General features: G+C 40.4%; 1 protein-coding gene across 3 annotated transcripts; it reads left to right on the forward strand.

The window, feature by feature from the left end:
* The first annotated feature begins 12,132 nt into the window (after nt 1-12,132).
* On the forward strand, nt 12,133-110,653 carry LOC149461216 (serine/threonine-protein kinase SBK2-like). 3 transcript variants are annotated; one of them, XM_089678542.1, is made up of 4 exons: nt 12,133-12,270; nt 86,430-86,610; nt 101,972-102,174; nt 109,256-110,653. In XM_089678542.1, the coding sequence occupies exons 2-4, from the start codon at nt 86,436-86,438 to the stop codon at nt 109,817-109,819; spliced, it is 942 nt and encodes a 313-aa protein (XP_089534668.1). In that variant the 5' UTR covers nt 12,133-12,270; nt 86,430-86,435; the 3' UTR covers nt 109,820-110,653. The 3 variants fall into 3 exon arrangements, with proteins under 3 accessions (XP_089534668.1, XP_089534669.1, XP_089534670.1); XM_089678543.1 differs by lacking the exon at nt 12,133-12,270 and adding an exon at nt 14,082-14,345; XM_089678544.1 differs by lacking the exon at nt 12,133-12,270 and adding an exon at nt 18,727-18,823.
* The last annotated feature ends 12,266 nt before the right edge of the window (nt 110,654-122,919 follow it).

Raw genomic sequence — 122,919 nt, forward strand, 5'->3', positions numbered from 1 at the left:
GTCATAGGGTGCTGGCAGATTACGGGCCTCCCATAGCTGCTGCCAGGCCCCTAATCTGCCATGGGCCCCTATACCGCCTCCTAATGCTGCTGCCAGGTCCAGAGTCTCTCATGGGTCCCTGTACGGCCTCCCATTGCTGCTGTCTCCATCGCCACACTCTGCCATGTGCCACTTTCAGGTCTCCTCACACTGCTGGTGGGTTCCATTTTTTGTCATAGGGTGCTGGCAGATTACGGGCCTCCCATAGCTGCTGCCAGGCCCCTAATCTGCCATGGGCCCCCGTACCGACTCCTCATGCTGCTGCCAGGCCCGTAATCTGTCATGGGCCCCTGTTGTCGCTTGTTGGCATATTCCGCTCGTTCAGATGCTCCTTCTCCTGCTACTCCTCTTCACGGATTCCGTCAGCAGTCTTTCTTGGAATCCGTTTCCAAGAGACAACAGTTTGCGAGCATGCACCCGACGGTGCAGAAGCTGAACGTCCTCCTGTCCAAGTTGCTGCTGCCAGGCTCGTAATCTGTCATGCGCCCCTGTACCGCCTCCTCATGCTGCTGCCAGGTCCAGAGTGTGTCATGGGTCCCTGTACGGCCTCCCATTGCTGCTGCCAGGCCCGTAATCTGCCATGGGCCCCCGTACCAACTCCTCATGCTGCTGCCAGGCCCGTAATCTGTCATGGGCCCCTGTACCGCCTCCTCATGCTGCTGCCAGGTCCAGAGTGTGTCATGGGTCCCTGTACGGCCTCCCATTGCTGCTGTCTCCATCGCCACACTCTGCCATGTGCCACTTTCAGGTCTCCTCACACTGCTGGTGGTTTCCATTTTTGTCATAGGGTGCTGTATGGTCTCCCATTGCTGCTGCCTCCACCGCCACACTGTGGCTCCACACTCTGGTTTTTGCCCCGTGAGTGCCCAAATGAGTGAAGTGTGTGGTGATTCTAAGATCGACGGCACTCATCTGCATGTCATACTGACTGTCAGTATTATTTCTCTTCCCCAGCAGACTCCAAGGGCATTTAAATTAAAGGTACAGTGTTCTGCACTAATATAAAGTCTCTCTGAAGCCTAGAAACACCCTTTTATAAGTTAAATTCGCAGCGAATATATTCGACTCAAATCAAAATTTTTCCTTGAATTCGCCGAATCAGTCGAATCGAATTTTTGAATACTTCGCTCATCTCTAGCCATCACTGTCAAGAACCACTACCCACTGTCCCTTATTTTGGAGCTCTTTGATTGCCTCCATGGAGATCAAGTAATCACTAAATTAGATCTATGAGGCACATAGTGTAAAACCTAATTTGGAAAAGTGAAGATAAAATATTGCATTCAATACCAGGGACATGCACTACCAGTATCTAGAAATGCAATATAACAGAAAGCAATGCTTCTATATCCTTATACAAAAGCCATGGTTGGAGGACAAGTGCTCTGGCACAGACTGAAAACCGCTGGATGGTTAGTTGCAGTAAAATGTCAGCTTTATTTAGGCAACAGTGAATGCAGCACAAAACAGTCAACACTTTTCTGCCTGGATAGCCTTACTCATGACAGTCACAAGTAAGGCTGTCTAGGCAGATATGTGCTGACTGTTTTGTGCTGCATTCACTGTTGCCTAAATAAAGCTGATATTTTATTGCAATTTACCGTGATGCCTACAATCTTTGTATCTTCATTATCTAGAAATGCCCCTCTAGAAATGCTTCTGCAAATTTCCAGCACTTTGTCAGCTAAATATTCCACAATCTCCTCCATGAGTGTGTTGTTATCTATCTGGACAATATGCTAAATTTCTCCCTAGACCTGCCCACACATAGACGCCAAGTCAATTCTGTTTTGCAGTGCCTCCATGAAAATGCTAAGACCTAGAAATGTCTCTTCGAATGCCCTTTCCCCTGCTATATAATTTTAAAGATGGTGAACGTTGCTTGTAGATGGGTGCCTACTAAGGTACTACCTCATTTGTGTCTATGTTCTATAATGTGTAATGCAGTTGTAATTGGTGGATAGTGCATTTCAGTTAGGAGGGGGGTATGTGCTTTTGACAGCTGACTGATGTTCATGGACCTCCCCCTTGGTGGCACTTAATTATCAGGGGAGGTAGGCCCTCTGGTTGATGAAGGGTTTGTCTATGGGAAGTGTTAGGAGGACTAGTATAAGTATATAATGCAGACTTTCTTCTTCAGGAGCCCCTTGTGGGAAAACAAAATTGGGTAAAGGAAATGGACAGTTGCTCTCGCTCTATGGACAATAGCCATTCAGGTATAGACCAGACCATTGGGCAGGGTACAAGGGACACCAGAGATAGCGCCACCAGCCTGTCTTAACATTGAGGATGTGTTTATCTTGTATTATACAAATCAGTTCTTCAGTAATGAATTCAGTGTAAGAATAATCTTTTCCTGGTCTGAATTTGTTCAATGTCACATAGTGGTTTTTGCACAGTGTATTACTACATGTAGTGTATAATGGGGAAGATATCGCAGCAAAGAGAGAGAACTCTGTACACAAAAGTGAGGCTAAGTTAACCCTGGCAGGTGGTGTCTTAGCTGATTAAATTTGGGTTCTTGAAGTCCAGAGAAGATAGCAGCCAGCCAGGAAGTGAGTTATGAAGGGCCATGGTAGTGAAGGGATCAGTGTGCTTCAGATTCCTTCCCTAGTGATGCGGAACCCATCTTAGGTCCAGCTGCAGTATGGGCTTCCTAATTACCTGGCCTGGGAGTCTTGAGTGCAAGGACTTGAGGAGAAGATACACGGTATTAGCTTCCCATGATGTCTGTGTGGAGTAAAGTGTGGGTCAACTGGGTCACTAGGGAGAGTGAAAGGTACTGGGCTGGTGGAGTCTGGGATATATACTGCATCACAGGCTCAGAAATGCTACATCTTCTACTATCAGGTGGAGATGAGGATGCTTGTCTGTAGTGTCACAAAGAGAGAAACAAGCGAGAATGTGATGGAGGGTGCTGCTTTAATGCCACCACAAGACTTTACATCCAATTCCTTTATTAACCCCTAGGGAGCAGAAGAACACATCAGTACTCCCCCCCCCCCCCCCCCGCTAACATGCTGCTATCTCCAACTGGCCCATTCCCAGCAGTCTCTTTGCTATAGCTCTTTCTCAAATAAAGACACTACTACTGTCAGTTCATTAACAACTACTAGTAGTTGAAACATTCCATGCCTTGAAGTGAGCCTTCCTATCCGGTCCAGCTCTTGTGAGATTGTATATCACAAATCCCTTCTGCAGCAAGGCTAAGGCATCATCTGCAGAAGTCAGTGGCATCCTTTCCTATTCCTATAGTGGGATCAGGTGCTTCTGTACCTTCTTCTCTAAAAAAAATTCTCCTGAGCAGAGAAAAAATATTCCATCAGGAACTGAGAACTGCTTGCCACCAAACTGGTCCAAGAGTGTCGATATCTGCTAGAAGGATCATGTCATAAAATCACAACTTACACTGAGCATGAAAATCACTAGTTCATAAAAAACTGTCCATCGCCTAACCCCTAGGTCCAAATGGTCCTTGTTTTCTCAATTTGACTTTGTGATTACTTTCAAGCCTGGGACCGCCAACTGCTGAGCAAAAGCAATCTCACGCTGCTTCCCAAAGTTCCAGCTAAACCAGAATTAGTTTATCCAACCACTTACATCCTTGCTCTAATTTTCTAAGTATATGCCTCTTCCTGGAGAACTATGCTGCCTGTTTGTTTCTTACATCTCTTTGAAATCTTTTCACTGTAATGTCTTTAATGAATTTGTGTAAATCTTTGAATAATTGAATTAAATGGGCCTTGCAACTAAGTGCAAATTTAAACCTTTTTAAAAAGGGCTAATTTCACTGTTAGAAAATTGTAGATAAATTGAATATTTTTTAATTGAAATTTTATGGATCCTGTTTTCAATTTCTGGCTTGACTTGCCCCTCCCTCCTCAGCATCCTCTAACTCCAATAGTCAACGGTATATAATCAGTTATTGAGTGGTTGGGACAGTATGTTGACATGTTTTTACAGCCGAAAGTAAAAAAAAACTAAAGCGTATTTTAAAGATACTAATTAGCAGTTATTGGAGCAGATACATGTTGCTAATTATATGTTGCTAGACACTGCTGATGTGGGATCATTATATACAATCAGAGATCACTGAGATGCCATGAAAGCAGTAAAGTGGGCATTGTTGATGAATAATATGATGCATGGGAAAAAAGAAAATATATATTGGAATATTTAGAGTTCTGCTTAGGCCACAGTTACTTCTGGTATAATGGTGCATTCTACAAACAAAACACAGGAGTCTCTATGGGAGCTAAATTTGCTCCTAGTGTCAAAATTTGTTTATGGACAACTGGGGGAGCAGAAGATTTTCACTGAGAAACCGAAAGAGCTAATATAATACCGTTGTTTCATTGATGACCTTATATTAATATGGATATATTAATTTATTTATAAAAAGGTGCCAAACTTGAGAAGGAGCAAATTAGTACATAATGTGTTTGATCCCCCAAAGGGGAAACTGAAGTTATTCGATTTGAAAGGTTTCTATGCCTGTGGATGCTGTTTTGGATGTATGAGCAATAAGAAGAATCTAAATAGAAGAAAAACTTTTCATGTGACCAGGAGAGAGACACAATATGAAATACAAGACTTTATTACATGCCAAACAGAGGGAGTGGTTTATGATATGGAGCAGGGGCAGACTGACAACTCATGGGGCCCCCGGGCAATAGGGGATCATGGGGCCTCTGTGTCCTTGCCCAAACTCAAAAAAGCCTATGAAAAAGGTACCAAGGGCATCTCATGGGGCCCCCTACAGACCCCGGGCCCTCGGGCGGTGCCTAAGTTTCCAAATGGTCAGTCTGCCCCTGGTATGGAGTGCCTCTATGGAAAACATGATGCTAAGAGTACAGGAACACGTACAATATCTCAATAGGTTTTAAAAAACACAACGTTTCAAAACACTCCACACTATATCACAATAAGGACCCATCACTGTTGACATTTTGGAGCATTGAGAGATATAAAAAACACTGTAGAGGCAGTCATAATATTTTTATGCTTAGCCAGATGAAATCTAGGTGGGTTTATTACATGCGAGCACTAGCCCATAAGGGATTAAATGTGGATTTTGATGTAAATAATTTCATTCAGGATTATTAGATCTGGTATATCCACCTCTTTTTCCCCTAATAGGTCATTTTGAGGTTTGTTTTTTAGAGTATGGACCTTTAAATCTTGTCGATGTTTCACATATAGAATATTTAAATTTATTTTATATTTTTTATGTGTTTTTGTTTTAGGCAAGTTATCCCTGTAAGATCTCTGGGTTTTTAGGTCTAGTAGCCATATTTGTTTATTTATTCATTAAATTTCCCTTTATAATGTAATTAGTATATATATATATATACTGTGTATATATATATATATATATATATATATATATATATGACCCCTATGTCTGGGAAGGGGTTAAATACTGTATATATATTTTTTAGATCTTTGAACATTCCTTTCTAGAAATAGATTTGGCTGATTAATATGCTTGAGGGCGATAGAGATGTTTTTTATATTGTGCAATATGTAATTATTATAATTATTATATCCCATTATCTGTTGCACTAATAATTCTTGGGTGTTGTTAGACTCCAATTAAATGTCCAACAAAACTCCCCGGTTGTCTACATATGCTGTGTGCTATGCTGTGTCGGTCCTTTTACCCTGAAGAAGTCATGTGATCTGACGAAACACATATGGAGGAGACGATGACATCACGCCATAGACCTTAAGTGTGCGGTTGGCATTTTTGTTGTTGGTTTTAGTGTAATGCTTGTACACTAGAGTGCACCAGATTTTGGGGACATTTTAAGTTAAGTATCTGGTATTTTAATTAAAAAATAGTGGATTTTTTTGCAGAGGACACTAAATATGCTTCTTTTTCCTGAGCTTTATAATGTTGTGGGACAAACAATTGCTGAGGATGGATATGGATTAGGGAACATCTGGGTCCAAGAGAGAGGAATACATCCGTGGCTTATCTAAAGGGGAAAGCACATATCTAACATCAGTTAGGTCCAACTGTAAGGGAAGAGCATAAGATCTATTGGTGTTTGGAACATGCACAAATGGTGAATTGAATATCTTCATGAATATAAGTCACAAGGCTGGAAGAATTGGTACAATATAACATGAGGAGCCCTTGTCATCTTGTTTTGCAACATTTATCATTTGGAATGAGTGTATAGTAATATAGTGTTTTAGTGATTATTTGGACATATTGGGCTTTTTTTATTTTGAGGGCCTGAAACATTTTTTCATATTGTTGGAGGTTGTTTTAGCACTCATATTTTGAGATTACACCTATAGTATACAGTTGTGCTCAGAGGTTTGTATACCCTGGCAGAAATTGTGCAATTTTGGCATTGATATTGAAAATATGACTGGTCATGCCAAAAAATGCTCTTTTATTGAAGGATGATGATCATATGAAGCCATTTATTATCAAATAGTTGTTTGGCTCCTTTTTAAATCATGATGATATCAGAAATCACCCAAAAAAATACAGGCTGCTCTGGAAAAAGACAGTGCGGTTGTTTTGAAGGAGCACAATATGATGACACTTGAACAAAAATGAGCTGCATGGTCGAGGTGCCAGAAAGAAGCCTTTACTGCATCAATGACACAAAAAGGCCTGGTTAGGCATGTCAAGGTGTTGTCAGGCATATTGTAACCAGGCTTTTTTGTGGCATTGGTGCAGTAAAAGCTTCTTTCTGGCACCTCGACCAAACAGCTACATTTTGTTCAAGTATCACCGTATTGTACTCCTTAAAAACAATCACACCATCTTTTTCCAGAGCAGCCTGTATTTCTCAAAGGAGTTCTAGGTTATAAGGCTCCATGCACACGGGGCATTTTAATAACGGTGGTAGCGTTAGCCGTGTAAAGTCACATTAAAAACATAAGTTTTTCATTTTTTTTTTAGCATTTTTGTATTAGCGCTTAGTTGCGTTTCACTGCGTTTTGTCAGGTTTGGTTTTTTTTTTACAGTACCACTGGTTTGCCGTTTTACTGGGTTTTTCAGCACTAGAGCGTTTTTAGTCCTCATACACACGGGACATTTTGATAACACTGGTAACGTTAGCTGTGTAAAGTCACGTTACAATTGCGAGTTTTTTCTAGCGTTTTTGCATTCGCGTACAGTGGTGTTTTGGCGCGATTAGCTGTGTTTTACCACGTTTTTCTGCTTTTGTGTTTTTAGCATTTTTTTGGTAAAAAAAAGTCCCAAAATGCTGGTTTGCGGAGGTTTACTGCGTTTTAACACGTTTTTCTGTGTTTTTCAGTGTTAGAGCGTCTTTTGCAGCTAAAAAACTCCTCTAGAAACCCACTAGTTCTGAGTTTTTTTCCAGACAACAAACATCCCAGCCAAAAAATGCTGAGTACAGTCTATGTGTGTATGGACACATAGGATAACATGCTGGGGGGGTTTACTAGCTGTAGAAAAAACCATCAAAAGCCAAAAACAGCAGCTGTAAAAACGTCCAGTGTGCATGAGGATTTACAGCTAAAAAGCTCCTCTAGAAACCCATTAGTTCTGGGTTTACTTTCCAGCGAATGAGCGCCCCTGCCAAAAAATGCTGATTACAGCCTATGTGTGCATGGACACATAGGATAACATGCTGGGGAGTTTACAGGCTGTAGAAAAAAACACCAAAAACAGCCGCTGTAAAAACATCCAGTGTGCATGAGGACTAAGGCTTGGTTCAGATCTGTGCAGGTACCGCACCACCCGCACAGAGGAATGCGGGACCCACACAAAAGTACCTGCAGCTGCACTACCCGCACAGAGAAATGAGGGACCCGTCCAAAAGTACCTGCAGCCGCACCACTCACACAGAGGAATGCGGGACCCGCACAGAAGTACCTGCAGCCGCACCACCCGCACAGAGGAATGCGGGACCCACACAAAATTACCTGCAGCCGCACCACCCGCACAGAGAAATGAGGGACCCGCACAAAAGTACCACCCGCACAGAGGAATGCGTGACCCGCACAAAAGTACCTGCAGCCGCACCACTCACACAGAGGAATGTGGGACCAGCACAGAAGTACCTGCAGCCGTACCACTCACACAGAGGAATGCGGGACCCGCACAGAAGTACTTGCAGCCGCACCACTCACACAGAGGAATGTGGGACCAGCACAGAAGTACCTGCAGCCGTACCACTCACACAGAGGAATGTGGGACCCGCACAGAAGTACCTGCAGCCGCACCACCCGCACAGAGGAATGCGGGACCCGCACAAAATTACCTGCAGCCGCACCACCCGCACAGAGGAATGCGGGACCCGCACAAAATTACCTGCAGCCGCACCACCCGCACAGAGGAATGCGGGACTCGCACAGATGTACCTGCAGCCGCACCATCCGCACAGAAGTACCTGCAGCCGCACCACCCGCACAGAGGAATGCGGGACCCGCACAAAATTACCTGCAGCCGCACCACCCGCACAGAGAAATGAGGGACCCGCACAAAAGTACCACCCGCACAGAGGAATGCGGGACCCGCACAAAAGTACCTGCAGCCGCACCACCCGCACAGAGGAATGCGGGACCCGCACAAAAGTACCTGCAGCCGCACCACCCGCACAGAGGAATGCGGGACCCGCACAAAAGTACAATAATACATTGGTAATAAAAGCAAAGCAGAAGAAGTTTTGTAAATATAATATAAGGTACTGAATCGTATGTTCCACTTCCAAGCTTACCTCGGCATCTTGTGACCTTTGTGTGTAGGAGGCATATTGTAGCATACATCACTATGCAATAGTAACCACGCAGTGTCACATATATCAACCTCCACCCCCCTGTTGTACTGTATGCTCATTCCAGTAGCAGGACTGTTAGCTTGTCAAACATGAAAACAAGTTGTATTAATGTCTACTGAAGCATCATGTGACGGACAAGCATAGCTGAGGATGTAAGCTGCAACTGCTAGACTTTGTGCTTTGGATATTTGTTAGATTGTGATGTATGCAACAAGTTATTGTACCAAGTTTTTATTCATGGCGTACTTTGTATTTCCAGTTATAATCACAAATTCCACATGAACCACGTCACTCAGTTGCTGCTGTGCACTTTTTCATATGTCGTGGGTTTGTTCTAAGTCCCAGCTGTGTATCCCACCATGGAACACTTCCAAAATGAGTCATGTTAACATAAGTGTCCAGGGATTTTTCTAGACAACAGGCAAACAGAATTAGATAAACAAAAGTGAGCCTTGACCTGAGTACAAAACACTTTATAAGGGCACCAAGCAAGTACCCCCAATTCTTTGCCCATTATTACACAAGATGCCTTCTTATTTGCAGTATTGATAAGACTCTACAGCATACAGAATTCTGATATATTTCTTAGTGTATTAGGATAATTGATTTTATTATTAAGTTATACTTTTACAAAAACAACAGTGCAACAAAGTATGGACAGTTATGAGCTGTATTGTGCAGCTTACAAGAGATCCCTGTGCTCAAATCCATACAGCTAGTGCATGCATTTATCCATCAGGTGCTAAAGGGGTGTAACCACATTAACTCTAGAAATTCTGAAGGACCCTCTGCACACTGGTATATACCCTTTGAAGCAAACTATGCAACAAATAGGGATATTTAGTTCACACATATTGAAATACATGTTTAAGCTGGCCAACTGCGTCAAAGTAATCCCTCTATGGCCAGTCCTACTCTGCCCTGCCTACGCAAGTGCTACTGTGGACACAATGCTAACATAGGGGAAAAGACACAATGGGGAGAGCTACAAGGTTCAGGTCTGGCTACTGACCCAACAATACAACAAACAAGAGATCCCTGTGCTCAAATCCATACAGCTAGTGCATGCATTTATCCATCAGGTGCTAAAGGGGTGTAACCACATTAACTCTAGAAATTCTGAAGGACCCTCTGCACACTGGTATATACCCTTTTAAAGGGTATATACCAGTGTGCAGAGGGTCCTTCAGAATTTCTTTTGTATTGTGCAGCTTGTCACAGCAACAAATCAGAAATCATCTTTCTAATCTGACATATTGAAAACTATTTTTCTTTTGGTTTTTCATCATGCTGACCATGGAAATACTGAATAAGCTTCCAGTTGCTATAACAAGATAATAGATTGTACGGGTAATTGTGTATTTATGTCACAAAATAATTTACAACTAGCTGCAAGAAAAATGATGTTTGGACATCATAATTTTTATTATGATAAAATTAACAATGAGTATATTGTAACAATGCTAAAAAAAGAAATGTGTTTATATTTTTCAAAAATTAAATACACCGTTTAATTCAGTTTTATTGTCCTTAAAGTGGCTGTAAACCCTTACATATACCCAGTGAAATTACTGGCCTCAAATGATACACAGAGATGAAGCAAATCTTCCTACATAGGTTGTACCTGTTTATCTGTATTCTTCTCTCCTCTACAGACATTCAAAGTGCAGAATTTATACACCTTGTCTGAGCTGTCAGAAAACAGTAGGTAGAGAGCTGAAGTTACACACTGCAGAGCTCAACGAGGAGAGCTTCGAGAGTTGATTGGAGGGAAGGGACACTCCCCCTTCACACAGCTCACAGGAGTCAATCTGCTGGAGCTTTCTCCCCTGTCACCTTTTTTTCTCTTGGTGTCAGAAGTGACTCGAGTTGATAGCAGAGGAAAAGGCAGTGGACAGAAATTACACTTAATGCTCCGGATAGAGATATGTACACACTATAGAGGGATATGCTTTGTTCATATTTCATGTCTGCGGTTCACAACCACTTTAAACATCTATTTAAAAAAAAAAAAAAATTATAAGAATTCTGACATTGTTTTAGATTCTTTGCATTTGGTTCCATGTACAGCAAAATTCTAGGGGAGAGTCTGCACCCCGAGCCCATCAAAACGTTATTATTTTACACAGTACAGAAGGTCAATGGCATGTTTCCAGGGTGCAGGAATGATCTCATCATCATGCTGCTGCTCCTTTCTTGTCTGATCAGTAGGCAGGAGTTAGGATCTTGAACAAACAGACCTGCTTAAAGAAGAATTTTTGGAAAAAGTGCAAAAATATCCCATATGTTTCTTCCGCAATAAATGTTTCTTTCCTGTCTGTTAGCATTTTTTTTAAAAAGGACATGAGCAGCACATGTACAGATCAGTGTACAACCTTGGCATGCTATGGATGCCAGGACAAAATAACTCTTTCTTCCACTGTTCCCTAACCAGTCAATCATGATCAAGAAATAGTGGTAGAGGGGCGCTGGACACATATTTTCACAGGTCAGCAAACTGTGGACAAAAGTTTTTACTTACAGGTATTGTAAACCTCTAACATAAATATGAACAAAGCATATCTCTCTATAGTGTTTACTTGTCTAAATCCAGAGCACTAAGTGTCATTTCTGTCTGCTGCCTCGTTCCTCTGCTATCTGCATGAGTTGCTTCTGACAAGTTTTCCTGACACCAAGAAGAAAAAGGTGACAGGGAGGAAACTCTAACACACAGCCTGTGCTTGACAGCCTCAGTTCTGTTCCTGTGTGATGTGTGAAGGGGTGTGTCACTTCCCTCCAATCAGCTCTCAGAGCTCCCCTCACTGATCTTCCAAGTGAAGTTGCTGTGCAGGGAAAGGGGGAGGGGGGTGTCAGCACAGGTCTTGGCTTCTTATGGACAGGTAGGTTGAGCTCCCAGCACAGCCAGGAAACTGACAATGGTGGGAATGATGTGCTTCTATGCCTAATGTGGGCAGTTTGAAAAAAAAAAAAAAGACTGGCAGGATCACCAGCTATTTTACGCAAAGGAAGAAATACAAAGAGAACGGGATACTTTTTCATACAAGTACATGACTTATATTAGGAATATGAAATGTTGGGGTAACAAACACTTTAATATATGTGTAACATTGCTCTTGTGGTCTGTTCATTTAAAATATCTCCTGTATATAATGCAAACACTTGAGTTTTTGAAAGACTCAAGTATTGCTTGTCATTATTTTTTATGTTTGTTTTCAAAATAATGTTACAAAAGTACCCCTCATTAATTAACAAATATCAAAGCAACCAAACAGTTAACATGTCATGCAAGAGAAACTGAGACTCAACATCTCTTCAGCCCACTGGCAAAAGCAGTAGTGCTGGTCAGTAAAACTGGCAGGGAACCAGAATGTACACTTAGGAAGATAGATTGAAGTCACTTTCAGAAACAGACACACAACAGCACAAGCCAACCAAACGCACAGTCTGCTCTTCACGTGAAAAGGTGAGGAAATGGAAAGTCAACAATTCTGATTCATTTTTATGTAAATGTTAAATGATGATCTAGTGAAACTATTTCTTTATGCTTGTAGGAAAATTAGGGTAACGAATAGCAGGATGTTTTTAGAATAGTCTTTGTCATAAAAAAAAGTTTTAATATATTGGAAAAAAAAGTTTTACATTTCATTTGACCATAGCGATGTTCTAAGAGAATGATAGCAATGTTCTAACAGGATGATTCATTCCAAAAATATGTAATACGTGGACTTTATTTTAAAGGCATTGTAAAATTGCTACTGCATAGATTAAATGACTGAAGCATTTGCATCCAAATTGTGAATATTTAGCACACTATACTATATTGCTACACATTTAAAATATGAACTAGACAATATTATATAGGCTAGAGAAGGAAAAAAAATGTGATGATGTTAGCTAGCGGGTGTTCCAAGGTTTTATGTGTACTTGAGTCTCTTGATCAAACACGGCATTATGCCTAATGAAGAGCCCTACAAAATGTAGCTTCAAAAGCTTGCAACTTAAATCTACTACTTAACTAATGAAGGTATCACTTTACTTCTACATTTTTCCTTCTACTACAAGTGACTAACAACATACAAGTATTTGTTGTTGAAATTAGCCTCAAAAGCTGCTGATCAAGGTCACGCTATGATTTAGATGACAGCTAATTATTAATCAAAGGACTATGGACCAAGTTTGTTTAGTTTTATTTATTCTTTATACATTTATTTTACATCAAAGCAATAGAAGGTGTGATAAATGGTCTTGCATACATGAACACGTTTCTTTCTTTTTTTTTATCTTTGATTAAAAGGTATATATAAACAAAAATACAAACAGGCTGCCACAACAAATATATAAATGTAATACCACGGCGCAAACCTGCAAGCCTGTGAAATGATTCTACAAAATAGGTAGACTAAAGTGTGCCACCTAGTTTTGTTTGGATAGATGCTATACTATATTATACTATACCATAATATACAATATACTATACTATACTATACTATTCTATACTATTCTATACTACACTGAACCATTATTATTCCTACTTGATTGTTCTTATAAAGCCATGCTGTAAAGTTTCTTATAATAAAAAGGTTAATATTTGTTTCTCTACGTGAGCAAAAAGATTTTCATGGATTTTTTTTTTTTTTACATGCCAATTCTGCGTACAGTGCATTTTAGACAAGCGTCCTCCAATCTTGAAACATTGATGCAAACAACAAATGTTTACAAGGATTTTGATCAATAATTGTAATTTTTTTTCTAGCATTGGTGGACTGAGTTTAACAATTTTCTTTCACTACATACAGCCACAAAAGGCAGCAAACCTTTTGCATCAGATGACAAAAGGGCTATGTGTATAGGAAAAAGGATAAAAATACTGTTTAAATTATTTGTATTAGTTTAAAAATGAGTTTAATATTTTAAAAGCATCCTCAAGTCCAGTTACATTTGTACAATTTTTTTATTTATTTCAATAGCGATGTAAGGACCCTGCCCTATGTAGTGGTTTAGCTAGCCTTGATTTAGCGCGTTTGGCTGTAGTCAGCCTGAGCTCCAACTGATAGCTCTGCTTTCCTCCGATTCTTTCTATGCTGAGTGTTATCATTTGCTCCTTCCTCCTTCTAGGGAGTGTCCCTGGCGATAGTATAAGAAGATTTATTAACTTGAGTTATGAATATTTATGTTTCCCTGGCCAACCAATTAGAGATTTATTGCCAGTGGTGCATGCTGGAGAAATATATAAATATTTAGGAGTGACCTTGGAAAGTTCTTTTTTCCTCCAGGCTTTGCCTGGGGAGGATGTGTGTTGCTGCTGAAGGTTCTTATACCTCCCAGCTTTGCCACCTGGGGAGGGTGTTTGGTTCTACAGAGATACCCAAGCCTAGGGGCAGAAGCTTCCTGCTGTCCTGCTAGAGGGCATATCCATGGGAAGTGGAGTAGGAAAGTGATTATCTGGATTTGAGCACCAAGGCTGACACTACTGTCCGTGGACATTGAAGGAAGTTCTGGTGGTGACATTGAAGGAAGTTCTGGTGGTTCATCCAAGGAGTAAGTATGCTGAATGGATGCTTCTCCACAGTCTGTATCAGGGGCGGGCTGACCATTTGGAAACTCAGGCACTGCCCGAGGGCCCGGGGTCAGTAGGGGGCTCCATGAGATGGCCCTGGTACCTTTTTCATAGGCTTTTTTGAGTTTGGGAAAGGACCCAGGGGCCCCATGATCCCCTATTGCCCGGGGCCCCATGAGTTGTCAGTCCGCCCCTGGTTTGTATTGTACAAAGTGCTGACCTAATGGCCCCTTTTCTTTATTGATGGTGAGTTGGTATACAGGGTCTGCATTTTTAGTCTTTTCAGGGATTCCTGTGTCCTGATTCCTCTCTCCCCAAGTTTATTGACCTTAATTAACTCTGTTAAACCTTCCTAAAGTGACTGGCACCCTTTTCTTCCACCCACAAATGGTCAAGGATCCCCTAACTGCTTTCAAAGTGTAGGGTGGTGCTACATAGTATTTGTATAAGTGCCTAAAATATATCTTCAGATATTCTTTACACAATCTCCTGCTCAACAGAAGTCAAAGTGTTGAGATGAAGGCGATGCTCCTTGAATCAACTTTGAGAGCAGGAAGGGGCAGGAGGAGGAGTTTAGTAAGCTAAAAAATAGAGCGAGCATCAAAAGGACCTCAACAGTGTAATGATGCTCTTTTGCAGACTAAAGAGAAGGCACAATAAACAATAAAGCTCTTATAACATATAGTAGTGGCATTCTGCTGCCCATGCAGTGCAGAAGAAGTATATGACCACCTGTGTATAAAATATATAGTTTATTAAAATAAACCTTTGTTTCACCCATGGAGAAAGGAGTTTGCCTAACCTCCCATGTTCCTGTCTGCACATACCTTTTTTCACTCCCCCCTACCACTTTTGGCTGACAGGTGAAAAAATATTTGTTTTTGCGCCTGGCAGCCAATAGCAGTGGCGGGGGAGTGAAGGAAAGTTGACACTTATGAATATGGAGTACATGTGATTCACTTCCTTTCCTTCCCTCCCTCTTATGTGACAGCGCTGGCACTGATTGTCAGAGTAGTGTCACATGTTAACAGTAAATACGCTGTGTAAGATCCATGACTTGGATCTTAGATAGAGCCAAATTTTTTTTTTCTCTATAATATCATTCTAAGTACATGCACCGGTAGCTCCCTGATGATGCATTTGTGGGTTTGTTTGTTTTTTGGGGTTTTTTGTAGTTAAATATTTTCCTTGTAATATAAAGGAGACGTTGGATCTGGAGGGCACATTTTATTTTTGCTCTGAAATTAGATAGAGCCTCCTTTCTTTACTCCCTGCAGCTGGGTGGAGAGGCAGGGGGACAAAAGGAAGGTAAGTATGTGCTGTTAGGGAGGGGGAAAGTTAAGGCAACCTTCTGATTCTCCTTGCATGTTCAAAGCACTGGTCCACATTAAGGCTAGGTTCACACCTATGCAGTCTGCGTTTGATCCATTTCTGCAGTGCTTTTTGCACATGCGTTTTTGATGCATTTTGCATTATTTCTTCCTTGTTGCTAGGTAGATTAAAGCACAAAACACAGCAGAAACACACCACATGCTTTTCTGCAGCGTCTCCATTGAAGTTTATAGAAGCAAAAAAAACAACTTTTTTCATTTAAAAAAGTCCCTGACCCTTTCCAAAAAACACACCGGGTGAAAACATGGAGATATGAACATGTCCAATAGGAAATGATGTTAAATGGACTGCAGCATGTTTCTGCAAAACGCTGCAGAAAACGGTTAGGTGTGAACCTGGGGTAAAGTGGATTTTGTTTTAAAATAAGAAGCAGCAAAAATGGCAAAGTATAACCGTTAACATTTTAACCTAGCTATCTTGCAGTGGGACAACAACTTATTGGCAGACAAGTGTTTGATATCCTTGCCACTTTAGTCAATCCTCTGCACTGCAATATGCCAAACGACTGCACAGACTTCACACAGTATAATGATCTAAAAGCTTCCATTGCCCTTAGTTGTGTCAAGGTAGACACAAGAACAAAAATACAAGCTTCTCTTCATGGATTTTTTTGTTCTGTTTTTTGTTTTTTTTGTTTTTTTTACAGAGGTGTGAGAAAATCATCACAGAAAATGTATTTTTAAATTATGAAATAGCTATACTAGCTGTCCTCCAGGGAAGCCTACTCACTTTTTTGGTAATCTAATATCTATAAACAATTTTTACTTACTTGCTTGGAAAAGATAAGACATATTTCTTAATATATCCATTGCAGGCATCATAATATTTCTTCTATATGATAAGTCCTATATGGAGCACTGGACCTCGCTGTAAGTGGCCTTCTAGTCTGGCATGAAAATACTTTTAAAGGCAGCTCCCAAATGCACAAAAAGCCCGAATTCTCCCTTGGAATAATTTTACCAAGTTTCTAGAAAAAGAGAGCATCAAGGTGTTGTTGACAGTTGAGATAATGTTTATACACCACTGTAATTATTTTAAAACAGTTAACTGCTTTTGAGCGTTTCAAGGGGCCCCATTCATCAGGGCTTTTGAAAACAGAAAGAGGTCTGCTAAGCTGATTTAGCAGAAATTGTCAAACCATTATGGAGGAGGCCACTTGGAACCATAAAAAGCACAGGTTGTTCTTAAATAATTACTACGATGAATAAATTTCATCAGAACCTATACCAATACCTTGGTGCTCTCCTTTTAGCAAACATTGTTGTGAATTAAAGTGCCAATACTACTAGGAATTTCAAAGCCAACTGTCAAATCTGCCTTGCAATTTTGAAACTGGTTGATGATATTTCAAACACATTTCAGGACGCAATCCCACCCCACATGTGAGGAGCTTTATGATATTTTTTAGATATCTTCAATCAGGGAACCAGATTAAAATAGTTATGTAATTACATAAATATGTGGCTGCCATTCTAGTTGTTCAGGTGTGGGCTTTGAAGCTCTGGATCCCAAAGTATCTGGTTTTCTTATAAAGAGTTCACAAAGTCAACATATTGCAGTGTAATAACCCTGGTGAAGCTGCTCCTAAACCACAAAACCACTAAATTGCATCATAAATCAAATGCTTATGATACAGAAGAAGGAGAGCAACAGATTACTACCTAAAAGAGAAGTATTGAGTTTCCCCCCCATTAACTTACCTATGTGGATGCAGCATCAATGTGATGTTGCATCTGTCCCCCACCAGCTCTAAGGATGAGAACTCAGCAATCACATGATCGCTGATTGCTGAGTTCACTGGACCGTGAAGGGGGCGGGAGCGGCTGACTCAGGCTCTCAGCTCGCTGAGAGGGTGAACCAGGTATGGCTCCAGACTCTAGGGTGCATCCCTAATTTGAAGTCAGGATATTTCCCCTATATGCCATCTTTATGACAAATTTAAGTCCAGACTAAAGGGGTCTTTCTGAACCCCCAAAATACATTGATCAGTTTAGAGACCTACTGATTATTACATATACATGGACTCTAAACAGAGCTAGGATGGAGGTGGGGGGGTGGCTTGGATGCAATGTTTCCATGTGGAGGGGCATGCAGCCTGGAGATCTGTGCACATTGTGGGTATCACTAGACATGAGCACATGGGGTATGTCCTCTCTTGTATTAAAAGAGGTATAGACTCCAGAGAGAGAGAGAGATATCATTTTACCCCTGTACAAATCATTAGTAAAACCCCATCTGGAATATGCAGTTCAGTTTTGGGCACCAATACACAAAAAGAACATTGGGGAACTGGAGAAAGTACAGAGAAGGTCAACTAAACTGATAAGAGGCATGGAGGAGCTCAGCTATGAGGAAAGATTAGAGGAACTGAATTTATTCTCTCTTGAGAGGAGGAGATTAAGGGGGGATATGATCAACATGTATAAATACATCAGTGGTTCATATAGCGAACTCCGTGTAGAGTTATTCACCCTGAGGTCATCACAGAGGGCAAGGGAGCACTCTTTACTTCTGGAGGAAAAGACATTTAATCTCCAAATATGTAAAGCTTTCTTCACAGTGAGAGCTGTGAAAATGTGGAATAGACTCCCTCAAGAGTTGCTTCTGGCCAGCTCAGTGGATTGCTTTAAAAAAGTCCTGGATTCTTTCTTGGATACACAGAATATAACTGGATACCAACATTTATAGGTAAAGTTGATCCAGGGAATATCCGATTGCCTCTCGGGGGATCTGGAAGGAATTATTTTCCCCTGCAGGAGCAAATTGGATCATGCTTTGCTAGGGTTTTTTTTTCCTTCCTCTGGATCAACTGTGAGTATAGGATTATAACTGTTTTTTAAATGGTTGAACTGGATGGAATTTTGTCTTTTTTCAGCCAGACTAACTATGACTATGATAACTATACATCTGACATGATTGCTTACAGAGCAAGTCACTCTGACTGTCAGTGACTTGCTCTATCCTATACAGACAGCATCAAGCTGAGGGATATCGAGCCCGATGCTGAGTCTACATTCTGCAAGACACCCTGGAAGAAGAGTTGTGGAAGCTGTGTGGCGATACTAAGGTAAGTACATGTACAAGGGGAGGGGGGCAATAACCACTGACCAATAAAGGTCTTGCTGACCACAAGGAGCACAAATTGTCCACAGTAAAGGGAACATACAATGACCCAGGGAGCACATGCTGACCACAATAAAAGAGGCACATACTGACCACCATAAAAGAGCCCACACTAGCTGCCATAAAGGTAGCACAAACTGACTGCCATAAAGGAGCAAATTGACCAGCATGAAGAGTACAAACTAATATACAGTGGAAACATAAAGATCATCATGTAGTGGTCCTACTGAACACAATATGCAAGAGGGCAAACTGACATAATCCTGATTGCTGTGTTTTATATGATGTAAGAATCTGATTGTTACACTGTATGTGCACTGTTGTATATTGCATAGTTCTGACAGTGCACTTTATATGTTATATAATGCTGACCGCTGCACTCTACGTGCTATTTTGTGCATTATATAGCCTGACTGCTGTGCTCTATGTGCTATAATGTCCTGACCTCTGGACCGTATATGCAATGTTGTACATTACTTAGTATATTACATAATCCTGATTGTGCACTCTATATGGGCTCTCGTGTTCCTCCAGGGAGTCAAGGACCATTGGAAATTGTTTTTGCAGAACAAGAGGTGTCAGGGAACATGTGTTCCCCAAACCCCCTGCAACTAATGAACCCAGAAGCAACATTTATTATGTCACCTCTCCAGTCACATGTCATTCCTCTGCTACTGCAACTGAGGATACAGCTAATGAAGCACAATATGTGCTTGATTAGCTCTAGTGGAGGACAGGGGAGACATTGAAGGTCTAATAAACTCCTGAGGTCTTCATAAAGAGAATCTGTCACCTGCCCATGCTATCATATGCTAAAGCTTGTTAGCCCCCTTGTGCCAGAAGTAAAGTTAAATTAAAAAAATAAATAAATAAAAACGAAATAAAATAAAAATGAAGAAAATAAATGAAGAAAAAAAATGTAAAAGCACACCCAACCCATAGCACATACATGCAAATGAAAACTAATCATAGGATCCACACTTGATTTTAAAAAGTGATTTCACCACACATTTGAGGGATCACTATGAACATTGCATTGGGATCAGTAATTCTAGGATTGTAATTCATGGTTAAAGGAGAAGTACAGCTAAATCTCTTTTGGCTGTACTTCTGTGGATCACAGGAGTGCAGTTCATTCTTCACTCCTGTGACCCGTTTTCAGCTGACAGCGGGCTGAAGCCTGCTGTCAGCTGACAACACTCAGCTAATCCAGGCTGGGGAAAGATTCTGACTTTAAAGACAGGATCCACCTGAAAGTCTGGAGCAGCACCTTGCTCAGCCTCTCAGCGAGACGCTGAGAGCCTGAGCCTGCCGCTCCCTCCACAACCCAGTGCACAAATGAGCGCAAAGGAGGGTGGGGGCAGAGCAGACATCTGACAGTCATTGCTCTCTGCTCAGAGCGGCTGTGAGAACTCAGCCATCAGCTGTCATATGATCACTGAGTTCTCACACTTAAACCCGGCGGGGGACAGATGCAGAATCGGTACAACCTTGGTAAATAGGTAAATATAATTGGGGGAAAAAAAGCCCATACCTCTATTTTATCTCTGAACCAATAACCTGTAAAGACTTAAAACGTCACCTATGAAAATTTTAAGTACCATTGCTTGTCACCATTTCATGGGCAATTTTGATTCTTGATATGTTTGATATCTGTTTACCTGATGCAATTCCATATTTTATTTTTTGCCAAAAAAAGTGGTTCTAATATTGGTTTTATTTGCACTAAAATTCATTTTTCCCTGAAAATTTATATTTGATAAATAGCTGTGGAAACATTGTGTGACAAAATAAATATTGCAACCACCACCATTTTATTCTCCAGGGTCCCTGCATTCAGAAAATATATACTTCTGGGGGTGATTAAAGTAATTTCTAGCAGAAATAAAATGTGTATATATATATATATATATATATATAAAACCATAAATAAAGTGATGAAGGATTGTAGAACTTTGCATGTGCTGCGAAACAAATATGTTAAGCAATAAATATAAATAATTATTTTATTATTACATAAATTGTGTTAAAAATCAACAATCAGTAAAAAAATGCAAATGAAATAGTGTCAGCACAAATAGTACAGATAACTTCTTCAATAATAGATTACAGATGTCTTTTTGTCCTCTAAGTCAGGAGGACGCATGTAATCTATTATTGAAGAAGTTATCTGCATCATTTGTGCCGACAATGTCTCATTTGTTTAATAATTGTTGATTTTTAACATGATTTATGTAATAATAAAATAATAATTTGTAATCATTGCTGAACATATTTGTTTTGCAGCACCTGAAAAGTCCCACAATCCTTAATTGCTTTATAAGTGGTTTAAAGCACTGAAAAGACAATTCTTTAGAAATTATGAATATGCTCAACCTAGCAACGCTCATACATCAACTTGTTACATGTGCATTGCTGTTTTGTAACTGAATTTCTTTGCTTTCTTTCTGGCTCTGTGCTGAACTTCAGCATCTTCATAGAGGCTAGAGGCAGAGGCATAACTAGAACCTTCAGGGCTCCGATGCAAGAAACCATGAAGGGCCCCTGGGGCCTTTTCTATCGGTCCCAGGGCCCTTTCCATTGGTCCCAGGGCCCTTCCTCCTGATCCTGGGGCCCTTTAATCCTGTCGTTGGGCCCTTTATTATGATATCCTTCCTGCCCTTTTGCCCCCCCCCCCCCCACAGTGGTGGAATGCCAGGGCCTGTTCGCAAATGTGAACTTTGCAACGCTGTTAGATCTGCCCCCAGGCTAATCATGTCCAGTCACCAGGGATCTTTTAGCAATGAAAGTTGCATGGTTGACCATTTCATTGCTAGCAGATCCCTAGTGGTAATGCGTGATATTTCCACCAGGGATCCACTTGCAATGAAATGGTTAGTCATAAACTCCCAACACAGATCTGAAAGAGTAAATCATGCACCTCCAACTGGGATCTCATCTGACAGCACTGAATTGTCAGTCATGCCCAGTCACCATCTTCCAGCAATAAAAAGGTTATAATGCGCTTCCCGGTTTCTCTCCACTCAGCAGCCGCCACACAGCACACATACCAGTATATCAGGTCTGCTCTGCAGTCTTCTCTCACAACAGAACACCTTGGGCAAGGCGCGATCACCTTTGAGGCTGACCACATCCCCTCTCTAAGTCCTGCCCAGTCACTGCAAACCTTGCAGAAGGCTCCATATCGGGGTTGGGGATGATCAATACACTGGGGAGCCACCTGACCACTGTTGGGGAGGAGGTACTGATCTGTCCCTGGCATGTTCTGCATCGCCCCCCCCCATGTTGGCCAAAAGAAAAAGCAAGTGTGACCTTTGCGACCCTGGTAGTTCCACCACTGGTGAGAAGTACAGAAGTTGAAAAGTACACAATAGACTAGATGCACTCATGTGCCAGTGCACAATGACCCAGCAATCCATGCATCCTAGGGTGACGACATTTCTCTTGCAGAACCATGCACCCATGTCAACATAGTCACTCTAGGATAGGAAGCTCCCTACTGGCAAAATGAACTTGTCAAAATTGAAGAAATAAAAGCAGGCAGATAGTAAGCAGGTCCCTCAACACCATCAACGAAGGGTAAGTAACCAAGTTTTTTAATTTTTTGGGATGGGGGGGTAGATGGATTTACAAACCCTTAAAGTTAAATTCAGCAGACATAAGCTACCTGTCAGTAGCACTTCACTTATGAGTTCCACTTGTTCCCTGGATTTGCTCTTAAAAAAGTAATCTCACACACTTACACAAACACACCATATAAAGCACACATATAAAAATAAAAAATGAAATATTGAATTCTGCACAGCATATAAAAGGTGTATGATGAAGGATTCAATTTATAGCCCTTGCATTTTGCTAAGTACGTAAATTAAAGATATGATATTTTCTGGCACTGAAGTGAACGGTAGTGTTATGTTGAGTGCTGATTGCATGCACAGTAGTGCACTGACATTGCAGAAGTCTAAGATCCCTGACCCCAGTGCCAAAACACATCCCTCATTCACAGTATACCCTGCTTTAAAGTTAAAGCCAGGACACCATATGTTATGACAAGATCTCAGATGCCATTTTTCCACTACCAACATGCTAAAGCTGCATGAGAATGAAATCATTGAATTGTTGGGAATTGTTGGAATCATAACGTTCATTAAAAATATATAAATTACAATATTTTCCTGACTTGTAAAATTATTTTTTTATTTTATTCCTTATCCCTTAAAATGCACGTTTATGCTTTAGGCGTTTTATGTTTAGTGACCTATCTTTCTCTACTCCAATTCCCCCATAATTTAGACATCTCACTGTCTCAACCTTGTAATTGAATGAAAGTGTGAAGGATGGTCCTGGAAAAAATAATTAATCTGGATAAAAAGTCACTGATTACACCAAAGTGTGTAGGATGGTTCTGGAAAATGTAATTAATCTTGATAACATGTCAGTAGGTACAGCCAACTTGTTTCAGAGGCTCACAACCCCGTCCCCCCCCCCCCCCCCGATTGGCTCCAACTGTTGCCAATTCCTCTCCCAGTCTGATTACTGCTGTACATAAGATTAAAGAAGGTAGAAGTAAAGTCTCATTTGGGTATTTATACTAGCTGTACTTAAAAATACACTTAATTATTTTACATACACATGCAGTTAGATTTTGTTTTATTAGTTCAGCTTTATATTAACCTGTCACTTTGCTATTTTAGGTTCTCTTTATCAGACATGAGCATATGGCAAATCCAGAATTTTACAATTGTCACAAAAATAGGAAAAGAAAGAAAATCTTCCAATGGGAACACATTGTTGCTGTGACAACTAGGGTACAAGCTCTAATTGTAGAGAGATTTATTTTCACTTCCCATTGTATCTCAAGGACAGGACATGAAGGAAAATCTCCACAGCTGGATACAAATAGGGTTCTAACTATTCTCTACTCAATCCAAAACTAAAAAAAAAAAACACACCATGGCTACAGATGCACTTTGATGGACAACTGGACATTACACTAACAAAAAAAATAAACATTTTTTTTTCTATAATTCAAAAATGTTATGTAACTATTTTATGCTCCAACAATTTTTGCCACAGTTAAAGCCCAACCAGGGGAGGACTGACCATTTGGAAACTCGGGCGCTGCCCGAGGGCCTGGGGTCAGTAGGGGGCCCCATGAGATGCCCCTGGTACCTTTTTCATAGGCTTTTTTGAGTTTGGGCAAGGGCACAGGGGCCCCATGATCCCCTATTGCCCGGGGGCCGCATGAGTTGTCAGTCCGCCCCTGAGCCCAACTCATGCTTCCTTCTCCCTACATTTGCTGAACTTCCCCCATCCATGTTTGGAGCACCCCTTGCTCCTTTGTTTTACTCTGTATAAATACCTTTTTTCTTAGGTCTGGTTGCATGACATCAGGGTTTATCTTCCTCTTGTTTTCCTTCTGTCGATGGGCAGATCCCACATGCAGCATGCTGAGGAGGTATCATCGGGGCCAGGTTTTACATGCTCTAGGCTCCAAGAAAGTGGGTTGAATGATGTTGGACATCATTCATCCCAGAAAAGGATTGCAGGGTGGTGAGTCTGTGAGGGAGCCTGCCAGAGGTAGCGTGAGTAGAGAGATGGTGGTGCAGAGAGAGCTAGTTTTTTATTCTAACATGTCATGGGGAATTGCTGTTTATTTTATTAATAACCTGGGATTGAAGGGGGCGCATGCGTGGCTGTCATCTGTGACAGACACTTAGTTCCCTAACTCCAGTCCCCTTAGCTCTCCTCGACCATTGCTCCACTTCCCATCGCATACACAGCAATGGGTGTAGGCACCTTACCATCCTACCCCCTCTAGGCACCCCATGGGCAAAATCAGTAAGCAAAAGAGTGCTCCCCTGCCTCCGCCCAGCCAGGCATGGACCCCTTCCTGTGTAGACCGTAATCCCCAGCCTCAATTACCCAGGCAAGTCCGTTTTCACCAATGGATCCTCTTCTGGGCACCGAGACCACCATTCATGCTTCAGAGGATGCATCCTTGCCTGCCACACAGTCAGTGTTAACTCTCAATATGCTGGATGAAAAGCTGCAGATCCTTTTACACCAGTTAACATGCAATATAGCTCTGGAAGCAGGGAGGCTCCCACAGGAAATTGCCCAGATTGGTGTACAGATGCTCTGGAAAAAAAGTTTGATGAGTTAGTACAATATATTCAGGCTTTGGAAGAAGACAACTCTGCTTTAAAGTATACTGTTTCAAAGCTGCAACTACAGCAGGAAGACCTTGAGAATAGAGAGTGGCATCAGAATCTGCACATTCAAGGAGTGCCAGTCTGTGGGTGATAATAATCTATACTCTCTTCTCCTTGGTCTTTTTAACACTCTTGCTCCCAACATAGCAGATATTGACTGGCGGCGTCTTGACTGTGTCCATGGATCCTTGAGCTCCCTACGGGAGCAAGACCTAGGGACATTGTCATCTGGTTCCACTATTAAAACAGCAAAGTGGCTCTTACCCTAGCTACTTGCAACAAGTCACAGATTGACTACAAAGCTGAAAAGCTACAGATCTACAGTGACCTTAGCCCCATCACGCTTGCTAAACATTGACAACTACATCCTATTACCTCTCACCTGCATATTCACCATGTCCTCTATTACTGGGGCTTTCCCTTTTGTCTGATTCTCATCTGTGATGGAGTCCAACTCAGACTGTGTGAGCTACAAAAGGTGATACTTTTATCGGAAGCTGGGGCCTTCCACCACTCCCAGATGATGAGCTGCTTTCTCCACTGCCTCCTTTACGACCACCTCCTTTTACACCTAACAGGATCTGGACCCCCACTAAACCAAAGATGAAGAAGACCTCCTCTACTTCACAGTGTGTGCATCACTCTAGGCAACCTCTGTGACCTCTTCGGTGGACTTTGGGGACCACTTTACTGAGCTGTTGCTCTTTTTGCTTTGCCTACAGGTTTAGTGTTTCCTTCATGGGAACCCTCTCATATATCCATGGGGTAAAATGTGTTATAGTACTTATGCTTTATATTGTTTAAATGCTTTTTTTCTGATTACCTATGCTGGAGATCTTCTCCTTCCCCACTGTTGGAGATAGCCATGTCCCACTGTTTTTGCCTCAGCTGCGGCCCTGGAATCCTGAGATGCGGATGCCTCTCAGGCTTAATCATTTTGTTCCTACAATTCTTTAAGACCTTTCTTAGGTCTGTATTTGTTACTTTGTTTAGCATGTTTTTGTTTTACTTTTCTCGTTTTTATTGACATGTTCCATTGTGCTGGGACCTTTATATACACACCAGTGACCTTTCATTGTTTTATTATACTTATACTTGCCTCCATTTGGTCATGTTTTTATGGCCCTCAGATTTCCTTCCTACAATGTGAAGGGCATGGATTATATAAAAAAAATTGGTTGGACTGAAAGGAGTTAAAATCTTCAGGAGCAGATATAGTCCAAGTTCAGGAAATGCACTTCCGTTATGGTGGCTCATTCAAATTTGCCTTCAACCACTTTCCTACCTATTATGTCTCCTCAGATACGTCTGGGAAGGCTGGAGTGGTAATCCTCAGAAAATCTTGCCCTTTACAGGTTAAAGATTCTCATATTGACTCCCCATGGTCATTATATCACCTGAACCCTGACTATATGTCCTCCTCGTTTACTCTCATTAACATATATGCTCTAAACTCAGGACAAATTAAATTTTTTGATGAGGTGTTAGAATCCATCCTCCATTTTTCCCAACCTCATATGAGGGATTTTAATATGATCATGTCTCCAAATAAAGATAGTCAAAACATTATTCCACAATACCCCTTCTTAAAGAGTGCTTTCTCAGGCCACCTCCTTTCATAAATGCATTAAAGCTCATAAATTATTTCTCTCCTGGAGAATTAAACACCCTACCCACAGGCAGTTTACATATTATTCTGTCCCCGTAAAATGTTCTCAAGGTTGAATAATTTTTTCATTTCAGTTCCCTAATTGGTGTGTACCATAGCCTCCAAAATTGCCTCATTACCTGGTGCGACCACACCCCATTACTTTACATATTGCCCTGTCCACTTCAGCTTCTAAAACTTGTCACTGGCGCCTTAATAACCTTCTCCTTCAATTATCAGTTATTAGAGAAAAGCTATCCAACAAATCGCCCAAGTTTTTTTAGCTTAATGTGGGCTCTGTGCAGGAGGTGTCCACTTTGTGGGAGGTGCATAAGGCTTTCATTCAAGGGCAGTGCACTTCTGAATACTCCTGGTGGAAGAAAGAAACTAATAGCCTTGGAGCCTTTTTACTCAGAAAGTTACGTGCTTCAGTTAGACTGCTTTTATGTCCCTCAAAATTCCCCACATGTTGGAGCTCTATAGTTCCATAATTCAAGGAACAGTCCCCCACGCCCATTTTATGCAGTCATATATCTCTGTTATTCCAAAACCTTGAAAAGATCCCTCTTTACCAGATAACTATAGACCTACATCCCTTTTAAGCTTGGACTATAAGACTTTTACAAAGATTTTGGCTAATAGATTAACTCAGTTACTTACTGATTAATAAAGATGAAGTCGGTTTTGTGCCAGGTAGACATGCCAGGGACAATACTAGACACACAATAGACCTTTTGAATAAATTTGTCTACCCTAGTGTTGAGCCTTGATGCCCATAAAGCTTTTGATTGATAGAGTTGGCCTTATAAGTTTGCTACTCTTTTTCACTATGGTTTCACAGTACCTTTTTTAATGTGTTATCTGCCTGTCTTCCTTTCTGTCACCCAGGTTCCCCATGGCCAATTGTAGCGGGCAGGGAGGGGTGCACATAGTCTGCTTTGATTTTTATTCTTTGCCTGGAACCCCTGGCTGAGGCTATTTAGTCACATCAGGATATACGGGTGTCCTGATGCGACAACAGAAATACAAATTGTCTCATTTAGCTGATGATATTTTGCTGACATTAACTAATCCTCTAGTCCCCCTCCCATCATTACACGATTTCTTGACATCTTTTGGGGCTTTGTCTGTATTTAAGGTCCACACTACACAAATGAAAGCTTTACCCATCCATATCCCCCCAGACCTATTACCCATCTTCAACAAATGTTTCCTTATTGCTGGTGTTCCCAATCTTTTAAATACCTAGGAGTTCAGTTAACCCCTTCTTACTCCACTTTATACTCAGTCAACTACCCTCCATTGTTCCAGGAAAATACTCCCTCTTTACACCAATGGGCCTCTTTTCCTATTTCTTTTCTTGGCAGGATGAGCATCCTTAAAATGTCAGTTCTACCCAGATTACTTTATTTTTTTTGAAACCTTACCTGTTGCCATTCCTATGGCTCAACTCAAGTTCCTCCAATGAGGGCTTCTCAAATTCTCAAATTCATATGGAACAATAGTACTCATCCTATAGCTAGCTCTATGTTGTCTTCTCTGAGGACTTGTGGGGAACTGAAATAATATTATGCTACCCATTTGTGCGCCGTCTCCTCTCATTCTAGCTGGCATGCCCCCATTTGATGGTCAGAAATTAAAAGGAACTCCCTCTACCCTGTGCATCCATGCTCATTGGTGTGGTCATTTGCTCCTATGTTGTTTATTTCAACTTTATGGCAGAAAAGTCAGAAATACTGTCTCTCTTTACCATGCCCTCCTCTTTCCAATATTCTTTTCAATCCGGTTATACCAGATATTCTATATTTTTTGGGCGTACGTTACCATGGATGCAGACCTCCCATTTCAGATTCTTAACGTAGTCCAACCCTTATCCCGTAGGTTGTGTATCTTTGAAAATATTATATCCCCAACACTATGTTTTATTCTATTTACAGATAAAACACTTTTTTCAATCATTATCTGCATCCCTTACCTTAGATAGACCCACTAAATGTGTATATATATGTGTTCAAGACCCAACTCCATTTGATTTATTCCCTACACAAAATTCTTGAAGCAGTTCTTCTTACGAAAGAAACTCACTCTTACATGCACAAATGGGCACATATCCTTCAAAGGCCTATACCACTGCTTCTCTGTTACAAGAACTTGACTTCTGCTTTTACAACGTCTAGAAGTGTGGTGTAGATAGAGACCGCCTTGAAAATATTGATGTTCTGGTACAGAACCCCAGAGGTTGTGCAACACCAGAACTCTTCACTTTCAGCGTTATGTTGGCATTGTGGTCTTGAACTGGGTTCTCATTAACATTATCATGGCTTCTGGCAATTTTAACAAATAAGACCTTTTTGGAATGATGTAATGTTGCTACTCCAGCTGTTTAATATGTCCTTTCCATTGAACCCAGTTCACTATTTACTAGGTCTTCCCTTCTCCAGCATCGCCAAACCAGCCAAGTGTTTAATCTCTTACATACTTTTGGCAGCTCGGAGAGGTGTTCTTTTGCATTAGTTGTCTACTGACCCTCCCTCTAAGATTCAACTTTTACACATTATAGCTGGTATCAGGAGAATGGAATTCCTTACTACCACTGCAACTGATACTCTCTTGCAATTTAATAAATATTGGGAGGTCTGGGACAAATCTGAATATGGTGACTTATCCCACTCTAATGCTCCTAACTGCAACCATATTATCTTTAATTGGTTGATACCTTTTCCCACCTGGTGTGTGTTAGTTCAGATGCCCCGGTACTTAATTTGTGTTTTTTGCTGCAACTTTACTTTATGCTACTTTATGCTCATCTGTTTTGGTTTATATCTGGTATGCACTGTATACCTTTCTATATTTCTGTAAGTTGTATCTATGGCACTCTTTTTGATGCATGTCTTACATCTTCTGGTAATCTTCTGGTAATTTACTTGTGATAAAATTCAATACAAAAAAAAATAACTTTTTATATTTTTGTATTGGGTAATACAATGTATTGAAGACAATGGATCCCCTCTACATCTCTATTAATTATAGCTCTGTCACTGGGTTACCTGTGCTCTCTAAAGCCATCAAAACTGGTGGCAAACATCATGGAGTTCTGACTCTGGAGGAAATGTGCTCAGCATGGCACTGATACCTCCAAATCCACTCACCACAAGTAATTCAGCATTAGGTCCTTTTCACACTGGTGCACATTTGCTATGCTTTTCCAGGGCAACAAAAGTGCATGAAAACAATTGTCCATGAAATCCTATGTAACATTTCACACTTCAGGTATGCTGCACTTTGAAAAGTTCTGAATGCTACATCTGTGGTGCAGCTTTTCAAAAGTGCACCCAAAAGGCACCTTCCATTGTAAGTCAAAGAGAACACATCCAAAGCAGATCAATGTGAAAGGACCCTGAGGATTAGCTCCTCAACATTGAAAACACCTACATTGTGTTGTTGCTCTGGCAACTAGTCATAATTAATATCCTTCAGATAAAAAAAATAACAAGGAAGACATTAAGGCTACATGTACAGTAAAGCTCCTTTGGATGCCAAGCTGTCCTGGCCACTGAAAAATGCGGCAAAACACATTTAACCGCGGTACTACATTTAGCCTCATTTATCCACGTTTAGCGTTTGGGCATTTGGGCGTTCATTCATTTCATTGGCCAGAGTACTTGAATACCCTAGCACTAAATTTGACTACCACTTAGGCATGTTTCCATGTATTTATACACATTTACACATGTTTTTGACACTCTTTTTGGCCAAATAATTTCTCTCTTAAACGCAAATCTTCTGCATTCAGGAGAGGAACATTTAACTGCCCCTAAATGCTGCTGTTGCTAAACTCTGAACAAAGCCTATGTGTGCATAGACACATAAGTTTTTGTTGAGTTGAGTTTAGAGGCTTTGGAAAAAGAAACGCCAAATGCTCCGAAACTCACGTTTCGGGTCAGCAGTGCCTATGATGCCTTAAACTGAGTGGACTTAAAATCAAATCAGCATACTTTCATATTTTTTTCAGGCATCTGGGTGTATCCCAACATTAAAGCTAGGATCCCTGCAGAGCCTGGACCAGATAAGTGACGTCAGCCGGCAGCAGACTTTAGTTTGCTGTCAGCTGAACATGGCTCACAGGAGTGCAGAACTAAGTGCACTCCTGTGACCCACAGGAGCAATAGGGACAAAAGAGCTTTGACCCTACTTCTCCTTTAAATCATATCAAGAAATGCCCATTAATACATAGATGTGCAGAATAAATCACGCCGTCCACCACAATCTCCAATGTGTAAAAATGATACTCCTTGCACCTCCACTTCTGCTGTTTAATTGTGATCACCAGAAATGGAGACCTCTATATTATAGGAGGTCAGATAAGTTCAACTCCAGATGGCTCCTCGAACAGTGAGAGGAAATGAGCTAAACCTCGCACAAACACAGAGAGTACATATAAACTCCATGCAGATAGTGTCAGATGGATATATGAACCCAGAGCTGTAAAAGGCCAGTCAGCATATTTCCTACCGGACATATATCTGTACAATAAACACACACCAAGGTCAAAAGGTATCTTTAGACATCAATATCAGCTATGTGTTAAAACCCAGATAATGTTATTTCCGACAGGCAAATGTTCTCCCTCTGAGGCTCTATCACCATTGATAAAACATCCAACCTGGCATATAATATGTATTTTAAGACTTCATATGCATTTAGAATAAAGGTCCAAATGTTCATTTTACTTTCCAGGGCTCATTTGACTTGTCCAGCAGATTTCAGTACTAATTAGTCCCGGTGCACAAAGTAACTGGGGAATATGCATACTTGCAATACTAGAGGTTCCTTTTAACCATCGTTACCAAGCTGAAGTATGCGGCTAGATGCTTTCAACATACAGACTAGAGAAGTTTAAAATAAACAAACTCAAGCAATGAAGGACACCAGAGCTCTCCCCAGCTACTAGCACACATACACTCACTGGCCACTTTATTAGGTACACCTGTTCCATTGCTTGGTAACACAAATTGCTAGTCAGCCAATCACATGGCAGCAACTCAATGCATTTAAGCATTTAGATGTGGTGAAGACGACTTGCTGAAGTTCTAACCGAACATCATAATGGGGAAGAAAGGGGATTTAGGTGACTTTGAATGTGGCATGGTTGTTGGTGCCAGACCGGCTGATCTGAGTATTTCAAAAACTGCTGATCCACTGGGATTTTTACACACAATCATCTCTAGGGTTTAAGGAGAATGGTCCGAAAAAGAGAAAATATCCAGTGAGCTGCAGTTGTGTGGACAAAAATGCCTTGTTTATGTCAGAGGTCAAAGAAGAAGGGCTATCCCTTTATGACTACAGTGTACCTATCTTCTGATGGCTATTTCCAGCAGGATAATGCTTAGAATTATTCCAACACCTTGTTGAATCTATGCCATGAAACAATAAGGCAGTTCTGAAGGCAAAAGAGGGTCCAACCCGGTACTAGCAAGGTGTACCTAATAAAGTGACTGGTGAGTATATGTCCTCACTACTGGCTACAGTTATATTTTGATTTTAAAAGTTAAATTTCCACCAAGCAGCAAGATATACATCACAGGGCAGGTAGGCTGGGTCAGGGCAGGAGCCAAGCACAAACAATTAACCCCTTCCCTAGCCTGGGCCAGCCACTGCCTAGCTAACACAACATAGGCAACCTGCCAACACATTTCCGTTAGATTAGAGGAGGATTGGAACCCTTGACTGGTTTTTATTGCTGTTCATGGGGGATTCACCTTCTTTATTTGTCCTGGGGACTAAGGTCACTGAGAATGAAAGTCATTCAAAATCCAGCATTTTACAATTGTCACCAGAACAGGAAGTATAGCGAAGTCCTTCTATGGGAGCACCTGTGACAATTACACTCTCACCACTCTATGCAGAGATTTTCCAGCTCACAGGACAACAATCTAAGCAGCTGAAGACTGAGAGTGATTGTCACTGGGGCAGGTAACTCCAGAGTTTACCCTTTAGACTCACACATGAAGGCCATCACCATGTGTTTTAATGAAAAAGCATACTGTTCACAGCATCTGCTGTTGCAATTCTGACCTTTAAAAACATGTTTGTATCAGTCATTGATCATGACAAAGTTTTTATTTTCTTTAATTCTGCTTAGAGCATTCAGAGATTTAACTTATCATCTGTTAAACAATTGTTTACCTGAAAAAGGAAACGAAAAATGGGGCAAGAGATATTTACAGAGAAGATATTACAAAACAGACATAAGCAGCAAGATAAAATGGTTTAGGAGTGAACAATGTTCATGTAAGGTCTGCCTGTGTGATCATTATGACGTCTGGGTGGGGAGAATAGGGTGCCACCCTCATTTCACCAAATTGGTAAGCCAATAGGAAAAATGGTCAGATTTAAACCTCTGATAGACATTTATGTGCAGAACGAAAAAAATTAGTTTAGTTTAAGATCAATTTGTTAAATTACTACTTTCATTTCATTCATTGCATTCGTAACAACATTTATTTCGTTTAGTTTTGTTTTGTTTTGTTTATTCATTTTCAACTGGATTTATATTTTTCCAATGGATCTAAAAATATTGAATGGATCCAAATTCATTATGAAGAATAGCTGGTTCTATACTATTTAAAATTTGAATTTTGAAAGAAAGCGTTGTTCTTTCTATTTTATTATATTCTATTCGAAGTTCTAATTTCAGAAGAAGGCTATATTCATTCTATTCTATTCTATTTAATTCTATTATTTTTTTATTCTTTTCTATTCTATTCCTTTATTTTCTTTTCTACTCTTTTGTTCTTATTCTATTATATTATATTGTTTTACTCTATTCTATTCTGTGTTGTTCTATTCTATATTTATGAAGTTCGAATTTTGGAAGACGGCTATATTCTTTCTACTTTATTTTATTCTTTTTTAAATTTGAATTTTGAATTACAAAATTCAAATTTCAAAAGATGGCTATTCTCTTTCTTTTATTCTATTCTATTCTATTCAAAACTAGTCTAGTCTAATATATTCTATTTTTTTCTATTCTATTCTTTTTTATTCTATTTTTTCTACTCTATCCTATTCAATTCTATCCTATTCTTGTAAATTCTATTCCTTTATTTTCTGTTCTAGTCTTTCATTTTCTATTCTATTCTGTGTTATTCTATTCAATTATATTCTATTCCTTTCAAAATTCATAATTTCTAAGACAGCTATATTCTCTCTATTTTATTCTACACTAATCTATTTGAAATTCAAATTTCAAAACCAAATTTTGAAATGCATATTTTGGAATCTATTTTGTTCTATTCTATTGTAATCTATTAATTTCTATTCTATTCCATTCTATTTTATTCTATTATATTCCTTTATATTCTATTCTATTCCTTTATAGTCTATTCTATTCTTTTATTTTATATTCTATTCTGTTTTAATATATTCTGTTTTTTTTTATTTGAATTTCGGAAAATGTCTATATTGTAATACACATGTCACTGAAGGAAATCAGCAATATGTTTACATTTTGAATTTGATTTCAAAATCGATTTCATTTTCAAATTTGTTTAAAATTCTATTCAAATTCAGATAATTTGTTATTGTAGACGACATTTCGTTTCATATTTTCAGATTCGTTTAAATGCATTACTATTGTAATATAGAAATTCTGACATATCCAGATCTCCAAATAACAAAAATTTCATCCGAATTTCGATTTGAAACAAAATGAACCGCACATGTCTATTCATAGGAGTTACTACACTTCAGTCAAGTACAGTGTTATTATTATAAAGTGTAGAGTCATTATTTTTTATTAGGCTTTCTTTCTTCTATTTTCACTTGGTAACCCTTGCCAGTAAGTCTCTTGTTTTTCAAAAGAACAAGCTCTCTTGCAGATGTATCAGGTAGGGATGAGTAAAACAATTTACCACAGTCAGGGGTGCTAAAATGATCAGCTTCTATTTATTCATGTAAAACCTTTATCCCAAATGGAAAAAAAAAAGATGTTTGCTGTACCTGCTTATAAAGTATTAGCTAGAGTTTAGCTTCAATTTGTTAGTGTATCTAGATCTGCTAGTACATTTAACACTAACCTCCCTCGAGACTGACAAGACTACTGCCCAAATCTGTCCCCTATGCTCCTTCATCCAGAGTGGGGGCACTCTTTTACAGGAGGTGTGTTACGTGCAATCGCATCCCCCTGATGAAGCTACGTGGACCTGTGGCGTAACACGTAGGGGAGGGGCTCTGACGTCACTACACACCCGGGAGTATAGGCTGTGTGCGGTTCACACAGAAAAGGATTGTAATATATACAAAGCGCATGTTGTTTTTAATCTATGTGAGTGCAATATTGGGCACATAATAAAGTATACTTTTAAAAGGATAAGGCACTATATTCCCTTTTTCTTTATAAACTTTGGTACGGAGGAGAATCAAGGACAGGATTGGGGAGACGGAGGGGAAAGCTGCAGTAGATGGAGGGAGAGATCCCAGCAGGGATACTGGCATATGAGGAGAGGATTACCAAGAAGTTCCTAAGGGATATCCACCATCCATTAAACGGCGCAACAAGAGATTACACCAGGTTCCAATTGTGATCAAAAAGCGAAGTATGCCTAAATATTAGGCTTTTAAGGAGGTGAGCGCATAGCATAATCACATTAAGAATACACAGAAGTTTACAAATATTATTTTGGATCACAATATTGATTTTGTTGGGATTGTCACCATTTATTTATAAACAGAGACTTATGAATTGTTTATATTTTTATATTATACATTTTTTATTAATATTACACTTTTGAGTTGTAATAGATGACACAGATGATTAATTTGTATGGATTTTCATATTGATTGAAATATTAATCCAAATACCTAATATTTGGCACTGATCTGATATAGTCACTGGCCCTCAGAAAGATGACTCTCAGTATCCTTGATAGTTTCAATAATAAAGGAGTGCTAAGAGCTGCAATTGCAACAGCTATTTAATGTCTCAAAGAAGGTGTCGCTAATCAAACTCCACCTAATCAAAGGGTTTGAAGAATGTAGTGTAGGCTACACAGTTACACAGTTAGGTTGAAAAAAAACACAGTTCCATCCAGTTCAACCAAAAATAAAAAGCAAACTATAATAGAAAACCTCCATATACACTATCCTATACTCACAGTTGAACCAGAGGACTGCAAAAACAAACAAGCCTGATCCAATTCACTCCAGCATGGAAAGAAAATCCCTCTCTCCCCCAGGAGGCATTTGGATATTCCCTGGATCAACTCTCCCTGGTATTATTACCTATAAATGTCAGTGCCTAGTTATATTTTGTGCATTTATGAATGCTTTAAGCTCTTTTTTTATAAACAATCTACTGAGCTGGCCAGAACTAGTTCTTGAGGGGGGTCTCTAAAATTTTGAAAAATGGCTTATAAATAACTTTCGAGGACCCTTGGGTGTAAGCTATCTGGCCCAGGTGCTTTATTCACTTTTATTTTGTGTTTCTAGACCATGTCCATTTTCAGCCATTGTGGAGCCTTTGGAGCTATGTCAATACTATGTCAATACTTGAGCTCCCCCCTTTTCCTTAGGGTACGCAGAGCTGGAGAAGGTATGTAATAAATGTACCTTCACTTTGTCCCCAGGTGTAATGAAATGTTTTATTATGCCCAAAAGACACACCCTTAATGTCTGCTATAATGGGTCCATCTGTATTTCCATATGGCAAGGTTTCACAATTCACAAACCATCATATTATTTTGCAGAATCAAATTACTATTTTCTGTTTTCTGCACATGGCTGTATGCTATGCTTGTGTCTATGATAGCACCATTGTATGCCCAGCGTACAGCAACATGTCAATGGGAGGCTGTACACAGCACCTGGTCTTCCTGGGCGGGATTAATGTGTTGGATTTTTTACTGAGCAGGCTCAGGAACCCATTTGCAAGAACCTGTAGTGTAGCCACTTTTTGGGAGATAGCTCCATTGCCATAAGACAGGGGTGGGCAACTGTGGCCCTCCAGCAGTTGGTAAACTACAAGTCCCATCATGCCTCTGCCTTTGGGAGTCATGCTTGTAACTGTTAGTTTTCCAATGCCTCATGGGACTTGTAGTTCTACAACAGCTGGAGGTCCACAGTTGCCCACCCCTGCCATAGGAGTTATGGAATATGAACAGAAGTTGAGAGTCTGAGATGTATGACAGTTCTATTAGGTCGATATAGGTCACTACTCCCACTTTGACAGATGTATATTGCCTAAACGTTTCTGCAGGCTGTGTATGACTTGTTCATTTATGACATGAGCTCATTAGACTTTTGAAATCCCTGCAAAGTAAAGTTTATAAAATTTCTGTATAGCTTGTGAATTCTGTGGAAAATAAGGGTGACATGTGAGGTCTGACACCCCCAAACTATGCAGAGAGAATGTAGGGGTTGTACTAAACCCTGTGCCACCCTCCCATGTCCATGCCTAAGTAAGCCCAAGATACATTTGACATAACACAAGCCAGCTAAGAAGGAATGCAGAGATATCTCAAAACCTCCACTAGCAGGGTCTTACAAAAACTTCTAATGAGGACCTGTCATAAATGGACAATTCAAAAGTCTGGGTGCAGCAGAAGAATACACATCTGTGTTGCTAGGGTTTTTTCCTATACTGCTCTACAGCTGAACTTCACAGAGTTCAGTTTCATACAATCTCCACAATTTGTACTGCAATGATTTTACCTTTCTAAAAAATAGCTACACTAATTTATACAATGTCAATCAGTCAGATGTCCAACACACCTAATTTACAAGGTCCAGACACATTACACCTCCTAAGAAAAAGATGAGTCCTTTCTACAATATATCATGTTTGGTATATAACAAATCATATTTGCATTCTGTTAAATAATATATATACAGGAAGTTGTGATCTGGTGAGCCGGAAGTGGTGAGATAAGCATGTAGTGTGAAGCAGTCTAAGCATTGTGAGGCAGGGCGAGCCGGACATAACATTGAGTGTTCAAACAGAAGCGCAGAGCGTAATGCACTATGAAATGTGAGCAGATTGACTGATGGTTTTATGTATGTCTGATGTGAAATTTTAATAAAGGGTATTTTAGACTATTGGAGTCTCCTTGTGCCCTTTTATCTATGAGGATGGAACATGGTGGATTGACATACTAGAGTGGGGGGAATCCATATATACAAACAAGCGCATATAGACCAACTCTTAATTGAGAAGGTCATGGCTGTCTGGTGAGTTCTCAGTGCTGGTGGTGGTACACTCAGATGGAGTGGAACACAAGGACCAGCAAGTGGTGGATTTTGCATGAAGCACTTTATTTCATTATAAATTATTGCACTTTGTTGTGAAAGGACTTTTGCACTTTATGGATAATGGACTGTCAGGGCTCCCAGGTATGACCAGAGGTGTGTGACTGATGCAGGGAAACGCAGACTTCAGATATGTGATAAACAATACAATTTATTAACACTAACCATACAAACATAAACGCAGTGCAATACTAAACATAATACAGTGCAAACAAACCAAACCACCCACAGATAACAGTACATACAAGCAAGCGTCGTCAGGCAGGCCGGGTCAATATCAATTGGGCAGGTAGGTACAGGGGGAGCAAGCAGAGAATGGTCGGGGTCACAGGCCAGGTTCAGCAGGTAGCAAGCAGCGTAGTACAGAGGGTCAGGCAGAGGGATGGTCAGGGTCACAAGCCAGAGATCAAAACAGGTAACAAGCAGCGTAGTACAGAGGGTCAGGCAGAGGGAGAGGGACAGAAACAGGATGCAGGACAGATACAGGGCCCAGGACAAACACAACACCAAGGCAGAGTCTGTGGGTCTGGCCATCCCTTAAATACCCCAGCATCATCAGTTCCAGGTGTAGCTGGCTGAAAGGTTGAGTCTCTGATTGCTGGGAGCACCCGCTGGCCAGCCCTGGTACTGCAGATCAAAAGGCAGGTGAGTCCCACCATTGCTGGCCAGTCCATTCCTAACAGTACCCCCCCCCCCCCCAAGGAGCGGCCTCAGGACGCTCCAAACAGTCCTAGCTGGGCAAAATGTTCCACCGCCCGGGTCTGGTAACTGGCGGGATATCAAAGACTGGCACACCGGGCAGGACTCCGGGCAGCGGCACACCGGGCTGGACTCCGGGCAGAGGCACACCGGGCTGGACTCCGGGCAGAGGCACAACGAGCAGAGGCACACCGGGCAGAGGCACACCAGGCAGAGGCACACCGGGCAGAGGCACATCAGGCAGAGGCAAATCGGGCAGGACTCCGGGCAGAGGCACATCGGGCAGAGGCACATCGGGCAGGACTCCGGGCAGAGGCACACCGGGCAGAGGCACACCGGGCAGAGGCACACCGGGCAGAGGCACACCGGGCAGAGGCACATCGGGCAGGACTCCGGGCAGAGGCACATCGGGCAGAGGCACATCGGGCAGGACTCCGGGCAGAGGCACATCGGGCAGGACTCCGGGCAGAGGCACATCGGGCAGGACTCCGGGCAGAGGCACATCGGGCAGGACTCCGGGCAGAGGCACATCGGGCAGGACTCCGGGCAGAGGCACATTGGGCAGGACTCCGGGCAGAGGCACATCGGTTTACCAGGCGAAGCAGCAGGCAGCGGGCCACCAGGCGGAGCAGCAGGCACCGGGCCCCCGGGCGGAGCAGCAGGCACCGGGCCCCCGGGCGGAGCAGCAGGCACCGGGCCCCCGGGCGGAGCAGCAGGCACCAGGCCCCCGGGCGGGGCGACCGGGCCCCCGGGCGGGGCAGCAGGCACCGGGCCCCTGGGCGGAGCAGCAGGCACCGGGCCCCCGGACGGGGCGACAGGGCCCCCGGGCGGGGCAGCAGGCACCGGGCGGAGCAGCAGGCACCGGGCCCCCGGGCGGGGCGACCGGGCCCCCGGGCGGGGCAGCAGGCACCGGGCCCCCGGGCGGGGCAGCAGGCACCGGGCCCCCGAGCGGGGCAGCAGGCACCGGGCCCCCGGGCGGGGCGACAGGCATCGGGCCCCCAGGCGGGGCGACAGGCACCGGGCCCCCAGGCGGGGCGACAGGCACCGGGCCCCCAGGCGGGGCGACAGGCACCGGGCCCCCAGGCGGGGCGACAGGCATCGGGCCCCCAGGCAGGGCGACAGGCATCGTGCCCCCAGGCGGGGCGACAGGCATCGTGCCCCCAGGCGGAGCGGCGGGCGCCGGACCCCCAGGCGGAGCGACAGGTCTCGGGCCCTCAGGCGGAGCGGCGGGCGCCGGACCCCCAGATGGAGCGACAGGTCTCGGGCCCTCAGGCGGAGCGGCGGGTGCCGGACCCCCAGGCGGAGCGACAGGTCTCGGGCCCTCAGGCGGAGCGGCGGGCGCCGGACCCCCAGGAGGAGCGACAGGTCTCGGGCCCTCAGGCGGAGCGGCGGGCGCCGGACCCCCAGGTGGAGCGACAGGTCTCGGGCCCTCAGGCGGAGCGGCGGGCGCCGGACCCCCAGGTGGAGCGACAGGTCTCGGGCCCTCAGGCGGAGCGGCGGGCGCCGGACCCCCAGGCGGAGCGACAGGTCTCGGGCCCTCAGGCGGAGCGGCGGGCGCCGGACCCCCAAGAGGAGCGACAGGTCTCGGGCCCTCAAGCGGAGTGGCGGGCGCCGGACCCCAAGGCGGAGCGACAGGTCTCGGACCCTCAGGCGGAGCGGCGGGCGCCGGACCCCCAGGAGGAGCGACAGGTCTCGGGCCCTCAAGCGGAGCGGCGGGCGCCGGACCCCCAGGCGGAGCGACAGGTCTCAGGCCCCCAGGCGGGGCGGCGGGCACCGAGTCACCAGGCACAACCGTGGGCTCCGAGTCAACTGGGATGACCGCTGGCACTGGGTCAGACATTGGATCGTCTGGCTGGACAGCGGGCATCGGGTCACCAGGCATCAGGTCATTTGGCTCGACAGCGGGCACCGCGTCATCTGGCAAGGCAGTGGGCTCCGAGTCAACTGGTATGACCGCGGGCACTGGGTCAGACATTGGATCGTCTGGCTGGACAGCGGGCACTGGGTCACCAGGCATCAGGTCATTTGGCTTGACAGCGGGCACCGCGTCATCTGGCCTAATAGGATCGTCAAGCTGGATCAGTTCATCATGCTGGGTAGAGGCATCAGGCCGAGTAGAGGCATCAGGCCGAGTAGAGGCTTCAGGCCGAGTAGAGGCTTCAGGCCGAGTAGAGGCATCAGGCCGAGTAGAGGCTTCAGGCCGAGTAGAGGCATCAGGCCGAGTAGAGGCATCAGGCCGAGTAGAGGCTTCAGGCCGAGTAGAGGCTTCAGGCCGAGTAGAGGCATCAGGCTGAACCACGGAAGGCAGGCTCACCGGTTTGGATACTGGCAGAATGGTATTGGTTGGAAAGAATTTTCGCTTTTTTCTGGTTTTAACTACTGGAGCACTGCAAGTAAACGCAGGTCTGCAAACGAATGGAGCAGCTGGAGACAGAGAAGAACTGGAGGATGGAACAGGAGAGGGAGCGGTTGCTACAGAGGGCTCTTTTACAGGGTTAAAGGCAGGATAGGTGCAGCGAGTGGGAACAGGGTACTGACATGCGGTAGATAGCAGGGCAGGAGGAGCTGTTGGGAATGCAGGAATAGAGTTTTGAGGAAATAGATTAGAAGCAGGACTGGGTCTTTGTAAGCTGACTGAGGCTGGGTGCAACAAATCTGTCCATGTCTGCAGTAGGGGTTGAACAAAGCTGAGCTTACACAAAGCCTGTCTGGTCAATGACTGCACTGCGTTTATACAATCTCTTAGTGTCTGTGGTGAACATGTGAAATAACGCTCCAGAAAGTAACCCACATCATCCTCTAATAACCACACCAGGGACTCTACCTGGTCTGCACTAAATGGTGGCAAAAATTCATCCCTGCATTCGGGGGAACCAGATGAAACCAACTCAGCACAAACCTCAATCAAAGGCTGCACCTCAGAGAACTCTGTGCCCTGATCTACTAGAACATGAGCGAGCCGTATACATTCTAGCAATTCATCCCGGGTATACTCCTTCAGAGTTTGATAAGCATACTCCCTGTCATCAAACACTAGCAGATATAAATATTCAACCTCATCAAGATCCATCCTTCCCATCAACAAGCCAAGATGGCTTCCTTGTGCAGCCACTTCTGGTCAGGATTGGCCTTGGTGTAATGTCAGGGCTCCCAGGTATGACCAGAGGTGTGTGACTGATGCAGGGAAACGCAGACTTCAGATATGTGATAAACAATACAATTTATTAACACTAACCATACAAACATAAACGCAGTGCAATACTAAACATAATACAGTGCAAACAAACCAAACCAAACCACCCACAGATAACAGTACATACAAGCAAGCGTCGTCAGGCAGGCCGGGTCAATATCAATTGCGCAGGTAGGTATAGGGGGAGCAAGCAGAGAATGGTCGGGGTCACAGGCCAGGTTCAGCAGGTAGCAAGCAGCGTAGTACAGAGGGTCAGGCAGAGGGATGGTCAGGGTCACAAGCCAGAGATCAAAACAGGTAACAAGCAGCGTAGTACAGAGGGTCAGGCAGAGGGAGAGGGACAGAAACAGGATGCAGGACAGATACAGGGCCCAGGACAAACACAACACCAAGGCAGAGTCTGTGGGTCTGGCCATCCCTTAAATACCCCAGCATCATCAGTTCCAGGTGTAGCTGGCTGAAAGGTTGAGTCTCTGATTGCTGGGAGCACCCGCTGGCCAGCCCTGGTACTGCAGATCAAAAGGCAGGTGAGTCCCACCATTGCTGGCCAGTCCATTCCTAACAATGGACTAATTCGCAGGACATATATGAATTTCTCATGAATGCAATTGGTTTATTAAATTATTTAAATTGGATATTTGTTGTTTTGCACTTTATTTACTTTGCACTTTATATCTATATAAGCGCTGTATATTGTGGGTTATATCTGTTAAATACTATGCTGATTGGTGAAAAGTGAACTTTTGACATCAATAAATATAGCGGTACCTAGAATACCTAGCATTAAAGCTGAAGTTTAGCTAAAAAATTCCCTACAGATTTAGTCACATCACTTACCTATAATAAAGTATCTTGTATGCTGTACAGGCAGCTGAATCCTGGAGAAATTTTCTAGAACGTTGTGTACTGGTATGCCTGTCCTCTTCCTGACTCTGATCTTTCTGCATTGTAATAGTTAACAGCTTTGGGTCTTCACACAGAACAGCAGAAAAGCTGTTCCGATGAGGACCTGCCTTCTCATCCGTCCTTGAGAAAAGTTCTGTCATTACACTGCCTGTAACATGATCTGTGACTGGAGGAGAGTTTGATGAGTCATAGGATGCACTTTCCCATTCACAGATCATGTTAGTCCTTACTATCCTCCCAAACCTTTTCTGGAATTCTCCTTATTTTGTAGAGATTTCCTTTAATTTTCTTATATCATCTCTTGGCTGGGAAATGTAGAAAAATATTCTTAATAGTATAAAGAAATTGAAGAAACAAGTGACAGGCATTTTAACCATTCCAGGCATATAACTGGTGGTCAGCACTAACCACAACACATTTATATAAACTTTACACAGTGTCCTCTAAATAATTATGCATTATAGCACAGTTGGGTTGATACAAACAAAAGTATACAGTAGTACATATTGCTAAAAAAAGTTCCTAGTTCTATAAAATATAGAGGTTTTTAGTGTTTTTAAACATTATTTTATTTTTACAACCAGAAAAAAAATGCTGGTTATAATAGTGCATATTGGATACTTCTCATAAATATCTCCAATTAGAGGAATTCAGGCTAATACTATGTTCTATAAAAGAAACTCGCTATGCTCTGAACAAGCAAAGAATAAAATTAAATAATTAATGGAAAATCTCTTTGAGGATAGCATCTTGTTCTTTCACAGTGAAGTAACATTTTAATCCAGTAGAAGCAAGAGGAAAATTCCTGGAATGCTTTTACCATTGCATCCCTGCACAATCTAAATATCTTTGTCATCACAACATAAAAACAGGCACATTCAAATATAACCTTGTCTAATTAGATTGTAAAGACTTTCTAACAATCCCCTGGTTGCTTTAAATCATGTGGAGAGGGAATGAAGCATTTTAAGGTAAGGTAGGAATTATTAGGGTGTTGTGCAGACCTGTGTAAATCTCGGAATGGGATAGATGGCAATACAAATTCTTTAACAAGAAAAACAGCTGTGGTATATGTATTTTATCCATCTATTCAGCTGTTTGACCAGAGTTTAGCTTTTATTCGCTTTGATTCTACTTTTATATATTTTAAAAGGAATTGGATTTTTCAGCCTTTTTATAGAGTGTCACTGTGAGGTTTTAGTCTTTTGTCACATTCCTTAGTAGCTCATTCACATGATCTTCTGAAATATCAAGTAATTTAAAACAAAACAATTTTAAAGCAAGAGAAATATTAAATGATGTTTCTAATACATACACTTAAAAATGATACATTAAGGTATAAAGCATATTTATAAAGTGGAAATTCTGTGATCATTTGCACACGTCTACCTGTGAGGTCACTTGTCATTCACTTTAGTTACAAAACATATGGAATTCTCCCGTATGTCATTTGACACACATCATGATTTCCTATTCTTCAAACAGAAAATTCAGATCTCAGTAACATTCATTATACAACATATACTGGGTAATGCTGCAGCTGCTTGACCAGATCCTGTTCATAGTATACACTAAAAATTCACATTCCAAATAAAAATTAAATTTCTTTTCAGAAAAAGCATCCTAAACTTTTTGCTTGCTGGAGGGCTACTACACCATTTGATTGGTTTAAGAAGTAGGGACAAATCATTGCACAAACTGACCAGAGCTGCTCAGAAAAAAAGCTAAAGGTGTAGCATTTACCATTTCAAATTGCTCTGCCCGCAGATGAATCACATCCTATTTATCATTTTGCAGTTTTGAAACTCATCTCCGAATACAATAACTTTTGTTTGTAGAAAAGATAGCAAAAAATGCTGGAAGTTGGGGTTGTATTGCTTGATCTGTTTAAAGTGCAAGGATTAGTCATTGCAAGAACAGAAAACAGTTTCTTAGGAAATCTAAAGGTCTTGTATTTGGGGGTCACCAAAGTATAGCCACTTTGGTGTAATATTAGTAATTAATAGCATCATTGAAATGAACTTCAAATGTGTCTTAGTGAAAATGTATAGTTTCCGAAATCCTATCCAACAGTTCACTCTACTAGCTAAGCCTACTCTCAGTTTACTTAATACCTTGTACATGTCCCAAGGCAACTGATCTCATAGATTATCTATGTGCTCTTGGAAGTGTTGTGTAGCCTGTTGGCACTATATGAATAAAGGAAATAAAGAAAGAAATCAATAATCTTGCCCCAATGCCTGCTCACATGTGGCCATAGAAAATCTTTATACTTGCATTTCATTGCACTAGAAGTCACTGCTTTAGGACCTAGAGAAGGTAGTGAACTGTGTTGGACCTTTCTCCTGAAACTCTGGGCTTGGTTCCAAGAGTTAACTAGGCTTTGCTCCTCCTAGACTCTTAAAATCTCTTGGCCTGTTATTATTACTTTTAATTTTGTGCTTAATTCTGTACTCAGTGACACTGATTTATCATTCCAGTGAGTTGACATTTTTCTCAAATAAATTTTGTTCAAGAATAAGACACGCTACATAGTTTTTGTACATTTTAGCCATTCATACACTTGTATGTTTTTTGAGAACATGTTTTTTATGACACATCCATACCTTATATTTTAGTTACTAGACAAGTTTAAACTATATTTTCAAAGCTTGCTTTCACTCACAAAAACCTGCTTTATTGCTGTGTGTTATTCTTCCCTATATATCTATATAAGTGTAGCACACAGACTGGATTTAATCCCAGGTTCTGATCTCTTATGTGTACAAGCAGCCAGGCACAAGGTATTTTCATCTAGAGGTATGCAATCTCATTCAATGCTCAGATAGTGACCAGGCAGGAGTTGTTCTTTTGTTGTTTTATTTATTTGGTAGAACTGGGATAGGGATTGGAAAGAGCTTTGGGATGTCTGGAACTAGAGAACTTGCTGAGGACACTATCCTGAAACAAAGGAACAACACAAGGCAGAATTTTCCTCCACAAAAGAGTAGCAACAGCTTTTAGCACAGGGGCACTTCCTCTAAGGCACAGCCCTGGCAGCTAGGTTCAGAACAGCCCTCTATCCAGAAGGGGAGCACAAGCAACAGTCCCTCTCTCAGGACTCTCTGCTGCCTACCCACTGTGATCCATGTCACTTAGTGTCCCAGAAAGATCTCTTCCAGATGTTGCTTTGACATTCCTGCAACCACAAAGGATGCTTCTTCTGCTTCTTGGTGAGCTAGAGATATCTGGGGTTTATTTTGGACTCTCCTAAGCCTTGGAAGGTTTGGCAGCATATGCAGGCTGGGTCAATCTCCTTGTGGCGAAGGACCCTGCTACTCTCTGCTCTCACCCTTATATACCACCCTCAGCCCTCTAGTGACCACTTCTCTTGACCAAGGATTGGCTGAGTCTGTATATAAGGGCCAGCTCAGAGTCTGCCCTCTCCTAATCACTATGTTTAGAAGATTCTGGAAAGACAGGGGGAGACAAGGCCAGCCTGCAGCTGCAGAACTCAGAGTAGACAAAACACAATTACAGTGAGGAACAGAAGTATTTGAACACCCTGAGATTTTGCAAGTTCTCCCACTTAGAAATCATGGAAGGGTCTGAAATTCACATTGTAGGTGTATTCCCACTCTGAGAGACAGAATTTAAAAAAAACTAAATTTGCCTCACTTTTAGCACCTAAACCAAGAGAGTGCTACACAAGCATAGCATGGCCTTGTGTAATAACCTAGCGTGTCTTCAATGTCGTCAAATCAGGTGTTCAGAATGGGCTCCTTAACCTGCTAAGTGCCGCCCCCCCCCCCCCATCCCAAGCACTAAGCCAGGATTTACTGAGTACAGCTAAGCAAACTATTTACTTCTCTTTGCACCTTGGCTTTCCATAATGAATGTCTCACTCTATATGCTCATTAACACTGCTTCCCTGGCAGGGAGAGGCTAGGACATAGGCCAGAGCTTGGTCCAAAAGTAAAACTGGCAATGGATGTATCCAAGCTCATGTGTACAAGACATGTTGTCATGTCATTAGTAAATTCATTCTGAACAGATTTTTAAGATGCAATAAAATCTTACTTTGGAGTTAATTCAATAAAGCATAAGTGCAATAATTGCTAATGTTTATCACTGCATGGATCATGTGAATTTACCACATATATGCAAGATATTTTATCAGTTATTGCAGTGTTTTGGGTGTAAATCTCAATTCACAAAACATTATTAGGGGATTTTAGGGGAGCAGAACTCCAAGCATTTTTTGTTTTTGCCTGTGTAGTGCAGGCACAGAAAAAATCAACTGCTCATTTTGTTCTAGGGGAGAAGACAGCAAAGATATATTTACCTGACCTGCCAATTCTCCCTGCACAAGACCAGCCCTTTCAGCTTCTACACATCTGTGGTCCAGCGGTCCTATAAATGGACTGTTCCTGATGTCAGCACACTCAATCCACGCTCGGGGAGTGCGGTGGGCCAGGTGAGTATGAGCTTTGTGCTCATCCCTAGAATAAAATAGCACTTGATCCATGCATTTGGGGCACAGCCCCACTGTATGGTGAAATACAATTTTTACCTGGAGTTCTGCTTTAAAATACCAATAGTTTCTGATTAGCATTAATGATTTGAGTTGGAAAGGACTATTTTCCTACAGCTCAACATTTCAACAATTACAACAAATAGAGCTAAAAGGATATATCATTTTTATAAAGAATTGATCTGACTGACCATTGGGATTAGAAAAAAATATTTTACTTCAGGGATAAGGTCACCATTTTCCAAAAAATAATAAATGCACATTTTTTTTATACAGGTAAAATGTTGCATTTATTATTTTTGGAGCCTCTAAAGCTTTGCACCAGCCGATCACTGGTGCCATGCAGATCTCCTGCACACTTGTCAGTGTATCTGTGTGCCCATACACAGCACAGTGGTAGTTCATACAGAACTACAGGCTGACAGCCACAAAGGCTGTTAGAACTTGTAGTGTTCTCATTCACAGAATACCACGAATGAGTGACGCAGCCGGGCGGACAGAGACCTTGTTTTCTTTAAAATTGTGACCGTTAGTGCGGTGGAGAAGATCCCTTGCTAGCTGTCACATCGGGGAGTGAGGAGAAGTGGGGGGCAGTCTATTCGTAACATGTTACATGTTACATCATGAATATGAGTGTAACATGTAGCATGTTACAAAAGGTGAACTTTCATTGAAGCTAAATTGGTATCAGTTGCCTAGGGTTTTGTCTTGCCATTCTAGGGGCCAAAACGGCAAGAGTTGCAAGGAGTTAAATTTGATGGAAATCAGTCTTCACTCTATTAAAGTAGTATTAAGCCCTCCAAGCAAACAAACATACAAAAGCAAAACTATGTATTGTAGAAGCCATTAGCACTTACATTGTTTGCTGTGTGTCTTTCTTTTTTAGGTTTAATACTCCTTTGCATTCAGTTTTGAAATTGGACTCTCCTGTGCCTTCATCTTTTGGGTTGCCATATCCACCCTTAAAAGTGCACTCTTGATGCCTGGTTCTGTGTGTAACACCTTCAGTCAGCTCTGCACCCCAGAACTGCAAGCCACCTCCATGCCCCTCCTCCACCTTAATTTGCCAGCACGCTAGCAACAAAAAATGGTGGCAAAAATAGGGTGGCATCCAGAGTGGCCTTGGAAAACAGTGTAGCAGATTTCACAGAGGCGTTTGAATGTTTCTCGGGGGAGGCAGCAAAAACAGCTACCTCAGGCACAATGCTGAATATAATATATAAAAAAAAACATCAACATAGTCTACGTTTTCTTGATGGTCCTGAAAAAATTACTATAAATAAAGATGAGGGTTTCTTTAACGGTTTGTGTCAATGGGAATGCAAAACCCACTTGAAGCAGGTCATATGCAGGCCAGAAGGAGGTCAACTGTAGGTCAAATATACCTGCCAATTAATTCCAAATGATCTCAGAAGCATTTCATTTTATGGCATTGGCACAAGACCAAAGCCAGTTGACACAGGCACTAACTATGTAACTGCATACATAACTTTAAAGAGAAATTGTATACTGCATGCAGTGTATACTGTAAGTGTTTACAGTGGACAAATAGCTATTCCTCACAAAGAAGTAAAGATTGTACACATATGTTATATTTCATATGCAAATCGAATGTTATGTTGAGAAAACTACTGCTAGATATTGAAGAACACGAGTAAAACAACTTATTTTGTTTAGTGAATTAAACTCCTTATACTGTTTTCACATATGCCATATTTTTTTCCTTTTCTTTGTTAGCCTTTCATTTATATGCTGTTTGGCACATTTGTTCTCCAATGGGCCCAAAAAGTGTATACTCACTGCAACATGGAAAATATCTGCTTAAAAATGGTATTTTGTAGATTTATATAAACATCAAAGGGCAGCTGTAAGTCATGTTTGAATTATGCAATCACATTAGGTGCTCAAAGAGGTCACCATTAGCATCCAGACACTTTGATAAAGACACTTTGAAAAGAATGGTCCAATTAAACCTCTTGATGACAGTCCACACCAGACATTGAGCCTCAGTTAACTGACAGCTTTGTCCACATGAATATGAAGACTTTCTGGAGCCCCAGAAAAATAATAATGATGGTTTACTGTACCATTTAGTTTAGGCTGCACTTCATTAGATTACACCATTTTCTGTACAAGCTCCTCATCCTCATGTACCATGTGTTGAAACCACTCACAGTACTCAATTCTCCGATCAGGGTCATCTTCATTCATGACGTATAACAGTCTATCTGAGGAAGCAGAACATGTTGCTGTGAGATGCCGCCCAGATCTTTGCTTATGCACATCACACACAGTGTCATCGGTTTCGAACCTTGGGCAATTGCTAGTCATTTTGGTGGTTCTGTTCCAAATTTCCATCACCATTGTCATGAACTTCACTCACATTTTCAAATTTTCACTTCAAAATGGTCTTGTGTTGCTCAAAACTCATGCTTATCACTGACATTTTCTTTGGCTTTCTCCTGACAATCACATGGTGACATCAACAATGGTGTGACTACTGACATCCTTAGGGGAAGCATAATAGTTCACTTTGCTGCCATAATTCAATTTGGGTTTTTAAAAAGGGCATAGATAACAACTGTTGAAGTGTGTATACATTTTTTGGGCCACTCTATGTATTTATATTATGCTATAAAATCTCAGGCAAATTTTGGGAACACAAATAGAGTTTGATTAGAAAACTGTGCATCTTGTTCATTGCACAGGTAACCCATATCAAGATGTGTCTGCGTTATTAAAGTGGTGGTAGAAGTAAAAGGTTTTTTACCCTAATGCGTTCTCTGCATTAAAGTATTAAACTCTTAATAGTAGTTCCTCCAAAGTCTCCCTAAATACTAACCTGAGCCCAATTTTAATCCACGTCTACAGCAGCTCTTCTTCCCTCTTCTCGCTCTCACAGCCATTGGCTCCTTCTGCTGTCAGTCAAACCCTGTGAGCTGAGAGTGGGGGGGCGAGCAGGGCTGTGTGTTGGAATAGACACAAAAAGCCCACCTTGGGACTGAGCACGCACAAGTGACCCCTTAGGAAGTGGCTTCCTATGGGGGGCACTCGGCAGGGGGAAGGAGCCAAGACTCTGGGCATCAGAAAGAAGAAGTTCTAGCAGCTATGTGCAAAAGCATTGTACACAGTAGGTAATGGCAGTATGGCATGTTTATTATTTTAATTAAAATTAAATTAAAGCTTTACAATCACTTTAAGTGTCTAGACAGAGCACCTTGTTACCATGACATGATGGTGGTTGCTTTACCTTAGTATGCAAGAAGCCGGATGAGAACATGTAATGAGGAAATGTTATTATGAGGCTCTGCAAATTTTGCACTCATCAGCTTGATCATTCTGCTGACTGTGGCACACATGTAACTTATCATGTGCCTCCTAATTCAGTCACAACTTTTCAAAGGTGATTAGATAATTGCAGGTCATAGCAGCAGAGGACATCATGATAATATGGAATTACATGTTAGGTTGACATATCTGAAGTAATTACAAGACAAACAAATGTAGTAAAGTAACAGTAATAACGTTCCAAAACAATATTCAGCACTTGGGGAACACTTTACAAAAGCAATTACTGTTCTATTACTATGTTCCTGCTTTATACAATTCACATACAAGATTTCCATCCAGTACTAAGGCAAGTTTAGAAAGATGACATTTGTATTTGATATAGGGTTGCCACCTCATCCCTTTAAACCTGAACACACATTAATTACACAGGTTCTGTGGTTGATTAAGGTGGTAATTAAACTCACTTGGTGCCTTATCTGCATTAAATTAGCCTCAGAACCTGTGTAATTAATATATGTTTGAGTTTAAAGGGATGAGGTGGCAACCCTAATTTGATATAACTCTGCCAAGTATTGACCATTGTGTAACCATACAGATTGTTTAATGCTTGCTACTGGTTTATCTTTGCCTAATCTGCAAAAGTGAATAAGAAAGTGCCCAAACTTTTCCAGCTGGTTAATAATAATCTCTTAAGATGATTTCACCACATAAAAAGTTAGTCATGCAGATCACATGGCAATTTGGGTAACCTCACAAATGTACAGAAAGGTTCCTCTTTTACCAACATTAGTTTTAATGTTTTTGTTCATGCACATACTGCACTGCAAATGCAAACTTTCCTTTGTGCCAGGCTTCTCCAAACCGTGGCCCAAGATGACTATGAACATAAAATCAAAAACTTAAAAATGTTGATTTTTTTTGGGGGGGGGGGATTTTTTTTGTAAAAATGTGTTTACATGTAGTGAACACATGCAGCAAGAAAAAATTTACAGTGTCTCTTTACTGGACTTTTAGAAGTTTTTTCTTTCCAAAGAAACTATTTTTAAGGATGAAGTACACAAAGGGCAAAATTAAACAATATCTGATGGCCACCTTGAGAATTAACTGAGAATTGAGACTACATCCATCAAACAAGATATTGATGCATTAGTTTAGCAAAAACAGTGTCAAATAATGCACTAGTTTTATGTTGCACTCTTGTACTTTTAAAAAAAATATAAAAAAAAGTTTTATTCTCAACTCTTCTTTATTGGTTTAAATTTATACAAGGAAAAACAAGGAAAACAATGAACCAGAACATCCATAGGTTCATGTTGGTACATACATAAATAAGTCAAGAGTGTAAAAGCATGTTTACAGACAGAACAATATGAACTATGGGGGGGGATATAGAGGGGGAGAGAGGAGAAGGGGGATAGAAGGGGGGGGGATAACAAGGAAGGCATGTGGTCACAGACTAACAACTACCAGTCAGATATGCAAGTCCATTTCTACTTATTAATTATTATATTCCAGAGGGTAATAGCCATTAAACTATAATTGTACATTTAGGGTGCATTGACCGTAGCTGCCAGGTTTTAAGAAATTTATGATAAGAAAAGTGGGATAGAAAAAATCCTCTCTCCAAATCACACTGGAAATTTAGATTTGCAACCACTCTCGGTAGGGATGGGGACTTTGTGGATTTCCATAGGGCAGTTATAGCATTTTTTGCAGGGTAAAGGAGGTGAATTATCACAGTCCGAAGTTCTGGGGAGAATTTATCTATACCTATGTGGAGAATTGCTAGATCTGGACTAGGGAGTATTATAGAGCCCAGCATTTCTGAGATTAAGTTGAATATGTTATTCCGAAAGGATCTGATAGACTTACATGCCCATATAATGTGGAGTAGCGAACCTGGTTTTCCACATAGTCTCCAACACTGGGAGGATGTGGTTGGGTATATTCTGGATAGTTTAATTGGAGTTAGGTACCATTGGTGTAACAATTTGACATAAGCCTCCCAATGAGTAGCACATCTCGAGGCTTTATAAGCGGTGATAAAGGTTCTCTGCCATGTCTTGTCAGGGACTTTTTTGGATAATATGGCTTCCCAGTTAGAAAGTGAAGTTGTTTTGAAAGTATGTTTAGCTTCTAAGATAAAAGAGTAAAATAGGGATATTCCTTTGCCAGGGTAAAGGGATCTATTTAAGAAATGGTAAGCTGAAGCGGGAGTTGTTTCAGACAATGTGAAATTCTGAGATAAGTATATTTGTCTTTAGGAAATAGTTGGTACTTCTGTTGTAATTGATGAAAGGGGGCTAAAGTTTGGTTTACGAAAAGATCTGATATGTGTGATATCGTGTTGCTCCCAAGGATTTAAATCCAGGTCTGGGATTAAGGTGTTAAGAGTATTAAGGGGGATGTGGATTTTGTTAGATTGAATAAGAGGGAGAGAGCGTAAGATCAACCACGCATCCAGTGCGAGTTTGATGCAGGGGTGAGTGTAATTTGAGAGTTTTTTAGTGGTAGATGATAAGAGGAGGTATGATGGTGGTGTGCTGGGGTAATAGATGGTAGATTCAAGGAGGGACCAATTTTTGTGTATGGATGGATGCCACCAGAAGTAGGTCTGGTCTAGTAGAATAGCTAGGTAGTATGTGTGTAGGTGGGGGAGGTTTGTTACCCCTTTGTCGTAGGATCGTATGAGTAAATTGTTGGAGCATCTAGGTCAGGGGTCTGCAACCTTTAAGACATAAAGAGCCACTTGGACCCGTTTCCAAGAGGGAAAAAAAGACCAGGAGCCGCAAAACCATTGCAACATTTAAAACAAATCCGACACTGCATATATTGCAAAAAGCGCTCTGGTCATGAAGGGGGTTTAAGGGCCCAGTAAGCAAAGGGTTAATCAGGGCCACAGTGTATCGTCATAATCACAATCATAGCCTTAGGTCAGTGGTGGGCAACCTTTTTTTTCAACTGAGCCAAATCTCGCCAAAACCACGATTGAAATTTATTTTGAGAGCCACATTTTTAAAACTGAAAATACATCCCCCATATAGTAATTCATCCCCCATAGTAATTCATCCCCCATATAGTAATTCATCCCCCATATAGTAATTCATCCCCCATAGTAATTCATCCCCCATAGTAATTCATCCCCCATATAGTAATTCATCCCCCATATAGTAATTCATCCCCCATAGTAATTCATCCCCCATAGTAATTCATCCCCCATATAGTAATTAATCCCCCATATAGTAATTCATCCCCCATAGTAATTCATCCCCCATATAGTAATTCATCCCCCATATTAAGTCCCCAAGTCCCCCCTGTGTCAATTCACTTACCTTTGCTCCGCGCGTTCCTCTCGCCGTGTTCCCGCGCCGTTCCGGTGTAGCATGAAAATCTGTCTCCTATGAGGCTCTGTCCCCCTCGACGTATCTGCGCATGTGCCAGTTTCAGGCATTAGCAGCCGATCGGCGATCTCCGGCACATGCGCAGATACGTCGAGGGGGACAGATCCTCATAGGAGACAGATTTTCATGCTACACCGGTCTTCAGGGCGGACTGTGAGAGGAGCCCAGCGGGAGTCTAGCTCCGCGGGCCGGATTAAAAGGTCCTCCGGGCTGTAGTTTGCCCATTGCTGCCCTATTGCCTGTCACCCGGTGGGCAGTGTGCTCCGGAGCCGCAGCCAAGGTGAAAAAGAGCCGCATGCGGCTCTGGAGCTGCGGGTTGCCGACACCCGATCTAGGTCTTTTGAACTCCCAAATAAATTTAGAAGAGCATCTCTGAGCTGAGTGAAATTTCAGGGTTTGTATGCTGCCTATTTTGGATAATCCATATGTTCGTAAGGAGGAAATCTCTTTGGGAAGATTCTGTATAAATGTTTTATAATTGTATTCGTAGTGTTGGGAGGGGGTCAAGTTGATTCCCAAGTATGGGATTGAGTGTGTTGTCCAGAGATAGGGAAGTTCTTCAGATATTCGAAGTTGGGTCTGTTTAGGGGTATATAAATTAGAGATTAGGATTCATTGAGTTTATAGTAGGAGATATTGGTATATTGAATCAGTTGTTCTTTAATTTTATATAGAGATCTTGTAGGGTTTGTTACAATTAGGATGATGTTGTCAGCAAATAGGCTGATTTTGTGTTCATGGTCATTGAGTTTAATATCTGTTATTAGAGGATGCCGTCTTACTTTTGCAGCAAGTGGTTCTATTAATAGCGCAAATATTAGGGGGGATAGGGTGCATCCTTGTCTAGTTCTGTTTGTGATGCTGAAGGGGCGTAATAGAATGCCATCAGTTAAGACTCTGGCCAAGGGGGAGGAGTAGAGAGACATTATCGCTGATTGTATCCAACCTGAGATACCGTGTTTTTGTAAAGCTTGTTGCATAAACCCCCAATGGACTCGATCAAATGCCTTCTCTGCGTCTAGTGAGAATAACAGAGAAGGCACTTGGTTGTTTTGAAGGTTGTGTAATAGGGAGATTAGCCGTCTTGTGGCATCTGGGGCTTGTCGACCTGGTATGAAACCTACTTGGTCAGGGTGAATTAGGAAGGGAAGGATTGGTAATAATCTGTGAGCTATGAATTTAGCAAATAATTTAACGTCTGTATTGATGAGAGAAATGGGTCTATAGTTTTGGACGTTTTGTGGATCTTTCCCTGATTTAGGTATAGTTATTATGGTGGATTGCAACATCTCTTTAGGGAAGGAGCCTTTGGAGGCTGCTTCATTGAATAGATCAGCTAGGTGTGGGGATAGAGTATTAGTAAATTGTTTGTAAAATTTGTTGGTGTATCCGTCAATAGCTGGTGATTTGTTAAGAGGTAATGAACAAATTACTATTTCTATTTCAGAGGAGGTGAAAGGGTCAGATATGTTCTGTAGTTGATCTGTCGTTAAGGAAGGGAGATTGATTGATGAAAGGAAGGATTGTATATCCTCTTGGGATGGTTCGGGGGTATTGAGGTTATAGAGGGATTCATAGAATTCAGCAGATGTGTTTGCTATATCTAAAGGCTTGCAGAGAGGTTTATTAGATCTAGGGTGTTGGATTGATCTGATCTTAGTTTTAATTAGTTGTTGTTTAACTGCTCTGGCTACGAGAGAGGTCACTTTGTTGCTTAAGGAGTAATAAATTGCTCTAATTTTCCTTAAATTTAGATCATATTTATACATGAGTACAGATCGGAGTTTTTCTCTTTCTTTGAGATCGTCTGATGTTTGCTGCGTAGGATTGCTTTTGTTTGCAAGTTCCTTTGTTTTATAGAATTTCTTCGATCTGACATCATCTGCGGGTAGAGACTTGAGAAGAGATTTTAATGAGCACTCCTTGCATGAAGGCTTTGTATGTCGCCTATAATGTACTAGTGGAGATCTCAGGGGTTGTATTTGTTTAGAAGAAAAGCTTGTGAGCTTCAGCGATGATCTTCTTGTGATTGGGGTCTACCAGGAGTTGGGAGTTAAGTCTCCATGGTTTAGCAGGGGTCGATTTATCGTGAGCAAGTAAGGAGATAGTAATTGAAGCGTGGTCGGACCAGGTGATGGAGCCTATCGAGGATGTTGTTATACTGGAGTAGGAGAGTTGGGAGGGAGAATAGTATGAATAGTCCCTTTCTGTTCCATGTTGACATCTCCAGATGTCGTATAAGTCATGTTTATGAAGGAAATGGTTGAGGCTTTGTTTTGGGGATCTCTTAGTAGAGGTGGTATTCAGATGTACATTTCCCACTAAGTTGAAGTCTCCTAATAAACAGAGTTTTTCTGAGTTAGGGCCATATGTGTTGACCAGAGTGAGAGGCATGTCTTCTATCTTGGCTAGGAGAATATGGAAGTGCCCGCAAGGGTCTGAGTATTCTGCAATAAGTTGAAATTTGATGGAATCTTTGACGAGTGTCATCATATCACCCCGTTTGATTTTTTGTTATGGGATGCTAAGAATTTTGTTGAGAAGTTTTTAAGGTTGTACGCTGGTGTTTTGGTTGTTGCAAAATGTGTCTCCTGCACGAAAACGACATCAGCTCATTGGGCCATAATTTCTTTGGTCAGTAAGTATCTTTTGAAGGGGGAGTTGAGCCCCCTGGCATTGATTGACTTTATATTAATCATGAGTGTGTGATGATGGAGTGTTGTAGGCAAATGGTCGTCCGCGGTTGTGGTGAAATCTTGATGTGCTGATAGAGAGGTCTGCTCGGATCTTTCTGGGTTCTAGGTGGGTTAAGGGATAAGGCCTGGTTGAGTCGTAAGGCATCTGTTTTTTTTCCTTGTAAGGCACTGGTACAATGGGTGATTAGGAGAATATGTGTGTTGAGTATAGGTGTGTCATGGAGCCATAATGACTAGAGATGAGCGAATCGAACTAGGCGAACCGGAATTCGAGTCGAATTTCAGGAAATATTCGATTCGTGTCGAAACCGAAATTTTGCCTACTTCGGGTGCGCGAATCGAACATTTCCCGATCAGCCGGCAAAAGTGTCCCTGCAGTGAGCTCCGCTATTTCTGACAGTTCTCTGACAGAAGGAACACATGTTTAGCGGTTGAAACATTGTATCTATTAGTTTACATTTAGGATACAGATGTTTCAACCACTGTACATGTGAAGAAGTTGTGAGAGAACTGTCAGAAATAGAGGAACTCTGCACATACACTTTTTGCCGGCTTGGAATTATTCTTCTTTTCATCCTACTTCTTCTTCTTCTTCATCCTCAGAAGAAGAGGATGAGGATGAGGATGAAGAAGAAGAAGAAGAAGAAGAAGAAGAAGTAGGATGAAAAGAAGAATAATTCCAAGCCGGCAAAAAGTGTATGTGCAGAGTTCCTCTATTTCTGACAGTTCTCTCACAGCTTCTTCACATGTACAGCGGTTGAAACATCTGTATCCTAAATGGAAACTAATAGATACAATTTGTATCTATTAGTTTCCATTTAGGATACAGATATTTCAACCGCTGTACATGTGAAGAAGCTGTGAGAGAACTGTCAGAAATAGAGGAACTCTGCACATACACTTTTTGCCGGCTTGGAATTATTCTTCTTTTCATTCTTCTTCTTCTTCCTCATCCTCATCCTCATCCTCATCCTCTTCTTCTGAGGATGAGGATGAAGAAGAAGTAGGATGAAAAGAAGAATAATTCCAAGCCGGCAAAAAGTGTATGTGCAGAGTTCCTCTATTCTGCAGATACACTTAGAGGAGCTCTGCAGATACACTTAGAGGAGCTCTGCACATACACTTTTTGCCGGCTTGGAATTAATCTTATTTTCATCCTACTTCTTCTTCTTCTTCATCCTCATCCTCAGAAGAAGAAGAGGATGAGGATGAGGATGAAGAAGAAGAAGAAGAAGTAGGATGAAAATAAGAATAATTCCAAACCGGAAAAAAGTGTATGTGCAGAGCTCCTCTAAGTGTATCTGCAGAGCTCCTCTAAGTGTATCTGCAGAATAGAGGAACTCTGCACATACACTTTTTGCCGGAAACCGCTGTATGGAGTGAATGTCCCAGAACTGTCAGAAATAGACTATTTATGACAGTTCTGGGACATTCACTGCATACAGCTGTTTTAACCGCTGTATGGAGGGAATGTCATGGAACTGTCAGAAATAGACTATTAATGACAGTTCTGGGACTGTCCTTCAATGCAGCGGTTGAAACATTGTATGTATTTGTTTCCATAAATGGATCCATTTATGGAAACAAATACATACAATGTTTCAACCGCTGTATGGAAGGACAGTCCCACAACTGTCATTAATAGTCTATTTCTGACAGTTCCATGACATTCCCTCCATACAGCGGTTAAAACAGCTGTATGGAGTGAATGTCCCAGATCTATCAGAAATAGACTATTTATGACAGTTCTGGGACATTCACTGCATACAGCTGTTTTAACCGCTGTATGGAGGGAATGTCATGGAACTGTCAGAAATAGACTATTAATGACAGTTGTGGGACTGTCCTTCAATGCAGCGGTTGAAACATTGTATGTATTTGTTTCCATAAATGGATCCATTTTATGGAAACAAATACATACAATGTTTCAACCGCTGCATGGAAGGACAGTCCCAGAACTGTCATTAATAGTCTATTTCTGACAGTTCCATGACATTCCCTCCATACAGCGGTTAAAACAGCTGTATGAAGTGAATGTCCCAGATCTATCAGAAATAGACTATTTATGACAGTTCTGGGACATTCACTCCATACAGCTGTTTTAACCGTTGTATGGAGGGAATGTCATGGAACTGTCAGAAATAGACTATTAATGACAGTTGTGGGACTGTCCTTCCATACAGCGGTTGAAACATTGTATGTATTTGTTTCCATAAATGGATCCATTTATGGAAACAAATACATACAATGTTTCAACCGCTGTATGGAAGGACAGTCCCACAACTGTCATTAATAGTCTATTTCTAACAGTTCCATGACATTCCCTCCATACAGCGGTTAAAACAGCTGTATGGAGTGAATGTCCCAGATCTATCAGAAATAGACTATTTATGACAGTTCTGGGACATTCACTGCATACAGCTGTTTTAACCGCTGTATGGAGGGAATGTCATGGAACTGTCAGAAATAGACTATTAATGACAGTTCTGGGACTGTCCTTCAATGCAGCGGTTGAAACATTGTATGTATTTGTTTCCATAAATGGATCCATTTATGGAAACAAATACATACAATGTTTCAACCGCTGCATGGAAGGACAGTCCCAGAACTGTCATTAATAGTCTATTTCTGACAGTTCCATGACATTCCCTCCATACAGCGGTTAAAACAGCTGTATGGAGTGAATGTCCCAGATCTATCAGAAATAGACTATTTATGACAGTTCTGGGACATTCACTGCATACAGCTGTTTTAACCGCTGTATGGAGGGAATGTCATGGAACTGTCAGAAATAGACTATTAATGACAGTTCTGGGACTGTCCTTCCATGCAGCGGTTGAAACATTGTATGTATTTGTTTCCATAAATGGATCCATTTATGGAAACAAATACATACAATGTTTCAACCGCTGTATGGAAGGACAGTCCCACAACTGTCATTAATAGTCTATTTCTGACAGTTCCATGACATTCCCTCCATACAGCGGTTAAAACAGCTGTATGGAGTGAATGTCCCAGATCTATCAGAAATAGACTATTTATGACAGTTCTGGGACATTCACTGCATACAGCTGTTTTAACCGCTGTATGGAGGGAATGTCATGGAACTGTCAGAAATAGACTATTAATGACAGTTCTGGGACTGTCCTTCAATGCAGCGGTTGAAACATTGTATGTATTTGTTTCCATAAATGGATCCATTTATGGAAACAAATACATACAATGTTTCAACCGCTGCATGGAAGGACAGTCCCAGAACTGTCATTAATAGTCTATTTCTGACAGTTCCATGACATTCCCTCCATACAGCGGTTAAAACAGCTGTATGGAGTGAATGTCCCAGATCTATCAGAAATAGACTATTTATGACAGTTCTGGGACATTCACTGCATACAGCTGTTTTAACCGCTGTATGGAGGGAATGTCATGGAACTGTCAGAAATAGACTATTAATGACAGTTCTGGGACTGTCCTTCAATGCAGCGGTTGAAACATTGTATGTATTTGTTTCCATAAATGGATCCATTTATGGAAACAAATACATACAATGTTTCAACCGCTGCATGGAAGGACAGTCCCAGAACTGTCATTAATAGTCTATTTCTGACAGTTCCATGACATTCCCTCCATACAGCGGTTAAAACAGCTGTATGGAGTGAATGTCCCAGATCTATCAGAAATAGACTATTTATGACAGTTCTGGGACATTCACTGCATACAGCTGTTTTAACCGCTGTATGGAGGGAATGTCATGGAACTGTCAGAAATAGACTATTAATGACAGTTCTGGGACTGTCCTTCCATGCAGCGGTTGAAACATTGTATGTATTTGTTTCCATAAATGGATCCATTTATGGAAACAAATACATACAATGTTTCAACCGCTGCATGGAAGGACAGTCCCAGAACTGTCATTAATAGTCTATTTCTGACAGTTCTATGACATTCCCTCCATACAGCGGTTGAAACCGCTGTATGGAGTGAATGTCCCAGAACTGTCAGAAATAGACAGAAACTGTCACAGAACTGTCCTTCTTCTCATCCTTCTCCTTCTTCTCATCCTTCTTCTCATCCTTCTTCTCATCCTTCTCCTTCTTCTCATCCTTCTCCTTCTTCTCATCCTTCTCCTTCTGCTCATCCTTCTTCTCATCCTTCTCCTTCTTCTCATCCTTCTCCTTCTCCTTCTTCTCATCCTTCTCCTTCTCCTTCTTCTCATCCTTCTCCTTCTCATCCTTCTCCTTCTCCTTCTCATCCTTCTCCTTCTTCTCATCCTTCTCCTTCTTCTCATCCTTCTCCTTCTCCTTCTTCTCATCCTTCTCCTTCTCCTTCTCATCCTTCTCCTTCTTCTCATCCTTCTCCTTCTCCTCATCCTTTTTCTTCTCATCCTTCTCCTTCTTCTCATCCTTCTCCTTCTTCTCATCCTTCTCCTTCTTCTCATCCTTCTCCTTCTTCTCCTTCTTCTCATCATTCTCCTTCTTCTCATCCTTCTCCTTCTTCTCATCCTTCTCATCCTTCTTCTCATCCTTCTTCTTCTCATCCTTTTCCTTCTTCTCATCCTTCTCCTTCTCCTTCTTCTCATCCTTCTCCTTCTTCTCATCCTTCTCCTTCTTCTCATCCTTCTCCTTCTCATCCTTCTCCTTCTCCTTCTTCTCTTCCTTCTCCTTCTTCTCATCCTTCTCCTTCTTCTCATCCTTCTTCTTCTCATCCTTCTCCTCCTTCTTCTCATCCTTCTTCTCATCCTTCTTCTTCTCATCCTTCTCCTTCTTCTCATCCTTCTCCTTCTCCTTCTTCTCATCCTTCTCCTTCTTCTCATCCTTCTCCTTCTTCTCATCCTTCTCCTTCTTCTCATCCTTCTCCTTCTTCTCATCCTTCTCCTTCTCCTTCTTCTCTTCCTTCTCCTTCTTATCATCCTTCTCCTTCTTCTCATCATTCTCCTTCTTCTCATCCTTCTCCTTCTTCTCATCCTTCTTCTTCTCATCCTTTTCCTTCTTCTCATCCTTCTTCTTCTCATCCTTCTTCTTCTCATCCTTCTCCTTCTCATCCTTCTCTTTCTTCTCATCCTTCTCCTTCTCCTTCTTCTCATCCTTCTCCTTCTTCTCATCCTTCTCCTTCTCCTTCTTCTCATCCTTCTCAGCCTTCTTCTTCTCATCCTTCTCCTTCTCATCCTTCTCCTTCTCATCCTTCTCCTTCTTCTCATCCTTCTCCTTCTTCTCATCCTTCTCCTTCTTCTCATCCTTCTCCTTCTCCTTCTTCTCATCCTTCTCCTTCTCCTTCTTCTCATCCTTCTCCTTCTTCTCATCCTTCTCCTTCTTCTCATCCTTCTCCTTCTCCTTCTTCTCATCCTTCTCCTTCTCCTTCTTCTCATCCTTCTCCTTCTCCTTCTACTTCCTCATCTCCAAGGGCATTTAAATTAAAGGTACAGTGTTCTGCACTAATTTAAAGGCTCTCTGAAGCCTAGAAACCCTTTAAATAAGTCATCTTCGTAGCGGAGAAATTCGCATCGAATCGAATTTCACACTGGAATTCGCCGAATCAGCCGAATCGAATTTTTCATTTCTTCGCTCATCTCTAATAATGACTGGTTGTAGTAGGAAAGTGCAATATAGGAACAGGTGGGTAAAAAACTCTTGCAAAAAAGGCAAGAAACATGTGTAGTTTGAAAAACTACTGTCAAACCGGGGGTTAGAACATCAGGTAGGAACTTTGGAATCATAGTAAAGAACAGCCATGTGAACAAGGCTGCTATTTTTGTCTCGAAGAAGAAAAGAAATAGAGAGTTTCACTCTGCAAGTGCTGGGGTATGGTGGGTAACGCAAATTATTTGCTTGTTGCATAGGAGGGTTCAGGTCCAGTCTCCTTCCATATGATGGGGTTAAGTTTGAATGGTATGTGGTTGGCGGTCTTCCACCTGGAGTAGTTATGCCTTCATCAAGGCCTTGATAGTGAAAGTTCTTTCATGGTATTTAATGATAAGTTTGGTAGGGAAACCCCTCTGATAGGGAATGCCGTGGTGTGCTCCATCCCATACCTTGGAATTTTACTAATCCCATCCTATCATTCTCTAATTAAATCGATCCCTCCCCTCCCCCATCACAACAAGTCCCTTAAACAGAATCCTGGTACGAAACCCACATTTTGTGGGTTGGCCTGTATACGCCATCAAAATGTGCTTTCTTCCGAGCTGTTGTACCCATTGTTTTATCACGGTTACGTGATAGTTTACGTTTTTGGGGTTGTATTTGCGCAAAGTGAGATCACACAAATACTTATAAGTATAACATTTATTTAAGAAATGACAGATACAGATAACAAATGTAATAATATTAGAAAAAAAAATAACAAGAATACTTAACTAAAGATGCCTTTAGTTCAGCCCAATTACATGGCCTGGAACAGATAATCAGACTGTATATTCTAAGTTCTAGATATACAGTTGCAAGAAAAGGTATGTGAACCCCTTGGCATTACGTGGCGTTTTGCATGAATTGGGCATAAAATGTGCTCTGAACGTCATCTAAGTCACAACAATAGAAGAACACAGTCTGCTGAACATAATACTACACAAACATTAGATGTTGCCATGGTTTAATTGCACATAACATGTAAACATTCACAGTGCAGGGAGGAAAAAGTATGTGAACCTTTGGACTTAATAACTTTTTGACCCTCCTTTGGTAGCAATAACCTCAACCAAACGTTTCCTGTAGTTGCAGATCAGACCTGCACAACGATCTGGAGTCATTTTGGACCACTCCCCTTCACAAAACTGTTTCAGTGTGGCAATATTCTTGGGATGTCTGGTGTGAATCGCTCTCTTAAGGTCATGCCACAGCATTTCAATCGGGTTGAGGTCAGGACTCTGACTGGGCCACTCCAGAAGGCATATTCTGTGCTGTTGCAGCCATTGTTTTGTTGAATTACTTGTATGCTTTGGGTCATTGTCCTGTTGCATCACCCATCCTCTGCGGAGCTTCAGTTGGCGGACAGATGGTCGTACGTTTTCCTGCAATATGTCTTGATAAACTCTGGAATTCATTTTCCCATCAATGACAACAATCCGTCCAGGCCATGAGGCAGCAAAGCAGCCCCAAACCATGATGCTCCCTCCGCCATGTTTTACAGTGGGGATGAGGTTTTGATGTTGGTGTGCTGTGCCTTTTTTCTCCACACATAGTGTTGTGTGTTCTTCCCAAACAACTCAATCTTGGTTTCATCTGTCCACAGTATATTTTTTCCAGTAGTGCTGTGGAACATCCAGGTGCTCTTTTGCAAACTTCAAACGTGCTGCAATATTCTTTTTGGACAGCAATGGCTTCCTCCGTGGTGTCCTCCCATGTACTCCATTCTTGTTTAATGTTTTCCTTATTGTAGATGTGTCAACAAAAATGTTAGCATGTGCCAGAGATTTCTGTAGGTCTTTAGCTGAAACTCTGGGATTCTTCTTTACCTCATGCAGCATTCTGCGCTGTGCTCTTGTAGTCATTTTTACAGGACGACCACGTCTAGGGGGAGGAGCAACAGTGCTAAACTTTCTCCATTTGTAGACAGTCTGTCTTACCGTGGACACATGAACACCAAGGCTTTTGGAGATACTTTTGTAACCCTTTCCAGCTTCATGCAAGTCAACAATTCTTGATCGTAGGTCTTCTGAGAGCTCTTTTCTGCAAGGCATGGTTCACATCAGACAGTGCTTCTTGAAACCAGTAAACCCAAAACAGGTGTGTGTTTTTTAAGGGCAGGACAGCTGTCAGCAACACATCCAATATCATCACACTGATTGGAGTCAAGGTTGGCTCACTCCTGGCTCCAATTAGCTCTGGGAGAAATCATTATGCTAGGGCCTCACATACTTTTTCCTTCCTGCACTGTGAATGTTTACATGTTATGTGCAATTAAACCATGGCAACATCTAATGTTTGTGTAGTATTATGTTCAGCAGACTGTGTTTTTCTATTGTTGTGACTTAGATGACGTTCAGAGCACATTTTATGCCTAATTCATGCAAAACTCCACGTAATCCCAAGGGGTTCACATACTTTTTCTTGCAACTGTAACTTTTTCTCCTTCACCTTCTTTTTGTATTTATTATACGTTTATGCTTGAACAAAATTTCTTCTAATTTGTTACCTTGTCAATTTCTATCACCTCAATATAAACCAAAGTGAAAGAATGAACAAAATTATCAGAACTAATATTTCTCATGAAAAACATTTAAAAATATGTACCAAATAATAGAACTGATTACCACTTAGTGAAATTTAAGACTACTAAATTTTATAATATCCCAAGTAAACTTTGATCTTATAGGCCATTCATAAGAAAGTATTGCTTATAAACAGCAATGAATATTAGCATGTTGTTAGAGCTTGTTGTCCCCTGAGTGCATCACTCAGTATTGGTGTATTCTGGACCCTAATTCTTTTATCAGTTTTGACAATTTAGAAATAGATACTGCAGATCTAGATCTATTTGGCATCTTCATTTTACCTCCCCTAGGATAGCAGCTCTCAGGCCACCAGGAAAAGGTATATGTGAGGTGCCCTATGTCACAGTTTTAACAGTATCTAATGGGTTCAAAATGAAAACCTGGATGTATCAAGCAGAGCTATGAGGGTGAATAATGAGTGAGTGCCTGCTGAGGACAGGTAATCAGCAAACCAAGGTCCAGCCAACACAGGCACTCCCCTGCAAGAAATATAGAAGAGCATAGATGAACAAGACCAGTCACCCAACTCAAGGAGAGAGCACCAAGATGACCTGTCTTCAGAACTGGAAGATGCAACAAGTGAGACCTGTGAAGCACAGTTTCAAGAGGGGGTTAGTAAAGGAAATCAAAGCAGATTTAGACAATGTTAAGGGTTGTTTTAAGAATCAGGATTATTTGATTTGAATTCAGTTTTCAGTAGTGGGTGTTCAATATTTAAAGCTTTGGCCATACATCTATATTACCAAAACTAATAGATACATGTGTCCCACACAAAGATAGACTATCTGGGTCACGTGAGGTATACTAAAGCAGAGACACATGACAACAGTTATATAATTAATCCATAAAGCTCAACGTCTTCACAGCCTTTGTTAGGACCATAGGAAGGTCCCTGGTATTTATGAGGTTCAGATTCATGCCAAATATGGATTTGCGATTTCACATGGTTGAACCTTCTTAAAACCAGTGTAAAACCAGTGTGCACTGCATACTCTTTAAATCATGGTTGGCACTCTTAGAATGGTCCGTAATGGGGGGAATCAGATAAGCCAGCCCCCTGACTGGAAAATGGGGGACACACAGTTGCCATTTTGATGGTGCATGTTGGAACTTTTAGGAAGGAGATAGAGAGAGCTGACAATCTTTATAGGGAGAGTTTAGGAAGAGTTGTACTTAAGTTTGGTATCCTATGCTGTGAATTACAGTGGTGGGTAAAAATGTGTTTTGATTGTTCCCTGTGTTCGCAGATTGACTCACATAGCCTCTTGCTAAGACTACTGTTCCTTTAACAATTGCCTTTGCTTGCGAGCTGTTGGTCCACCCCCCCCCCCCCTCAGATATTTTTTGGTATTTTTAACTAGTTGCAGCCCGGGCTATAGCCAGATGGCGGCTGGGCGAACAGCGAGATCTGTCACCGGCCGTGTACCTCGGACACGGCCAATGACAGATCTGTGTACCGGCCCTGTTGCCAGTACTATGTGACCTGCTGTGACCAATCACAGCATGTCACATGAAAGTTGTATACAATGGATGGCTTCCTTTCATGCCATCCATTGTATACAAGTGTGTCTAGCTGTGAATGGTCACAAACAAAGAAACCCTGAATGAATCAATTTCATTCAGGTAAATGCTTGCTTATAGCAAAGTAATTCTTTGCTATAAGCATTATACTACTTTGGTCATAGTGCAATATGAAAAACAAATCTTAAAAAAAAGAGAACAAAATTGAATAAAAAATTCAAAATAATAAAAAAATTTAAAAAATTGTAAATAAATTATCAATTTTTTTTTGTACTGTCACCCGTCAGTGTCCCTGATCACCGCAATGTCAGTTATGATGACACAGTATGATGACACTGTACTGCACCGGTGACAGTATAAAAAAAATTGTGAAAATCATTTTTTTTAATTTTTTCATTTTCCAAAAAATTATGACAAACAAATTACAACTTCAAAAAACTCGCCATGTCTGTGATAAAATAAGCCAGACTGTCTACTTTGCAAAAAGGGGTCATTTGGGGGCAGGGGAGGACTGACCATTTGAGCACTCGGGCACTGCCCGAGGGCCCGGGGTCAGTAGGGGGCCCCATGAAATGCTCCTGGTACCTTTTTATAGGCTTTTTTGAGTGTGGGCAAGGACACAGGGACCCCATGATCCCCTATTGCCCGGGGGCCCCATGAGTTGTCAGTCCACCCCTGTTTGGGGGATATCTGTACTGTTCTGACATTTTTAGGCCTCCAGAAATTAGATTGGCTGTCAGTACTTCAGGATTGATCAATTTTCAGATATATCCCATAGTTTGTGAACGCTATAACTTTCCTACAGACTAAATAATAAATACTGATTTGGGTTATTTTCACCAAAGAAATGTAGCAGAATACATCTTGGCCTAAATTTATGAAGAGCAATTATTTATTTGCAAACTTTTATAAGAGAAACAAAGAAAAACGTGTTTTGTTTTTCAAACGTTTTTTGGTTAATTTAGCAAAAAATAAAAACCCCAACGGTGATTAAATACTACCAAAAGAAAGTTCTAGTTGTGTGAAGAAAATGATACAATTTTAGTTTGAGTACAGTGTTGCATGACCGCGCAATTGCATCCTCCAAACCTCTGTTAAGGATCTGTTCATTTTTCATTTTGTTCTCAAACCCAAATAAAAAAGCCCTTCCACAACTGTACAAAAACGTGAAAAATTCTATAAAGAGTGATTAGGTACCAAGCAAGAAAGTATTTGTTCCAGGTGTGTTAATCCACTTCTATAATGGCTGCAGCTCTTCTAACAGGGTATTGGATATCTCTGTGCACTAAAACAATAAACAAACAGAAGGCGCCACCATCTAAGTGTATCCATTTAATTAAAAACAGGTAAAAGGAAGGGTTAAAATACACTCCCAAGGACGAGAGTAAATGGGCATATCATCAGTCCTTATTCACTGCCCTTTATGTGTTTGTTTTTTTTATCATGCACATAGTATTAATTTATTCAGTCAGTTCCACCCAAATTATTTAAGCCATATCTGCCCATACTTAACTATCAATAGTATTCCATGTGTGCTTCATTTCCCCTCCCCTTCCTCTTTCAGTGCCTAATAAATAGCTATCCTTTCCTCCTTTTCCCTCTCATGGTTTCACAAAGGAGCGATTGTGGGCTCCGAAACATGTTTCCACCCATCATGCTTTGACGTCAGTACGTCCAGACGTCACTTCTGATTCCGTCCTAGCGCTGGTTTGCATTCCAGTGTGGCTATATTTGCTGCTGGAGGAAGACACAGCCTGTCACATGGACTTAATATGCATTCTGACAGAGTTCAGCTTTATTCCACCTATCCTGCAGAGCTGTTTTAAGGATACACCTCATCCATCCATCCACCCGCTGTCCACTGAGGCTTGCCAGTGAATAAGGGCTGATGATATGCCCAATTACTCTCATCCTTGTGAGTGTATTTTAACCTTTCCTTCCACAACTGTACATTTATTTTTTACACTGGCACAGGTCTCCCCGTAAATGTGTGCAGCCTATTGCATTAGGGTGACCAATCTGTCATAGACACCTTTCAGTCTCTTTAGTAGAAAAACTCTGCAATATTATTTATAAAAAAATACACTACCATAGAAAAATACATAATAAAAATCGTGAAAGCGCACCTATCACTCCATAGTGCAATCACAACACTAAATATCAATAAATGTATACCTGCTAACAATGAAGCGCTCCTTAATATAAATGACCAAATGTAGACTCAAATGTGCATTTAAATAACAAAGCTCATAAAGTACACAAACATCATAAATCATGTGCAGAAACAAGTAAAACAAACGTGAAAAAAAAATCCATATAGCATCCAATTAGGTTGTAAGTAAAAAAAAATTTGAGAACAGTCCACTATATCATCCAACTAGATTATAGGTGATCAAAAAACACCACCACAGTTTATGTGTCACAAGTAAAGGCAAGTCTTCCACAGTATCAGAAATCTTCTACCATGGACTTCCACCAAAGACTATCACCCACGTGCCCACTCGTGTATCTCCTCACCTGATGTGGTGGTCCAAAGCGCTTTAATCGCATAGGCAACAGGTCAGCAGCATCCAGGTCACATCTCTATATTCTACATCTGGTGCATAAAAATGCTCAGAGACACAGTATATGCAAAGAAGATCCAGGAGTGTAGTATGTCCAGTGACTTTTTAATAAAAGAATAAAAAGGAGTAATACTTACAATGCGCAGAGGCACATACATGTGTCTATTCACAGCATGCATATACACAGTGTAGATCTGGTAGATGGTGTCTGGGCCCTCCAGCGTGATTTCATCACACAGGTCCAACCTACCTCCAATGTGAAATGTCACTTTAAGTTGTGGAGTCCTTCCAATGATTAGTAACTGATCATTGGAAGGACTCCACAACTTAAAGTGACATTTCACATTGGAGAGCTGATAAAATCTTACAAACTCAAGCCAGACTGGCATTTTGCTCAGAAGGAATACTCAGGCACATGCTACAGGACCAGTTATGGGAGAGGGAATACTGTAGATTTGTGTAAGATTGTAAGCTGTTGTGCTGCACCGCAGGCTAGCCCTTACCGTACACCCATACACTGATTCCTGCTCTTTTATGGTAATAACAGGTAAGGTGAGGCAGCTTAGTTGTGCCCGCCAGTAGGTAAATGACTACACTTTCTACCTTCATCCATCAGAAGGCGCCGTGCTGTGCAGCACAAGGGTCTCAGCCTTTGGGCTGGGTGTATGTAAATTTATTGTATGTTTCCAGCATTTGTGGTTGTGTTTATTTGCCACATCTAAGTAAAATTCTGTTCTGGCAAAAGCTGGTGTTGGGTTGCTTTCCTTGTTCGTAACTTCACTGTATCCTGGGGAGCCCACCCTGGTACACGGCTTACACTATTATTTCCAAACACAACCACTATTAACTAAATAATCATACCGACACTATAGAGTGGCATAAATTGGCTGCAACACTTTTATTGGTTTAAAATAAATGTAATTCTTTAATAGCCATATTACAAAGTATAACAAATCAAATTAATACTTTCAATATTGCTTAGCCATAATGACTCAAGCAAATTATTTACATTAGCTTATAACAAAAGTCCCTTTGTGACACACCACATACAGTGCTTGTGATGGAGGGTAGCTCTTTTTGCTTTACCCTGGCCAACAGCAGCATTCCAATGGCAGTGGGCTCTTCATATACTGAGCTCCACTGCTTCCAGAAAATTCCTAAGAATCCCACTGGACAGTTTTTTACCTGTCCACAGATGTGCAGAAATATTTAAATGGCCAGTACAACCAAAATTGCAATACCTCTTAAATTACACATTTAGGCCCAAAAAAGACATGGGGGGAAAAGGGTGAAGGCAATCCCATGAAGGTGCACCCAAATAAATTTTGCCCTTCTTTTACATTCTGTGTCTACTGTAACCATGACAGCTCACAGTTTGGTAAGTGTGCATTTGATTAAGGTGGTAACACGTTTTGGTTATACAACATGGATCTGCTGGATGGTGGAAGATCTTTTTTATTTGAATATACAGTTTACGGACTTTGACTTAAGAGATACTTTACGTTTGGCACATTGGACATTGTTTATTTATTTGTACATGTCTGTTCTATTCACAGCAATGGCACCGCATCATTCCACAATATATTCCATCTAAAGGGATGCTGCGACTAGGTGGGGAGGGGTTAAGAACTTTAGTTCTAACATCTTTATTTCACTTTTGTACACAAGAAATTTTTACATTTTCTCCTGGGGGGGGGGTTATTTACTAAAGGCAGATATACTGTGCACTGCAAGTGTAGTTTCCCCAGAGCTTAGTAAAGGAGGTAAAGCTTCACTTTGCAAAGAACACCCAATTACATGCAAGGAAAATAGAAAACAGCATTTTTCCTTGCATATGATGATAGAAATCAACAGAGCTTCCCCTCAGATCTAAAGCAACTGCACTTGCAGTGAACAGACTGTTTAGTAAAACCCCAAGTCTTCATATGCTAAAAAAAACAATAAAAACATGAATCTTTCCTCGTGTATTAGAGGTTAAAGATTTGCAAAGGAATCTCCCAACAATACATTTTCTGATGTATTTTGTACTTCTGATGTATTTTGTATTTTGTACATTGCAGGAAGGTTGTGCAAATGAAACTATATTTTTAATAACAATACACAGAAATCACCATTAGTGCACACAAACACCACATTATATTAACCCCTTCCAGCCGGCGCCTCCTGTCCCTTTAAGAGGTTTCAGACCCAGGGAGGCTGAGGTGTGCATTTTGGTCATGTGACTGCCATAATTGGCTGTCACAGCACTCACATGCTCAAAAAGCTCCCAATCGCAAATTGCGATTGGGGGCTTTCCGTTACCCACTGGTGACTGAGCAGGGAGCACACAAGGCCTGAAGTCTTGGCACAATATTGTTTACATTTTGGCACACATATATGCCCGGCAGGAAGAGGTTAAAAAATTCCTAATAAATATTTCAAAAATTATTGCACCATCCTCAAATTGCTATAACAGAGTGCATTTTTAAAATGTTTCTGAGTCCTAATGGCTATTTAGATATGCCATTGTTGTTAGATATGTAAATGTTGTTAGAAAACAATGGCATAATGCAATTAGCCTACATCCGGGCTGAATATCTGCCAAAATCAGCTGATTAAGCAGACATGGGCCAACTTTTGGCCCAAGTGTACAGCTGCCTCTCCAACAGAAGTTGGTCTCACAACTGGTTAATGGAATCTTTTATTGCCTGAATAAATAAGGTGTATGTATTTAAGAAAACTAGAATCTGTCCCTTTCAGTGGATTAAATTAACCATTTACCCTTGTGAGGATTTACCCCCCTTCTTGACAAGGCTATTTTCTACGTTATGGCTCTGCAGCATTTTAACTGACAATTGCGCGGTCAGGCAATGCTGCACCCAAATGAAATTACATCCTTTTTTTCCCCATAAATAGAAATTTCTTTTTGTGGTATTTGATCACCTGTGCGCTTTTTATTTTTTGCGCTATAAAAAAATGGCCGAAAATTTTGAGAAAAAAACAATATCTTGGACTTTTTGCTATTAAACATGTTCAGTAAAAAAATTTAGAAAATCAAATTTTATCATAAATTTATGCCAAAATGTATTCTGTGATATTTCTTTGCTAAAAAAAAAATCCCAATACGTGTAAATTAATTAGTTTACGTGAAAGTATTAGCATTTACAAATGGCGGTATAGATACTGGGATTTTTTTTTTTGCTACTAGTAATGGGGGTGATCAGAGACTTTTAGTGGGACTATGGGACTGCGGCAGACATTCTGACACTGGGGGGAACTGACTTGGTCTCACTGACATCCCCAGTGACACCAATAGAATGATCAGTGCTAAAAAAAAGCACTGAGACTGTACTAATGGCACTGGGAATGAAGGTGTTAATATGAGGGGGGATCAAAGGGTTAACTATGTATAGGAAGTGTTTTACTAGGGGGTGTGTGCTTCACTGTAAGCACACTGTTCTGGATGGCTGTGCTGTGCTGTGCACAGCCATCCAGAGCAGTGTGCCCAAGCTGACAGGGAGGAAGACTGCTTGTAAACAAAACAGTCTTCCTCCCCGCCGGAGATGCTCAGTAATCACCGGGCACTGCCGGTACCTGGTGATTGAAAGACATGGCTGCGAATGGCGGCACCAGTAGGGCGTGCTCACGGCTCGAGCACTCCCCCTACCCGGAAATGCAAAATCACATGTATATAGATGATTTTGTGCACCTCTGATGCCCTGTAGCAGTATATCTGCTATAGGGCGGTGTGGAAGCAGTTAATAAAGGTATATTATTTGACTATGACGTAGTGATATATAATGCGATAGAGCAGGGTATACAATTTAGTTTACCTGACCCTTGCTCTACCTATATTGTATAAAGTAATATGTATGCAAGAAACTGTCAGCCAGAGGGCATTATGAACTACTTCATGAAGTTTTAAGTGTGTTTTGTTCTTAAAAAAAGGGAGACAGAGGTCAAAGGATTCTCTATTTTTGTGGTCTCCCTGCACCTAAGCCTTTTTCCATTTACTAAATTAGTATGTTATTTTCCACACTGAATTTCCATGTTGTAGTTGATACAAGTGGTAGCAAAGATAAGGACAGCTGCAGGTACTCAAAGGAGCAAGATATTGGCTGAAGAGAACACAATGATCTGGCAAACAGAAGGTGCGGAGACATGGCTTAAATCAGGAAGGTCTTGTCAGGAGCAAATCATTCAAGATTCACCAGACGCAAGATACAAGGTGAGGCTGTCCAAAAGATCAAGCAGGGAGCTGTCCAATATCTTGGGTGGCACAGCAAGAAGAGCTACATCCAAGCACAACAGAGGTTCCAGGTTCAGATCTAGACCCTAACACTCATTGAAATGTAAAACAGAGCTTCAGAACAGCATTTTGATGTTCTGAACGATGCTATGAAGTATAATTTTAAAATATATGTGTTAATTTAATGTAGCAACATTATTGTAACATTGTATTTACTTTGTTTCATTCATATGCAGATCAAAGGAATGAGCTGCATGTGCTGTAAGTTGAAGCAACCTTACAAGTAAAAAAAGTATTTTGTTTTTAAATTTGCTCCATTTTAACCCCTTATTAAAAGTTAATGAAATAATGTCAAACAACAGTGTTCAAATCTTGGTGCTCCTCAAAATCACACGGCGTCTGACACTTGATAAGGTGCAGCTCTCTACAGATCAGGGAATTTAGAAACTGTCAAGAAAAAACACAAGAGGGCACACTCTCCTTATGCATTACCATGAAAACAGTTATTAAAGGATAGATAACCGGGGGCGTATTTACCACAAGGCAACAAGGCACTTGCCTAGGGAGGCATTTTTCAGGGAGTCAGCACCTTCCCCCAGAAGAAGGGATGGAAGAAGGGATACACGCACCATGGGAACCAGGTGGGATCTGAGAGAGGCTGCAGGCTGCTTGATGGTGTATTTAGAGCCTGACTCTCATTCCCAGGGATGCCCGGAGCTATGAAGATGGGTGTCTTTCTCTCTATCATCGGGGGTCAATGTCAGGCTCTCTCCACAGAAGGAGGGGGGTGTTGGTTGGTGTCCGTGGGGGCAAATGATTTTTGTGTTGCTTAGGGCAGTACAAAACCTAAATACACCACTGTTGATCACAAATGGATACTCACAAGGAAACCATAAAAACAGACATAGTGCCAGATCTTTCATTCCCAGACAATGGGGTCCTGTCCCAGCAACTGCCCAGTTGGTTGATTCAGCTCTGAGGAAGGGAGTTCATCTCCTGAAATACATCAGGTATTCCAACTGGGCAGTTGTTGGGACAGGACCCCATTGTCTGGGACTGAAAGATCTGGCTCTGTCTGTTTTTATGGTTTGCTTATGAGTATCCATTTGTGATCTATTCTTTAATAAATCTGTCATCACAGTACTGCATGAGGGGAGTGTGCCCTCTTGTGTTTTTTCTTGACCTTATTAAAAGTTAGTTAAAGGATAAGTTCATCTACCTTTACAGATAATAAACAAATGGCAATTTTTATGCAGGTAAAAAATTGTGCTTCTGCTACTTTTTTTCTTAGGAGCTGGATAGCATTGCACTCACGATCAGCATATTGCGTGTGCAATGTTAGGCTCCTGCAGACTGTCAGTGTAGCTGTCTGCATGTACCTTCAATATGCGCAGCCAGTTTCTTTAGTCCAGAAAGAATCAGAGAACTATGAGGATGCTCGCCAGCGCTCATTGAGAACTAAAAAGCCCTCAGCCACAACTTTTTAAATTGTGACAGTGGGCACGGGGAGAGGATCCCCGGCCCGCTCTCACAGGAGGGGGGGGGTCTAAGGGAGAGCCACAGGAGCTGAAACGTGTTACAAGTTCCTCCTTAAACTTATATTTTAACCCTAATCTGTCCTAAACTCCTCCTTCCTCTTACCCCCTTAGTTATAATGTTTCCACCGTTTTTTTTTGTCAGTTCATATTTAACCTTTCTTTTTTTTGCTATGCTTTTTCATTCATTTTTTTTCGGTTTTGCAAACATTAACAAAAGTGAAAAATAAAAATATTTAAATTAATTTGTAAATATTTTTTGAAAGAGCCAGGGACCTGATGGTGTCACAACTCAATATTACAAGAGCTTCGAGAACATTTTATATTATTAAAGTTTATAATTCCTTGTCAAAGGCCGCCTTCAATTTTATTGGAAGCACATATTACTGTACTACCCAAGCCTTTTGTCTAATTAGCCAATCTTCCTTTTAAATATCGACGCAAACCTGTATGGCAAACAGGGCATTAAATATACAGCTTTGGGCCAGACACACTCAATGCAAGGGCCTTCTCCTGTCTATGGATGTGGAGAAGCCCTTTGAGCACGTGGCCTGGGACTATATGGCTGCAGTGTTGCAGGCAGTGGATTTCCACACTGAAATGCGCAACAGGATCTTGGTTCTTTATGCAAATCCTTCTGCTAGGGTCAAGGTGAATGGATTCTTATCAGACGCCTTATTATTCATAATGGAACAAGACAGGGGTGCCCACTGGCACCTTAGAGGCATTCTTTAGATGCATGTGGTGTGACCTCAATGTCAGAGGATTCCACATAGCTGGCAGAGAGCACAAATTGGTTGCATATGTGGGCAATTTACTGTTCTTTCTTCGGGACCTGCATATCTCGTTACCTAAATTGTTAGAGGCCCTGGAAGAATTTCTCTCGCTATCTATCTTTAAAATTCGCTTTATATAGACAACAATTTCTATTTGCATGAAAACAGGACGCGATTACTTATTTAGGATTAAAACTTCCTGCCAAACCAATACGATTATATGAGCATAACTACGTCCATGTGACAAAACTGCTTCTCAAGGATCTACTGTTGTGGGATCTCAAACCTCTGTCTTACTTTGGAAGGGTGGCAGTGCAGAAGATGAATGTTCTGCCCCATCTTCTTCATGTGATGTACTGTAAATGGTTCTGATTTTTCTTCCTAATTTGTTTTTCTCTAATCTGAGTAAAATGTGCTGATACTTTCTCTGGCAGAATAAGATGCAAAGGATCAGTCTTGCCTAACTTTTTCTGCCAAAGACAAAGGGAGGGATTGGCTACCCTGAGATACAAAAATACTACTGGGACATTCAGTTGGCAAGGATTGAGGACTGGTCGGTTCACTTTGCTTGTAAAGATTGGGTCCAGATACAATAGGCCTTTGTAGATATGCCTTCAGCAAGTATCCTGTGGACTCTCCGGAGTTTCCATTCAGCCACTAAGCATAAAAACTATATGTGTACTGCTTTGATATTATTGCTGAATAAACAGGCCCAACACAGAATTACTGATCCTGGAATCTAAAAATATATACTGTATATAATTTACATAAAATATGAACGAAATTGTCACATGTGTCCAGTCAGTTGGAAAACAATTTGCATGTGTCATTATTGTGTATACTGTATGTTAACTCACCTTGCTGTAGCAGTAGTCTTTCATACAAGCCCTTGGTTTTTCACTCATGACTAGAATGTTCTGAGAACACTTATTCTTTTACATGTCCTAAAGAGATCTTCCTGACTACCAATTTTTGCAAATAAAAAGGAACTGGAAGCAAATTTGCTCTCCATAGATTTCTCTAACATTGGGAGGCATGGAGATGGAACAATATCTTTAGGACATGTGAAAAGGAAATTTTGGTTGAGGCATAACTGACTGATCTTAAAATATTTTCAGTGCAAGACTGACATGTTCAACCTTGAATGAGATGGCAGTCTGATGTATGCCCACCTTCACTTACACTGGGGTGGAATGGTTATTGTAACAGGTGGGGTGGAGGATTTGAATCTGCATTTGGAATAGCTGCAGGCCTTGAAAGACCTTCAGCAAAAACATCTTCATGTCTCTGCTTGGCATGTTGCTGACACACATCTGTGATAGAACACTCAATTCACACCAGGGATAATATGTCAGTTCAGGACAGGCACAAAATATCTTCAAGCTTTGTATCAAGAGGGTGAAAATTCAATTTGTTTAGCTTACCAGTGCAATACTCTCTGAATGGTAGCATTCTCCAGTATTGGACTGGAGTTACCTGAAGAGCTCATAGAGGGATTTAGAAGCTCCATGGAAACACCAAAGGTGCCAAATATGGAATAAAGCTGTAGAAACCCTGCACCACCCCTCAAGAGAAGGCTTGTGATCAAAGACTTTAAAGACGCTGCATGTCTCAAAAATACCCTAGATGATTCAAATAAGATATTACTTTCAAAATTGCATACATTTATGAGACTTAGGGAGGAATTTGTCTCCCAGTGGAGCATATTGGACATCTTTTCTACAGCTTTTGCCTTCTTTAGGATTAACTGTGGGTATAGTGTTCTGACTTACTAGGTAACTATATAACTTACTATGAAGTGCCCAAGTAATGGTGAGTAATACATGAGTTTATCATTAACAACAGAGCTTGCTTAACCACTTCAAGTCTGAACACTTTCACCCCCTTCCTGTCCAAGCCAATTTTCAGCTTTCAGTGCTATCACACTTTGAATGACAATTGCGCGGTCATGCAACACTGCACCCGTATGCATTTTTTAGCATTTTTTTGAGACAGATAAAACTTTATTTTGGTGGTATTTATTCACCACTGTGATTTTATTTTTTTGCTATATAAATGAAAAAGTCCAAACATTTTGGAAAAAAAAGTGTTGTTCTTATAAAATTTTGCAAATAAATAATATTTCTTCAAAAATCTTTGCCAAAATGTATTCAGCTATCTTTTAGTAAAAAAAATAACCCAAATTAGTTTATAACCAAAAATTATCATTTATAAATGGCAACCCGCTTTGTCACTGTTCCCGTCTGGCCGTTTATGTACATGGGCCGGCCGGGAAGTGGTTAAACATCTGGATTACTTTTATGTACAGAAAATGTTGGAACCTCCTCTGCTAGTTCAAAATGTATTATTTAATATAAGCAAAATTTATGTTAGATGCATCTTGAGATAGTTTTTGACTCCTATTGTACATAATTTAAAGATGAATCTGGAACTATTGCTTGAACTTTCAGATATTCCTACACTCAGCTACAAGAATAAAAGAGGGATACTTTTTCATCGAATGTAAACATCTTTTTTCTTAGGTTATATAATAAAAGTATGTTGAAATCCAATTGAAAGACTGGAAAGGACAGTCCCTGCAACTTATCCTTGAGGCAAGCCAATAATAACTTAAGCTCATGTTGAATCAGTTCCACTGATTACAACCTTTTGAACTGTATTCATCAGCCAGTTATCTACCCACGTACATAGTTTTCTCCTAGTCTTAGTGTGTTAATCCTATGTAATAATCTCTGTTCATGGAACAGTGCCAAGTTCCTGTGCAAGACCCAAATAAATCACATCCAGTGTGTTATTAAAACACAGCCAAGATCAAACAATCACTAAAATCCACTTTAGAGCTAATCATCTGATAGAAGTAAATCAGTAATGGTAGGTTCTAAAAAAAAATCTACTTTTACACTAAACTACATTTTTTAATTCACATTTCTGGATATTGTTATATTATTGATATTATTATTTAAAATCATAATACTGTACTAATACTAATACTGTACATTATAGATATTAAAAATAACTAATTTAACTGAAGTGATAGCAAATCAATTATTGTAAACTGGGATGTTGCCCAGGTGAGATTGATATGCTGAAGGTGGAAATATATGAAATGTTGGTGCTTCTGTACCATTTTTGCATTCACCTGTGCAGTATGAAGACATTCAGTGGGTTTCCCCATTGTCCATTGTCACCAAGTGTCAGGACATATCGTCAACGGTTGTTTTGTGCAGGCATTGTCAGCACAAACACTGTCCTTCCAATATTACTAAATTTGCATACTTTTTGAAAGCTGGCAACTCAATGATTTATGGGAGATTTTGGAAACATATATATGTCCGTGTATGAACCAGCGGTAATAGATCGCTGCTCAGTTCTCCGGCATTCTCGGAGAACACAATTCTCCTGCGAATGCAGTTTATGAAGCAGTTCTCAGAACTAAGGGAGAACGGTCTCCAAACGCTAGAGAATGGTCTACAAACTCTGGAAAACGGCTCATTTTACTATAATCTCGCGAGATTACAGTAAAAGATCAGTTTACTAAGCAGAGGTAAATTATCTCTGCTTAGTTTTCGGTCCCTCCGATTCTCCAGCTCTGGGCTGGAGAATCTGGAGGGAGAAAACAGATCTCCAGAGAAGGGCTGACATGATCTCCTGAGTGTCATAAACTGTGAATGACCAGAGAATAGCTGAGATCTGTTGAATCGCAGCTATTCTCTGTGTCATAAACGGACACCTAATATATGAAGAGAGGGACGAGCGCTGGATATGATAGGATTCAAGCTGCTAGCATATAGGTAAACCTCGTATACCCCATTCATCAAAATTCAAATACAAAAAATGCAGCGCTTGAGTGTATAATACAGGGAATTAGCATGAATAACAGATTTAAATGTTCATATTTCAACATGCACCAGATTCCACATTCTTAAATTGTTAAAACAATAATCAGATGAGTAATGAAGATCTATCCGTCTAATCAAGGTGCATATAGTGATGGTGATGCTAAAATCATAAGTTCTGTGATGTATCCAAAGAAATCCGTGACTTCCGTGATAGGGGAATGACTGTATAATGCACTAACCAGATAGCGCAAGTACATGCGCATTGGAGTATAATGACCTACTCCTGGTCACAGCCAGATGGTCCTCAGCGTGAAGCCCTCAAGGACACCAGTGCACCACTCTTGCCGTCTCCTACCACCAGGGGGGGTGCGCCTCTTTACAGTAACACGAAATCACTTTGTATCCTCTATCGCCAGGATTGGTGTACTTTCTTATCAGGAGATCATCTCAGGGGCTCAGCAATAAGACCCAAAAGAAAGAAATCTTGATAGTGTAGTATTTTATTCAAAGGTAAAAAAGTAAGTAATACACTTACATGGTAATGTCCAAAAAGCTGATGCATAGAATCCAAAAAGATGGCCGACAGTCAGATGCATGAAACCAGTGGATAATAAATGGTGTGAGAGGTGTCCTTATCACTAACGCGTTTCGTGGCAATGGCACATTATCAAAGGGAATGTGCCTCTCAACCATGGTCCCTTATATATAGAGGACCTCTTAATTGTGAAAAGACGCATTTCCGCGTTATTTTAGCGCTACTGCGCATGCGCGAGGCTAAGACGCCCGCGCATGCGCAATGCAAGCCTCCCGCGTCATCGCGGATAACCCGCGCATGCGCAGATCGTATCCGGCGGCCATTTTATAGAAGACCAAGACTGCAGAGCCAGAGAAAGGGATCCACAGCCCAGATAAAAGAAGGGGTTGTGATGGGAGAGAACACACCTAGCACAATTGACAATGCCAGGAGATCTCAGCATAATAACAATCAATTGGGGATAGTGAGGAGGAGATAACTATATCAAGCAAAGGGATAAACCATGCCAAGTGCTGGTTGCAAATACTGAATCTTGGTGTGGTAGAACTACAAGTACCAGCCCCCTATATTCATGCAAAGATGCCAGGGGCCATCATTATAGATTATTAAAAGTTACACACAACACCAGAAATTCCATAAAAGGAAAGTTAAAATCGACAATAATTAAAAACACGATTACACACAGCCAATGCAATGCGCAAAATATAAAAAATATATAATAAGCGAACAGTCATATAGATAATGATAATCATATGATCTAATTATTACTGATGATCATAGACATAATATAAATGGTCATGAAACATAATGAAAATTAAAAATGAAATGAAATAAAACCACAATATCAAAATAGCCCCTAGGATATTCCCTAGGAAACTATGATTAAAACAAAAGCAACCCCATATGGATCACTGGGGGCGTTAATCCCTAACCTTGTGGGACATATCCACGTCAAAATTCGTGTACCAGTGGTAAAATGGATAATTAGGATAATTTGGATGACAACCAGTGCGAATAGTGTGTATTGAACAGAAAAGGAAGAATAAGCCCATCATCCAGCTGATTGGTGGAAGAGGGGGGGGGGGAGGGAGAAGCCCCTCGAGGTAAGATAATGATGTTATAAAACCATAGTTTCCCCCGGAAACCCTAAAGATACATCAATGTCGATAATATGTACATACTGGATATTTGTTGAGATGAAGCAAGGACAACCCAAAAGGAATTACCTGGTATCCAAGAAACAATTTATGTCCACATCAATATTTAACCCATGTGGGGCAAGTGTTCTTAATAAAAAAATCCATTTAGTTTCAAGTTTTGAAACTACTCTTAACTTGTTTACTCCTCTCCAGTGTTTATGTATTGTGTCAATTCCTATAAATCTCAAGCCATGTGCGTTCTTATTATGCGCTTGGCGGAAATGCAAGGAAAGTGAATGTTCCTTGAACCCCTTGTTAATATTCTTAAGGTGCTCCCTCAATCTGTCACGAAGTCTCCTAATAGTCCGTCCCACGTATTGCTTACCGCATGTACACTCCAATAGGTATACAACATGGGTACTATTGCACGTGATGGTAGATTGAATTTCATATGTTTTACCAGTTGTGTTGGAGTTAAATGTGGTTACTGGATATTTATGAATTCCATTATTAGTGCATAGCATGCATTTGTTACAGGGGAAGAACCCTTTCCGGTTGAAGAAAAAGGAAAGTTGTTTTGGTGGGTTAACAATGTTGGGGGCCAAGGTGTTTCTCAGAGGTGGTGCCCTACGGTAAGTGATTTCGGGGGCTTCCGGTAAATGACTCCCTAGCACCGGATCATCTTTAAGAATTCTCCAGTTCTTTCTGATAATGCTAGCTACATCCCTAAATTGAGTAGAAAAGTCAGTGATAAAAGGGCAGTATCTCTCAGTGTTAGTCTTTTGCTTAGTAATGATAAGACTATCTCTATTCATGCCCCCCACCTTGTCCCTCTCAACCTCGAGCATATTGGCGTTATAGCCTTTTTCAACGAATCTCCGTTTAAGGATCTCAGATTGGAGGACATAGTCCTCTTTTTTGTCACAATTTCTGTAGATCCGAAGAAACTGTCCCCTTGGTATGTTGCTCAACCATCTCGGATGATGACAACTATCTTTAGGGATAAAGCTATTCCTGTCTGATGATTTAAAATAACTCCTGGACAAAATTTTCGGGCCCTCAATGTATAATGTCAGGTCAAGAAAATTGATTTCCTGATTACTATATTGAAAGGTAAGTTTAATATTCATATCATTGAGATTCAATGTAGTAAAGAAGTTGTTCAAGGTAAATTCATCCCCTTCCCATAGGAGTAAAATATCGTCGATGTACCGACGGTAAAACAATAATTGTGGCCACTCTCTGGAATAGATGAGATCCTCCTCCCATCTTGCCATAAATAAATTGGCAAGACTCGGGGCAAACTTCGCACCCATGGCAACTCCAGTGATTTGTAAGTAAAATTTGTTACTAAACCAAAAGTAGTTGTGGTTCATGGTGTAGTCAAGAAGTTCTAGCAGAAATGCCTTTTGTAAGGTTGGTATATCGTTAGCTGTATTAAGATAATATTCAGCAGCGGCTAGTCCATCATCATGGTTAATGTTGCTGTACAAAGCCGCAACACCTAAGTTGAGTCAATGGAGTGGAGATGGGGTGGAGTGGAGATGGGGAAGCTGAAATTAAAATGGTTTGATTAAAACATTTTTGGTGGTAATTAAGGGGTTTAAATGGCTCCTGAGGGTTACAATAGCTCCTTTAAACTATCCTGGACCTGTTTTTGTGCAAAAATTGTACCCTCATTAGTTATACAGATGGTATCCTGGAAAGAGGTCCACAAAGACTTACTGATAAGTTATAAATACTGCAGTTAAAATAGGTGCACTGTCCCTTTCAGATATAATCAAAACCAATCAGCATGAAAAATCTAAATGTCAGGCGAACCACAAGTGCCAAAGACTGATTCAGATCCAGTGCTTCAAATTGATTTCTCTGCAAAATAGAACACTGAGCCATGGATAGGTGTGTAAGTTTACTTTGGATATTAAAAATAAATCAAATAGCATTTTTGATTTGAGGCACTCAGATGCAGTGTAGTTTTGCTTTATTCGTCTGGAATTCTTTCCAAGATACCACCTGAATGGTTTTCACTAGAGATGAGCGAATCGAACTTGGTGAAGTGGAATTCGTTTCGAATATTAGGAAAAATTCGATTCGCACCGAATCCGAATTTTAGCAAACTTCGGACGCACGAATCGAATTTTCCCCGATCAGCCGGCAAAAAGTGTCACTGCAGAGAGCTCCGCTATTTCTGACAGTTCTCTGACAGTTCCTTCACATTTACAGCGGTTGAAACATTGTATCTATTTGTTTCCATTTAGGATACAGATGTTTTTATTCGGAAATAAATAGATACAATGTTTCAACCGCTGTAAATGTGAAGGAACTGTCAGAGAACTGTCAGAAATAGCGGAGCTCTCTGCAGATACACTTTTTGCTGTACTGGAATTCTTCTTCTTTTCATTCTTCTTCTTCTTTTCATTCTTCTTCTTCTTTTCATTCTTCTTTTCATTCTTCTTCTTCTTCTTCTTTTCATTCTTCTTCTTTTCATTCTTCTTCTTCTTCTTTTCATTCTTCTTCTTCTTCTTTTCATTCTTCTTTTCATTCTTCTTCTTCTTCTTTTCATTCTTCTTCTTCTTCTTTTCATTCTTCTTTTCATTCTTCTTCTTTTCATTCTTCTTCTTCTTCTTTTCATTCTTCTTTTCATTCTTCTTCTTCTTCTTTTCATTCTTCTTCTTCTTTTCATTCTTCTTCTTCTTCTTTTCATTCTTCTTTTCATTCTTCTTCTTCTTTTCATTCTTCTTCTTCTTCTTTTCATTCTTCTTTTCATTCTTCTTCTTTTTCTTTTCATTCTTCTTCTTCTTTTCATTCTTCTTTTCATTCTTCTCATTCTTCTTTTCATTCTTCTTTTCATTCTTCTTCTCATTCTTCTTTTCATTCTTCTTCTTCTTTTCATTCTTCTTCTTTTCATTCTTCTTCTTCTTTTCATTCTTCTTCTTCTTCTTTTCATTCTTCTTTTCATTCTTCTTCTTCTTCTTTTCATTCTTCTTTTCATTCTTCTTCTTCTTCTTCTTTTCATTCTTCTTTTCATTCTTCTTCTTCTTCTTTTCATTCTTCTTCTTCTTCTTCTTTTCATTCTTCTTCTTCTTTTCATTCTTCTTTTCATTCTTCTTCTTCTTCTTTTCATTCTTCTTCTTCTTCTTCTTTTCATTCTTCTTTTCATTCTTCTTCTTCTTCTTTTCATTCTTCTTCTTCTTCTTTTCATTCTTCTTTTCATTCTTCTTTTCATTCTTCTTCTTCTTCTTTTCATTCTTCTTCTTTTCATTCTTCTTTTCATTCTTCTCATTCTTATTTTCATTCTTCTTTTCATTCTTCTTCTCATTCTTCTTTTCATTCTTCTTCTTCTTTTCATTCTTCTTCTTTTCATTCTTCTTCTTCTTCTTTTCATTCTTCTTCTTCTTCTTTTCATTCTTCTTTTCATTCTTCTTCTTCTTCTTCTTTTCATTCTTCTTCTTCTTCTTTTCATTCTTCTTTTCATTCTTCTTTTCATTCTTCTTCTTCTTCTTTTCATTCTTCTTCTTCTTCTTTTCATTCTTCTTTTCATTCTTCTCATTCTTCTTTTCATTCTTCTTTTCATTCTTCTTCTCATTCTTCTTTTCATTCTTCTTCTTCTTTTCATTCTTCTTCTTCTTCTTTTCATTCTTCTTCTTCTTCTTTTCATTCTTCTTTTCATTCTTCTTCTTCTTCTTTTCATTCTTCTTCTTCTTCTTTTCATTCTTCTTTTCATTCTTCTTCTTCTCCTTCTTCTTCTTGTTCTTCTTCTTCTTCGTCATGCCCCGTGACTGCCCAAATGAGTGAAGTGTGTGGTGATTCTAAGATCAACGGCACTCATCTGCATGTCATACTGACTGACAGTATTATTTCTCTTCCCCAGCAGACTCCAAGGGCATTTAAATTAAAGGTACAGTGTTCTGCACTAATATAAAGGCTCTCTGAAGCCTAGAAACCCTTTTAATAAGTTAAATTCGCAGCGAATAAATTCGCATCGAATCGAATTTCTCCCGCAAATTCGGCGAATCAGCCGAATCGAATTTTTGAATAATTCGCTCATCTCTAGTTTTCACTATAATCAGTGGGGACTGAAAAATATGCTGCATACTTCTGTTCAACAAAAAATAAAATAAAATAAAATGTAATAGTGATAGTACACATAATGATTACATAAAAAGGTAAAACAAAAATATTAAGAATACTGTAGGATCTATTTATCAAAGATTCATTGGGCAATTCATCCCAAGATTCACCAGGATTCATGCTCGTGCTGCTGATGGATGAATTTTGTTAAATAGAATGTTGCTGAGGCAAATGTCATCAAATATGTAAAGTACAATAGAGGCAATAAATAGAAGATTTAGAGTAAATGTGTAAAATCAAATTGTTTCCAAAAAATTTGGAAAAGTTGGGCAAATTGCCTAACAGCCTAACAACGATATAACCACAAATAAAAATCAACTGCAATAAACATAATTAAAAAAACCCACACCCTCTAAATAAAGAAAATAAAGGATAGAAGTTTTCAAGCATATTTAACTTTAGGTATGGCAATTTTTACCCATGGAAGCTGGCCAAGCTACTGCAGTGATCCCCACTAGTTTCTGGGTCTTGTACCAATCAGCAATCCTTCTGCATAATGAACACAGGAAGTGCTCGCTTAGCATAGGAACCATTCAGGGAATACTTTGCATTTTCTCAATGAATGCAACTTGTCCTCCGATTGGATTAAGTGGAGACTGTGACATCACTGCCACAATCTCTTCCAATCAGAAAACACTTTGTTTTAATTCAGGGAGAATTTGGTGTTCCCTAAATGGCCTCCATGCAGAGTGAGGAACTTCCTGTGTTCACAATGCAGTGGGGCAGCTGATCGGCACGGCTTGGTGCTGTAATAGCTGTGTCTAATATAGTGATTTACAGCTTTTATAGGGATTTCACAGTTACGACACATACATACTAACATTGGTCCAAGCTGTACCAATGTAATCATGTACAAATTGTCACATCTAAACTTCAGCTTTAATTTCACTATGGTATAATTTTGACGATGATGAAATCTTTAATATCACGGCAAAATCAATTTCTCCATAATAACTGAGCTCATCTCTGGCCAGAAACAGTTAAGTGCATAAGACGAACGTACAGGCATAGACAATGAAGCATAGCTGAAGTACTCATGAGAAAGACAAGCTGAAATGGGCAATATGAAGGCACCACAAAGTTTGATTACCAGTCTTGAGTGCTTGAGGTAATTGTTCATGCTTTCTGCATTTATGAACAGTTAATTATAACTTTTTAAACTTTGTAAATGAAAAACAATTTTTCTTTTTTTTTCTTTTTTTTTAATTAGGACAAGATGTCAGTCATGGACTCAAATATCGGTTTGACAGCAGCTAGCATGCTTGAAGAGATGATGGAAATCACTGGTCAAAACTTGGTTAGAATGGAAGCTGATGATCATTACAAATTCATCAAACAGCTTGGAAAAGGGAAATATGGCCAAGTAACCTTAGTTATCCATCGCCAAAGAGGTAATAACAAGTCACGTATAATTACAGATATTCATAACGGGAGACTTGTCAATAGCTAAATTAAATTCACTTGATTTTTCCACTAGATCAGTGTGATATACACAGAATTATCCACCTTAGGCATTCAAACATTCATAATTCATATATGGTTCTTTGCATACTTGACAAGGTGACCCCATAGGTAGATTTAACCCCATCTTTTATTATGGGGACAAGGATAACATTTTTAATTTTTTTTATCCCTTCCTCTGTCAATGACAAGGTCAAAAGGACAAATTGTGAGTGTGAATCTTCCTACTGGAAAAACAGCAATAAACACTTTCAAGGGATACATCCAAGAGGGACTGGGGACTTCAATACTTGTTAATACAGAGTCATAAAAGGTAGAATGACAATTATTCAACATGCTCACTGGGTCTGGCTAGGCGGCTCTCTGCAACCAGAGATACCCTCCAATGAGCACCCAGAAATGTCACTCAGTGCTTAAACCAAAAGAGGGGCACCAGACCAAATTCTGTTTTATCTGGAACTCCTTTTGGATTAGGCTCTGAACAATAAAAACTTGACTGGGGTTATAGCACTTCAAAACAAAAAATTGGCTTTAGATATAATAATATTAGCCCTGATCACTGTAATAATGGCACTGGTGATGTCAGTGGCAGTTAGTTCCCCCCAACATCAGCTAGTGTCAGACTGACCACCGCAGTGTTGTGAATGCTGAAACATTTACACAAACCAATCAATATACACTTTTTGGGATTTTCTTTTTTTACCAAAGACATGTAGCAGAATACATTTTGGCTAAAATGTATTAAGAGACTTGATTTTTTTATGGGATATGTTAAAGAAGAAAGTAAAAACTTTTTTTTTTAAGATTTTCGGTCTATTTTCTATTATGTAATAAAAAATAAAAAACCCAGAGGTAATCAAATACCACCAAAAGAAAGCTCTATTTGTGTGGAAAAAAATATGAGATATATGAGATCCATAACCACATTGCTAAATATATAATAACAGAAGTATAAAAATTCTCTCAATAAAGTACAGTATCTCGTGAAGTACATATAGACATGACCAGGGGTGGACTGACAACTCATGGGGCCCCCGGGCAATAGGGGATCATGGGGCCCCTATGTCCCCTATGTCCTCACCCACACTCAAAACCACACCCAAAAAAGCCTATGAAAGGTACTAGGGGCATCTCATGGGGCCCCCTACTGACCCTGGGCCCTCGGGCAGTGCCCGGGTGCCCGAATGGTCAGTCCGCCCCTGGACATGACAGGAATCTAAGCAACAAAACATAAATGATAAAGTCCTAATAAATATCCTCTCTTGGGTAAACAACAGTCTGTGTATTCAAATACAGAAACTTCACTGCTGTGTACCAACACCCTTAAGAAGTGGCTGCTCAGCTTCCAATCAGACCCATAACCTCATATACGTCTTACTCACTTAGTGGAAAAATTTCCTCACACTGGCTCCTGTTCTTCCTTCTTTCTCATCAAAGGACGCTGCATAGGTTCTCCTCATCAGTCACAAAAGCTCTAAAGTAGATGATAGAGAAAAGCGACCACCAATAGTGTAGTAGTAAAAAATGTTTTATTATGATAAAAGAATACCAGAACACATAGAGATAAATGAAACTCACTCACAGAGTTCTGTGTGCCTACAAGTCCTGGCCAGGAGCGGACTGATCATTTGGAAACTCGGGCACTGCCCGAGGGCCCGGGGTCAGTAGGGGGCCACATGAAATGCCCCTGGTACCTTTTTCATAGGCTTTTTTGAGTTTGAGAAAGGACACAGGGGCCCCATGATCCCCTATTGCCTGGAGGCCCCATGAGTTGTCAGTCCATCCCTGGTCCTGGCTGTCAGCTTGTAGTTTTCAATGAACTACCACAGCACTGTGGAGCACCGTGGTAGTTCATTGAATCTTCATGTCAGTATATGTGCTTGCTTGTACATCCCGTACGGCAAGCAGACATTCTGACAGGTCTGCAGGAGTCCTGCATGGCATCAGCGATCTACTGCTTGCTGGTGCAATGCTTTTAAGGCATCTTTGGACAAAAATAATAATCACACATTTTTTTACCTGGAAAAAAAATGTGCATTTATTATTTTTGTTCAAAAGGTGAACTTACCCTTTAAGTAATTTTCTAGCAAAAAAATACTGATTTGTATATGTAAACACAAGTGTCAGAAAAGTCTCATGCTTACAGGTTTCCAGACAATGCTGTTTTTATTTAAAATTCGATTTTGCCAAATCTGTCCTTACAGTCATCAAATGAATTTTGCATTAATATAGCAAATACTAAGAAGAATGTGCACGATGTATTGTGATGTGTAAGAGAACACCTTTATTTTCTGTATATAAAAATACACAAAATAATTGCTGAAATTATTTAAAAGCTAGTCTTAACTAACATTGTAAATATGTGTGGAGTTTCACTAACAAGATGTATTTAGTGGAGATGTCATGTTGTCTACATGCCACTATCATGCATGGCTTTCACAAATTAGAAAGACTAATGGATTCCAAGCACGCACTTACTTCTGTCTACTGCTGTGCTCTACATGAACCTAAGATCAGTTTGCAGTGCACCAACTCCATTCCTGTCACCAGAATTCCTCTGCATTTCACAGTCTCTGTGCAGTTCCATCTGCGTGGCGTTAGATTCATGGCGAAAGCAAGATAGTAGCATATGTTGGAAAATATTTCAGCAGTTTTGATACATCAAGAGTAGTATATGTATGGTACTTTTTTAACACCTTACTAATTCTATCTGTTGCCTTTCTTAACACAGTGGCTCTTTCCTCAGTGTGATCCTACAAAGCAGCTTGAAGTATAGAGCCATATTTATACAGCGTAATATGAAATGCTCACTCTGATTAAATTACACTCTGACATGTAGAAGCAGGTCCTAATTTGTGTAAAGGTCTCACAGGTCAGGGTTTAGAGCCAGCAGGGGTGGTTTATGGGATAACTGCACTTTTAAAATACATTAGCCCTTTTAATAACACATATCAAGGGGCACAGAACAATATATAAATATAACCTTAGATCTCTACCTTTTTATTTCTCTGGTTTGAGAGCTGCAATCAAAGGCTCTGATGAGTGTAAATCATTGCTCTGCTTACATGCTATCTGTTTGCAGTCTGTACTTATTGACAAGGCAATGTAGGAAGACACACGTCTACTAATCAGGACAGAGGACAACATGGAAGGCAACCTGCTCCACTAATGTGTTTATTTCATTATCTTCAGTATCAGGAGGCATACATGATAACTTTTTTTTTCAGTACTCTGCTTTTGAATTTATTGAATAAATATATTAGAAATTTCGATAAGAGGGAAACTTCTGCATATGCTTGGTTTGCCCTGCCCAGTCCTTATCCCCATGCTGTCAGATGTGCTTGCAGCTCCCTCTCTATCCTTAAATGTATGCTCTATATACACTCACTGGCCACTTTATTAGGTACACCTGTTCAATTGCTTGATAACACAAATTGCTAATCAGCCAATCACATGGCAGCTGCTCAATGTATTTAGGCATCTAGACGTGGTGAAGACAACTTGCTAAAGTTCAAACCGAGCATCACAATGGGGAAGAAAGGGGATTTAAGTGACTTTCAACGTGGCATGGTTGTTGGTGCCAGACAGGCTGGTTTGAGTATTTAAAAAACTGCTGATCTGCTAGGATTTTTTTGCACAACCATCTCTAGGGTTTTGCAGAGAATGGTCCGAAAAAGTGAGAATATCCAGTGAACGGCAGTTGTGTGGATGAATATCCTTGTTGATGTCAGAGGTAAGAGGAGAATGGGCAGACTGGTTTGAGATGATAGAAAAGCAACTCATGTCAATATGGACTAAAATCTCTGAGGAATGTTTCAACACCTTGCTGAATCTAGGTCATGAAGAATTAAGGCAGTTCTAAAGGCAAAAGGGGGTCCAACCCGGTACTAGGAAGGTGTACCCAATAATGTGGCCAGAGAGTGTATATTACTGCTGGCCAATGCAGACTACCAGCATGCTGAATATTAAATTAAAAAATTACAAAAAAAAAATTTTTGGACCTACAATGGCAGGTTTGAAGCTACATGGAAAGGAAAGAAAGAGGTAAAATGTTATATCTGAAAAATGGCTTGCTGTCCTGTCCATGAATATATTAAAAGAGATAATGAGGCTAATTCACTAAAGGAAAATAGGCTGTTAAATTTCCAAGGGGGATATTAATTTTTTAAGGGAATTTTCCCTTAGCTAAGTGAATGTGGCGAAAATGCACTTTGCAAAGAATACTTAATGTGTCACGGTAGGGGCTCAGGCTTGGAGACCAGTAGTTATAGCAGGTGAGAGGCTCCCAGCAGCCAGCAGGATAAGTATACAAGCAAATCACCCTGGAGGATGATGTGGGCTCATTCAAGGTGTGGGGATCTAAGCACTAACCGGTATTCACTAGAGCTTCTGATAGTGGATATGGGTTTTGTTGCATGTTAGTAGCAGGTCACAGTCGTCAGGATTGCCCCACCAGGAGAGTGAGTAATCTGGGGTAGATTAGCAGATACAGCAGGTAGGGATCAAGAAGCATAGCTAGTAAACAAGTCAAAGGTCAGTAACAAGTGGTTGCAGGTTGGAATCAAGCAGAAGCATAGTCTGGGAACAAGCCAAAGGTTGGTAACAAGTGGATGCAGGTTGGGATCAAGCTGAGTCAAGAAATAAGCAAAAAGTTGATTACGAGTGCTTAGGGCGTCAAGAGCCAGATACTGACTGGAAAGAGCACAATTATCTGGCAAACAGGAAGTGCAAAGGCATGGCTTATATAAGAATTTCATGGGAGGAGCAAAGAGATCAAGGTTCACCAGAAGCAAGGTACAAGGCGATATTGTCCAGGGAGGTGCACAGTATCTCAGGTGGCTCAGCAAGAAGAGATACTGACAGACACAGCAAAGGTTTCAGGTTCAGATCCAAATCCTGGCTGTACTCCCCTCCTCCCAGGACGCTCCCTGGACATTTTAGGGCCAGGTTTGTGAGTAATCCTCTGGTGAAATTCTTTTGTTAATCTAGGGGCATGAACGTTCTCAGGTTCCCAATAATTTTATCTGGCCCATACCCTTCCCATTGAGCCAGATATTGTAATTTGTTCATAAAGACCCTGTAATCAAGAATTTTCTCAACCACAAATTGTTTCTTCACCCTGTACCTCAACAGGTAGTGCAGGTGGAAAAATTCTTCCAGAAAAAGGATTTTCATGAAATGGTTTGAGTATTGACACATGAAAAACAGGGTAAATCTTCATATTTTCAGGAATTTTTCAGCAAAAGGTGATCAGGCTGATTTGAGCAGAGATCTGAAAAGGTTTCATAAAATTTTGACCCAGCATAGCATATGGAACATGAACTTCAAATTTTTGGTAGATAATCGAACTTTGTCACCCACATAAAAAGTAGGGAGTAATCTGCAATGTCTGTCAGCTGCCTTCTTGTAATATTCCAGAGCCTCCTTCAAAGTATCAATCAGTTTCTCCTGAATCTCCTGTAATATAGTTAATCTGTTGGTAACAGCAGGAACCGGAATAGAGTTAGTGAAATCATGAATAAATACTAGATGATACCTGGCGTTTAAGCAAAATTAAATTAACAAAACATCAAAGGAACTGCTCTAAGTTTGACTAGACCTCTCAGTCTGACCATTAGACTGAGGATGTTACACCTAAAGCTGGGCAAAAGCTTTTTCTAATATTTTAAGTAAACTGTACTCCTCTGTCAACCCCCACATCATCAGGAATTCCATGTAGTTTAAAGACTTCTCAAACCATCATCTCTGTAGTTTGTTCAGCAGAGGGTTCTCCCTTAACAGGTATAAAATAAACCATCTTAGTGAGATAGTCGACAGCTTTCATGATAACGGTCATCTCTTTCGAGGGAGGAAGATTAACTATGAAGTCCGTAGAAATAGACCCATGGTCTCAATGGAACAGGGAGTAGTTGGAGCATCCCTAAAGGAGATGTTCAGGGTGTCTTACTGCTTGCAGAGGTCAGACACAAGGTCACATAGTTTTTGGCACATTTTGTGTAAGCAAGCCACCAAAAGGAACACGATAAAAGTTCTTCCTTCTTAGAAACCCCAAAATGCCCAGCAAGTTTAGAGTCATCCACCAAACTGAGGGCGTCTATCTGAACCAATTTAGATACATAGAACCTTTATGCTTGAGTCTAAAAGCCATTCTTGTACCCAAGGTTATTGTCCTTAGGAGAATGATTGAGAAGTCTGTGTTTCCCATACTCCTCTTTGAGGAGACTCAAGAATATCTTGGAGTTTGTGGCCCTAGGAAGTTTTCGTTAGACAAGACTGTACATTCAGAGTTGCCTTCCTGGAGTGGTTCAGACAACATCCTCGTAAGAGATCAGCCTTACCATTCCTTGACCCAGGTTGATGTAAGAAGATAGAATTGAACCTGGAAAATAATAGAGACCAACATGCTTCTCTAAAAGGCAATCTTTTGGCAGAACAAACTATTTTCATTTTTTTTTATCAGTGAGAACAGTTACAAGATGATTAGCCCTTTCCAGCATATAGCTTCATTCAGAAAAGGCTTCCTTATTTGCCAGCAGCTCTTTATTCCCAATGTTATAATTCCTTTCGGCTGAAAACCTTAATTGAGAGAAATAAGCACAAGTATGCAATTGCACAACTTTTCTCCTTTTTGTTGAAAAAGGATAGCTCCCACGGCAGAGTCTGAAGCATCCACTTCCACGATAAAAGGAAGTTCAGGATTGAGATGCACCAATATTGGTGCAGCAGTGAAAAGAGTCTTTAACTTACTAAAGACAGTGTGTGCCTCAGGTGACCACACCAAGTACATCCCTTTCTTTGTCAGCTGAGTAATTGGTGCTATCACATTTTCTGTGGAAGTTAGTAAATCCAACAAATTGTATTTCTTTAACATTGCTATGGGCAGGCCAGTCAACCACTTCTTTGATATTCTTGGGATCCATGCTCACACTTCTGTAGAAGTAATATATCCCAAGAACAGGATCTGGGTTCGTTAACACTCACATTTTTCCAGTTTGATGTAAAGTCGATTCTTCCTTAATCTTTCTGTAATCAATGCACGGATGCAAGGTGAAGCCCCTTTTGTAACAAAGAACAGGGCTGCCCCTACAGGAGACATTGAGTATCCCTCTAAATTCTGATCAAGCCACTGTTTCAGCACTTTTTCAGTTTCTGAAAGATTGAAAAGGCAAATAAAAGGTATGTCTGCCCCTGGGAGCGTACAATGGAACAAATACAGACAGCAAGGAGGTAATAGATCGGCATTCTTTTTATTACAGATATCCTGAAACTCAATGTATTGAGGAGGCAGGTTACCATATAACTGGGTAGCTACCACATCAACTTGTAATTCCTTAATTGGTGAAGAACTTGTGCAACAAGTTTTCTACAATGTTCCGCAATAGGGTTGTAAAATTTATAGTGCTTTCAAGTTAATGAAGGGATTAGGGGTAGAAAACCAAAGAATGGCCAGGATCACTGAAAATTTGGGTGATGTAATCAGCTGAAAGCTGATCCTCTCATGACTGAAAGCCTCAAATTGGAGTACCAGAGGAACTGTTTCTTGGGTAACAGGTCCTGACGATAATGGTGAACCATCAACCATCTCCATATCAAAAGGGGCAGAGTTATTTCTTGTTTGGATGTTATTTTTGTGGGCAAATTCTATGTCCATAATGTTCCCCCAGCCCCTGAATCTAGCATAGCAGAGGAAGGAATTTCACATCCCTTGGTAATAAGTTTAATAGGGATTACAAATTCCTTCAATCATGTGCAAGGAAAATTTAAAAAAATGCAGTTTTGCTTGTACATGATTGAATGATTATAATCATTCAATTATTATCATTCAATGATTATAATTGAATGATTATAATCATAAGGTGAAGCTCTGCTGATAATTATCAGCAGAGCTTCACCTTATTTACTAACTAAAGGAAATTGCCTTGCATAGTGAACAGCCTAAAACAACCCCAATGAGTTTTAAATTCAGTTATACTTTTGAGATGAGGACCATTAAGTTGCTAAGTATCCTATACTATTTTTTATTAAAAGGGCTCTAGTGCTAGGTATCATTTTGTATATGTGCCTCAGTCCTAAGACAAGTGCTTTTTGGAAGTCTTCCAGGATGATGTGCCACTGACTACCCCAATGATTGTTTTTCTTTTGGAAATTGAGAGTTTTCCTTGTTCCTTTAAAAAGGATAGTTTACAGCATGAAGGAAGCTCAAGTCACCAAAACTGTGAATTGAACTATACAGTCGATGTTTATAACATTCTGTCATTTAATGTTTAATGACAATTTTAAAAAGGCCTAACAAAGTGGGCTGAATTCTATAAATACAATGCAGATGTTATTCTTCAACCTCTAGGTTTTTTTTCTGTAGTTGGCAGTAATTTACGAAGACCATAAAAGGTGGTACAATGCAGGTTCTACATGTTGTTGCAATCTTTTCCATTGTATCAGAAGGTATGAATCCTCGACTGCTGTTAAAGAAGGTTAAGTGTAATTTCACTCTCGTGTTGAAAAAATAGGCAATTGTGTTTGGGTGATTTATGTAAAGTGCAAGGATTTTACCAAACTTTGGTGCAAACCTTTTTTTCTGTTTTGAAGTATTAGCTGTTTTCTTCACCATGTCCTCTCCAGAGTGATTCATGAGTGGAAGGATCTGGTTTGTTAAAACCACCTGGTGAAATCTATATTGCACACTTGGGGAGTTCCTCAGTATCTCACCAATACTGAAATTCCTATTGCAGGGGGTGCCTTAAATTTGACTTGCATCTTAAAGCAGGTATCTGAGAAAATCAGTGAGGCAGTCATACATGTATATAAATATGACAAATATATGCAGCGCTAAAGGATGTAAATAATAATGATACAAAGATATAAAATCAATCATAAAAAATTGTGAGCGCTAATGGAGCGCATATATAGTGATGAGGTGATAAAAAACATTTGATGATGACCTATCAAAATGTAACGGAATCAAAATAGGCAAACAATGTGACAGGAGTGAATTAGTTCATTCGAATAAACATAAACATATAGCAGATCCAGGGAAAACAATGATCGGTGTTCCGTGCAGCTGAGCTTCAGTGACGAGGACCAGTAAACTTATGCACTTACCAGAAGCGCATAAATAATGAGCATGTGTATGATATATCCTTTAAGGGGTCATCTGTGTCTAAGCAGGGGCTGCGGGGTCATCAGGCATAACATGGATACACAGGATGGTACTGCTTAAACACACTCTGCTCATATCACCTCCAAAGACAGCTTCAAGACATCAGCCAGTATATAGCTCCAGATACAGGGATTTCCACCTTAAGGGGACTCGTAAACAATGAGCCAAAGACAGATGGATGCCAGTAGGGTAGTATTTTATTAAAATATAGGCAGAAATCCAGCAAAGGGATGAGCCTACCCAGGACGCCAAAACGTAACTAACCGCCCGTGTATGCGCGAGCACGCGCCGTAATGGGCCAATGCGCATGACGAGCCAGGAGGAGGGAAACATGTAATCCCTCTAGGTACCAGCTGTGCGAGGTAAAATGGCTGAGCATAAACTTCCATCTATAAACTGCAACAGTTAAAAGTGATGTAAAAATATGTTATTATTAAAATAATGAGGCCAGTTGGCTTAGATTGATTGTAGCCATTTAGCTTTCATTTGTAAGCAGGAGTTCTGTATTTTAAACATTTGCAGCTGGTATAAATCAAATTATTCATTAAAATAATATAGTAGGCATAACATAGCTGTATCTTATGAACAAACCCGGTTAGTCAACTTGACATTTTCCGAGTCTATTTCAGATGTATTTCTACTTCAAGAAAAGCAATGTCAGCCTAAAGAACAGCTCAAATCTAATTGGAGAGCTGAATATTGTCGTAAGAATATGAACTGATAAAATCTCCAAATATTGCCTTCCTCTGGATCAACTGTGGGTATAGGATTATAATTTTTTTCAGCCAAACTATGTAACTATGTAACAACCATTTACACTTTTATTTCTTTTCTTTTACCAAAGTTTTTTTTAGGTTTTATAAAATAATATACAGTACAAAGAAGAGTTAAGTTGGCCAAACATTCCAAAGGTTTCAAATTCATTTGGTTCAGCAGGGACAAGCCGAGATTTTAGATTCATGTATGGGAAAGCTGAATGTACCCAAGTTGATCCATTAATATACTGGGGCACAACCAGAATGTTGGATATTTTACATGTGATTACTGTCGGCGGCTATAGCTGCTATCAGTGATCACTGTGTTCTGCAGATGAAGAAGGCTCCCCAGACACCCCTGTTAGCAGAACACAGTAGTGCTGTGGGAAACATTTCCTCATCGACACTGACTGTGTTGATGGGGGAAGCAAGTGATTTTCTTTCCTTCCACCCACGGGAACGGAGGTCTGCATAGGTACATTCAAATGTACTAAATGATTTGGATTTGGACAGAAGATTTGGATTTAGTCCTAGTGGACATGGAAAAAAATAAACATACATACTCGCCTCCAGGCTACAGTTGTCTCCCGCAGGCTGGAACTCCAAGAACTGAATGATCATATGACTGCTGATCTTTCAGTTCTTGGTCTGCTTAGAGAGGAGAACAGTGACTTTTAGTCATTGCTCTCTGCTGTGCCCCTCCAGCACTGAGTGCTGGGCTGAGGAGCGGAAGGGTACAACTGGATTTGGCTGAGAGCTAAAGCCAGCTGTCAATCAGAGAGTTGGGTGGATGCCAACAATATGGTCTCCCTCTTTCCAAAGCCTGGAATGGTTCTGTAAAGTAAGGTGACAGAGAGCTTTAGCTGATTCTGGGTCACAGGAGAGAAAGGTCAAAAGTAAGTGTAATCTTTTAGTAAGATTTCTGGTAAACCTTTGTTTGAACTCCGTAAAATTGAGGGAGGGTTGTGTCCATGATATTGCTGTTTTTTATGTAGCTAGTAATGTAAAAGTAGCTAAAGCTGCCCAAACGTCAACAAGGATTATAATTTTCTATTTAAAAGAACCTCCCATGGGTTTCATAGGAGACTGCAATGCAGAAAGATTCTAAAGAGATTCAAACTCGAATCCACAATTTTTAGTACTTTGGGAACATCAAATACTGTATGTAGCACAGATCCAGGAGAGGCATATCCCCTGAAGCATTTGAGGAAGCATCAGGGACATATTTTGCAATTCTGTCAAATGTTGAGTACCAACTCATTTAAACTTATTTTATTTATTTTTTATATATATAGCGCCGTCGAGTTATGCAGCGCTTTTACATATATATTATACATTCACATCAGTCCCTAACCCTCAAGGAGCATACAATCTAAGGTCCCTAACTCACATTCATACATACACATACTAGGGCCAATTTAGACCTGATCCAATTCACCTACCAGCATGTCTTTGGAGTGTGGGAGGAAACTGGAGGAAACCCACACATGCACAGGGAGAACATGCAAACTCCAGGCAGGTGGTGCCGTGGTTGGGATTCGAACAGGTGATCTTGTACTGCCAGGCAGCAGTGCTAACCATTTACCCACTGTGCTGCCCCTAAACTTTATAAGAGTTTTCAAGAGCCATAGTGTTTGAGGAGCTTTTGACAATGGTTTGCAAAATTTCATTCCAGCCAGCAATATTTAGCGTGCTCTCTTAGTCTGCTCCTATTTTGTTATGTAAGGAAATGTTTTAGGGGAGTTTGTAGATTTGAGGTCCCTATACAGAGGGGAGAATTAGGCCTGTGAACTGGGGGATGGTAGAGCAACTGTCTTCAAAACCTGTTAGCTTTACTTTCATAGAGGTCCAAAAGTTGGGATTGGAATTCTTTTAAAACCTTGACAAGACTTAGCAAACATATTATGTTTAGTTCAAAAGGAGATTGGTGTGAATTTCCGCTAGATGCAGCAGAGACAATTGGCCAGCATTGTTCTAGGTTTGCTGCCTTTTGGAAAAAAATTTTTGTTTGGACTATAAAGTTGGTGTTCTGCTATATCCGTAAGGCAGAAATTGAAGCTTGCAAATAAGCTGTGGGAAAGGGTTTTATTTATTGCTGGGGTAACTGATTTTAAATCAGTTTTGAGATGTAGTTCATTTCACATTCTCTCTGCCTTTGAAAGGCTATTTGGATGACATAACCTTCCGGAAACATTTTATATTCTTATCAAAGGCAGTTGGAGAAGTGGTCAGGCCGGATTTGATGTATTCCTTTGTTGTAAGCACACCACAAGTTTAAAAGGCTAAAAATCAAATGTGGCTTACGGTCAAAGTTAAAAACTATAATAAGAAAAGAGCTTTTATTAAATATAAAAATGAAGGAACGCTATCATCGTTTAAATATTACAAAGAATATAACAGAGTATGCAGAAAGGAAATAAAGGCCACAAAAATTGAAAACGAACGACAGATTGCAAAAGATAGCAGAACAAAACCCCAAAAGTTCTTCAAATATATTTATAGTAAAAAGGCCAGGTTCAAGCATGTAGGCCCTTTACAAAACAATCTAGAGTGGGTGACAAAGAGAAGGCAAATGTATTAAATACCTTCTTCAGTTCTGTGTAAACAAAGGAGCATGGGGGAGCTCTTGTCCAGAATGGGCATGGTATTGATACAGCTCCAGATGATCCACATTGGCTCACAATTGATATGATCCAGAAATATTTAGATAGAATAAAGGTGAATAAAGCACTTGGACCAGATGGCATATACCCATGGGTCCTTAAAGAATTTAGCTCTGTAATTTCAAAGCCATTGTTTCTAATTTTTAGGGACTCTTTAATGACTGGCATAGTAACACTGGATTGGCGTAAGGCCATTGTAGTACCAATATTTAAAAAGGGGTCAAAATCTTTACCAAGTAATTATAGACCTGTTAGTTTAACATGTATAGTTGGGAAGATACTGGAGAGTTTAATAAAAGATCACATAGATGAGTTCTTGCTGGAAAAAAAATATTTTGAGCAACAGACAGGGTGGATTCACGAAAGATAGAAGTTGTCAAACAATTCTGATTTCTTTTTATGAGGAGGTGTGCAAAACCTTGGACACAGGGGTGGCGGTGGGTGTGGTATACTTGGATTTTGCAAAAGAGTTTGTAAAATCCGTATGTAAATGGATAGAAAACTAACTAAAAGATCGTGTTCAGAGAGTAGTGGTTAATGATTCATACTCTGAATGGTCTAGGGTTGTCAGTGGTGTACCCCAAGGTTCAGTGTTGGGACCCTTACTTTTTAATATATTTACAAACGATATAGGGTCTGGGATTAAAAATACAATTTTAGACTTTGCAGATGACACCAAGCTGTGCAGTGGAATAATGTCCTTACAGGATGTCTCCAACTTACAAGCCGACCTCAATGCACTGTTTAGTTGGGCAGCTATGTGGCAAATGAGGGTTAATGTTGATAAATGTAAGGTTATGCACTTAGGGGCTAAGAATATGCATGCATCATACATATTAGGGGGGTACAACTGGGGGAATCAATGGTGGAGAAGGATCTGGGAGTTCTGGTAGATCACAAGCTTAATAATGGCATGCAATGCCAAGCTGCGATTTCTAAAGTGAGCAAAATCCTCTCTTGTATTAAAAGAGGTATAGACTCCAGAGAGAGAGATATCATATTACCCCTGTACAAATCATTAGTAACACCTCATCTGGAATATGCAGTTCAATTTTGGGCATCAATTCACAAAAAGAACATTGGGGAACTGGAGAAAGTGCAGAGAAGGGCAATCAAACTGATAAGAGGCATGGAGGAGCTCAGCTATGAGGAAAGATTAGAGGAACTGAATTTATTCTCTCTTGAGAATAGAAGATTAAGGGGGATATGATCAACATGTATAAATACATCAGTGTTTCATATAGTGAAACCGGTGTAGAGTTATTCGCCCTGAGGTCATCACAGAGGACAAGGGGGCACTCTTTACGTCTGAAGGAAAAGAAATTTAATTTCCAAATATGGAAAGGTTTCTTCACAGTAAGAGCTGAGAAAATGTGGAATAGACTCCCTCAAGAGTTGGTTCTGGCCAGCTCAGTGGATCGCTTTAAAAAAGGCCTGGATTCTTTCTTGGATACACAGAATATAACTGAGAATAAACAAACAAGTTATTTGTCATTTTTGTGGGAACACATTTTAATGTTAGCAGCAGCTATCTCAATTCAGTTTATTTAATTTTCACTTTGTTATTTGTTGGATAGCGCAGGGGTCCACGCACTTTTTTATTTTTTTACAGAATATAACTGGTTACTAACATTTATAGATAAAGTTGATCCAGGGAATATCCAATTGCCTCTCGGGGATCAGAACTTTCTGATCCCCCAAGAGGCAATTGGATATTCCCTGGATCAACTTTTAAATTATTTCCCATGCAGGAGCAAATTGAATCATGCTTTGCTGGGTTTTTTTGCCTTCCTCTGGATCAACTGTGGGTATAGGATTATAATTTTTTTTTTCTTTATAATGGTTGAACTGGATGGACTTTTGTCTTTTTTCAGCCAGACTAACTGTGTAACTATGTAACAATATCTAGGTGAGATAGTGATGTGTCCCTTAGTAACCAAGGGGAAGGCCCATGTTCCGGTAATAGGGATCTACATGTCAGCACCACCAGGTTGTGGTCCAACAAAGGAAAGAAGAGGCTATAGCCATAAAGAACAGTTGGGTAATTGCATGTTAATTGCAATGGTTTTGGAACAGGATATTCAGAAATGTCATATAGATGTTATGATCAAATGTCTGCAAACTTTTGGCCATATAATGTTTGTAAAATACTACCCAGAAAACAGAAATGACATACTATTTTATGATGTTATAATGTTCAAATTAAACTGAGGTGATTGTAGCCGTATTAGTGCATTTGTGACAGGAACAATTGAGTACTGTCCGTGATACTTTTTATATTTGCACTAGCATACAATTTTGAGGACAAGCTTTCAGGGAATGTCCCTTTCTTCAGGTCTAAGCACCCGAAAGCTTGTCCTCAAAATTGTATATTAGTGCAAATAAAAAAAGTATCATGGACAGTACTCAATTGTTCAAATTAAACTGAAAATTTTTTGTAACCAGGGTTAATATATATACATACAGTAGAGGCACTTGCATAGGATGAGCAAGAGTAGTATATATTGTGTGTCGATCTCAGTCTGCTACAGGCCCCAGAAATTATGCACTGTACATCAATATGTAATTTGTATATGTTATGTAATCTAAGTTAAACATTAGCTAGATCACAAGTTAATGTATTACATGGAAATGAGCACAAGAATTGTGCAGCAAGTAGTAGTTTATAATAGCCAACCTTTAAAAAAAAACTCTCACTTTTTTATTTATTTTTCAGGAACACCTATGGCTTTAAAACTTCTTCCAAAAACTTTAACCAAGAGACAAAACTTCCTGTATGAATACTGTGTGGCTCTTTCCCTATCTACTCACCCAAATATCATTGGCATGTTTGGAATTGCATTTGAATCATCTGAACAATATGGTTTCCTATATGAAGCTGCCCTGCAAAAAGATCTTATTTCCATTATAAAGCCAAGTGTAAGATATTGTTATATTTCTGATGTAGCATTTTTATTGTGCTATAATATGCATATCATTTGTAATATATAATTCTATTATCATAATTGATCATATGGGCAATCAAGAAACATTGGGTAAACTACAGGGAGGAAGAGCAATATGTAATCAAGGATAAATAGCTCAACCATATAAATGCTTAGTCTTGTACACTGGAAAGGTGCTCTGATAAATAAAAACACTGAAACTAAGTATTAAAAAAATGCTTTAACAAATATTCTAGCAAGTACATTCCATATATGAATAAACTGTCCAACAAAAAATAAAAATTTATAAGGCTGGATGGGAAAGTTTTCAGATATGAAATACAAAAAAAACAAATAAGTTAATTCCCTTGAAGTGGTTGTAAACCTCAAAAATGCACATTTAAAAAGCACATCCCACTATAGTGTGTACCTACCTGAATCCAAAGCACCGAGTCTGGTTCTTTTCTGATCTCTCTTCCCTTTACTATCTACCTTACTTACTGCTAACAAATTAAGTCAACACCACAGCCTCCAGAGAGATGACCCACCCCTCCTCCAGCACACAGCAGATGACTCATTCCCTCAACTATACGTTTCTGCGAGCCTGTGTGTGTGTGAATGGTCACTTTCCTCCCATCAGTTCTCAGATTACACTCAGCTCTGTGCTCTAGCTCTGCAGTAAGTGTGATGTCAGATCCCTGCCGCCTGCTTTCTGCTGCTGAGAAAATTCCTTTCTGTGTGTTGTAAAAGACTGTACAGGACAGACGACTACAGGAAAACAGGTAAAACGTATGCAGGAGAATTGGTGTTTCATCTGTAGATAGTCACTGGGTATACGTAAGGGTTTAAAACCACTTTAAGGTTAAGAGTACTGATATTTCATATGTACAGTAGCACCCTCCTAGTTAGCTAGAAATGTCTAGAAGCAGTGGGTGGATCTGAGGATTGACTGTCCTGAACTCTTAAAGGATCCTGGCCGTTCCTCAACAAGAGGCTTGGAAAGGGGTTGGGACAACCTTTAAGCGTTTCTGAGTGTAAGGGATTTCCGGTGAGATCCCAGGTGGGCTATTTAAAGAGTGCCTCTGCCCATGATAGGTACTGACTGGTCTTCAGCTCCCCCGTGTCCTGCTTGTTCCTGTGTGATTCCTTTGTTGCTGACCTGGCTTGTTCCTGACCTGACTCTGATTGCTCTCCTGATTGATACTGGTTCCTGACTTCAGCTCTGCTTCTGACCTTGGCTTTGCTTCTGATTCTGTACCGTGCTGTCCGCCCGTTGATGACCCTGGCTATTCCTATGACATTGCTCCTGTCTCTTTCCCTGGCTACCTGCCTTGCTCTGGTGCACGCCTGGCAATCTACAAAACCCACTCTGCTTGTTACTACTGTGCCTGCATCAGAAGATCATCAGTCTTCCAAGGTCATCATCTGCAAGAGCTGCAAACAACATCTACTGGCGCTCTTGTCCCCCTGGTCCCTAGACTCCCTCTGTTCCAACTCCAGTGGGGTCAGGGCTAGTGACACAAGTGAGGCCGACCTCATCTTTTTAGTCTCCCATCAGGTACGTGACACTGAGCCAGCTCAGCTGCAGGGGAAAGTTTGGGTGGAAGACAGAGAGGAAGATGTGAGGCTGAAGACAGGAGCCTGTGAGGGAGCCCAGATGGAGAGAAGGGGCCACCTACAGGCAGTGGAGCTGGAAAGGAAGAAAGCTCATGACTTCACTGGCCCTCAGAGCGAGGACTACCTGTACAGCAGGGAAGGAGCAACCTGGATAGAAGGCCTTGTAGCATCCACCAATCCATCATAGGTACAGGAGAGGATCTGAGCGAGTACCCCTGCACCCCCTTGGCGGATAGGGAAAGTAGCACTTTGGTGGGAAACCAGATTCGCCACCTACATGGGAATGTACATTTCTTAAAGTGACAGGGATACCTCCAGACTGCTGGGTGAAGGAAGAAAAGTTTATCTAGGGTCTGGGGTGGTACATTAAAAAGATGCTGGCTAGCACTCCAACAGAGTCTGTGTTGCAGTGGAGGCTTGTAAATAGTTCCAGAAAGTTGTCCTCAGTTCATCAGTTCCTTTGGGCATCCCATACACCTCTAACCCTATCCCAGTTCAAATCCCCTAATAAAAATAACAAAAAAAACAAGCTCAAGGACTGATCTCTGACTCTGGATGCAAGTCTGTGTGAACCTGACTTTGCAGGACTATAGGGGGACCCGAAATCTCTTTTACAACTCCTAAGGGGGTAGTGCTACACATAAATGAAATATAATGCATGAAATAAAAACTGCAAAAAATAAATCAAGTTTTTAAAGACTCCAGCTAAAAAAACAGACTGCTAATGCTAGTAAAGCAAAAAACATTTACAGCTTTAACAATTCTAAAAAGAAGACATTTGATAATACAGAGGCTCAAAATCATAACTATGGAAAAAATACTGTAAAGCACAAAGTCAAGACATTAATTGTTACTAATATAACACATGAAGAGGTTAAATATAGTATTAATGTATTGCTACACATTTTATTTAACTCCGGTATAAAGTAAATAAAAGACAGGCTTCAGCTCCAATCCCTGCCATCAGTCATGCCCCTCTAAGTTATTTCACATTGGGTTTAATCATAGAGGGCATAGAGGACACGTAGAGTACACAAAGAGGTCCAGTTTCGCTTAACTAAAAATAACATAGATAAAGAACCTATCTGGGATGTCATCCATGCTATGATAGATAAAAATTAGAAAGCCTCAATTTTCATAGATTTTCAATTGGTATAGCCCACATGGCCAGAATACAATTGGTGCCATGCCATTATTTAAGAAGTGTAAAAAGCAAGAAAAAAGTAACTTCTGGCCAGTAATCTGGACACCAGTCATGTTTAACTAACATGATCAGTTTGCATGAATAAATACTATTAAATAAAAACTTTAAATACTTTTAAATTTGGACTGGATGTTGGAAATGCTAATGATGTGATTTATTTGGACTTTGCAATAGTATTTGATTTTGTTCCTGTTGTTCCCAACAGTCTGGTACCAAAGTTGAGCATGCAAATGTAAGGGTAATGTTTGTATATAAGTAAAGGAAATGATAAAAAGGAAGACAAAAAGTAATTTTAAATGAAATATGTTTAAATTGATCTATGGGACATGCTTGATTGGCCCTAGTTGTTTTCAATCTACTCTTGATATAATACATTTAAAGAATTGAATTCTGAAAACTATGCCTAAAACGGCAAGCAGATCCCACAACTCTATTATATAAAATCTTTTTTTTATTTTATTTGTTTAATAGATTGAGCATGGATCAAAAGCATGTAATTGAGTGTGGGATTGGTTAGCTCAGGGCAATGGGGCAAAAAGGTGTGCCCATCAATACTGGGGGGTGCTTTGAAACTTTGAAAATGAACCCCCAACATTTGGTATGGTAAGGTTTTCCTCTTGCAAATGCACTTTTGTGACTTTGCTGGAAGGATATCAAAGTCCAACCATTTACAGGTGATGATACACAAGTGATTCAATTATCAGTTTTTAAGTTCCTAAGAAAGTTAAACTTCTGTGGACATTCTTTTCCATCCTGTATCTTATTTGTGTTTGCACTTTATGGTAGAGATTTGCTCCTAATGTTCCAGGATGTGTCAGCAGTGGAGAAACTACTTTAGAAACCTGGCTGAGAAATGGTGTGATGAGTGCTACATATGCTTCAACAGACAGAACTCTCAGACCTTACCATCATTTCTAAAACATCAAATCATACAGTGAAATGCTGTGCAACTAGTATTTCAATCCAGAAGATCACAGGAGAGATTAGACCTTGGCGTGAATCCCAAGGTGGCTCTTTGAGAAAAAAATGACAACCTGTCAATAACAGATGAGTTCAATTAACGGAAATCTCATACATGTGGCTCTGCTGCCAACCATTGCTGGTCTTTCTGGGTGTAGATAATTACTCAGTAGATATAAGTGCACCACTTCAGATGTTGATGGAACAATAGAAATGGAATTTGGCTTCCATTTTTTTTTTTTGCTTAATTGTGTGTACCATCAAGGAACGTATTACAAATAGACTTCACTTAGATACATGTTCAGCTGTACATGCAAACACACAGTATATTTTATATATTTATGGGTGGCAACTGTACTGTTATAAATCATGTACAGGAGACAAGTCTAATAGGATACATGCACCCATTAAAGTAATGTAACAACTGCCAGATTTTTTTCAATGCTCTTACTGGTAATAAAAATAAAAAATTATGGGATCAACAGTTCTGGGTTCTTTCTTATCTGTATATATATATATATATATATATATATATATAGAGAGAGAGAGAGAGAGAGAGAGAGAGAGAGCAAGCAATGTGTACAATGCTTTTATGTACAGGCCCCCTCACATCTCTTAAGCTGATATTAAAGGCAATTTTTTTCAAATAACAAACATGTTATACTTATCTGCTCTGTACATTGGTTTTGCACAGAGCAGCCCTGATCTGCCTCTTCTCTGTCCCCCCTCTGGCGCCCCTGGCTCCTCCCTCCTATTGAGTGCCTGCAGAGCAAGCAGTTTGCTATGGGAGCACACAAGCATGCTCACTCCCAAGAATGGACACACAGAGCAGCGTCTCGTCCCCCGTCCCCTCTCTCTATTCATTGGCTCACTGGCTGTGATTGACAGCCAATGGCTCGCACTGCTGTCTCAGTCAATGGGGATGCAGAGTCCCCAGAGAGTGGAGGCTCTTGTTCACATGGTTGGATCGCAATGGGGCTCAGATAAGTATTAGGGGGGCTGGTGCACACAGAAGGTTTTTTACCTTCATGCATAGAATGCATGAAGGTAAAAAACCTTGAGCATTTACAACGACTTTAAGGGTGTACTGTGTGAACTTTGTAATCCTTAATAACATAGGACAGCAAACAGAAGAAAGTATGCTATAGGCAGCAAGTCTTTCCATTGGAAGTACACATATGACTCCCGTTTGCTGTTGTAAACATTTGAACAATAGTTCCACATGCACAGATATTTCAAATATTCCATCTGGCAAAACACTCCGGGCTACAACTCAAGAGGTGAGACAAATACATAACGAGATTCCAATGCACAATGCCAACACGCACATTCCTCTATAAATGACTGTGTACGTAAGCAGGTGCTGTAACGACCATTGCCTGAACCAAGGACAGTCAAAGCAAAAGAACGTCACCAGCACACCTTGGATCTCCAATATAGGTCCAAAGCTTTATTCATCGGTCACATTGTTACAGCAAAAGCAATGTTTTGGAGCCTCACAGGACCCCTTCATCAGGCATATGACAATGCACAATGAGGACACAGCAGGCCTCCTGGTCAGGAAACTTCCAGATAGTGTCTTCCAAGCAACAATCATCCTCACATGAATCAATAAACAATCAGCTCTAGTTGTGTGTCTGTGCACAATTCTCACCCTCTGAGCTCACTTACTGGCTCACTCTATAGGTGCAGCCATCATTGAAGGTAAAGTCAGCATGGTGCTCCCTTATACCTCCTGAACGTTGGACTAATGGCCATGTGTTACCTTAAGCATGAGTGAAATGATATCTCTTTTTAAATCTATGCTTATAATTAGAGCGTGGACTCAATATTAGCTTGGAATATGAACATCCAGAGACTTTGTTCATTGTTGACACAATAGACCTGCATGCTATTTGCCATTATAACACAAAGCACAGTGACTCTGCACAGGGAATTGTTATAACTTCAAGGCAAGCTGCAGCTTGATCATTTAATGCTACCCTTTTCCCAACATTCATGGAGATGTCTAATTGGACAATATTTGCACATTTGGTGGTGTTATCAACAGACTATTAGTCAATTGGATGACTACAACACATAATTAAAATTATTTTCAGCGGTTTGCTGTCCCAAAATCAGTGTTGTGATGTGAAGGGCTTGTACAAGAAAGCATTACAAAGTTGAACATTGCTAAATATAAATGCATATGCATATAAGAATGCAGGACTATTTTTAGCATGTGTATTACATTTTTTTCTATAAAGGTGTATGTTTAAGCACTTACAGTATACACTGTTTTTCTCAGTTTTCACTTTAATGGGCGCCTACATCCATTAGACCTTATGATGGATAAGTTGCCCATGAGCCTATTTTGTTTATGAACAGATGTCTTATTTTTTTACAAATTTTTGCTAGTTTTACCAATCACCCTGCTTTAGAAAAAGAGTATGGTCAGCTCAAAAGAGGATTTTTCCCTCCCTTTGGAGAATTGTTTTTTCCTGGTATGCCTCCATGACTGGATGTGAAAGAAAATCTGCCCAATGGAATGCATACATAAAAAACCAAACAGATGATTTAAAGGATAAGTTCACCTTTTTGGACAAAAATAATTAATGCACATTTTTTGCAGGTAAAAAAAATGTGCATTTATTATTTTGTGTCCAAGGGAGCCTATAAAGCATTACACCAGTGATCAGTAGATTGCTGATGCCATGCAGGTCTCCTGCAGATCTGTCAGAAAATCTGCTTGATGTACGGTTTGTATGCACAAGCAGATATTCTGACAGGAAGAGTCAATGAACTACCATGGCACTTCACAGTGCCGTGTTAGTTTCTTGGAAAACTACAAGCCCACAGCTGCTAAGGCTGCTGGGACTTGCAGTTCATTCATTTACGGAAGTCTGTGAATGAATGATGCGGCTTTGTGGGCTGCATCAAATCTGACAGATAGTATGGAGAACCTTCTCCCTGTACTATCTGTCAGAGGGAGGGGGGGTGGCGGGCGAGGCTGCAGCTATGGCAATATGTTACAAGTTCCACCCTAAAAACAAGTGGAACATGTAGCAAGTTCCAAAGGTGTATTTAGCCTTTAAACATTCCTTTATCTATCAAATACTAAAACAACACTTTAGATTCAGTATATTTTTTATTAATTTCAGTTTAAAGAACTCAAAATGTAATTTTAATATAGATTCTATTTGGAAAATTAATTTCAGATTAAAAAAATTGAGCTAAGTCAGGCTGACAATTACATTTCACACCCTTCAGTTATTGTCAAATTACTGTAATTTTTGTTGCTTGTGTGTTTTAACAGGAAGGAGTACCAGAACCAATTGCCAAGAAGGTCACCAGTCAGCTAGTGAGCGCCCTTGAATTTATCCACAGCAGAGGCCTGGTTTATCGAGATGTAAAACCTGAAAATGTGCTTCTTTTTGGTACAGATTGTCAAAGGATCAAACTTACAGATTTTGGTCTGACTCGCCCTAAAGGCACCTTGCTTAAACTTGTGTCTGGTATAATTCCTTACACGGCACCTGAATTAAGCAACTCTCAGAATGGGGAGGCAGTTCCCATTGATTTTACTCTAGATACATGGGCCTTCGGAGTTCTTCTCTTTTGTTTGATGACAGGATACTTTCCTTGGGAGAAAACACTGCCATCTGACCCATTTTTTGAAGATTTTATAATGTGGCAGCAAACTGGCAGTCATGAAGAGTTATCTTGGCATTGGAGGAAATTGACATTTGAGGCCATGGATATGCTCAGGCAGTTATTGGCACTGAACCCTTCTGAAAGGAGTTCAGTGAACAAAGCTTTACGATATCTGAACCATCCATGGATAGTGGATAACTGGAAATCATTGCAAGAATTAAAATAATTCTTCTGCTTTATACATTTCTTGATACAGGCTTGTTTTATGATAGCATAATTACATAAATGTCAGAAATATAGTTAGTAGAGAATACTAACATATATGCCATTTCTTATTTTGGGTACTTCAGTCTATTTCTTGACCAAAATCTGCCAACTTTTCCAGTCACAGACAACACTTTAGTTGTAAAACTGCTCTTTTACTCACCAGAGTTTGAAATACATTAAGAGTTTACTGATTAAGTAACATGCCCTGAAATATTTTGGATGGCATTCTGTTGTTTTACTGTATATCAATGAAGGTAATGCCAGTTTCTTAGTCACAAAAATCCTTATAGTGGAAGTAAAAGAAATCTTTTCAATCAATTTATTGATGCTGTAGGTGGCTGATGCTGCTGGTGGATTATGGACTGAAGAGGGACAATACTCAAATACCATCACTACTTTCATACTATTAATCACTACCATCAAAGAACATCAGTTTTAGGAAGACACACTAGTCAGAGCACTTCCTACTAGTTTATTACAGAATGGATAATTGTGATAGGTATGTCACAAATATTAAAGCAGTGGACCAGAAAGCACGGCAGGAACCATTTTTTTTTCATAAGGATGGTAATACTAAATGTAGTTTTCTTTCCATTTTCAAATACCTTTGAATCATTATATAGGCAATATTGTACACTAACAGTAGCTTTGCCTGTCTACCAAGTTTTTCTGTAGAAAATAGTGAGTTCCCATTTGACTGACAGTATGTATGTCAAATGTCACCTTTGGTAAAATGTTTTACAGCTGTTTTGTAACATTTAAATTACCTAATAAAATGAAGACATGCATTGCATTTTAGTGTCGTTTTAGTAATTTGTTTCCTGCAATCCAAGTTACTAATTTAAAATGGAAATAGATACCAGTGTTTAGTAAAGCAGTATCCATGAGGTGACAATAAACCCTTATTAGACTTCACACTTCTATCTACAGCAAAACAAAAATGAACTAAGGCTGGCCATACACTATACAATTTTCTTACAGTTTTCTGGCCAATTTCTGCCCAATTTCCTTTAGATTTACCTTCCACTATGTAGTGCAAGGGCCTGCTTAATTAGATACAAGTGAAGTTGTTGTTTAGGTTTGACCTCATATTATAAGTTTTTTGGTAAATCTAAAGAAAAAATCTCAGGAAAATTGTATAATGTATGGCCAGCCGTACAGTAAATTCTTCTAACACACAGTCAAGGTGTGAGTGATAGTATCTCTATAACCGTAGGTATGTTGTATTGGTTAATTCTCAATCCTACATAGAAACTAGCCAACCACTATGATTTCTAAAGGAAAACATTTTATTATCTATGGCAACAAGGCAAGAAGGTTGACTGACATTTTCGGTATGTTTAGAGCAAGTCACAGAGCACAGCTAAACAATGCCTCCTCTCTTTACTTCAAACTGCACATGAGTAAAGACACTTGGGCTGATTCAATAGAGAATTCATGAATATTCACACAATAAATTGTGTGAATATTCGCTTCATTGATAAGTTAAAAGCAAATTACTGTTCTCTTTAAATATCCAATCATGTGCAGATAAAATAAATAAATATACTGAAATTACAACTAAAACGCCCCAAAGATAAGAACATTTTTACGCAAAGTATTTGCATAAAACAGAGAGGCATAGCCACATTTATACTACTAAATAGGAATCTGAAAAAAGAGTATCTTAAAAAGTCTCTTACTTACCAAATATTAAACAGATAAAGTTTGCATATAATATTATTATTTAAAAAAGTTCAAACTTTATTAACCATAAACCAATAAAAGAAATGTAATATGTGGTTAATTTGGAAGAAAAATTCACAATCATTTGGACTTATCATTCCATATTGAATAACATGTTTTCCTACTTGATGGCTGTTTATCCTTCAAGTCTGTCCCTGCCTGAACAATAAGTAATAATTGCAGAACTGAAAATAAACCTTTACAAATAATATGGATCACCATACACAATCAGATCACCATCCAACTATTAGTGTTAAAAACATATACTGTATATTTTCCTTTCCAGTCCCTTTACTGTATGAGATTAATCCATGACAAGGAAGCATTCTACAGGTGATCTCAAAAGTATCCCTCTGTGTGGATTAGAAAAATTGCCAACTCACCAGAAATAGAGACTACCTTTTTCAAAAGTGCAGCATCAGTGCATTAGACAGCGATTTCTGTGCTAGCATCCCAGTCCTTCAACTTGTAGAAGACAGATTCATCTGTTCATCCACTTTTATATTTTGTGCTCATAATACATCCAAAAATAAATAAAAACTTTATAGTGCAGTATTCAACGTAATCCGCATTCACAAACACCTGTGAATCCAGCATATTAGTATGACAAAGTGCATATCTACAAACTGATTTTTTTTACAATGACATATAGTATTTGTAAAGGTTTATTTTCAGAGCTGCAACTATTATTTATTAATTTGATTTAAAGTTTGTATACAGTATTCACCTTTATTGCAAGCAGCTCATATAGATTCTTTTTGTTGTAGCGCTGGCATTCTTATATTTTTCTTTTTGTTCCTTAATGAGCTTTAGCTCACAGAAACAACTGTTTCCTCACTTACATGGTGCCATAGCAGGATTTTCCACAACAATCAGCTCTTAAAGTTGTACTTTTCCCATATGACCAGTCACTATTTCTTTGCGCTATGAATCCAATCTATTGTTAGGTATCTACAATCTTCCTAATACTAAGGTTATATTTTCTTTCACCTTTCACACAACTATTCAAGAAAATAACAGAACCTTAAGGGATCCTTAAACTATCTTCACAAAACTGATCCTCTGCATAAAATCAGTATCAGTAGTTACTCTTCATATGTCTAGATTTGTGTAGGCTACCTATGTTATGGACCTCATATTGCCCTAAAACAGAAATGGCTTGTAGGATACTGGAAACCAGACCAGGGTCTAGGCACAGCCTATGTGAAATAATTTGAACCCTTTTGGTTGTTGTGTTGGTTTACTACTCATTACTTATGTCCCAGCTGGCTTTTACTTAGGTTGCACACTATCTGATCAGAAAGCATCTGGTAGTTTCACTTTGGGTAGCTAACTAGCATGCACAGTTATAGAGAAAATGCATCTACCTTAGCTCTTTCACTTATGTCTGGTAATTGTAAATACATTTCACACAATGTGGTATTAAAGTGATACTAAAGTCAAATTTTTTTTCCTAAAATAAAAAAGATGCTATATTTACCTGCTCTGTGCAAGGATATTACATAGAACTGTCTCTTATCTCCTCATCTGATTTCCCCTGTAGACACTGTCCTCTCCTGTTCTTCTCTGAGTGCCCTCTCAGCAAGTCATGTGCTGAGAGGGCATCTATACAGGTGCGCTCCCATGTCAGGCTGTGTGCACCCATAGACAAACACAGCTGGGCTCAGCCATGCCCTCCTGCTTCCTCCTCACTGGACTTGACTGACAGCAGCAGGAGCCAGGTGCTGCCTATGTGTCCTGTGAGAAGAGTAAGAGAAGAGAATGAGGGTGCATATGGGCACAGTGCTAGATCACTGATTAGCTCAAGTAGGTGGTGGTAGTTGGGGGGGGAGGGGCAGAAAAGAACAGCTAGTGGAAGGTATTTTACCTTAATGCAGGGCATGCATTAAGGTATAAAACCTTTTGACTTTAGAACCACTTTAATGCCTCATTTAAAATATACAAGACCTTTATTGCTTATTATAAACTTTACCCAAACATAATGAGGCAAATTCACTAAACGAGAATCTTCACTAAAAAAATTGTGTGAATATTCCCTTCAGTTATCTAATCATGCAAAAAGCAATACCTGTTCACTTTGGAAACCCAATCATGCGCAGCAGCTTTTTACATGATTATGTAAATGAACCACTTACCAGAGGATTTACCCCCCTTCCTGAACAGGCCATTTTTTGTGATACGGCGCTGCATTATTTTAACTGACAATTGCGCGGTCATGCAACGCTGCACCCAAATGAAATGTATTTCCTTTTTTCCCACAAATGTAGCTTTCTTTCTGTGGTATTTAATCGTCACTGCATTTTTTTTTTCACTGTAAACAAAAAACGACTGACAATTGTGAAAAAAAATATATATTTTTGACTTTTTGTTATAAAACATATCCAGTAAAAAAATGTAAAAATCAAATTTCGTCATAAATTTAAGCCAAAATGTATTGTACTACATGACTTTGCTAAAAAAAAATCCAAATACATGTAAATTAATTGATTTATGTGAAAGTTATAGCATCTACAAATGGCAGTATATATACTGGAATTTTTTGTATACTAGTAATGGCGGTGATCAGTGACTTCTAGAGGGACTACGGTGGGCATTCTGACACTGGGGGGGAACTGATTAACTGTCACTCACATCCCCAGTGATACTAATACAGTAATCAGTGTTAATAAAAAGCACTGACACTGTACTAATGACACTGGGTAGGAAGGGTGTAACATCTGGGGCGATCAAAGTGTTAACAGTGTGCTATGACTGAGTGTGTTTTACTATGTAAGCATGCTGCTTTGTTTTGCTCTAATATGCAGAGCAATACAAAGCAGCATGCTGATGCTGACAGGGGAGAGGTCTGTGTTGTTTAAATGCAGGCCTCTCCTCTGTCAGAGTTCCTAAGCGATCGCTGGGTGCCAGCAGGGAATCTCCAGCCGGGACCCGGTGATCGACAGCTGTAGCCGCCAATGATGGCGCGGGTAGCGGTTATGAAAATATTCACATATTTCTTTTCATTGAAGATGCTCAACTTCTTTAGTTAATAAGGCCCTATATGTTTTCAAAAAGTACATTTCTTTGGGGGGGTGTGGCAACCGCGCTGCTGAACGGAGCTATGCTCAGCCACCGGAGAATACAACCTTCCCTGGAGCCCTACGAACACCCCACAGCGGCGGTTTTGGCCCCATCAGTTTTGGGCAACCTCTAGACATGCCCGAATGTGCCATAGCCTGGCAAGCTGGACGGCTTTTTCTCTAAGCTCTGGTCACCAACAAAATGGCTCCAACGGTGGTTCACAACTCAGGGCCGTAGCTGCAGTGGGTCCCGCTGTGGGAACCCAGACAAATCAAGGGGGACACACTCTACACTCACAAATAGGCTCACCTGCTTCAGGAGTATCAACAACCTCTACAACAAGCCCAGCTAAATCTAGGCCACAGAGGGACTCCTCAGATGACACCTCTGGGCCCCTGGAAATAATGGTGAGTGCACAGGCCGCAGAACCCCCTCCTCATGGCCTTATGAGGATCCATTTGCAGCAATCACCATCTCAGACCTCCCAGTATCAGACACCATGCTTAAGAGCATGTTAATCTCACTCAGGGAATTGCTACAACATGATATGAAATCATGCCTTCACCGCATACAAGCTGACATACAGAACATTAGAGACAGAGTGGATCACATAGAAGACAAAATGTGTGTCAATGCTGAATCTTTTAATACACTGGTTGATGCACAGTCTGCACATGCAAATAAACTGATGTGGCTGAAATCAAAGGTTGCAGATCTAGAAGACAGGTCTACAGAATAACTCAAAACTTAAACATCCGGGGAATTATGGAATCAATTCAACCAGCGCAGCTACCACAATTTGCAGTGACCTTTTCCTAGCTGTCCTACCCGCACTTACATCAGCGGATCTCACAATCAACCAGATCCACAGAGTTCCCAAGCCTAACTACCTACCATCACAAAGTCCCACAATGGAAATCTCCGCAATGATACCCTCTCCAGGGAACCTAAACAACATTCAGAACACTTCTCACTGACCGGCTATCTGAGCGTTTTCCAGCTTGCTCAACCCCTGGCTTATAAAAGCAGTAAGTTCTGCCTTAGGACATTTTTTTACCATAACTTATCCTTATTTCTCTACACTGAGACTAGTTCAAGTTTGAAAGTTTAGCCTTACTCTTCTATAGCCTGTTAGACCTGAGTCAATAGAGCTCAGGCATTTCCTCTTTTTTCAATATAAATTTGTATGTGTATATATACAAGTATATAAGTATATATATATATATATATATATATATATATAAAATTTATCTTCCTCATTTCATACCTACAACCAGCCTTGAATCCATCGACAATGTTTGAAAGTGACTATACCACTGCTCAAGACAAAATGACTACCTCTTATGGCAACAAGCACTCTGCCTCCTGCCCATACTGTAGAGCAACAGGTGAAGCATTATATTATCTGCTTACAACTATGGGTTATAAAATCTTGTCTATAAATGCCCACGGGTTGAATCACCCCTCTAAATGTTTTTCCTTATGCTGTGAAGCACGAAATACCCATGCTGATATATGTGCTCAAGAGACACACTTCTATCTGAATGTTATTCCAAAATGCTCACACATGGATTTCCCACATATCTACTTAGTACAAACTGCCCTTCTCACCATCAATAGTTCTGTGGCCTTTAATCCTAAAGAATCTATGGCTGACCCCGAGGATCGATATGTAATCTTATTATGTGATGTGAACAACTGTCCTTACACTTTAGTTGGAGTGTATGCACCAAATTACCACCAACTACGCTTCATGTGCAAGTTAATATTCAAAATAAACAAAATGAAATATTGTAACCTCATCTCCTATGTGGAGATTTCAATACATCAGTAAACCCTCAAATTGATAGCACATTCCCTGTGCAGAACCATTTGCCTTCTCTACAACCGCTGCTGCACCAGGAGGATTTATTTGATGTCTGGCGCTGTCTACATGACAGTGAAAAAGAATACATACTTCTCAGCTAGACATAACACATATTCTAGAATTGATATGTTCCTATTTAACAAATGGCTTTTGCAAACCAAATAAAACTAGAAGTGTTCTCCTGGGACTTTGTATGGCAAAAAACACAATGAGTATACAAAAAAATGTATAAAGAAATATATAAAACTGTAATCTTTATTACAAAGAATTGACATGATAAAATGAATCAAAAAGATTCGATGTGGTGTATAAAATCCAATAATTAATACATCACATATCAACATACACAGTGTGCATAAAACCTGACAGCCTGTGTTACATCAACTGGCAAGTGGGTACAAGGCCCAAAGGAGCTTGTACAGTGATGTTGTTCAGACAAACCTAATGCATTTCAGAATTCTCATTTCTCATTCTGGGGGTATCTGAGGTGATTGTAGCCGTATTAGTGCATTTGCGACAGAAACAATTGAGTTCTGTCCGTGATACTTTTTTTATTTGCACTAACAAACTATTTTGAGGACAAGCTTTCGGGGTATGTCCCTTTCTTCAAGGTCCAAGCAGTACTATAAAAATACAAATCACAAAGTTTCAGCAGAATGTTAGAAGGGATGAAAAAAAAAAAAGAGGCTAGAGATAAGAGACAGCAAAAGCGGAGGGGGGGGGAATACTACACTCACGCAGAGGGAATCAAGCTTGAGATGATAGTCATAAAACTGTTGGATAATGATTGAGGAATCCCATGTCCAAATTAAGGCCGTTATCTCTTGTGTCAAATAGAATTATCATTCTTAGTTCAAAAGTTTTTCTTTCCTGAATGGATTTGAAATTTCCTTTAAGAGCTAAAATATTGAGGTCTCCCATTGTGTGGCCTGGTTGTGCGAAATGGTGTCCTACAGGTGTGCAGAGGTCATCTTCTTTATGTTCCTTGATGGTATGTCTGTGCAAATTCATCCTTGTTTGCAACTTCTGTCCTGTTTCACCAACATAAGATCCTTTGCTGCATTTTCTGCACTGGATAAGGTATCCAACATTACTGGAGGTGCAGCTGTATGATCCAGAGATATTGAAGATCCCTTTTGAGTGTCTGACACTTGTTGATGGATTGATTTGGTTGAACAGTTTGCAGCGTTTTTTATTTCAGGGTTTGCTTCCATTATTTGTGACCTCATAATCAGAAGGAAGTTTCCTACTGATTAGTTTATTTCTGAGGTTGGGGGGTTGTCTGAAGGCCAGTATTGGTGGTTGCTGGAATATTTCTTTCAGCGTTCCATTCTGTTATGATGGGTTGTAAATCTTTGATTATTTTTCTTATTCCTTTCTAGTGCCGGGTTGTATGTGGTTACTAGAGGTACACGGTTGTTTTTTTTTTTCTCTTTGTACTGAAGCAGATTTTTTCTTCGGGTTCTCAAGGCTGTGTTTATGCTGGTGTTGATAGTTTTGTCCATGTAACCTTTCTTATGGAAGGAGTCTGCTAGTGTCCCGAGATGTTTATCTCTGTCTCTTGGGTCAGAACATATTCGGTGGTATCTGTTGGCCTGACTGTGTATGATGGCACGTTTGGTGTGTTGGGGGTGGAAGCTAGAACTGTGGAGGTAGTTGCATGTGTCAATGGGTTTCCTGTATATTGAGGTGTGAAGTGCATCATCCCTGATGTATACTGTGGTGTCTAGGAAGTTGACGTGTGTGTTTGAGTATTCCATTTTTAGTTTGATTGATGGATAAAAAGTGATGATCAATGAGTAAAATTTTTTAGGTTTTCTTCACCTTTTGTCCATATGATGAAAATATCATCAATATAGTGAAAGGATCTGTATGGTTTCTGTTCCATGCTGTTCAGGAATTTTTCCTTCAGGTCAGCCATAAATAAATTGAGGTGCCATTTTACTTCCATACATATTTACATATTGAGGTGCCATTTTACTTCCCATCGCAGTACCCATACATTGAAGATAGATGTCTTTATTGAAAGCAAAGTAGTTGTGTGTAAGTATGAATTCAATGAGCTGTGTAACATCCTCAGCAGTGTATTTGTGGTTTGGTGAGGATGATAAGGATCTGTGACATGCAGCTAATCCATCCTTGTGAGGGATATTACTATACAGGGATACTACATCCATAGTCAATAGAAGTGTATTAGATGGTAATTGCTGTATGTTGTTGATCTTGTTCAGAAAGTCAGTTGTGTCTTGCAGGAAACTTGCAGTATTCATGACTAACAGTTTTAAACATTTTTCTACAAAGCCTGAGATTTGTTCGGTGAGTGTATTCATACCTGTTTTGATGGGTCTTCCTGGATTTCCTGGCTTGTGAACTTTGGGCAGCATGTAGAAGTCCCCGATTTCTGGATGATCCGGAATCGCATTTATAAGTTCTGAATGTAGGTGGGCTAGAAGTGTTTTAATGAGACCTTTTAATTGCTTTGTAAAGTCCTGGGTCGGATCATAATCCAGTTTTTTATAGTAAATGGCATTTTCCAGCTGCCTCTGGCCTTCACAACAACTGCTCTCCCTTTATCCGCTGGTTTGATGGTGATGGCCTGATTATTGCGCAAATCGTGTATAGCCCTTCGCTCTAGTGGTGAAAGATAGTACAGAATGTTCTTTTGCTGAGTGGATATCAAGGATGTAGCTCGCAATCTGAAGCTATCAATATAGGTGTCCAGTTTGGGGATGCGTCCTTGTGGAGGTGTGAAGCAGTTGTTCTTTTTCTTTGTGTAGCACTCTATTGTCCTAGGATTACTTTCATTATTGTGGAAATATTCTTTGAGCCTTAGTCTCCTGAAGAAATCCTCCAAATCTGACAATAATTGTAAATTATCCAATTAGGTGGTTGGGCAGAATGTAAGGCCTTTGGGGGTATCTGACAAATGCAATAGAAGCCAAAAGTAATAGGAATATATGAATATTTATTCTGGCTTGTAGGGTAATGTGTGGCTAAAAAGGGGGCTGGTTGTAAAAATCGAGATAAGAATATATGTTAATATATAAAAAAGTAGGCAAACAGGTACGGCCCAAGAAAAAATATCACCAAATACATATATGGGCCCAGCTCTGAGGAAGAGGCGTGTCCTCGAAACACGTTAGTCTGTTGGAAGTCCAGGGTTCCCATTGCGGATGGCCATGTAGTGTGGATTGGACAGTGCTGTTCTTTACAATGTGCTTTTGACATTTATGTCATTTGTGAGTACGATACCTATTTTTATTTCTTCAGTAAATGTTTTCTACGGTAATGCACTAGGCCGGTGTGCCCTCTGTTTGTTTTCTTTATATCCAGTGCATTTGAACTACCCCGGTCTGTTGAGGGCAGCAAGGAGTGCACATTCCAGGACATTCGAGATGTAGCCATAGCCCTTGCTGAGTCCATCCCCAAGAGCAGGAGTATTTGGCTTTGCTGTTTTCATATATGGGCCCATCTAGGGACAAACTAGGTCTCCCATACAGGAGGAAAGCGGAAAGAAACGTTACATCAATTTGAAATGCTCACCAGTAATGCCTTTGTGTGTCTCACATATAGCTACCTCAAGAATCTCCAAGACGAATATAAGTGCCAAAAAGCTGATATAAATAGAAATGGCCTAATGCTGAGGAACCAGTCAGCAACTATCCCTGTTTGGGACCAGGTGTACTGGATAATTATATCCAACAGTATTCCCCTCATGGTGCTGCGTGGGAGGCATTATGGCCGCCATTCGTGGTCTCTCGGCCTGATGAGCGCTTGGTGCCACCCTGCCCACCTGCGCACTGGCACCACACAAGTGTGATGACTTCACGCGCATACGCAGAGCACTGCAGCATGCATGCAAGGCCGCTGGCGCACCAAGGATAAGACCAGCAGCCCATGGAAACATGTACTGATACCCTAGACTGGGAGAGTGAGAGCGGTTACTACTGACGGATGATGGTTTTTCTATATCCACGGACCGCATTCTCATGTGTTACCGACAATAAAAATATTGACAATATTTTCATCTTATGGGAAGGCTCTGCTGGTTTGCTGCAATAATGTGTCATGGATATGAACATCAATTTAATCTCAAATTCACTATGGTCTTCGACAGATCTTCCATCACCTTCTTGGATGTTTGCATCCATAGATCTGCTGAGAGCTGCCTGTTGAGTGAACTTTATCATTAACCCACATCAGGAAATACTATTTTACATGCAACCAGCTTTCATCCTAAAGCACTAATCTCTTCCATTCCTTATAGTCAATACCTGCCTCAAAAGAGCCTATAAAAAAGCATGTTTATCTACACGCCATGATCTTCTTTTTTCTACCAAACCAAAGAAACATGATGACACTTTGCGCATTGTCACTCAGTATTCGACACAACATTCGCAGGTCAGACAGATTGTACAGAAATATTGGCATTTTCTTACCATTGACCCTGCTGTGACTTTTCCCTGTGGTTCTTGCTCCCAGTGCAAATTTATGGATACACATCGGCAGGTTCAACTTCCCAATAATCAAATTTTTCTTCCCAGACATTATGTCAACTGTATGACCCCAGGGGTCATTTATTTATTATCATGCGAATATGGGTGCTTTTATGTTGGCAAGACCATGATACCCTTTTTGTGCAAAGTCTACCAACATGTGAACAGTATGCGCAAGGGTGAACCTGAGTTGCCCTTGGGCCAACATGTGATATCTGTCCATGGAGGTGTCTTTCCATGTATAACATTTCTGGGATTAGACCACATCCATCCGAACCTGCAAGGGGGGGACTTTAATAAGACCCTGCTACAACGAGAATTAAGGTGGATTTACCAACTTAATGCTACTAATCCACCTGGCCTAAAGGAGACCTTCAATTCAAACCATTTTTTGCCTGGTTTCCGTTCTGGGGGATGTGAAAATTATTTGTACTTTTTAATTTACTTCTAGTAAATTAAAATATTTACTTCTAGTAAATTATTTCTTATATATTAAAACACACTAATCAGGAACCTTCATCTGCACTGAATGTTGGCAAATGTCACTATTAGAGATGAGCGAATCGAACATGGCGAAGTGGAATTCGTTTCGAAGATCAGGAAAAATTTGATTCGCGCCGAATCTGAAAATTAGCAAACTTCGGATGCACGAATTGAATTTTCCCAAAAATGGCGGCGACATGTGTGGCGACGGAGCGGGGATCTCTGGGAAGGCGCGCAGACAAGGCGCGCTGACCCATAATGCATTCATTCATGACATGTGATCGCATTAGCCAATCAGCAGCCAGCCAGCCAGCACTGTGTAATGGTGGAGCTATAAATTGCGGCCATCTTAGAATTCTCCATTAGCCTCCGGTCATTCAAGAGAGACAGACCTGTCTGTATTAGGGACAGAGTTAGGGCCACAGAGACTTTAGGGCCACAGAATCGTTACTCAGGGACACAGAATCGTTACTCAGGGACACAGAATCGTTACTCAGGGACACAGAATTGTTACTCAGGGACACAGAATCGTTACTCAGGGACAGACACAGAATTGTTACTCAGGGACACAGAATTGTTACTCAGGGACACAGAATCGTTACTCAGGGACACAGAATTGTCACTCAGGGACACAGAATCGTTACTCAGGGACACAGAATCGTTACTCAGGGACACAGAATCGTTACTCAGGGACACAGAATTGTTACTCAGGGACACAGAATTGTTACTCAGGGACACAGAATCGTTACTGAGGGACACAGAATTGTTACTCAGGGACACAGAATCGTTACTCAGGGACACAGAATTGTTACTCAGGGACACAGAATCGTTACTGAGGGACACAGAATCGTTACTCAGGGACACAGAATCATTACTGGGACACAGAATCGTTACTCGGGGACACAGAATCGTTACTCAGGGACACAGAATCGTTACTCGGGGACACAGAATTGTTACTCAGGGACACAGAATCGTTACTTTCTGCTTCACAACCACTATTGAATTAAAGAGTATGTCAGACAACACGCAGAGGAGTGGCAGAGGAGGCAATGTTTCAGGAGCGAGCAGACGTGGCAGCAGAGGAAGGGGTCGAGGCAGCACTAGTCGCAGCCAGAGGCCAGTGCTCCCGGTGTCATCCAGCGGTCGTGTCTCCACCGACAACCCTGCCGTCATCGATTGGTTGACTCGGTCGTCTTCCTCTTCCCAGGTCACCTCTGACACCTACAGCCAACGGTCGGCAGATCGTTGTCGACAGATGGCTGTCTCCGCGCAAACTGAAAATCGGAACCATGTTGACCGACAACGGAAAGAACATGGTGTCTGCTCTGCGTCAAGGAAGGTTGTGCCATGCGCCATGCATGGCTCACGTGTTCAATCTGGTTGTCAAGCGGTTCCTAAAATCCACCATCCCACTGCAAGACATCCTTA

This window comes from Staurois parvus, unplaced genomic scaffold (genome assembly GCF_062004578.1).
Source record: "Staurois parvus isolate SC_StPar_1 unplaced genomic scaffold, SC_StPar_1.0 ptg000207l, whole genome shotgun sequence".
Classification (NCBI taxonomy): Eukaryota; Metazoa; Chordata; class Amphibia; order Anura; family Ranidae; genus Staurois; species Staurois parvus.

Coding starts and splice junctions, on each gene's coding strand:
- LOC149461216 (XM_089678542.1), top strand. CDS start 86,436: ATGTCAGTCATGGACTCAAATATCGGTTTGACAGCAGCTAGCATGCTT. Junction 86,611..101,971: donor AGTTATCCATCGCCAAAGAG/GTAATAACAAGT, acceptor TTTATTTTTCAG/GAACACCTATGGCTTTAAAA. Junction 102,175..109,255: donor TTTCCATTATAAAGCCAAGT/GTAAGATATTGT, acceptor GTGTTTTAACAG/GAAGGAGTACCAGAACCAAT.